Source organism: Nycticebus coucang, chromosome 12 (assembly GCF_027406575.1).
Source record: "Nycticebus coucang isolate mNycCou1 chromosome 12, mNycCou1.pri, whole genome shotgun sequence".
In the NCBI taxonomy this organism is placed as follows: domain Eukaryota; kingdom Metazoa; phylum Chordata; class Mammalia; order Primates; family Lorisidae; genus Nycticebus; species Nycticebus coucang.
Genome location: NC_069791.1, coordinates 73,770,857 through 73,909,477, shown reverse-complemented (window position 1 = coordinate 73,909,477; position 138,621 = coordinate 73,770,857). Strand labels below are relative to the sequence as shown.

General features: G+C 49.4%; 6 protein-coding genes, 2 long non-coding RNA genes and 1 other non-coding gene across 27 annotated transcripts; 4 read left to right on the top strand and 5 right to left on the bottom strand.

The window, feature by feature from the left end:
* Nucleotides 1–29,734: 29,734 nt before the first annotated feature.
* ABHD11 (abhydrolase domain containing 11) lies at nucleotides 29,735–32,286 on the top strand. 2 transcript variants are annotated; one of them, XM_053557447.1, is made up of 6 exons: nucleotides 29,755–29,989; nucleotides 30,144–30,279; nucleotides 30,949–31,122; nucleotides 31,299–31,469; nucleotides 31,576–31,757; nucleotides 31,986–32,286. In XM_053557447.1, the coding sequence occupies exons 1-6, from the start codon at nucleotides 29,868–29,870 to the stop codon at nucleotides 32,116–32,118; spliced, it is 918 nt and encodes a 305-aa protein (XP_053413422.1). In that variant the 5' UTR covers nucleotides 29,755–29,867; the 3' UTR covers nucleotides 32,119–32,286. The 2 variants fall into 2 exon arrangements, 1 of the variants encoding a protein (XP_053413422.1); XR_008373428.1 differs by lacking the exon at nucleotides 31,986–32,286 and having other exon boundaries at nucleotides 29,735–29,989; nucleotides 31,384–31,469; nucleotides 31,576–31,594.
* On the bottom strand, nucleotides 32,228–34,005 carry LOC128562473 (uncharacterized). Its single transcript, XR_008373429.1, has 4 exons — nucleotides 33,291–34,005; nucleotides 32,857–32,951; nucleotides 32,524–32,644; nucleotides 32,228–32,439 (listed from the first exon to the last, which is right to left on the bottom strand). It is a non-coding gene; the product is annotated as an uncharacterized LOC128562473 (long non-coding RNA).
* A 7,680-nt stretch (nucleotides 34,006–41,685) lies between these two features.
* On the top strand, nucleotides 41,686–59,256 carry STX1A (syntaxin 1A). Of its 11 annotated transcripts, none has more exons than XR_008373320.1 (10): nucleotides 41,686–41,782; nucleotides 49,681–49,758; nucleotides 50,104–50,203; nucleotides 52,649–52,723; nucleotides 53,788–53,861; nucleotides 53,950–54,058; nucleotides 54,285–54,358; nucleotides 55,127–55,264; nucleotides 57,657–57,852; nucleotides 58,014–59,256. XR_008373320.1 is itself a non-coding variant. In XM_053556269.1 (10 exons), exons 1-10 carry the CDS (start codon nucleotides 41,753–41,755, stop codon nucleotides 58,089–58,091), a joined length of 867 nt encoding a protein of 288 aa, XP_053412244.1. In that variant the 5' UTR covers nucleotides 41,686–41,752; the 3' UTR covers nucleotides 58,092–59,256. The 11 variants fall into 11 exon arrangements, 7 of the variants coding, with proteins under 7 accessions (XP_053412244.1, XP_053412243.1, XP_053412242.1 ...); XM_053556269.1 differs by having other exon boundaries at nucleotides 57,742–57,852; XM_053556268.1 differs by having other exon boundaries at nucleotides 57,742–59,256.
* Nucleotides 59,257–60,081: 825 nt separating this feature from the next.
* On the bottom strand, nucleotides 60,082–72,457 carry BUD23 (BUD23 rRNA methyltransferase and ribosome maturation factor). Of its 3 annotated transcripts, none has more exons than XM_053557312.1 (12): nucleotides 72,333–72,389; nucleotides 72,151–72,233; nucleotides 71,113–71,208; nucleotides 70,942–71,024; nucleotides 70,746–70,842; nucleotides 68,137–68,233; nucleotides 66,732–66,782; nucleotides 65,800–65,885; nucleotides 65,580–65,625; nucleotides 65,235–65,293; nucleotides 60,533–60,622; nucleotides 60,082–60,384 (listed from the first exon to the last, which is right to left on the bottom strand). In XM_053557312.1, exons 3-12 carry the CDS (start codon nucleotides 71,178–71,180, stop codon nucleotides 60,330–60,332), a joined length of 732 nt encoding a protein of 243 aa, XP_053413287.1. In that variant the 5' UTR covers nucleotides 71,181–71,208; nucleotides 72,151–72,233; nucleotides 72,333–72,389; the 3' UTR covers nucleotides 60,082–60,329. The 3 variants fall into 3 exon arrangements, with proteins under 3 accessions (XP_053413287.1, XP_053413284.1, XP_053413286.1); XM_053557309.1 differs by having other exon boundaries at nucleotides 60,083–60,384; nucleotides 72,196–72,233; nucleotides 72,333–72,457; XM_053557311.1 differs by lacking the exon at nucleotides 60,082–60,384 and adding an exon at nucleotides 62,583–62,640 and having other exon boundaries at nucleotides 60,527–60,622; nucleotides 72,196–72,233; nucleotides 72,333–72,457.
* LOC128563027 (small Cajal body-specific RNA 20) lies at nucleotides 61,023–61,148 on the bottom strand. The gene has a single exon (XR_008373700.1). It is a non-coding gene; the product is annotated as a small Cajal body-specific RNA 20 (non-coding RNA).
* Nucleotides 72,458–72,559: 102 nt separating the features above from the next.
* Nucleotides 72,560–75,429, top strand: DNAJC30 (DnaJ heat shock protein family (Hsp40) member C30). The gene has a single exon (XM_053555913.1). The coding sequence runs from the start codon at nucleotides 72,593–72,595 to the stop codon at nucleotides 73,271–73,273; it is 681 nt and encodes a 226-aa protein (XP_053411888.1). The 5' UTR covers nucleotides 72,560–72,592; the 3' UTR covers nucleotides 73,274–75,429.
* A 6,090-nt stretch (nucleotides 75,430–81,519) lies between these two features.
* Nucleotides 81,520–85,667, bottom strand: VPS37D (VPS37D subunit of ESCRT-I). Its single transcript, XM_053557685.1, has 4 exons — nucleotides 85,271–85,667; nucleotides 83,747–83,918; nucleotides 83,216–83,298; nucleotides 81,520–82,612 (listed from the first exon to the last, which is right to left on the bottom strand). Exons 1-4 carry the CDS (start codon nucleotides 85,406–85,408, stop codon nucleotides 82,250–82,252), a joined length of 756 nt encoding a protein of 251 aa, XP_053413660.1. The 5' UTR covers nucleotides 85,409–85,667; the 3' UTR covers nucleotides 81,520–82,249.
* Nucleotides 85,668–85,675: 8 nt separating this feature from the next.
* LOC128562597 (uncharacterized) lies at nucleotides 85,676–86,678 on the bottom strand. The gene is made up of 3 exons (XR_008373469.1): nucleotides 86,505–86,678; nucleotides 86,374–86,420; nucleotides 85,676–85,891 (listed from the first exon to the last, which is right to left on the bottom strand). It is a non-coding gene; the product is annotated as an uncharacterized LOC128562597 (long non-coding RNA).
* Nucleotides 86,679–101,868: 15,190 nt separating this feature from the next.
* On the top strand, nucleotides 101,869–137,839 carry MLXIPL (MLX interacting protein like). 6 transcript variants are annotated; one of them, XM_053555876.1, is made up of 17 exons: nucleotides 117,368–118,459; nucleotides 122,176–122,282; nucleotides 127,696–127,778; nucleotides 127,978–128,067; nucleotides 128,355–128,399; nucleotides 128,893–129,094; nucleotides 129,244–129,324; nucleotides 132,639–132,808; nucleotides 134,044–134,587; nucleotides 134,794–134,861; nucleotides 134,940–135,087; nucleotides 135,244–135,359; nucleotides 135,452–135,571; nucleotides 135,726–135,853; nucleotides 135,937–136,060; nucleotides 136,675–136,804; nucleotides 137,074–137,839. In XM_053555876.1, the coding sequence occupies exons 1-17, from the start codon at nucleotides 118,068–118,070 to the stop codon at nucleotides 137,190–137,192; spliced, it is 2,667 nt and encodes an 888-aa protein (XP_053411851.1). In that variant the 5' UTR covers nucleotides 117,368–118,067; the 3' UTR covers nucleotides 137,193–137,839. The 6 variants fall into 6 exon arrangements, with proteins under 6 accessions (XP_053411849.1, XP_053411853.1, XP_053411851.1 ...); XM_053555875.1 differs by having other exon boundaries at nucleotides 134,937–135,087; XM_053555874.1 differs by lacking the exon at nucleotides 117,368–118,459 and adding an exon at nucleotides 101,869–102,179 and having other exon boundaries at nucleotides 134,937–135,359.
* Nucleotides 137,840–138,621: the final 782 nt, after the last annotated feature.

The window sequence follows — 138,621 nt, the reverse complement described above, 5'->3', positions numbered from 1 at the left end:
TAAAAATCCTTCAGCACCCTAAAAGGCCTCCTACCCCCAGATAGTGTTTAGGATCACGCCCAGATTCTGTGACATACCTTCAAACTGCTTCAAGGGCAGGCCACTCTTGTCTCTCAATTTCTGTTGTGCTCTCCAAATTGTCCCACCTCTTCCCCTAACCACTAAGTCCAAGAGCACTAGACATCTTTCCTTTCACCCCAAATCCTGGCTGGGTACAGTGGCTCACACCTGTAATCTTAGCACTTTGGAAGGCTGAGGTGAAATGTTTGCTTCAGCCCAGAAATTTGAGACCAGCCCGGGCAGCATAGTGAGACCCTGTGTCTACAAAAAACACACAAATTAGCCAGCACGGTGGTGCCTGTGTGTAGCCCTGGCTACTTGGGAGGCTGATGTGGGATGACCACTTGAGTCAGGAGTTTGAAGTCACAGTTAGCTGTGATCATGCCACTATACTCCAGCCTAAGCAGAAGAGCAAGACCCTGTCTCACACAAAGAAGAAAATTCCTGCACTCTTTGGACCCTAGACCTCAGCACAAGTTCTCTCTTCTTGACGCAGTTTCCCCAAGCTTATCTCAACCCACTCGGCAAGTTAGAAGTTACCTCATGTCTCAGCTGAGGGCATGTTCCCCAACACCAGTATATCCAGGACCAGAACGTGTTGTTTGTTGCACTAGTCCAGAATCACCTCTTCACTTGCCTTTCTGCTATCTTTAGGTCCAGCCTTTCTTTTTTCTGATGTACATTGGAAGAATAACTGTTGTCTCGGGCCACACATTAAATACACAAACACTAACCAAAGTTGATCAGCAATAAAAAGGTCCATGCATACTTTTTGTTTTGTTTTCGAGACAGAGTCTCATTATGTTGCCCTCAGTAGAGTGCCATGGTGTCACAGCTCACAGCAACCTCAAATTCTTGGGCTTAAGCAATTCTCTTGCCTCAGCCTCCCAAGTAGCTGGGACTACATGTGCCTACCACAGTGCCCGGCTATTTTTTTGTTGCAGTTGTCATTGTTGTTTAGCTGGCCCAGGCCAGGTTCAAACCTGGCACCCTTGGTGTATGTGGCTGGCGCCATAAACACTGTGCTATGGGAGCTGACCCATGCATACTTTTTGTGATATCCAACAATGCAGATAAGCAAAAAAACTGCTTGCAAAATCAGCATGTAGCCCAGGGCCCACAAGACCATCAACTCTGATGAGGAGAAGCCCATAAGCATCCTGTTGACCTTGGTATGCCCTAAGCCTAAGAGAATGTCCAGCATTGAGCTGATGCTCAGTAAAGATGAGGTTTGAATCCATGGTACAGTTTGAAGGGGAGATTAATTGTGTCTTATGTGCAATTGAGGAACAATAGATTGGTTCCAGAAGAGTTCAAAGGTCACAAAGGGGTGTAACAGTCTATAAAGACCTTATAGACTGATGCCCAGGCATGGTGGCTCACGCCTGTAATCCTAGCACTCTAGGAGGCTGAGGCCAGAAGATTCCTTGAGCTCAGGAGTTCAAGACCAGCCTGAGCAAGAGGGAGATCCCATCTCTACTAAAAACAGAAAACTTAACTGGGCATTATGGCAGGTGCCTATAGTCCCAGCTACCTGGGAAGCTGAGGCAGGAGGATTGCTTGAACCCAGAAGTTTGAGATTACTGTGAGCTAGGTTGATGCCAAGGCACTCTAACCTAGGCAACAGAGTGAGATTCTGTCTTAAAAAAAAAAAAGAAAGAAAGAAAAAGAAAAAACACACAGAAATAACAAGTGTTGGCAAGGATTTGGGACCTTTGTGTAGTGTTTGTGGGATTATAAAATGGTGCAACTACAGGGTGTCCCTAAAGTCACCATACAAAAGAAAGCTTGGGTCTGGGCACAGTGGCTCACATGTGTAATTCAGCACTCTGGGAGGCCAAGGCAAGTGGATTGCCTGAGCTCTGGAGTTTGAGACCAGCCTGAGCAAGAGTGAGACCCCGTCTCTAAAAAATAGCTGGGCGTTGTGGCGAGCACCTGTAGTCCCAGCTACTTGGGAGGCTATGACACCACAACACTCTACCAAGGGTGATAAAGTGAGATTCTGTCAAAAAAAAAGCTAAATGTACTTCTATTTACAAAATATCCATTACAAAATTTTACAAAATATTTACAAAATAATCTCTATGTTTGGCCACCTCTTCATAAAAATCTTTAATGAATATTTTATAAAAAGGTACATTTAGCTATAATTTCTCATTTTCCTTACATATGGCAACTTTAGGTGGCACTTTTGAGACATCCTGTATATGGAAAATAGTATGGAGAATCCCACCAAAATTAAAAATACAACTACCAATGACCTAGCAATTCCACTTCTAGGTATATATATATACCTAGAAGAATCAAAAGCAAGTTTGGAAAAGATATTTACCCCCTCCCCCACATTCATAGCAATAGTATTCACATTAGCCAAAAGGTAAAAGCCACTAAAGGTTAATTAGTGGATGAATGGACAAACTAAATGTGGTCTATATATGCAATAGAATATTATCCAGCCTTAAAATGGAAGGAAATATTCTCACCCGCTACAACATGGATGAACAATGAGGACTTTTCAAATTTGCAAAACAAAGAAGTTCTGGAGATCTGTTTCACAACAATGTGAATACAATTCACACTACTGAACTGTACATTTAAAAACAGCTATAGGACGGGTGCAGAGGCTCACACCACTAATCCAAGCACTTTTGGAGGCCAAGTGGGGAGAATCATTTGAGGCCAGGAGTTCCAGCCTAGGCAACAATGAGACACTGTCTCTAGAAAAAGTAAAAAAAAATCAGCCAGGTGTGGGTGACACACACCTGAGACAAGAGGATGCCTTGAGTGCAGAAGCTGGAGGCTGCAGTGAGGTATGATACCACTGCACTCTAGCCTAAGCAATGAATCAACACTCTGTCCCTCCAGAAAACCAAAACAAAAGAAAAAAAACCCATAGTAATACAGTGAATTTTATGTGCTTTTTACCAAATAAAAAATTAATACAGGCATACTTCAGGAACATTCAATGGTTCAGTTCCAGACAACCACATAGAAGCAAATAACACAATAAAACAAGTCACTTGAATGTTTGCTTTCATGGTGCATATAAATATTATGTTTACGCCATACTGCTAGTATGGTGTAATACAAAGCATAGCAATAGCATTATGTTTAAAAAATGTACATAGCTTAATTTACAAATATTTTATTGTTAAAAATGCCAACAATCATCTGAGCCTTCAAGTCATAATCTGGTCTTGCCTCAATGTTGATGGCTGCAGACCAGTCAGGGTGTTAATCGCTTATGGCTGGGGTGGCTGTGACAATTTCTCAAAATAAGATAATAATGAAGTTTGCAACATCAATGGACTCTCCCTTTCATGAAAGATTTCTCTGTAGCGTGGAATGCTACAATGCTATTTGATAATATTTTACCCACAATAGAACTTTCCCAAAATTGGAATCAATCCTCTCAAACCCTGTCATTGCTTTATTAGCTAAATTTATGTAATATTCCACATCCATTGTTTCATATCAACAATGTTCATGACATCTTCACCAGGAGTAGATTCCATCTTCAGAGACCACTTTCATTGCTCATTTGTAAGAAGCAGCTCTTCATCCTTCCAAGTTTTATCACAAGATTGCACCAATTCAGTCACATCTTCAGGTTGCACTTCTAATCCTGGTTCTCTTCCTATTTCCACCACCTCCACAGTTACTTCCTCCACTCAAATCTTGAATCTATCAAAGTCATCCATGAGGGTTGGAATCAACTTCTTCCAAACTCCTGCTAATGTGAATATTTTGACCTTCTCCCATGAATCATGAAAGTTCTTACTGGCATCTAGGATGATCAGTTCTTTCCAGGAGGTTTTCAATTTACTTTTCCCAGATCCATTAAAGGAATCACTATCTATGGTAGCTATAGCCTTATAAAATATATTCCTTAAATAATAAGACTTAACAATATAAATTACTGGGTTGGGCACAGTGGCTCAGAACCGTAATCTTAACACTCTGGGCAGCCAAAGTGCGTGGATTGCTTGAACTCAGGAGTTTGAGGCCAGCCCAAGCAAAAACAAGACCCCATCTCTAAAACTAGCCGGGCATTGTGGCAGGCCACTGTAGTCCCAGCTACTTGGGAGGCTGAGGCAAGTGGCCCAAGAGCTTGAGGTTCCTATGAGCTATGAAGTCATGTCACTCTACCCAGAGTGACAGAGTGAGACTCTGTCTTAGAAAAAAAGAGAAAAATATATATATACATATATATATTCTCATATATATATATCCTCATATATATATATATATATCTTTGATCCATAGGCTGTAGAATGGATGTTGTGTTAACAGGCATGAAAATAAGCTTCATCTCCTTGTACATGTTCATCAGAGCTCTTGGATGACCAGGTACACTGTCAACGAGCTGGAATATCTTGAAAGGCATCTTTTTTTCTGAGCAATAGGTATCAATGGTGGACTTAAAATATTCTGTAAACCATGCTATAAACGGATGTGCTGTCATCCAGTCTTCATTCTTCCATTTATAGAGTACAAACAGATTAAATCAGCATAATCTTAAAGGCCCTGAGATTATCAGAATGGTAAATAAGAATCAGCTTCAATTTCAAGCCAACAGCAGCATTAGCCCCTTAAAAGAAAGTCAGTCCATCCTTTGAAGTTTTGAAGCCAAGCATGAACTTCTCTCTAGCTATGAAATTCCTAGGTGGCATCTTCTTCCAACATAAGACTGTTTAATGTTGAGAGTAGCCACCGTCATTAATTATCTTAACTAGATCTTCTGGATAACTTGCTGCAGTTTCTCTGTCAGCACTTGCTACTTCACCTTGCACTTTTCTGTTATGGAAACAGCTTCTTTCCTTAAACCTGAGCACACATCCGCTGGCTTACACTTTCTTCTGCAGCTTCCTCACCATTCTCAGCCTTCGTAGAATTACAAAAAGTTAGGACTTGGCCAGGTGCAATGACTCATGCCTGTGATCCTAGCACTCTGGGAGGCCGCGGTGGTGGATTGGCTGAGCTCACGGGTTCAAGACAATCCTGAGCCTGAGCCTGAGCAAGACGTCATCATCTCTAAAAATAGCCGGGCGTTGTGGCGGGCACCTGTAGCTACTTGGGAGGCTGAGGTAAGAGAATCACTTAAGCCCAAGAGTTCCAGGTTGCTGTGAGCTATGACGCCATAGCACTCTACCAGGAGAGACAAAGTGAGACTCTGTCTCCAACAAAAAAAAAAAAAAAAAGACTTGCTGTGGAATAGGCTTTGGCATAAGGGAAAGTTGTGGCTGGTTTATCTTCTATACAAACCACTAAAACTTTCTCCATATCAGCAATAAGCTGGTTTCACTTTCTTATCATTTGTGTGTTCACTGGAAAAGCACTTTTTCTTTTAGGAACTTGTCCTTTGCATTCGTGACTTGGCTAACTCCTTGGCACAAGAGGCCTAGCTTACAGCCTATCTCTGCTTTTGACATGCCTTCCTCACTAAGCTTAATCATTTCTATTTTATTTTACAGTTTTTTTTTTTTTTTGGCTGGGGCCAGGTTTGAACCCACCACCTCCAATATATGGGGCCAGTGCCCTACTCCTTGAGCCACAGGCGCTGCCCACTTAATCATTTCTAGATTTTGATTTACAGTAAGAGACATGGGACCGTCCTATAAGTTAAACACTTACAGGCCATTGTAAGGTTATTAGTTGGCCTAACGTCAATCCTTTTGTGTTTCAGGGAATCAGGAGGCCAGAGGAGGAGGGAGAGGAAGACGGGAATGACAGCTGATGAATGGGGCAGTCAGAAAGCATACATTTATTTATTAAGTTTGCCATCTTCTATGGGCTCAGTACCCGGCCCCAAACAATTACAATAGTAACATCAAAGATCACTGATCATATAGTGGGGCAAGGTGATTCACTTCTGTAATCCTGGGACACAGGAAGCCCAGGTGGCGGCAGGGGGGGGCGGGCGGGAGAGGATGAGAGGGTGTGTATGTGTAGCCCAGGCCCAGGCATTGCTTGAGGCCAGGAGTTCAAGACAAGCCTGAGCCAAGAGCCAGACTCCAGCTCTAAAAAAATAGAAAAATTTCCTGGGGGCCAGGTCCAGTGGCTCATACCTGTCATCCTAGCACTCTGGGAGGCTGAGGTAAGTGATTTGCTTAAGCTCAGGAATTCAAGACCAGCCTGAACAAGAGTGAGATCTCCTTCTCTACTAAAAATAGAAAAACTAGACAGACATGGTAGCAGGTGCCTATAGTCCCAGCTACTAAGGAGGCTGAGGCAAGAGGATCACTTGAGCCCAAGAGTTTGAGTTGCTGTGAGCTATGATACCATAGCACCCTAACCAGGGCAACAGAGTGAGACTCTGTCTCAAAAAAAAAAAAGAAAAGAAAGAAAAATGAGCAGGACATCATGGTGTGAGACTATAGTCCCAGCTACTTGGAAGGCAAGAGAACCAGGGAGCCTAGGAATTTGAGGTTGTTGTTAGCTATGATAATGCAACTTCACTCTAGCCCAGACAACAGAAGGAGACTCTCAAAAAAAAAAAAAAAAAAATCACCGATCACCATAACAGATAAAATAATAACAAAAAAAGTTGAAATATTACAAGGCTTACCAAAATGTGACATACAGACACAAAATGAGCAAGCATATGCTATTGGAAAAATGGTACTAACAGACCTTGCCAGAAATGTCAAGGTTGCTGGAAATCCTCATAAAAAAACACAACATCTGGGTGGCACCTGTGGCTCAAAGGAGTAGGGTGCCAGCCCCATATACTGGAGGTGGCCGGTTCAAACCCGCCCCGGCCAAAAACTGAAAAACAAAACAAAATAAAACAAAAAACCCCTGCAACATCTGGGAAGCACAATACAACACGGTATGCATATGTAGAAAATAATAATAAAGTTCAGAGACTCAAAAGATATAGGAAGACTATACTGCATCATGTGTAACCAAAAAAGGGTTACTATACCTTATACAAAATGTTCCCAGCACTGTGGGAGGCTAAGGCGAGAGGATTGCTTAAGCTCAGGAGTTCAAGACTTATCTGATTGAGAGTGAGACCCTGGCTCATTAAAAAAATGAAAAATCCAGCCAGGCGCCAGAGCAAGTGCTATAATCCCAGCAGCTTCGGGAGGCTAAGGCAGCAGGATGCCCACAGCCCTAGTCTGAGGTTGCAGTGAGTTATTATGCCACTGTACTCTACTCGGGGTATAGGGTGGGACTATGTTTCAACAAAAAAACAAGGAACAAAAAGTTCCTGCAAATCAATAAAAGAAGGTACAGTAATTTAATAGAAAAATGGGAGAAAGAGCAGAAGCAATTATAAAAAGAACTATTTGTGCTAAAAACATATGAAAAGATGCTTAACTTCCCTACTAAATTATATTTCTCTAAATCAAATAAGATTTTTGGGTCCCCATTCAGATTAGTGAACTTAAAGAATAATTGTGTCACTTCCAGCTGCTGAGAAGGAGGGAAGGCAAGAGGCAGTCAGCAGCTGGATTTTGAAGAGATTTCACAAAGGGATCATGTACAAGGATGTAAGGGTAGAGTTAGGGGATTCAGTAAAGGATATTGAGGTGGTTACGGTGCCAGCCACATGCATCGAGGGTTTGAACCTAGCCCAGGCCAGCTAAACAACAAGGACAACTGCAACCAAAAAAAAATAGCTGCGCATTGTGGCGGGCACCTGTAATCCCAGCTACTTGGGAGGCTGAGGCAAGAGAATTGCTTAAGCCCAAGAGTTTGAGGTTGCTGTAAGCTGTGATGTCACGGCACTCTACCCAGAGTGACAGCTTGAGACTCTGTCTCAAAAAATATAATAATAAAATAAAATAAAATGAGAGGCAATTTGGCCACTTCTATAAAAAATAAGGTCTCTTACAAATGTCAAAATACTATGATATCCAACAATTTCACCTCTAGGTAACATTGTTTAAAATATACAAGGTGGAGGGCAGTGCCTATGGCTCAGTGAGTAGGGCATAGGCCCCATATACTGAGGGTGGGGGGGTTCGAACATGGTCCTGGCCAAAATGCAACAAAAAATAGCCATGCATTGTGGCGGGCACCTGTAGTCGCAGCTACTTGGGAGGCTGAGGCAAGAGAATCTCCTAAGGCCAAGAGGTGGAGGTTGCTGTGAGCTGTGATGCCATAGTACTCTACCAAGGGTGACAAAGTGAAACTCTGTCTCTAAAAAAAAAATGCACAGTATGGGGCCGGAAGTAGTGACTCATGCCTGTAATCCCAGCATTTGGGAGGTCAAGGTGGGTGGATTGCCTGAGCTCACAGGTTCGAGACCAGCCTGAGCCAAACCAAGACCTCATCTCTAAAAATGCCAGGCATTGTGAGGGGCATCTGTAGTCCAGCTACTTGGGAGGCTGAGGCAAAAGAATTGTTTAAGCCCAGGAGTTTGAGGTTGCTGTGAGCTATGACACCCCAGCACTCTACCAAGGGTGACAAAGTGAAACTCTATCTCAAAAAATAAATAAATAGGCTCGGCGCTTGTAGCTCAGTGGCAAGGGCACCAGCCACATACACAAGAGCTGGTGGGTTTGAATCCAGCCCAGGCCTGCCAAACAACAATGACAACTACAACCAAGAAAAAATAAATAGCTGGGCATTGTGGCAGGCACCTGTAGTCCCAGCTATTGGGAGGCTGAGGCAAGAGAATTGCTTCAGCCCAAGAGTTTGAGGTTGCTGTGAGCTGTGACGCCACAGCACTCTACCCAGGGTGACACAGTGAGACTCTGCCTAAAAAAAAAGTGTGAAAGAACTGGAATATTTACTTTCTGCAGCAATAAGTAATTGGGGCAGACCTTATCACAGCTCCAGGGAGTAATTCTTGGTTAGAATAAGCCAATCGGGCGGCGCCTGTGGCTCAGTCGGTAGGGTGCTGGCCCCATATACCGAGGGTGGCGGGTTCAAACCCGGCCTCGGCCAAACTGCAACCAAAAAATAGCCGGGCGTTGTGGTGGGTGCCTGTAGTCCCAGCTACTCGGGAGGCTGAGGCAAGAGAATCGCTTGAGCCCAGGAGTTGGAGGTTGCTGTGAGCTGTGTGAGGCCATGGCACTCTACCAAGGGCCATAAAGTGAGACTCTGTCTCTACAAAAAAGAAAAAAAGAATAAGCCAATCTTGGGCAGGCACCTGTAGTCCCAGCTACTTGGGAGGCTGAGGCAAGGGAATCACCTAAACCCAGGAGTTGGAGGCTGCTGTGAGCTGTGATGTCATAGCACTCTACCAAGGGTGAAAAGTGAGACTCTGTCCCTAAAAAAATTTTTAAAAAAATTAGAATAAGCCAATCTTTGTGGTCTCTTTCCCTTCATGGTGACTGGTATAGCACAGACAAGTGGCAGGTCCAGCCACTGTGCAAGAGGAAAGGTCTGCTGAGGAATCAGGCATCCATATTTAATGTGAAAGACATTTAACATAAAACAGGCCATCCTTGTCTCCCCTGTATGCTGTCCTGTTGGGTGGTGACACCCGGAACTCTGTTATCAACTTGAATCTCAAAAGGAATGATAAACCCAATTATAGCAGCTCAGAGAAGAGGAACCGGGAGCCTTGGAAACATTTTCTTTTTTTTTTTTTTTGTAGAGACAGAGTCTCACTGTACCGCCCTTGGGTAGAGTGCCGTGGCATCACACGGCTCACAGCAACCTCTAACTCTTGGGCTTATGTGATTCTCTTGCCTCAGCCTCCCGAACAGCTGGACTACAGGCGCCCACCACAATGCCTGGCTATTTTTTGGTTGCAGTTTGTCTGGGGCTGGGTTTGAACCCACCACCCTCGGCATATGGGGCCAGCGCCCTACTCACTGAGCCACAGGTGCTGCCCCTTGGAAACATTTTCACCCCAGTAACTGTACCCTCCCTGGGGCTCTCCCCTTCTCCTAGAGGCTTAGTTATGAGAGATTTAGCTTTTCTTATTGATTAAGCCATTCTGAGATGGAGTTTCCAGACAGAGGTGTTCTAACCAGTACAACTGAGATGCCCTAAAAAAGAATCAAATATAACAAATTCTGTGAAGTAGTCTTACATAGACAAATACACATATGTATATGTATGTGTGTGTGTATATATATATATGAATCTGATCAATTTTTTAGATCCAATATCAATTTACAAGACATGCAAAGGCAAGGAGAACACATTAAACACAGGAAACAATTGGCAAAATCCAGAGTATGGAGAATTCTATGGGTCAAACACCTGGGTTCTTCAACAACAAACAATATTTTTCAAGGAAAAAAAGATGAGATGTAGGGAGATCCTTGTATATCATAAGAGATTTAAAAAGCTTATCAACTTCCAGGCACAACGGCTCATGCCTGTAATCCTAGCACTCTGGGAAGTTGGGGCAGGATTGCTTGAGTTCAGGAGCTCAAGACCAGCCTAAACAAGAGCAAGACTCCATCTCTACCAAATATAGAAAAAATTAGCCAGGCATGATGGCAGGTGCCTGTAGTCCCAGCTACTCAGGAGGCTGAAACAGAAAGATTGCTTGAGCTTAGGAGTTGAAGGCTGCAGTAAGCTATGATTGTACCACTGCACTCTAGCCTGGGCAACAGAGCAAAACACTATCTTACTCACTCACTGTCATAAATAAATTAATAAATATATATATTTTTTAATTTTAATGATGAATACATGGGGGTTCACTATACCATTCTAATTGTCTTCCTATATATTTAAATTTTTTCATGATAAAAAGTTTTTCTAAAGATAAAGGAGAAACAAGATGGCAGCTGAGTAACAGCTTCCTTGCAACTGGGCATGGTGAGACTGGGGAGAGAAGACTCCAGGCATCTCTGACTGGTGGGATCTGCCCAGAAACATCCCTCCGGGCACACAGGAAGTCAGTGAGAGACTTCTGGACCCCATGAGGAGGACAAAAGCAGTGGAGAACTGGACTCATTGAAACCCTAGTCCAGAGGCACAGTAACTTAAAGAGCAAGAGGAAGTGAAAGGAAAATCAGGGCAAGGAAACAGATAAAAGAAAACACTCATGAGGAGAGGAAGAATCAGCAGAAAAATTCTGGTAACATGAAAAAACAGTCCAGAGCAACCCCCCAAGGGACCATGAGGTAGCCACTGCAGAGGATTCCACCTATAAAGAAATGTTAGAAATGACAGAAAGGGAATTTAGAATGCAGATGATGAAAACAATGAAGGAAATGATGGAAACAATGAAGGAAACTGCTGATAAAGTGGAAAATAACCAAAAGGAAATCCAAAAACAGAATCAAATAAGAGATGAACAATATGAAGAATATAAAAAGGATATAGCAAAGCAGTCTATTAGGGAACTTAAAGATGCAATAGAAAGCATCAACAACAGATTAGACCATGCAGAAGAAAGAATCTCGCAGGTAGAAGACAAAGCTCTTGAGATAATTCAGATAGTTAAAGAGGCAGAAAAGAAGAGAGAGAAAGCAGAATGTTCACTGACAAAATTATGGGACTTTATGAAGCATTCAAATATATAAGTTATAGGTATTCCAGAAGGGGAAGAAGAATGCCCCAGGGGAATGGAAGCCATACTAGAGAATATTATAAATAAAAATTTCCCAAATATCACCAAAGATTCTGACACATTCCTTTCAGAGGAATATTGGACCCCAGGTCACCTCAACTCTAACTGAGCTTCTCCAAGACACATTGTGATGAACCTGTCCAAAGTCAAGACAAAAGAAAAGATTCTGCAAGCTGCCAGGAATAAGCGCCACTTGACCTACAGGGGCAAATCCATCAGGGTGACTGCAAACTTCTCTAATGAAACTTTCCAATCAAGAAGACAATGGTCATGTACCTTTAATCTACTTAAACAGAACAATTTCCAACCCAGAATTCTATATCCTGCTAAGCTAAGCTTTAAAATTGACAGAGAAATCAGAGAAATCAAATCATTTACTGATATACAAACATTGAGGAAATTCGCCACAACAAGACCAGTTCTACAGGAAATACTTCAACCTGTTCTACACACTGACCATTATGATGTATCAACAGCAAAGTAAGAACTCAAAAATTAAAGGACAGAACCTAACTTCCACAATGATGCAAAAGATAAAACTAAGCAATGGACTCTCACAAAATAAGATGAATAGAACACTACCACGCTTACCAATTATCTCAATAAATGTTAATGGCTTGAATTCCCCACTAAAGAGGCATAGATTGGCTGACTGGATTAAAAAACACAAGCCATCCATTTGCTGTCTTCAGGAAACACACCTAGCTTCAAAAGACAAATTAAAACTCTGAGTTAAGGGTTGAAAGACAATTTTTCAGGCAAACGGAATTCATAAGAAAAGAGGAGTTGCTATCTTATTTTCAGATACATGTGGATTTAAAGCAACTAAAGTCAGAAAAGATAAAGATAGTCACTTTATCTTTAAAGGAAAAAATACAACACGAAAAAATACAACACGAAGACATTTCAATTCTAAATATTTATGCACCCAACTTAAATGCTCCCAGATTCTTGAAATAGACCTTACAGAGGTTTATTTTAAATTGAAAATAAAAGAATCATTCAGAAAATGAATGAAACAAGGAGTTGGTTTTTTGAAAAAATAAATAAAATAGATAAACCTTTGGCCAGACTAACTAGAAATAGAAAAGTAAAATCTCTAGCAATATGATATCCTATAACACCATAATAACAGTGGCCTTTTTTTTTTAATTTTTTAATTCAAATTTTTATTGTTTATGTGCAGGCATTTGTTTTTTGTATTACAAAGGAATTTTGGCGTTTCTTTTTTTTTTTCTATTTAATTAATTTTTTTTTATTGTTGGGGATTCATTGAGGGTACAATAAGCCAGGTTACACTGATTGCAATTGTTAGGTAAAGTATCTTGCAATCATGTCTTGCCCCCATTAACAGGGGCCTTTAACACTCCTCTTACAGAGCTGGACAGATCCTCTAAACAGAAATTAAACAAAGATATAAGGGACTTAAATGAGACCCTGGAACGACTGTGCTAGATAGACGCATATAGGACACTCCATCCCAAAGATAAAGAATATACATTCTGGGCGGTGCCTGTGGCTCAGTGAGTAGGGCGCCGGCCCCATATACCGAGGGTGGTGGGTTCAAACCTGGTCCTGGCCAAACTGCAACAAAAAATAGCCGGACGGTGTGGTGGGCACCTGTAGTCCCAGCTACTCAGGAGGCTGAAGTAAGAGAATCACCTAAGCCTGAGAGCCAGAGGTTGCTGTGAGCTGTGACTCCACAGCACTCTACTGAGGGCAACAAAGTGAGACTCTGTCTCTACAAAAAAAAAAAAAAAAAAAAAACAGAATATACATTCTTCTCATCGCCCCATGGAACATTCTCCAAAATTGATCATATCCTAGGACACAAAACAAACCTCAACGGAATCAAAATAATTGAAATTTTACCTTGTATCTTCTCAGACCACAAGGCACTAAAGGTAGAACTCAACTCCAACAAAAATGTTCAACCCCACACAAAGGCATGGAAATTAAACAACCTTCTGTTGAATGCCAGTTGGGTGCAGGAAGAAATAAAAGAGGAAATCATTAACTTCCTTGAGCATAACAACAATGATGACCCAAGCTACCAAAACCTGTGGGATACTGCAAAAGCAGTTCTGAGAGGAACATTTATCACTTTAGATGCCTACATTCAAAAAAAAGAAAGAGAGCACATCAACAAACTCACAAGCCATCTTATGGAATTGGAAAAAGAAGAACAATCTAAGCCTAAACCCAGCAGAAGAAAAGAAATCTCCAAAAATTAAATCAGAGATCAATTAAATTGAAAATAAAAGAATCATTCAGAAAATGAATGAAACAAGGAGTTGGTTTTTTGAAAAAATAAATAAAATAGATAAACCTTTGGCCAGACTAACTAGAAATAGAAAAGTAAAATCTCTAGTAACCTCAATCAGAAATGATAAAGGGGAAATAATAACTGATGCCACAGAGATACAAGAGATTATCTCTGAATACTACCAGAAACTCTATGCCCAGAAATTTGACAATGTGAAGGAAATGGATCAATATTTGGAATCACACCCACTCCCTAGCCTTAGCCAGGAAGAAATAGAGCTCCTGAACAGACCAATTTCAAGCACTGAAATCAAAGAAATAATAAAAAATCTTCCAACAAAAAAAATGCCCTGGTCTGGATGGCTTCACACCAGAATTCTATCAAACCTTCAAGGAAGAGCTTCTCTTCCCATAAGGAAGAGCTTATTCCCACAAGGAAGAGCAGAAAGTATTCCAAAAAATAGAGGAGGAAGGAATCTTCCCCAACAGGTTCTATGAAGCAAACATCACCCTGATACCAAAACCAGGAAAAGATCCAAATAAAAAGGAGAATTTTAGACAATTTCACTAATGAATATACATGCAAAAACTCTCAACAAAATCCTAGCCAATAGAGTACAGCTTATCATCAAAAAAGTCATACATTGGCTCAGCGCCTGTAGCTAAAGTGGCTAAGGCGCCAGCCACGTACACCAGAGCTAGCAGGTTCAAATCCAGCCTGGGCCTGCCAAACAACAATGACAATTACAACCAAAAAATAGCCTGACGTGGTGGGTGCCTGTAGTTCCAGCTACTTGGGAGGCTGAGGCAAGAGAATCACTTAAGCCCAGAAGTTGGAGGTTGCTGTGAGCTGTGATGCCACAGCACTCTACCCATGGCGACAGCTTGAGGCTCTGTCTCAAAAAAAAAAAAAAAAAAAAAAAAGTCATACATCATGATCAGTAGGTTTCATTGCAGAGATGCAAGGTTGGTTTAACATACATAAGTCCATAAACGTTATCCACCGTATTAACAGAAGCAAAAACAAAGACCATATGATCCTTTCAATAGATGCAGAAAAAGCATTCGATAAAATCCAGCATCCCGGGCGGCGCCTGTGGCTCAAGGAGTAGGGCGCCAGTCTCATATGCTGGAGGTGGCGGGTTCAAACTCAGCCCCAGCCAAAAACCAAAAAAAAAAAAAAAAATTCAGCATCCCTTTCTCATTAGAACACTGAAGAGTATAGGCATAGGTGGCACATTTCTGAAACTGATTAAAGCTATCTATGATGGGCGGTGCCTGTGGTTCAGTGAGTAGGGCACTGGCCCCATATACCAAGGGTGGCAGGTTCAAACCCAGACCCGGCCAAACTGCAAGAAAATAATAGCCGGGCATTGTGGTGGGCATCTGTAGTCCCAGCTACTCCAGAGGCTGAGGCAAGAGAATCACCTAAGCCCAGGAGATGGAGGTTGCTGTGAGCTATGTGACACCACAGCACTCCTCCGAGGGCGATAAAGTGAAACTCTGTCTCTACAAGAAAAAAATTAATAATAATAAAATAAAGCTATCTATGACAGGGCGGCGCCTGTGGCTCAGTGAGCAGGGCGCCAGCCCCATATACCGAGGGTGGTGGGTTCAAGCCTGGCCCCGGCTAAACTGCAACAAAAAAAAAATAGCCGGGCTTTGCAGCGGGCGCCTGTAGTCCCAGCTACTCGGGAGGCTGAGGCAGGAGAATCGCCTAGGCCCATGAGTTGGAGGTTGCTGTGAGCTGTGTGACGCCACGGCACTCTACCGAGGGCAATAAAGTGAAACTCTGTCTCTACAAAAAATAAAAAAATTAAAAAAAAAGCTATCTATGACAAACCCACAGCTAATACTTTATTGAATGGAGTAAAACTGAAAGCTTTTCCTCTTAGAACTGGAACCAGACAAGGTTGTCCTCTGTCACCATTACTATTCAACATAGTGCTGGAAGTTCTAGCCAATACAATTAGGCAAGACAAGGAAATAAAGGGCATCCAAATGGGAGTAGAGGAGGTCAAACTCTCCCTCTTTGCTGATGATATGATCTTATACTTAGAGAACCCCAAAGACTCAACCACAAGACTCCTGGAAGTCATCAAAAAATACAGTAATGTCTCAGGATATAAAATCAATGTCCACAAGTCAGTAGCCTTTGTATACGGCAATAACAGTCAAGATGAGAAGCTAATTAAGGACACAACTCCCTTCATCATAGCTTCAAAGAAAAAGAAATACCTAGGAATATACCTAACGAAAGAGGTGAAGGACCTCTATAAAGAAAATTATGAAATCCTAAGAAAGGAAATAGCAGAGGATATTAACAAATGGAAGAACATACTGTGCTCATGGCTGGGAAGAATCAACATTGTTAAAATGTCTATACTTCCCCAAACAATCTACCGATTCAATGCCATCCCTATTAAAAATACCAACATCATACTTCTAAGACTTGGAAAAAATGGTTCTGCATTTGTATGGCATCAGAAAAAAACCTGTATAGCTAAGGCAGTTCTTAGTAATAAAAACAAAGCCAGGGGCATTATCATACCAGATTTTAGGCTGTACTACAAAGCCATAGTGGTCTAGACAGCATGGTACTGGCACCAAAATAGAGACATAGACATTTGGAATCTAATAGAAAACCAGGAAATGAAACTAATATCTTACAACCACCTAATCTTCGATAAACCAAACAAGAACATACCTTGGGGGAAAGACTCCCTACTCAATAAATGGTGCTGGGAGAACTGGATATCCATATGTAAAAGACTGAAACTAGACCCACACCTTTCTCCACTCACAAAAATTGATTCAAGATGGATAAAGGACTTAAATTTAAGGCATGAAACAATAAAAATCCTCAAAGAAAGCATAGGAAAAACACTGGAAAATATCGGCCCGGGGAAAGACTTCATGAAGAAGACTGCCTTTTAACAAATATAAACCAATGGGACTTAATTAAACTGAAAAGTTTCTGTACAGCTAAGGAGACAACGACCAAAGCAAATAGACAACCTACACAATGGGAAATGATATTTGCATATTTTGAATAAGACAAAAGCTTGATAACTAGGATCTATAGAGAACTCAAATTACTCCACATGAAAAAAGCCAACAATCCCATGTATAAATGGGCAAGAGACATTAATAGAAGCTTCTCTAAAGAAGACAGATGAATAGCTAAGAAACATATGAAAAAATGCTCATCATCCCTAATTATTAGAGAAATGCAAGTCAAAACCACCCTGAGATACCATCTAACCCCAGCGATAATGGCCCACATCACAAAATCTCTAAACTGCAGATGCTGGTGTGGACGTGGAGAGAAGGGAACTTTTACACTGCTGGTGGGACTGCAAACTACTACAACCTTTTTGGAAGGAAGTATGGAGAACCCTCAAAGAATTCAAACTAGACCTCCCATTTGATCCTGCAATCCCATTACTGGTCATCTACCCAGAAGAAAAAAAAATCCTTTTATCATAAGGACACTTGCACTAGACTGTTTAATGCAACTCAATTTACAATCACCAAAATGTGGAAACAGCCTAAATGCCCACCAACCCAGGAATGGATTAACAAGCTGTGGTATATGTATACCATGGAATACTGTCCAGCCATTAAAAAAATGGAGGCTTTACAGCCTTTGTATTAACCTAGATAGAAGTGGAACATATTATTCTTAGTATAGCATCACAAGAATGGAGAAGCATGAATCCTATGTACTCAATTTTGATATGAGGACAATTAATGACACGGTGGAGGTGGGGGAAGGGAAGCAGAGAGAGAAAGAGGAGGGAGGGGTGGGAAAAAGAATAGCAGAGAAAGGGAAGGGGGGTGGGGTCTTGGTGTGTGACACACCTTTTGGGGGCAAGACACGATTGTAAGAGGGACTTTACTTAAATGCAATCAGTGTAACCTGGTTTCTTATACCCTCAATGAATCCCCAACAATAAAAAAAAGTTTTTCTAAACAAAGAGGTAAGTCTGCATTGATATATATATATCGATTTCAATAAATATGTTAAATATATATATACATATATATATAAAAATAGAGCTCCCGGGTGGCGCCTGTGGCTCAGTCGGTAAGGCGCCGGCCCCATATACCGAGGGTGGCGGATTCAAACCCGGCCCCGGCCAAACTGCAACCAAAAAATAGCCGGGCGTTGTGGCGGGCGCCTGTAGTCCCAGCTACCCGGGAGGCTGAGGCAAGAGAATCGCTTAAGCCCAAGAGTTGGAGGTTGCTGTGAGCTGTGTGAGGCCACGGCACTCTACCGAGGGTGGTACAGTGAGACTCTGTCTCCACAAAAAAAAAAAAAAAAAAATAGAGCTCCCTCAGAAATTCCATTTTTCTCCTACCCTTTTGTAATTGAAACCACAAGGGGGTTTCAAGGTAGGTTCAGTTGCTCACCACACAAAGAGCCAATTATTGAGACAATAAGCATTGCCAAGGTAAAAAGAAAATTTTTTTTTGAGACAGAGCCTCAAGCTGTCACCCTGGGTAGAGTACTGTGGCATCACAGCTCACAGCAACCTCCAACTCCTGGGCTCAAGCAATTCTCCTGCCTCAGCCTCCCAAGTAGCTGGGACTACAGGCACCTGCCACAATGTCCAGCTATTTTTTGGTTGCAGCCGTCATTGTTGTTAGGTGGGCCTGGGCTGGATTCAAACCCACCAGCTCAGGGTGTATGTGGCTGTCACCTTAGCCACTTGAGCCACAGGCGCCGAGCCAAAAAGAAATTTTTTAATATGAAACATATCTGTCAGAAAAACAGGAAATCAGCCTCAAACTCTTCTCTCCACCTCTAGAACTAACTTGGAGAATAACGGGGCTTTTTCACAAGGGGCTGTGGTACACTGGGGCAGGTAGTGGTGTCTTGACATCAGGAAGTCTGCCTAGGGGCCTTCAGAATCTCAACTCCTTTGTCTTGCAAAAGTTCTGCCATTTCTGGGAAGCAACTAAAAAATATCAAGCAGTTACTTAAGGGAGAAGATTATGAAATAATCCATGTAGGGGTCACTGAAATTTGTTCATAGAGCCTGTTACACCCTCTCTACTGGGTCCTTCTATCAACATGTGAACATGTTTGGGTAGCTCCCACCTTTAAAAGAGATGTTTCCTTGACATTAGTTACATCCCCAAACAGAAGGCACCCTTTTTCTCTGACTTTTCTCACCTGATTTCACTTTCTTTCCACCCACAGGCCAACCAGCCCCTCCTGTCTGCTCCCACCCCCACCCTACCAAATTCACCAGTGGCCCAGGGGTCCTGGCAAATTCACCAGTGGCCTTCAGGTTGCCATGGCCAATGGTCGCTTTGATCTCAGGAGCTGTCTCAACAGCCTTGATATTATGGACTTCCCCCTCCTCCTCACCACCATCTCCTCTCCAGCCCTTTGGGACCCACCCTCATCTGGTCTTTCCCCTCCTCTTCTGCCTATTTCATCTCCATCTCCCTTTTCATTCTTCTCTACTTGACTCCAAGTGTCCTCAGTCCTGGGCCTTTTTCTATTCCTCCAATGCACTCAACCATTCCCGTGGCTTCAACATCCTCTAGTTCCTGGCCTTGTACTAGGAGCTCCCCACTCATGTGTCCTAGGATACCACAGAGGTGATGGTGGGCAATGGTTCATAGCATGGCCCTAGAGCCCAACCCACATTTGGCATCCAATCCTGGCCCTATCGCCTCCAAGCTGTGTGATCACTGGCAATTCATTAACTTCTCTGTGGCTCAATTCTTTCATCCATAAAGGGAGGATCATAAATCACGATGTACCTTCTCATAGTCATTATGAGGATTAAATGAGTTAATAAATATAAAACACCAGGAAAAGCACTTAGCACTTGTTAAGCACTTAATAAATGTTAACCTTTATGATATCTCAGGGGCATCTCAAATTTAATACAACCCAAGTGGAACTCTAGAGTCTGCCTACCACTAGTATCCTATAGAGGGGAGAAAGAAAAAACCTTCTTCATCTCAGTAAATGGCACAGCTACTCACTCACATGTTCAGTCCAGAAACCTGGGAATTGTCCTTGCTTCCTCCCTCTCCCTCATCACTATCTTCTCTGCCCTCCAATTCTGCATCCAGATCCTGTTGTTTCTAACTCCAAAATACATTCCGAATCTATCTACCTGTCTCTACTCCCACAGCCACCTTCCAGTCAAAAGTCACCATCACGTTTGAACTGAATATCTGCAATAGCCTCCTAAGTGATTTTTCTTCCTCTGCTCCACTCCCCCTCTAATGTGTCTCAGCCTTCTAGTGAGCAGCCAAATAGTCCCTTAAAAATATAAATCATGGGCTTGGTGCCTGTGGCTCAAGCGGCTAAGGCACCAGCCACATACACCTGAGCTGGTGGGTTCAAATCCGGCCCGGGCCCATCAAACAACAATGACAGCTGCAACCAAAAAAATAGCCGGGCATTGTGGTGGGCGCCTGTGGTCCCAGCTACTTGGGAGGCTGAGGCAAGAGAATCGTTCAAGCTCAGGAGTTGGAGGTTGCTGTGAGCTGTGATGGCACAGCACTCTACCCAGGGCGACAGCTTGAGGCTCTGTCTCAAAAAAAATAAATAAATAAAAATAAATAAATCATGGTGGCCTATGCTTGTAGTCTCAGCTATTCAGGAGGTTGAAGCAGAAGGATCATTTGAGCCCAGGAGTTCAAGGCCAGCCTGAACAACATAAGGAGACCCTGTCTCTAAAAGAAAGAGATAGATATAGATAGATAGATAGATAGATAGATAGATAGATAGATAGATAGATAGATAGATAGATAGATAGATAGATAAGTAAATTGTATTCCTCTCTGCTTAAACTCTTCACTGGTTCTCATTTCTCTTAGTATAAAGATCAAATCCTTTACCAGGACCCTGCTTAGACCCATGTGCCTTTCCCATCTTGGTTTCTCTGGCTTCTTCTATGTTGCTTTAACAGGGCAAGGTTTTTCCCACTCCAGGGACCCCAGGGCCTTTGCACACGCTATTCCTTCTGCCTAGATGATGGAGCAGTTCCATTGTGATCTCCTGGGCTCAAGTAATCCTCCTGCCTTAGTCTCCTGGTACTCATCTGACTCATCCTTCATATTTTATCCAACGTGAAGCCTTTCCTTTCCACCCTACTTAGTATCTCTCACCTCCATCATTTTTAAACACAGCACCCTGCTCACTGAACCCATCAAAACTTGTACTTACATATATATTTGTTTATTTATGGCCTGTCTTCCCCATTGGGGAGTAGAAAAGCCAGGGGGCTTTTTTAGTTTTGGTTTTCTGTGTTCCTTGGGGAACATGACCATGTAATTGCCATAATCTATAGTTCTAAAATTCGTACATGAGGTGGGTGCAGTGGCTCACACCTATAATCCTACCACTCTGAGAGGTTGGGGAGGAAGGATTCCTTGAACTCAGAAGTTCAAAGCCATCCTGAGCAAGAGAAAGATCTTGTCTCTACTAAAAATAGAAAAATTAGCCAGGTTTTGGGGCAAGTGTCTGTAGTCCTAACTCAAGAGCCTGAGGCAGGAGGATCCCTTGAGTTTGAAGTTGCTGTGAGCTAGGCTGATGTCAGGACATTTTAGCCTGGGCAACAGAGTGAGACTCTCTCTCTTTCAAAAAGAAAAAAAAAATCATACGTGACAATAGCACATGCTCAGTAAATATTTGTCAAAGGAATAAATTATTTGATTGTTAGTTTAAAAGAAAGCAATTGTGTGCAGGGCACAGTGGCTCATGCCTGTAATCCCAGCACTATGGGAGGCTGAGGCAGGAGGATTGCTTGAGCTCAGGAGTTCAAGGCTTGTCTGAGCGAGAGTGAGACCCCGACTCATGAAAAAAATTGAAAAACCCAGCCGGGCGCTGCAGCGAGCGCCTGTAATCCCAGCGACTTTGGAGACTGAGTCAGCAGGATGCCCACAGCCTGAGTCTGAGGTTGCAGTGAGCTACAGCGCCATTGCACTCTGCTCAGGGCATAGGGTAGAACTCATGTCTTGACTAAAAAAAAAAAAAAAGAAGAAGAAGAAGAAAGTCAGTTGTGGATCAGTATGTATGACATTATGGAAATCACAGATGTCAGTCCATAAACTTAGATTGCAGTGACATTATTTTCTATACATCTTCATGTCCAACTGCAGCTGGAAGGAAGTTTAGCTTCAGTCCTCCTGACTTTGGGCCACAATTCCATGACATTCAGCAGGGCCAGATTTGCTTTGAGGAGAGTGAGAGAGAGAAGGAGACTTGGGGGAGGCAGAGTTTGAAAGCATCCAGCCCTCAGGCAACAACGGCTAGACGTCCATCATGTTCCATCAGTAGGTCCTCTGGTCCTATAGTTTGTTCTGTGTCTGCTCTGGACTTGGGACAGGGGACTATCTTGTGAGCTGCCTATGGCCCTGCCTTCCCAATAGGCCCAGAGCCATTCCTCTCTGGGGGCCCTGCCAAGAAACAGGTAGCAGATCACTCTGCCACTTTTGGCCAAGATACTGTCTCTGATGAGGCATTGCCTTCCCCTAAGGGCTTTAGCTTTTGAAACAGAGAAACCAGCTTTTCTGCTCCTTGGTCCACCATGTACATCTCCTGGGGCTATGAGCTCAGAACTCAGAGCACACATACACACAAAAGGGAAATGAAGGAAAGAACAAAATAGAGTAACACAGAAACACATCATATTTTGAAAAGATCATGCTGATTACCAGATTTTCTAAAGGAGCCAAAATGAACAAGACCAGGAGGAGGCAGCAATATAGGGGAGAGATGGGGCAGATAGATGAAGAGCAGTGGGTGGAAATCACAGCTACTTAGGAGATAAAAACTCAACAGAACTAGGTGAGGGGCTGGAGTGGGGGCAGAGGAGTGGGAAAGGAAGAAGCATCAAGAATGACTCCTGAAGCTGGGCGCAGTGGCTCACGCCTGTAATCCTAGCACTCTGGGAAACCAAGGCAGGGGGATTGCTTGCACTCAGGAGTTCAAGACCAGCATGAGCAAGAGAAAGACCCTGTCTCTACTAAAAATAGAAAAACTAGCTGGGCATGGTGGCAGTCACCTGTAGTCCCACCCAACTACTCAGGAGGCTGAAGCATGAGTACCATTTGAGCCCAAGTTTGAGGTTGTTGTGAGCTATTATGACACCATGGCATTCTACCTAGGGTGACTCTGTCTCAAAAAAAAAAAAAAAATTACAAACTACTCCTGAGATTCTGCCCTGGGAGATGAGATGGCTTCACCATTGCACATGGACCACTCTTCTCTGTAACTGTAACTGCTTCACCTGGCTGACACTTGCTCATCCTTCAGATCCCCATTCAAGTATTACTTTTGCAGAGTTGCTGTACCTAACCCCAAATTCCTTAGGCTGGGCAAAGTGGGTCATGCCCATAATCCCAGCACTTTGGGAGGCGAGGAGGATTGCTTAAGGCCAGGAGTTTGAAACCAGCCCGGGCAACATAGTGAGATCCTGTCTCTATAAAAAATTGTAAAAATTAGCAGGATTGGAACCTGTAGTCCTAGCTACTCAGGGGACTTAGGTGAAAGATTGCTTGAGCCCAGGAGTTTGAGGTTACACCATTGCACCCCACCCTAGGCAACAGAGTGAGACTTTGTCTCTAAAAATATTTTTAATTAAAAAAAATTTTTTACTGGCTTATTGTACCCTCAATGAATCCCCAACAATAAAAAAAAAAAAAATTCCAAAAAAAAAAAAAAAAATTTTTAAGGCATCAAAGGAGGAGGCCTTCCCACCAAACAATTCTTTGTTTTTTTGCTTTCATTTTTCTTTGCATATTTACTCAGCATGTGATTATATTACACATCCATTAGTGTCTGTCAGGCCTGTGAATTGATCTGGGTTCACTCTGACATTTCATAGGAAGTGCTCAATAAATAAAGGCTCCAAAATGCAGACCAAGGAGACTGGACTGTGTCCTGCAGGCTAGTGTTTCTCAAATGGAGGGAAGGTTTCTGGGTTTCAAAATGCATAGAGTTCCCTCATCATCACCCTCATCCACTCTAAAATAAAAGGTATCAACACCCTGCCCTCTTTCCCCCTCTCCCTCCCTCCCTCCCTTCCTTCCTTCCTTCCTTTTCTTCCTTCCCTGAGACAAGGTCTCACTCAGTGGCCCAGATTGGAGTGCAGTAGTGCAATCACAATTCACTGTAACTTTGAACTAGTGGGCTCAAGTGAGCCTCTGCTCAGCCTCCCGAGTAGCTGAAGCTACAGGTTCACAGACCTGCACCTAGCCAATTTTTTCCTGGGCCTCCCAAAGTGCTGGGATGATAGGCATGAGCCACTGTGGCCGGCCCCTGCTCTCTTGAAGAATCTGTATGTGTGATGAGACTGTTCTAAGGGACAATGAGTCTGGAGGCAGAAATAAAGTTACCAACTATTGCTGTCAGCAGGGCCTCGTGGAGCAGATGGGTTAAAGGAGAAGAATCCGTGGCTTGCTGGGAGGGCTTGGAGGGAAGGAGGTGCTGGGTGGGGCAGGGAGAGCACAGACAAAGCCCCTGGAGATATGCTTGACACCAGAGCACAGGATGATCCGTACTATCCCTGCTTTCTATGGATGGTCTCCAGAGGCCTCCCAACCTGCTCTGAAGAAAGTAAATGCTGTACACAATCCATTGTTGTATGGTTTAGTCACTTGTTTTGTTCATAGCTTTGTCTAGGAAGGTGCCTGGCGCAAAGTTGAGGCTGTCACTGCTAAAGCAAAGCAGGGAGAAGTAAATGTTCTCAAAGTGCTTGGTGAGCCGTGGGGGAGGCCAGCAGGTAACAGATCCACGTAGATTACCCTTCTCACATGGGAAAGGTTGCTGTGCGGATTAAACAAGATAAGGTACATGAAAGTCCTGGCAGCTTAATACTCAGGTTCAAAATCTGAAAACAGAGAAGCTGGTGAGGGGTTTCAGAATGAGAGGAGGCTGGCTGGGGAGTTACACAGCAGGGCCCCTGGGGACAGCCCCTCAGAAATCTCCAGGGGTCAAGGGTCTTCCACGAACACCCCCCAACACACACACACACAAAAACACACACACAAAAAAACACACACACACAAACACACACCGGCTGGGCTGGGATAACACCCTAGCTCCACCCGGCGGGCTGGCAGGAATTTGCCCTGGTGACCTCCCGAGGTGTGCTCCTGTCACTATGGTGACGAGCCACAAAACAAGCAGCCTGATTGTCCCTGCTCAGCGGGGCAGGTGAAACCCTGGGCACGTGACCGATACTGGGCCAGGTGCGGCTAGGAGACACCCGCCACCTCCCCGCCTTAACCCATTCTGTGCCACTGCTACCAGGGTGCAGTGCCCCTGCCACCACAGTCTGTGCCCCTTTGGTTCTCTGTCCCCTGCCTAGAAGGCGTTGACAAAATACTGGGAGCATTGCACTAGGAGTGAGCAAAGGAAGGAATCCTGGCAGGAATCCAGGCTGGGCCATGCACTGGCTGAGTGACTTGCAGCTGCGTTACTTCATCTTCCTCATCAGTAAAATAAGGATGATGCCCTCCCACTTTTCCCTGGAAGGCAGGGACTTCAGGGAACATGGATATGGAAGTGTAGACTCCACCTCCTTGTACAAGGGCCATCAGTTCTCCTCCCACCTTCACTTCAGCATGTCAAAGGCTCCAGAAATCCTCCCTTGAGGTGCCTTGACACTCCTCCCCGAGCGGGGGGGGGGGGGGACCCTGCTCCAACCAACGGCAAGTCCACTGGCCTATTTCCAAAAAGCTGGGGCCATCACCAGAGTCCTTCTCAGATAGGGATGACCTGTCCCCTCCCCCCACCACTTTCTCTGGAATGTTCACACAGAAACCTCAAGACAACTCGTTTTTCTGCTTACCAGACCCGGCCCTAAACAGCCATGTGACAAGGTTGGGGCCCAGGATCCTGAGTAAATTTCTCAAGGATGCTTCTGCCCCTAGATGTGGGGGCTGCTTAGCTCCTGAATGGTCTAGGGTGGTGGGCCAGGCTCAGGTTACCGGGCAGTGGGAAGCTGTTAGAAACAATCTTTGAAATACCGTCCTTCTGAATCAGTAACCCCCTTTCCTTCATCCAGCAGCTCTAGAAAACCCCCTTCCCTTCACCCTCCAAGGGACCCTCCCAGGCCTCAGACCAGCCCCTCCCTCCGCCCTGTCCAGGGCTCAGGTGTCCTCATCAGTTCTCTAATGACTATGCTAGAAACAAATGATCGTGTCACCTGGTGTATTTAGAGTCCCCTGAGACCCCAGAGCCTTCCTCAAGTTAGAACACAACACCTGCTGAGTCCCATTAGGCAAGGAGAGGAGCTCTAGAGTAAGGACATGTTCTACTGGTCTTGACTGCATCAGGACTGCTCTGAGGAGGGAGGGGAGGGGCCAGTGTCAAGTCATGGTGGCAGGCCCAAGTGCCTGTCCTGGAGGGGCACTAACCCAGCCACCAGCTAGAACCTTCACCTAAGCATTGGCTAATGCCCAGAAGGTCTCTATGTTTGTTCAGTAAAATTACTTTGTACCAGATGAACAAAATGTAGCTCCAGTCCTCTACCAGCCTACAGCCTATGGTGGACTCAGGGGAGGCCAATTCTATAATACTACACAGAAGACATTGACAAGTAGCTTTGAGAACATGGGGTAAAAGAGATTAGCTTCAACTCAGGAAATCTGGGAAGGCTTAAGGAGAAGATGTCAGTTATACCATGCCTTAATGGAAGTCTAGGACTCAGGTAACTGGGTATCTGAAAGGCAGACACAGTACACAGCAAGGGATGATGGAGGGGGAAACACCCAAAGGCAGAGAGCCTGGTGGAGTAGGATGAGAATGGAGTGTAGGGGTGGGAAGGGACATAGGACTGCAAAGGGAGGCTTGGAATTCTGTAATGGAAGTTTCAAGGAAGACTCCCTGAAGGCGCTTTTTTTTTTTTTTTTTTTTGAGACAGTATCTCTCTCAGTCAACCTGGGGTTGAGTGCCGTGGTGTCATAGCTCACACCATCCTCAAACTCTTGGGCTCAAGCAACCCTCTTGCACCAGCCAGGTGCCCACCACAACTGGCTATTTTTTTCCTTTTTTTCTTTTTTTTTTTTTGGAGACAGAGTCTTACTATGTCACCCTCGGTAGAGTGCTGTGGTGTCACAGCCAGCAACCTCCAATTCTTGGGCTTAAGCAATTCTCTTGCCTTAGCCTCCCAAGTAGCTGGGACTACAGGAGCCCACCACAATGCCCAGCTATTTTTCTGTAGCAGTTGTCATTGTTGTTTCAGCTGGCCCAGGCTGGGTTCAAATCTGCCAGCCTCCGTGTACATGGCCAGTGCCCTACCTACTGAGCTATGGGCACTGACAGTTGTTTTCCATTTTTTAGTAGAGACTGTATCTCGCTTTGCTCAAACTGGTCTCGAACTCCTTAGCTCAAACAATCCACCACCTTGGGCCTCCCAGAGAACTAGGATTACAGCGCTGCTCCTGGCCAAGGCTTTTTTTGTTAATTAACCATTTAGAGTTCCATTCCTGAGGGCTTTTGAGAAGAAGAACGCCATTGTTAATTTAAAAAGAGGCTGAGGCAGAAAATATTTTCACTTGAGCCGAAGTGGGAACAGTAGGGCGATGCCTATGGCTCAAAGGAGTAGGGTGCCAGCCCCATATACCGGAGGTGGTGGGTTCAAACCCAGCCCCAGCCAAAAACTGCAAAAAAAGAAAAAAAAAGTCAGAACAGTGCCTAGAAGATTCAGACCCAAGTAACCTTGGATATGAGTTTCATTTGGCCTTTGTTACCAGTAGGTTTTTTGGCTTTTTTGGCTTGGCGAGGTGGATCACACCTGTAATCCTAGAACACTGGGAGGCTGAGAGAGGAGGATCACTTAAGCCTGGGAGGCTAAAGTTGCTGGGAGCTACAAAGATGCCACTGTAACTGGAGCAACAGAGCAAGACTATGGCTCAAAAAAAATAATAAGAATTAAAAGGAGATTTTTAAAGGTAATAAAGGTGGACGGGGGTGGGATGATATGAAATTATCAGGCATTATCATTGGTTTGCAGAAGTAACATTAATTAGTACTTGTCTATATATGTTGTTAAGCTATAGAGTGTGGGTTATAGTGTCTGGTGCAACTTTGTTAGGTTAATTTATAGCCACCTGTGCCAACAGCAGGCAGTTTCAAGAGATGAATACTTAGCTCAAAGAGGGTGTGGGATGCAACTGCTGTTTCATTTTACTGTCTCTCCAGGCCTGATAATTTAAAAACACTCACATTCTTCATGTTAGATGTTGAAAGGTGGAAAGGTGCCACAAAGAACCAGGTCAAGTAGAGTTAATAACAGAGATATCTTAGGAGCACCTGCAAGCAAGTGAGCTGCCACCAAAATTGGAAAATGGCAGAAAATGTGCTGAGTTAGGGTAAGGGGCCTCTTTTAAGGCAATTCAGGGGCTTGGCCCCTGTGGCTCAAGTAACTAATGTGCCAGCCACATACACCTGAGCTGGCAGGTTCGAATCCAGCCTCTGCCCACCAAACAACAATGAGAGCTTCAACCAAAAAATAGCTAAGTGTTGTGGCAGGTGCCTGTAGTCACAGCTACTTGGGAGGTGGAGGCAAGGAGACTCATTGGATCCCAGGAGTTGGAGGTTGCTATGAGCTGTGATGCTACGGCACTCTACCCAGGGTGACAGCTTGAGGCTCTGTACCCCCCACCCCAAATAAAGGCAATTCAGGGTGTGGTGCACATGTAGCTCAAAAGGTGGCAGATGTGCTATAACTGAGATCAAAGGTCATCTACTGGAGACCTTGTAAAATGTCAGAGGGTTATGGGCGGTGCCTGTGGCTCAAAGGAGTAGGGCGCCAGCCCTATGCCGCCGGAAGTGGCGGGTTCAAACCCAGCCCCGGCCAGAAACTGCAAAAAAAAAAAAAAAGTCAGAGGGTGGTTATCTGCTGGAAGTCTTCTGTAACCCGGAAGGAATGTTTTAACAGAAACAGAAAAGTAAGAAGAGTTCAATTCTGTGCTTAACCACTGTCCAGACCCACCGGAGCCATAGAAAAACTAACACTTCAGATAAAAGTTCTCTTCTTTTCTCATCACGATTAAATTGGCTGTAGAAAGCGTAGCTACTCTTGTAACTGCTGAAGGATAGATGACAATGGAAGCCAACTGAGACCTGAAATAAAGCCACCACCACTACCCCAGACTGGGGAAGGGAGATGGCAGCCAGCAGTCAAGGCTCCCAAGGAACAGGATTCCACCCAGGACGTGCTGAATTCTGGGGGTGGGGGAATTGTTTATTTCTCTGCTCAGTCCATGAAATGCTTGGAACAGGACAAACTACTGGCAGGAGTTTGACCCTAGTTTCCCACCTTGACTCACAACATTAACAGATCAGAGACTCTGGTTCTGCCTCTCGAACAAGTCATTTACCTTTTCTGCACCTCAATTTCCCCACCTGTAAAGGAGATGGAGGAGTTTGAAAGGGGACGTTTAGAGTTCTTCCTAGCTCTTTTCAGAGTCCACGACTACAAGATGGGTATGGGTCCTGCACTCCACTCCGTCTGGCTGCCTGGGCACCCAGCTGTGACACCGCCACCAAGCTGGCGCTCCAACAAGAGCCACTCTGGCGCCACTTGCCCGAGCCGGAGGCACAGAAAGTATGGCACCTGCCCAGGGCAGTGAGGGCAGAGGAGTAGGCCAGGTACGCAGGGCAAAGCAGGGCTTCCTCACTTGCCAAGGACCGGCCCGGCAGCCGCGAACACCAGACATCCAGCGAGCACTCTGCGCCAGCAGGGGCACAGCAGTCCTCTGCGAGGGGCGGGGCCAGAGCTTGGGGGTGGCCCCACCCAGAGAAGGGCCAGGTGCGGCGCTTGAGGCCGTGGGCGCGGACCCTGGGAGGATTACGCAATGGCGTAAAGGGCGGCGCTTTAGGTAGGGACGCACAGTTCTCTGGTATTACGTAAGGAAACGTGACAGAGGGCGGGAAATTGCGCCAGGGGTGGGTAGAGGGTGGAGCTCTGGTTGGAACTGGGCAGGGCTCGGAGCTAAGGCGAGAGGCGGAGCGTAGGCCAAACGTCCACTGCGAGGCGCACGCCGGATAGTGGGTGCGAGCATGCTCCGCTGGGCCCGGGCCTGGAGGCTCCCCCATGGGGGACTCCATCCCCCTGGTTCCAGCTTCTCAAGGGTGCCCGTCATGCCCAGCAGCAGCGGCGGCCGAGAGGGCGACGAGCCGAGGTCAGTCAAGGGCGCCGAGCTGGAAGGAGTCCTCCGCTCCTCGCCCTCCCTCCCGGCCCCGACGGGCCCGCCCCTTCCCAAGACTCTTCCCCCATATTCCCGCCCCTTTCCCTCGACTCAGTCCTTCTCCCGTTCTTTTGTCCCCTCCCGCCAGGCCACTGCCCCTTTCCTACAAGCTTTTGGACGGAGAGGAGGCCCTGCCGGCCGTCATCTTTCTGCATGGGCTCTTAGGTAGCAAATCTAACTTCAATTCTATCGCCAAGGCCTTGGCCCAGCAGACAGGCCGAAGGGTGAGCTTCCGTATGGAGCGGGGTTCGGTGGGGGTGGGGTGAGTGGAGGCCAGGGAGGAGACGAGGCGGGGCCAGCTTGTGCAGGCTTCTGGGTCCCCCACGGAGGGGTGGCCTATTTCAGCTCAAAGTAAAGCCCGCAGCCGAAATGAGAGAAATTCTAACAAGGATGGAGGCCTCACAGGCAGACAGACCCTAGATGGACCCCTATACATTCCCTCGTGTTGTCATCCTCATTCATGGTATAGATCTTAATCTGTTTGCTCCACACTGAGCTAGGCTTGGCCGGCCAATGCCTAAGTGCCAGTCAATTCCCATGAAGGGGGCAGCCCCAGTTTGTTCATCAGAGATGACAGGGAGCTCACCACCTGTATGGCAGCCCCATTTTTTTGTGCTCCAACTGTTGGAAAGTCTTAGAGTCTCCTTTGTGGCTTTCTCTGGGGTTGCCATCCAGCCAGGATCTTCAGAAATATGGTCATATCCCCTGGGTCTTTTCTCTGGTAGAGTGGCCCCAGGCTCTGCATGTGGCCCTCCTAGGCCTGTGAACTGAGTTCTCTCACCATCTGGGCCCTTCCCCTCATCAGAAGCTGTCTCCAGGCTCAATACCCCTCAACTTGCAGTCCCTATCAGGCCTTCAGCCATCAGCACTGTCCTGTCTTACCTACTCTCCAGGTGCTGACAGTGGATGCTCGGAACCATGGTGACAGCCCTCACAGCCAGGACATGAGCTACGAGGCCATGAGCCAGGACCTACAGGGCCTCCTGCCCCAGCTGGGGCTAGTACCCTGTGTCCTTGTTGGCCACAGCATGGGAGGAAAGACAGCCATGCTGCTGGCACTGCAGAGGGTGAGCTGCCCCTATCTGGGGCCTCCTTCCATTCAGTATAGATAGACCCTGAGTGCCCAACAGGATACCCGGGACTCAAACAAACCTTTGACAGCCAAATTCAGGCTCTGGAAACTATGCCCGAGACCCTCTGTGTCTGCCCTAAAACTAGTCCCCAGTCCAGTTCTTTTCCATAGCCAGAGCTGGTGGAACGTCTGATTGCTGTAGACATAAGCCCAGTGGAAACCACGTCCAGCTCAAACTTCGAAACGTATTTGGCAGCCATGAGGGCCATAGACATCCCAGATGAGGTACCACGCTCCCGCGTCCGGAAACTGGCCGATGAGCAGCTCAGCTCTGTTGTGCAGGTAACACACCCAAGCCCCCAGGTAGTGGTGTAGACTACACCTGTTGAGGGAAGAGTGAAGGACTTAAGCTTCACAGGGATCCATACTAACTGCCAGGCCCCCATAGGACATGGCTGCACGGCAGTTACTGCTCACCAACCTGGTGGAGTTAGATGGGCGCTTCAGATGGCGAGTGAACTTGGATGCCTTGGCCCTGCACCTGGACAAGATCTTGGCTTTTCCACTGCAACAGGAATCCTACCCTGGGCCAACCCTCTTCCTCCTTGGTGGAAACTCCCAATTTGTGCAGTAAGCCAGCTGGGGAAGTGGGAGGGGCCTGCCTTACCTAATTCCAGCATGAGGAGCTTGCTGGGGTGGATTGGGCACGGGCTGGGGGTAAATGAGAGACCCCAAACACCACTGGGCATGAGAGTTCACACAGCTCTCTGTCTCTCCCCACCCTGCCTCTGCCTGTCTCTTTCTCTCCCCCTCATCCCACTTGCATCCATTCTCAACGACCTTCCCTGTGATGCATAGTCCCAGCCACCATCCTGAGATCATGCGGCTCTTCCCTCGGGCCCAGATGCAGACTGTGCCTAATGCTGGCCACTGGGTCCATGCTGACTGCCCACAGGACTTCTTAGCTGCCATCCGAAGCTTCCTTGTCTAAGAATTGCTGGCAAGAGAGGGCACGAAAGAAACCCCAGGCTTCAGGTCTTGTAGCCTGCTCCACATTTTGGCACAGAAGGACTCAGGAAGGCACTGAGAGGACACAAAAGTGCAGGGGTGGTCAGACCTCAAGCTTTAATGAATAAAGACACTGCTTTCCGAGTTCTGAGCTGAGCTCTCACCACCAACGTCCCTGACCCAAAGGAAATCTGGCCCAGGGGCTCCTGGCAGCTCCAAGACCTGCATGGGCTCCCAGAGCACCCGTGGACTCTCTCTGCAGCTGACTCTCCACCTGCTGCCTCACCAGCTGCTGCATGTCCTCCTGGGGGCAGGAGAGCAGGTTCAAGGCTGACCCTGTGCCTTCCGCCCCTCTCCTCCCAGGCTCTGCCGGTATTTCCCACCCTACCTCCCAGGCCTCCACCTCCTGCCTCAGTCTCAGTTTCTCCTCCAGGACCTCCAGCAGCTGGGCCTCCACAGCACGCAGCCTGGCTTTGCATGTGTCCAGCTCAGCCTCCACTGCCCGCTTCCTGCAGGTGGCAGAGAGAGCATCCTGAGGCTGGGGCCCTGGGGGTGGGCAGGTGTGGCCATAGCCCCCACCTTAGTGACAGGGTGGGTGTTTTTATGGCTTTGCTTCCAGAATGCCTGACTCCCCCTTCCCCTCCTCTCTAACGACAGGGCCCTGTGAGTGAGCCTCTCCAACCCACCGCCCTCCCAACCCCTGTAAGGAGCTTCCTCTCACTTGGCAATGGCCTCATCTCGCTCCTGGAGAACTTGGTCCAGGGAGAGCTCAGTCTGGGTGTCCCCCAGTGCTCCAACTACTTGGAATTCTGGACTCTGTTGTTGGGTGACAGGGAAAGGAGTTAGTGATCTGGGGCTTGCCTGGATGAGGTGTCCCACTCTAGGCCCTTTCACTCTGGCCTTGGCCTTGGCCTTGGTAATGATGGCAGGAAGGGAGGGAGCTGAGATATTCACAACCTGCCCCCCAGTGCCCCAGTGGCGGGGACCTCTGGGAAATAGAGTAGGAGGACCTGGCCAGTGGTAGAGGTGGCAGGTGTGTCCCCTGCCTGGCCTTAGAGCAAAGGTGGGTAGGGTGTTTAGACCCCGGGAGAGAAAAGGATTTCTCACCAGATCGTCAGAAAAGGACAAGGTAGGTGGGTTTAGAAGGACACTTACCCCTCAAGGGCCCGGACACAGAGGGTAGCCTGGTGACTGGGACTGTTGTCAGCAGGGTGGGGCAAGTGAAGGACCTGGCCCTTTGCCCTCCCTTCCTAGCAAGGCACTCCCTGGCAAGCCCCGCCTACAGCAGGCCAGCCCAGGGCACAGAGGAACCTCTGGCCTGCTGGAAGCCTCTGGCCAGACACATTGCAAACTCGGCCTCTTCCTGCTCCTTCACAGGCCTCCTTTGTCTCGGGTGATCTGCCAACAGCTTGTGATTTGAAAAGAGGGACAGAGCCAGGAGCTGGCCCCAAGACTGTTCCCATGCTGAGATACATAAGATGCCTCAGTCCCCCATCCTGAAGGGTTGGCATCGTGGTACCTAGAATAGCGTCATCCACACATAAAACTGTAACCTCAGCAGAAAGCAAGGAAAAAAGTTATTCCTGGCAAATTTGTCCTAACATCTTGAATACCCATCCTCCCTACAACATTACTCATAACAACTCTAGTATTCTCAACTTGCTGATCCCAGATCACAGGTAGGTCTGCCGTGTCCTCAGGGTTCTTAGTATCCCACACCTCCCTCAACGTGATCACCTTCCACGTGCACTCTCAGTGTACCAGCAACAGGAGCATGTGAAAGATAATTTTCTCTGTCGAGAGGCTTTTTCAACATGGTATGTCTTGAGAATTAGGTCCTCAACCCTAAACAGTAAGTGCTTCCTGCAAAACACCCCCAGGAAACACCATGCAGTGATGGGTCCCACTCAGCCAGGTGTGCCTCCAGCAGCCAGGCTTGACAATTTCTTTAACTGAACCCCAGGTGAAGAGATAAACTTGACAATTTCTTTTTTTTTTTTTTGTAGAGACAGAGTCTCACTGTACCGCCCTCGGGTAGAGTGCCGTGGCATCACACGGCTCACAGCAACCTCTAACTCCTGGGCTTATGTGATTCTCTTGCCTCAGCCTCCCGAGCAGCTGGGACTACAGGCGCCCGCCACAACGCCCGGCTATTTTTTTTTGTTGTTGCAGTTTGGCCGGGGCTGGGTTTGAACCCGCCACCCTCGGCATATGGGGCCGGCGCCCTACTCACTGAGCCACAGGCACCACCATAAACTTGACAATTTCTTTAACTGAACCCCAGGTGAAGAGATGGGCTTGATTTGTGCCCCAAACGTACCCCCCCCTTTTTTTGCAGTATTTGGCCAGGGCTGGGTTCGAACCCACCACCTCCAGCATATGGGGATGGTGCCCCAATCCTTTGAGCCAGAGGCACCACCCCCAAACATACCCTTTTTACTGGAATTCATTCAATGTGTTCTGAGAACCTGCTCTATGCCATGGCCCAGACAGGACCCCTTTTCTCAGGGACCTCTGAGCTAAGGGAGATGAAAGCATAGGTATAAAAGGGTGGCAGGGGTCCAGGGGCACAAAGGCCCCTCATACTAGTCAAAGAATTCCTCAGGAGCTTGTCCAAGATAAATTCTGCCGGCCACCAGGAATAAGCTAGGAAAAGGGCTACCATTCTTGGCAATTGCAAATTGCTCTTCAGCGTCTAAAAGAAAAACCCTTTTAGAATTAAAAAAAATCGGGCGGCGCCTGTGGCTCAGTGAGTAGGGCACTAGTCCCATATGCCGGAGGTGGTGGGTTCAAACCCAGCCCTGGCCAAAAACCACAAAAAAAAAAATTAAAAAAAACTAATATGTTGTCGAACATTGTATTCAGTTGTCACATTTCTCTTGTCTTCCCTCAATCTAGAACAATTTGCAGCCTTGAGTTTCATGACCTTGACATTTTTTAAGATTACAGGGATGTTATTTTTGTAGGCTGTCCTCATATGGGTTTGTCCAGTCCTTCCTCATGATTAGACCATTGTAATGCATTTTGGGCAGAAATACCACAAGAATGATGCTGTGTTCTCATTGTAGCCAATGCCGATTGGAACCATGACTGTCAGTATTAATGTGATCACTTGGTTAAGATGCTTAATTAAAGGAGAGATACTTAAAACATCCTTTTCTTCACTTTTCACCAACAGGTTTCAGCATCCATTGATGTTTCCTGCCCAAATTAATATTATAGTGGTTCGCAAATGGCAATTTCCTAATTTCATCACGTCTACATTTATTAGTTGGCATTCTATTATAGAACAACTCTTCACCCCCATTTATTTATCCACTTTTTATTTTATGGGGCCAGCGCCCTACTCCTTTGAGCCACAGGCGCCACCCCCATTTATTTATCCACTTATGCCAGGTGGACTGTGATTTCATATGTTATTCTATGAATCTAAGTCCATTCCTATCATTTATTTTGTTGCTCAAATTATCCCATATTTGGTTAGTGGACAGCCCCAGGCTGGTCTGTCATCATTTTGACACACCTCATCATTCTTTGAACCCTTCCTTTCTTTCCAGCCCAAAACATTTTAGGCTCATCTTGTTTTTCCTTGTCCCTGGGATAATAATTAGTTATTTCTTCAAGGATACCTGGTGTGTTTTTAGTGGGAAATAGTATTTAGAAACCAATATCTAAGGGTAAGGCTTGTTTATTGCAATTAGGGTCTTCTTATTCCCAGGCCCACTGAGTGGACACACATTTATACAGACACTATAAACATACACATTTGCATCTATGTTTATTTCTTTGTCTACATAAATTGAATTCAAGTTTACATTTAGACCTTAAGTTCCAGTTCAACAGCACAAGGTATATCCTAGCTTTTCCCCCAAAGTGAGAAATACCTCTCATTGTTCTCTATCTGTTCTGTAACTTTTTTACCACCACCACCACCCCTGTGTGTAACTAATCTCCTAACATAGTTGGGTTCCCCCATCCTCTGTCTTCATGGTCAGGCTGCCAGATGTTTCTAAGAGCTTTACATTCGTTCATCCCACAATTATTTGAACAACTACTATGTTCAAGGCATGTTTCCAGGTGATGGACATAAGACAGATGAAATTCCCTAACCTCGTGTAGCTCACATTCTAGTGAGAGGAGAGAGACAGTAAACATATTTAACAAGTATATCATGCTAAGAAGTCCTGTGGGGAAAGAATGAAACAGGGAAAGGGAATGAGGAAGGAATAGGAGATGATTGCTGTTTTACCTAATTCTGTGGTAATCCTAAGGAGATCGAAAATATTCACCTACTATTTAGACGAAAAACAACCAACCTAATCATTCTCATGACTTGGAATTATATTTTCTGTGATAGCATCATTCATAGCTTCAAAAAGTGCTGTATTTCCAAGCAAAAGTAAAGATGATGTGTTGGAGAAAACTGTGTTAGGGAACTTGAAGGAGGCCTAAGGATGGCATATAACTATGGCAATGACTATGGCAAGCAGAAATGCAAGTGAAAGGCTAGATAAACTTTAACAAACCCTGACAGTGGGAATTACTGTTTCCAAGTAAAATGATTATTTAAAATGCAAGGTCTTAAATATGTATTTAAGTTTCAAATATTTTAAATGTAAGTAGAGCGTCACTTGTTCATTTGCATCTCTAAAAGTTTAAATTAAAAACAGGGCCCTATTTCTTTTCTGTTATTGGGAAAATGAGGGAATAGACTTATATTTGGGCATACAGTGAATTTCATTCCAAAGCATTATTTCACGTGTCACACACTAAGTAGTAGGACTCTTTTCCCTATTTCCCTTATCTCCCCCCTCTCCTGCTCCCCCAGGATGGATGACAGCAGGCTTAGGGAAGGCTACTGGGGGGTGGGGTGTGGGGAAGAGAACTGCCAGTTGGGTAGAGGGCTAGGCTTTGTGTTCAAAACAGTGAGGATTGGCTGGGCATGGTGGCTCACGCATATAATCCTAGCATTCTGCCGAGGCACGTGGATTACCTGAGCTCAGGCATTCAAGACCGGCCTGAGCGAGAGTGAGACCCCATCTCTAAAAAATAGCCAGGCATTGTGGCAGACATAGTCCTAGCTATAGTCCCAGCTACTCTGGAGGCTGAACCTTTTGAGCCTAAAAGAGTTTGAAGTTACTGTGAGCTATGACACTACAGCACTCTACTGAGGGCAATAAAATCAGACTCGGGTCGCAGCAGGGCTGTGCAGCTTCCACACCAGCTCACCCAACTCTTTTTTTTTTTTTTTTTTTTGCAGTTTCTAGCCGAGGTCAGGTTCGAACCCGCCACCTCTGGCATGTGGGGCCAGCGCCCTACTCCTTTGGGCCACAGATGCTGCCCCTCACCCAACTCTTTTGACTTGGTCTGTGTACACCTCCCTCAGCCTCACTGTCCTCACCTGTGAAGTGGAGGCGATCACGCCAACTACCACAAACAGGTGCAAGGCAACACTGACCCTGACCAGCAGGTGGCAGCAGCTCCCAACATCAGGATCCAGCTTGCCTCCACCATTCCAGCCCTCAGGATGAAAATCGCAAGTGCCATCCAGGAACTTTGGGAGCTCCCAAATGTCCAGCCTTTGACCCAGTACTGCCTTTTAGGAACACTGCTCACTCAAAGTTGCAAGCGTTTATCACTCTGCAAATGCACTTTCCGTGCCAGCCTTGAGAAATTAACCGTACCATGACCTGGTTCCTGCCCTTTCAGATATGCTTGGTCTAATGAAGGGACAGAACCTAACAAAGACCATATCCACACATGACACATAGGTGCCATTGTTAGGATAAATTGGGATCTTTGTGGAATCATACAGAAGGTGCCCAAAACTTACTCTTGGGTGTTTAGGGACAAATTCTTAGAGAAGGTGATGTCTGGGAGAGAAGGACCAGCACCCAGGGCCCTTGTTACGGGGAGAGAGACAAGAAACTAGGAAGAGAGTGCTCCAGGCCAAGAGAGCTCACATTGTACATGTGGGCTGAAGGAATGCAGCAGGTGGGCGTTTGGGTTCACTGGGTAGCAGAGAAGGCAGCTTCCAAGAGGTGGGGTAGGGCTAGATCATATAGGACACGACAAGCCATCTTGAAGCATCAGATCAATAAGGAACAATAAAGAAATCTTGCTGCCCTGAACAATTGGTTTGGAAGGTTGCAGTCTCTCTCCTGGTCACCACAGCAGCTTCCAGTTGTCTTCCTCACTACTGCAGAGGGAGCTCTTCCCTTGCTTTGAAAACCACCTTTGCTTCCAGCCTGGACACCCAAATGAATTTCAGACTTATATAGACAACTGTCTCCTTGCTCTCTCCACCAAGATGTGTAGAGGGCAATTTGACTCAAACCCCAGTTATTTCTGGTTCGCCCCCTGCTCAGTCTCCCTCATCTTTGCAAATGGCAGCACCATCCTTCCTGTTGTTCAGATCAAAACTCTTGATTCCAGATTTCTCTGGATTTCTCTCTTTCTCTCAGTCCTTCCTCTCCCATCCTCCCTACTCCCCGCTCATCCATTCCATTAGTAAACCCTGTTAACTCTACCTTTAAAATATATCCACTATATGGCCATTTCTCACCATCACCACTTCCATCACCTTTGCCCCACCCACGACTGTCTCTCACCTTCATTATGGCTGTAGCCTCTTAGATAATGTTCCAGCTTCCTCACACATTCCCCCTGTCTGTTCTCAACCCAGCAACCAGAGCAATCCTGTTCAGGCCAAATATGGATCCCATCCCTCCTCTTGCTCAAAAACCTCCTAGGGCGGCTGCGTGTGGTGGCTCCCACCTATAATCCTAGCACTCTGGGAGGCCAAGGCAGGAGGATTGGTTGAGTTCAGGAGTTCCAGAACAGCCTGAAGAAGAGCAAGATTCCGTGTTTGCTAAAAATAGAAAAACTAGCCAGATATTGTGGCAGGCACCTGTAGTCCCAGCTACTGGGGAGACTGAAGTAAGAGGCAAGAGGATTGCTTAAGCCCAGGAGTTTGAGGTTGCTGTGAGCAATAGCACTCTACCATGGGCGACAGAATAAGACTCTTCTCAAAAAAAAAAAAAAAAAAATCCAAAAACCTCCTGGGGCTCCGTCCCACTCAGAGTGAAAATCGAAGGACACAGGTTACTTATGAGGCCTCCCATGACCTGCCCTTCCTTTGCCTTCTGTGCTGTTTCTCAGAATGCAAGGCACACTCCCTCCACATGGTGGATGTACCTGCTGTTCCCTCTGCCCAGATTGCTGTTCCCCAGGTACTGCATGGCTCATCCTTCATCTCCTCCAGATATTTACTCAAATGTCGCCCTCTCAGCAAGGCCCTCCCTATCCAGCTCACCTACAATTGAAAATTCCCTCTCTAACCCAGTAGTCCCTAATCCTTCTTTCCTACATTTACCCTCTTCATAGCATATTATCACCATTATGTATGTTATTTGTTTGTTTGCTTATCATCTTTCCTCTACTAGGCTTCATAAGTGCAAGGACTTGTCTGTCTTGTTTTTTGCCATATCCCTAGCATCTAGGATAGTAAGCACATAGTGGTGCTCAATAAATCTTCTGAAATAAAAGAGTGAAAATCTGATCCTCAACTGGCACCCCCTTCATTGGCTCTACACAATAACATTAAGCATTCCAGACCTCACTCCCTGGCCTCATTTCCTGCCTGTGCCCACCCATGCTCACTTGAATGTCATGCAGGCCCCTGAAGTTCTCACAATAGTGTCCCACTGTTAAGTATTCCCCACCCCCAGCCCTGCCCCAGCATCCTTCTTGGTCTTTTTTTAGAGACAGAGTCTCACTTTGTCGCCCTTGGTAGAGTGCTGTGGCATCACAGCTCACAGCAACCTCCAGCTCTTGGGCTTAAGTGATTCTCTTGCCTCAGCCTCCAGAATAGCTGAGACTACAGGTGCCCGCCACAAAGCCTGGCTAATCCTTCTTGTTTTGACTTCACTCCTCCAACTCCCTGCTTAAACGTCACCACCTCTGGGAAGTGAGCCTGGATCTTTTCTGTGTTGAAACCATGTCTGTCTCCCCCTACTACACTGGAAACACTTTGAGTGAAAAACAGTGGCCCTGGTGCATGGTTTCCCATTTAATGTTTGATAGATGAATGAGTTATTAAATGAGGGTAAGACTTAGAAAAACAGAGTTTAAGGTAAAGGGCACATGTTCATTCCTTTATTCATTTATCATGCTATCATTTAATATATGTCTCAATAAATGATGCTTGGCATGACACCAAGGCCCTCTGAGGGCAGGAGCTGTGCCTCCCCTCCCTGCCCTCTCCTGTCAGAGCCAGACACCAGCCTCTGGGGGCACTTCCGTGACCCACTCCGCTGACTCACCCAGGGTGCAGGAAAGAACACTAGGCCAAGAGTCAGACAGTCTTCTCAGCCACTTGTTCCCATAACTCTGGGAAAGTCCCTAGAGCAGGTGGGTCCTTATTTCTCATCTGTCAAGTAGGCTGCTCTGTAATCACTCACAGTTGAAGTCTAGAAACTGGAAAGGGTGTGGTTGTTGCCAATGCCAGACCATATTTGAGTGTCTCGGGCTAGATTTTCCAGAGAAGAAGGAAAGGCTAGAACAGTGTCCCTAGCCTGACTGCCAGCCAGCTAACCTGGGCCCATAGTCTGGGAGATGTGCCAGGCCCCGACACACTGGACAGCGGGGGGCTGGACTGGCTCCAGAGCAATGCCTGCCTTAGCAGCATGGTGAAAGGTAGGGGAGTTCTTGGCTTGAGGTCAAGTGGGTCCAGGCAGCTGCACAGAAGGGACAGCTGGGGGCAGTGGCGGTGGTCAGGAGGCAGGCTTGTGTGATTGCTGTTGCAACAGGATGCTGGCAGGGACCTGATGAAAGGGAACATCACCCCACGTACTGCTAAGGTCTTCCCATTAACCCAGAGGAAGCTGGGCCCCAGACTTAGCCCAGAAAACAGGACCTCAGACCTGGGGCTGGAGCTCAGGGTTGGGGACACAGGGAAGAGGGAAGGAGAGGGAAGTATAACTTAAAGCTCTCTTTCCCAAAGATAGAGGGGTTCCTGCATCCTGCAAGGAGTGGAAACAAAAGGAAAAGGGGTGGTCAGCCAGCATGCAGCCCTGTGAACTGAGAAATCCTAGGTAAGAGGGGACCAGAGCCTGAGCCTGGATCCGATGATGGGAGAAAGTGGAAAGGGTGGGGCCCCTGAAGCTGGATGGAAGTCTTTGCAGGAGGTTTTTGGCTAGGGGACTGGGGGATTTAAGGTGGCTGCTGAAGGTCCTGCGGCAATGACATCTACAGGGAGTTGCAACCTCCAGCAAATCCTCAGGAATGTGAAGGACTGCAGAGGTGAGGATCCAGGGTACTGCTGAGCGGCGGAGTGGAGAGGGGGCTGGGGTAGGGGAGGCAGCCGGGATTCTGGGGCTCCATTCCCGGCGGAGATCACGAGTCGAAGACCCACGGGGACAAGGCCACGGAGCTTCAAGTGGGGCGGGGCAGGGGCGGGGGCCCAGAGGGCGTTGGGCGGGGCCAGGCTGGGCCGGGCTGGGGTCCCGGGGGCCGGGGCGGGGCGGGGCGGGGCGGGCGCTGCGCAGCCGCTGGGCGGCCGCCGCGCATGCGGGGCTCATTCGGCTGCAGCCGGCGCCGCTGCCACTCCCGGGAGCATGAAGGACCGAACCCAGGAGCTCCGGACGGTAAGTCCAGCCGCCGCGCGTGGACGTCCGTCGATCGCGGTGGCGTGCCAGGCACTCCCTGCCTGGCTCCCATGGCCAGCGAGCAGGGTGGCAGCCCCTGCGGCCGCACTGGGCTGGAGGGACCGGTGGAGCTAGGGACCCAGACCCCCGTCCGGGTTCCGCCCCTCGTCCAACTCCGGGTCACGGGCCCACGTGAGCTCGGCCGCGTTGACTCGTGAACTGGTGGCTGGATTCTGGAGTCCCGGATAAACTTTTCGGCGCCCCCTCGTTTTGGAGGGTTGAAAGGTTATAATGCTGTTTCGGTGGCGGGACGGAAGCCTCACCTCTCTCCCGCCTTGCAGAGTAGGTCCTGTCTCAGTCCCCCCCTCACCAACTGTCCCTCGTCGCTGACCTCCCGTCCCCCTCGGTGTGGGGGGGACCGCGGTCGGAACGCACCATGGGCTGCCCTGCTCAGGACTCCCCTGCGGGGCGCGCTGCGGAAGGAAACCCGGCCGTCATTGGGGTCGGCCTCCTCAGTGGGAGCTGTCTAGCGGGGCGCCGCGCCGGCCCCGTCACCTGTGGCTCCCATCACCTGTGGCTCCCCGTCCTCCCGCTCCCGGTTGAGATTCAGAGACCGGGCTCTGGGAGGAGTCACACCCGCCCCCTGTCCACCTTCCGGCTTCCAGGCATCCCGGGCTAGCTTTTCCAGACCCTTCCAGAGTTCTGTTGTCTGACTTTGACCTGGATTTATTTTTCCACCTATGTCTCAGAAGCCCCTGGGGTGTGGCTCCTGGGGTGGGGTTTGGGGGGAGTAGTAGGATGCACATAGGTTACAAGTCAGAGCTTACCCTCTCCCAGCCCAGAGAGAGACCCCTGCTGCCCACTCCCCTTCAACAGAGTCCCCTTCCTCTGGCCTCTGGCCTTAAGGATAGCAAGCCTGGTGGCTTGTAGGGAGTAGTAAAGGAAGTGAAGCCTACCTGTGGGGGGAGGGGGCAGGGCTCAAGATGGATTGAGCCTCTTCTGATCCCCAGTGGTCCATCCTGCTGACAGGTCCCTCCCACGGACCTCCCGGAACCCCCCAGCCTAATGGCTTCTCATATCCCTCCCCCTGCCACAGGGTTTGGAGCTGGAGCCCTGAGTCCCCTCAAACAGAAAGTTTCATGTGTCCTTTGGGCTTTTGACCACATTGCTTGTCTTCTCTGTCCAGGGGCTCCAGGAAGCCTGCTCTAGCTTACTTCCCTCTCCCTTCTGCTCTGGCTCTGGCATGACAGCCCCCATCCTGCCATCAGACCTGTGTTATTTCTGGCCGAGTGCCCAGCCTCATGGGGTTTACCCATGAGGTTTCAAAGGAAGAAGATAGTCCCTTATGTGGTATATGGTCTCTAAATGCTTCCCCCACCAGCCCTTGTGGTTGCCCTCAAGTTTCCTCTGCTCTCTTGAATGGGAAAGGATGTTCTCTTGGTACGGAATGGCTGTGTGGTGCATTTGCTGATATTTGGGTGCCAGGTAGGTCAGAGGAAGGTATATGTGAGGAATAGCTGATGGGGGAATAGCTCCTTACATGTGATGACAGCTTCTGGTTTGTCAGCCTTCGCCCCTCTGCTGAAGGGGAAATGGAGGCACAAAGGAACAATGGCTTGCCTGGCAGATCAAGGGATGGTAAAAAAAAAAAAAAGCTTTGCCTTGTCCTTGAGGATGGTCAGACTTAGACTTAGTTAGGACTGGGGCCTCCCAGGAGAGCTTGGGTTGTATCTCTGATACGCACATGCACACACATATAACGAAGCCCACCCCACCCATCCAGCTGAGCATTCAGTGTCCTTAGAGGCTGTACATACTGCTAGTGGCCCTGCCCCTGATGGATTTCAGGCAGCCTTGAGGGTCAGCTGGCAGGAGCACACGCTAGGTGGAGTAGTTATTCTTGAGGGGCTGCCATTCCCACAAGTCCTTTCTTGCTGGGCCTCAGTTCTTGTCTGTAAAGTGGACATAGGAAAACCTAAAACCCAGATTTTCAGGGTGAGAGGTGTGGACACAGGTCTTCTGACTCCAGGTCCACATTTGGGGAAAATCTTGATCCACAAAAGTCAGAATTTTCAACCTAGAATCCCTAGGAATGAAGAGGCCATTGCTGGCTGGGATGGACAGAGACGGTGCTGGGGACAATGGCTGTGCACCACCCCCAACCCTCCCTCCCTCCTCCTTCTCCTTTCTCCTTCTCCCACACCCAACACCACCACATTTGGAAGGGAGGCGAAGGAAGCTTATTTATAAAAGTCACACTTGGGGAAGGAGCTGGCGTGTTTCCCTGGTGCTCTGCAGGCCAGGCTCAGCCCTCCAGCCCTCTCCAGCCTCTGCCTTCTGTGGGGCTGATGCTTCCTGTCTACAGGTGGAGAGAGAAGAGGGTCACTGGAGGCCAGTGGGGGGCCTCACCACTGTAGCAGACCCTCGGAAATCAGCAGGGCCACCCCATGGTGCAGGGGGGAGAAGGAGACCTAAGAGGACACAGACTGAGCCAGGGTCACACCAAGAGGGTCTTTAGAGTAGGGCATCCCCAAACAGCCCCACCTGAGCGTGTAGTAGCTTCCACCCCTCTTCTCAGGGTCCTCTCTGATTTTCTTCCCTGGGACTTCCTAAAGCAGGCCCAGAATGGTATTTATCCACGTGCTGGGACATGTGGAACAGACACATGGGACCTACTGCAGGAGGCAGAAGATAGAGGCAGTAGGGGTTGCTGGGGCAGCCAGAACCTGAAGAAGAGAATTTGGGATGTCCCAGAGGAAGAGCTGGATTTGAACAGGAGAGAAGGTGATTCTCCTTCCCTCCCTAGAAAGGGAGGAGTGAGCATTCGAGGAAAGGCAGAGAGGTGGGAATGCCTAACCAAGAGAGAACAGCGTTCTGGCAGCTGGCCTCTCATGACCTGAAGTTTAGACCAGGGCCAGCTTACTGGGACAGCCAGACAGGCCTGGATGGGGGTGCCTTGTGCCCTTTTAGCCCACCAGTTCCCTTCTCTTTTTTGTGGCTGGGAAGAGATTGGAAGTTGATCTCTCTGTGTTCATTTTCTCATCTGTAAAATGGAGCCAGTGTTAACTGCTTAATAAAGCAGCACAAAGGAGAGCAGATGAATGAGCACAGGGCAAGGTTTCTTTCCCTCCATTCTGTTACCACCCTGGGGTTTCCCAGAATAAACAATGGATTTGGGAACATTTTCCTCTAACCTTCCTAGACTTCCAAGATAGTCTAATCTCCTATCCTATATGTCAGAAAACTGAGGTCCAAAAAGGACCAGGGGTTTATCTGAGGTCACACAGCCCTGGGGGGAGATCACAGCCCTTTCAGAAGCCTGGACCTGCTTCCTGAGTTGCTCTGGGGCCCTGCTAAGGGGCAGGCTCTGCTAGGCAGGGACCTGGTGTAGGAAACACAGAGTGTGCAGACGGGAGAGAAGGGAAAGGGGGAGGGGAGATGATTGAGAGTCCTCTTTCCTGGAGACCCAGCTTGGCCTCTCACACACCCCTGACTCAGCTCCAAGGTCTCTCTGCACTAGTGATATTGACTTTGATTAGTCATTTAAAAGAGGAAGGGAAAAAAATAGCCCTCGAGGCAGACAACAGCAACTGTGCTCAGCAGTGATGAATCAACCCTGCTGGCTGGCCTGACGCCATCCCCTGGGACAGGCCTGGAGGCTGCCTTTCCTCCGTGCCTCTTGGAAGAATCAGACTCTTGCTTCCAGGAAGGTGTCCTGGAATCCTAGAGCTTCTTCCAGGAGAGACCACCAAGGCTACCCTGCCTCCACCAGTGGATGCTCTGGGCATTCCTTCCACAGTGGTTCTAGCAGGGTCTCTTCCTGATGAGCTCCACAGTGGGGACAGTACTCCCAACTCTCATTCCTGATTGAAGGTGATAAGGTAAGAACTGGGACAGCAGGTCAGGTGAGGGTGACCAACTGTCAGTTCTCAATCCTGGGGGTAGGAGTACTTTTAAAAAATTTAGCCTCCCTAATTCAATCTATTTCTGTCTCTCTTTCTCTGGGGTAGAACCCTGGAACCTGTTTTTTAAAAATCCCCCCAAGGGATTCTGGCGCTAGGCCATTTTGCAAACCACTGAATGAAGACACACTGGATGTCCATTGGATAGAAACAGAGGAAGAAGAGGGTGGATGCCCCCAGGTTTCTGACTTACAGGGCCCTGGGACACAGGGGTGGGTGTTCTAAGCTGGGGAGTTCATAGAAGGGGAAAGAGGTGGGTACCGGCTTGAGCCAGGTGGCAGGCAGGCAAGGTACCTATATGATATCTGGGTACATCAGGCCATGAAATATTTGGGCTTTTGAGCTTGCAACTGCGTTGTGGGTCCAACTGCCACCTGCATACCAAAGCCTTCCAGGACCTCAACTCCAATGCAGCCCTCTTTCTGGAGCCATTACTGTTGCTTGGAGAGGGTTGGTAGATTCCCAGGGGAGCTGGGTCCCTATCATTCAAAAATATCTGGGTGCCCACTTTGATCATGTATATGATGTCCACCCTGGCCAGCCCAAGACACCAGGAAGACAGCATTCCAGGCTAACCTCATTATCTAGTTATGTTTTGGTCAGGAGTGTGTCTGGGTTGGGAGACAGAGGAGGTGGGGGCAGGGCTCTGACATCCTATGTCCTTGTCAGTTTATTCAGTGCCCAATGGGAACTGATTAAAGATCTGAGTAGATCTGGAGGATGTTTCTAGAAGGGTGCCACAGGGCTCTGGCTTGGAGGTGGATGAAATTGCACGGGACACCAGAGTTAAGAATCATCAAACTCCCACAGACTGAAACAAGGATCAGAACAAATGAGGAAATGAAACAGTAGCCAGGTGTGGCAGGCCTGGAGTCCCAGTTACTTGGGAGGCTGAAGCAATTCAGGAGTTTGAGGCTCCAATGAGCTGTGATCATACAACTGTACTCTTCAAGCCTGGGCAATAAAGCAAGACCCTATCTTAAAAGAAAAGGAAAAAGAAGTAAAAGACAGAAAACAGGAAAAAGTTCCCTCACTTGAGCCCAAAATTCAATTAACATAGACAATGGTGGGTCAGGGCTTGGGCCTTTCCTTGGTAGTGCTTAATCACTTTAATGTGATCTCTGGTCACTTTAATAGAGGTAGACCATACAGAAAAAGGGAGGGGATGGCTCAGATCTTTGGCACTGCTCATAGCACAGTCCCCAGATAGGGTTTGTGTACTATACTTCAGAAGATAGAGGTAGAACAGGGCAAGTAAGTGTGGGGCAGGGGCTGCAATTGGGGGCCCTTGGGAAGTGTCCAAAGGGGAAGGAATGCTTACTCCAGAAACCTAGAGAGGATGTGGATGCTGTCATCAGATCTCTGACAGGTTCTTTATGGCCTGGGATCAAACCACAGGAAAGGGAAGAACTTTCTAACAGTTGGGGTTACCCAAGATGGGCAGAGCTGCCTGGGAAATCTAGTGAGCACTCCATCACAGAAGGCATGCAATCTGAGGCTGGAAACTGAAGCCAAGAGGACATTTTAGGGCCTGAGAGTCTGCAGTTGTAGCTCCAATAGGGATGTCAATAGTGTGTGGGCACCAGATACTGATGTGGGGGAGGCTTCCAGAAGGAGGTGGCATCCAAGGATGAGGGGGATGTCATCTGCCTGGAATCAACGTTCCATGCAGAGGGAAATACATGGGGGAAGCAGGGAGCACAGTGGGTGGATTGTAGGTGCAGGAGAGAGTTATAGGTGTGGTGTAGTAGGGTAGTGGAGGTGAAAAGTCCTGAGGAGGAAGGGAGGGAGGACTTGGTAAGAATAGGTCTCCTTGGAGCATCCCCTCTGGGTTTTGCTTGGAGCCACAACTGGTTTGCCCAAGGCTAGGAGGTCAGGTCCTAAACCCTCTGAATGGCTTTAGGGCCAGTCTGAATGCCACCTGTAGGGTGGACACCAACCTGCGTGCCCCAGTCAAACCCTGGCCTGGTTTCTCCTTCCCCAGCTGTACCCACAAAGGTGGGGCACCTGGAGGAGGGCATGGGTGTCTTCCCCTGCCCACCCTCTGTTGGAGAAACATCCTGGTCCAGACTTCAGCTCTCTGGGGAGGCCATGGAGCTGGTAGGTCTGAGCTGGAGGGACACCTGGAGAAGATAAATCCTCATTTTACAGATGGGCAAGTTGAGGCTAGAAGAGGGTCTCTGAGGCCAGAGCAGGGGACTCACTCAGCAGACTACTGAGAATTTTCTGGTTTCTTCCCCAGAGAAAGGGATGCCAGAGCTGGAAAATTTTCCTAATACTCTTTCTCATACACCCCTATCTTCTGGGCACCAGGACAGGGAGGGTTGGGTACTGAATGGCAGGAACTCCCGGAGCCCCTTCTCAACCTGGCAAGTAGCCCAGTAAAGGGAGCTGGCCTCCTCCAGGCTGTGCTCTGCCTCAGTTTACTTAGGGAGTGTTCCTCTGACTCAACTCCTAGACCTGGCGTGGTCTAAAAGTGTAACTATGGCTCCTAGATTCTCTGTGTTTTTGGGGGGGTGGCCACCTGGTGGCAGCCACATGCCCTTGTGGGGAGTGGGAACAAGGATTTACATTAGCTGCTGTGGGAGGAGGTGTGATCTCTTGATGCAAGGAGGCCCCTCTGAGATACTTTTATAAAAGCTCCCAAACACCTCCTCTCCTGGCTGGTCCCCACTTTGGTAGGGTCAAGGGGCCCGTGGACCCCAGGACACAGCTTACTTAGAGGACATGCTCTAGTTTCTTGTTTTTTTGTGCCTCCCTTCCTGCAGCCAGGCACTGTCCCCATTTCACAAAAAGAGAAGACAGACCCAGATGGGAAGTCCCTCAGCCACTGGTGTCTGTGAACTACCCAGTAGTTCCCCTCAGCTTATCCAGACCCTCCACCTCCATCTGCCTTAGTTCTGGCATTGAGTGGGGCCACTGCTGAGCACAGCAGTTTCCACTCCTATAGGGCACTAAGAATGGGGTGAGACTGAGCCCACCCTAAACCCCAGGCGGAGTAGTGCTGGTCCCTGCACCAGGGTGGTCACCTGGGTATCCTTGCCTGAGCTGTGGAGCCAGATCTTAGCCTTGCTGGCAGATTGGACTGACTCTAGCCAACTCAAGATGTGGGGTACACAGTATGACCATGGCTAGCATACTGGGAAGTCAAAGGTATAATCACCTCTGCCACATGAAGGGGGAGCGGCTTTTATATAGCTGCTTCTGGGGCAATGGGGCCCACAGGTATAGGCCTAAGGCAGGCAATGTGACTGGTCCCTTGTTCCTGCGAGGTCCAGCTCTGGGGCTGGAATGAAGGAAGACCTGTCTAGACTGACAGGAGTAAGAAGATTCCTAAGAATCTTTGCTGAGTGGGCAAAGCAGGTACCCAGCAGCACCCCACACCTCAGCCCTGTCCCGGGGTATGGTGAAGGTGGCCCCATGTTTGAGCCATCCCACTTCTGGGGCAGGGTTTGGTAGTGCCTAGTATCAGGACAGAGCCTGGAAAGGGGACTTGGGACCTCTGGGCTCCTTTTGAATTAACATGACTGGGCTGGGAAGTAGAGAGTGCAGCTTCCAGAAAGCTGTCCCAGACAAGGCCTGGGATTGTAGAGGGGCAGAGGCCTCCCCAGCTGCAGGGAAGGGCGGGCAGCTAGGCAAAGGGGGAGTCCTTGACCTGGAGGCCAAAACTTGGCCCTGGCACCAGTTTAACAGGCAAGGGCTCTCTCCTGGGTCCCCAGAAGTCCTCCAGTTCTCACTGTGTCTGAGAGCTGAGTGCTTAGTCAGGCCTCTTCTTGTCCCTGCCCAGAGGCCGCTGGAGGGAGGGTGATGGCCCGGGCCATAGGGCTGCATGCCATGTCCCTGCATATGCCTGATGTTGTGCAGTTTGGGGCTCCAGGTCCAATGGGCCCAGTGGTTCTGCCACAGATGAATTCATATTTGCACCACCCTATGCAGGCTAAGGACAGCGATGATGATGATGATGTCACTGTCACCGTGGACCGAGACCACTTCATGGATGAGTTTTTTGAGCAGGTGGGAGCCAGCACACCACATCTCTCCCCATGTACTCTCACTTCTGAGCCAGGCCCTGGGCTCTTACATACCCTCTGTGCCTGACTCCACAGCCCAGTGACAGCAATTAATGAATGCACTTTGAGGACAAATACATTGAAGCTCAGTGCAGACCAAATTTGGGGTCCCCCTCCTCTAATCCCGGAAGTATACCTGGGAACAGCCACCCACCATACCCTGCTTCCTGAAAAGCTGAGCTCTTCCTCTCCTTGAACCCTGGCCTCAGCCCTGTTCTGGGCAAGCCCCAGGTCCAAGAGGTCTCCTCCCCAGACTTTCCCCTTCTGACTGCCCTGCCTTGGTCCACAGGTGGAGGAGATTCGGGGCTTCATTGACAAGATTGCAGAGAATGTGGAAGAGGTGAAGCGGAAGCACAGCGCCATCCTAGCCTCCCCCAACCCCGATGAGAGTGAGTGTGCAGGGACAGGCTTCACGCCTTACAGGCTTCCAGCAGGGGCTCCTGCCAGAGAGGGTTCTTGGAACCCGTGCCCTTCATTGCTGTTGGGCTGAGGGGTGCCTTGGCTGGCCAAGGTTGGGGGGCCATGAGATGCCTCAGAACGTATCCTCCTCCCCAGGCTGGAGTTGAGGGGTCAGTGCCCAGAGTCACTAGCCCTTGGACCAGGTCTCATACAAAGACATGGGGCAGTGGCTAGCTCCATCCTCCCCACATAAGCTAGGCTTTTTCTAAGGTGACAGGGCTGGTTGTTGGCCTGAGCCTCAAGGAGGTGGGAGGCAGGGAAGAAGGGAGGGAGCTGTCTCTGATCAATAGGCGGCCTCAGCCCCACCCTACCCCTCCCCAGCAGATGGTAGCTCTGCAGAGCTGTGGGAGGGCAAGCCGGGGAGCAGGCAGCTTCCGGAAAGAGCTGGCAGCCCTGGCACCTCGCTGCATGGTACCCTGGAGCAGGCATTCTCAGGGCTCCAGGAAACCACCATTCTCCCTCTACACAAGATTCCAGTCCCCAGACAGGCCCTGTGACTGGGTGCCCACATTCCTGTTGAGATAGTGGTTACTAAACTAATAAGTACCATGCTGACTGCAAGCCTGCAGACCTGCTTAGTTTCCTTCCCTATGGGGCTCACCCTGAGCTGCTACCCAGGTGTCCCAGAAGGAGAGTCGTGGCCACCTAGGTGCCTATGGTTGGATTGTCTTCTCACCTCTAGCACTACCTCCCTACACACGGCCCCCACCCCTGAGCGCACTGGCATCTTCAAGAACCCAGAATAAATCCTAACAGCCCCAAATGTGCTTGAACCAAGGCCAAGGCCACACCCACAAGCCTAGTACCAGGCTCTTGGGGTCAGGTGGGAGCTGGGGAAAGACAGGGACTACCTAGGGACAAGGATGTTTGGGGCAGCCATCATGCTTCACCCTTCTCCCTAGAAATTTGTCTAGATGGCAGCATGAGACATATGTCTGTGTGCTCAGATATATCTGGGTTGCTGTGTGTCCCTCTGGGTTGCTCCTATTAAGGGTCAGAAGGCAACTGGTTGTGGGGTGGGAGTAGAGTCCTGTCTTTTTAGGGGGCCTCCCAACTTCTGATGAGTGGTGTGGGCCTGGGGGGATGAAGCCACTCAGCCCCCTCCCTTGGGGATCCCTCACACCATCTATACTTCTCTCCCATGTCAAGCACAATAGGGACCAGTTCAAAATCACCACCCATGTCCTGGCCAAGTTCCAGGCTCTCAGCAAGGGGAGGAGGCTCCCAGATGGGGGTTGTAGGGCAGAGGTGGAGCAGAGTTAGCAGTGAGTGGAGGGCTTTCCTGGGCCAGGCCTGCTCTGCATGCTCTGGGGGCTGCCATCCGGGCTGGGCTATTTTGGGTTTGAGCAAAAGAGGCTGAGACGTCAGAGCAGCTGGTAACCGAGTTTTCCTTTGTTCTTACGAATGAGGCACCCTCCTCCGCTCCTCAGAACCCCTCTTCTGCACTATACCCCACTCACATTCCACTTGGGAGGTGACCCCGTCTAGGGCCCTCCTCTAGTGCCCTCTAGGAGAAACCCCAGCCCCAGAGGCAAGCACAGAGGGGTTGTAAAAGTTACAGCCAGGAGCTCAGACCTGGCTTCTCCCAGGGTGGAGTCCTGGGCATGCCCTGAGGCTTGGGTGTTGCTAGGACCACCCCGAGGGAGGCAACCATCTTGTCCCACTCTTCCACCCTCCTATACAGGGAGGGTGGCAAGCTGAGTACCCTCATGGACTCTGCCAACTTTAGGGATAAGATTTTAGTTGGAAGAAGGGTCAGAAACACTGCCACTGCCCTCCCCCACCAACTTTACCTCTCCTAGGCTCCAGGGACCTACCTCTTCTCTATCAGCTCCCTCCCAGGCCATCTATTCTTCCCCCACTGAGCTTAGCATGGGGAGGGGCAGCTTTGGGAGCAGAAGGTCTGCCCCACCCAGAGTCTTTGAGGCTGTGACTCTGGGGAATGTGGGATTGGGGGCTTCTCCTTCCCTGACCCACTATCAGCACACTGGGTGATTGCTTACCCTCCTGGCCAGGTAATGCTAGGTGAGTCTGCATACCCCACCTTTGACTCAGGCAAGTCAGTGTTCCTCATTCCAACTCCAGCATAACCAGCTGCTCCACAATTATTTCTGCCTTAAATTTAGACCCATCTGTTATCTATGGGGATGGGGGTGCCAGTGAAGGAGGAAGAGAGGCTCCTTGAAAGGCAGCACAAGAGGGGGTGAGGCTGCAGCTGGTGTGGCCCTAGCCACAGATTGGGAGGCAGGCAGAGCCTTAGCCAGCAGAAGAGGGGAGACTCAGGGTCTACCCAGTGACCCCTGTCAAGCTCCCTATGTGGGAGGCTGAGCCTAAGTATCAGGCAGTGAAGGAGCCTACCCCTTCTACCTCCCCAGAGACGAAGGAGGAGCTGGAAGAACTCATGTCCGACATAAAGAAGACAGCAAACAAAGTGCGTTCAAAGTTAAAGAGTAAGTCAGGCTCCCAGTTTTTCTAGGGGGGCTGTAGGCCTACTTGCTCATTTAGCGCATAGGTTAAATGAGCATTTACCCCTGAGGGTTACACTGGATCTTGCTTTCCTTTATGAAGGCAGCAGCAGCCTGTTCACTCTGCAGCTACTTGGCATGGCCCATTTGTGCCAGGCTCTGACTGGGCCTAGGGACACGGATAGCTGAAGCTTTTTGTCAAGGGGGTGCTCCACTCTGGGCACTGTCCCTCACTTTGGATCAAGAGGGTTTAAGAAGTGGCCAGCACCTCCTGGTCTCACACAAAAGCCCCTGTATGTGTTCATCAAAACACAGATATGCAGGCAGTGCCTGTGGCTCAGTGGGTAGGGCACTGGCCCCTTATACTGAGGGTGGCAGGTTCAAACCCGGCCCCAGCCAAACTGCAACAAAAAAATAGCTGGCTGTCTGGGGCAGTCCCTGTGGCTCAAAGGAGTGGCATATACCGGAGGTGGCAGGTTCAAACCTGGCCCGGGCCAAAAAATACTGCAAAAAAAAAATAGCCGGGGCATTGTGGCGGGCGCCTATAGTCCCAGCTACTCAGGAGGCTGAGGCAAGAGAATCGCCTAAGCCCAGGAGTTGGAGGTTGCTGTGAGCTGTGAGCTGTGTCACCCTCTACTAAGGGTGACAAAATGAGACTCTATGTCAAAAAACAAAAAAACCCAGACCTTCCTACCTCATGAATGCTGAGGCCTCAAGGCCACATGCCCTGCAGGTTGTGGCCACCTGGCCTTCCCAACAGCCTCTTGTGCATGGCCTCTAAATACAGAGGCATACGGTGGCCTGAGTCACCAGACCTCACACACAGTAGTTGCTGACACCCACAGGTTGTGGTGTGCTTGAGGCCTCGCAGGTGGGTGTGTACCCACACATGTACACACACGCTTCTCAGCTGGGAGGGCCTTTGTGGACCCCTCCTCCCGTTAGTGCCTGGTGTTACCATACCGGGGAGGTCGGGAGTAGGGTGTGTGGGTTGCGGGACAATGAGCAAGGGGGGCAGCCTGTGGCTCAGCAGCCATCTGTTCCCCCAGGCATCGAGCAGAGCATTGAGCAGGAGGAAGGCCTGAATCGCTCCTCAGCCGACTTGAGGATCCGGAAAACACAGGTGCAGGCCAGGGCCTCGGGTGGGCAGGCACCTGCGTCTTTGGGTCTCTCTGGGGCCTGACATCTGCACCCCCGTCTCGTACCCTCAGCACTCCACGCTGTCCCGTAAGTTTGTGGAGGTCATGTCAGAGTACAATGCAACGCAGTCTGATTACCGCGAACGCTGCAAGGGCCGCATTCAGAGGCAGCTGGAGATCAGTGAGCTGAGGGGCGGGGCCCAGGGCTGGGGGGCAGAGGTGGGGCTGTAGGGGCGGGTTGAGACGGGGGCGGGACCCAAAACTAGAACCGAGTGGGGCTGGGAGCGGAGGTGGAGCGGGGTCGGGGCTCAGGGCTAGAGGGGCGGGGTCCAGGCCTTGTGTGGCGGGGTAGTGGCAAGGCTTGGGGCTGGTGCTGAGGGTCAGCCTCAGTGTAACCCCACTCGCAGCTGGCCGGACCACAACAAGTGAGGAGCTGGAGGACATGCTGGAGAGTGGGAATCCTGCCATTTTTGCCTCTGGGGTGAGTGCAGGCTGGCCCCATCCCTCCCACCTTGATCCACCTACCATGACCCCTGACCATGACACCTAGTGTGCTGGCAAAGTGCTGGGTCTGGGCAGTATTTGGACACAGACCCCTTATAAGGTAGGTTATAAAGAACGGACCACGTCCTAGAGAAGGGAAGGGACCACCTGAAGTAACAAGTAACATGAATTTTAGTGGCAAAAATGAAATCAGAATCACTGTCTCCTCCTACTTCCCATCTGTATCTACTTCCTTCCTGCCCTTGACCACTTGCCAATGGCCCCTCCGGTCATCCTTGGGACCTTTTTCTCTTTGTGGAGGACATTTGTCATCTCTACATTCAAGTGAAAGTCTGTGCTGTGCCAGACAGTCGTGCTTCCCAGGAGGTGGTATGAAGGTGTGGGAGAAGGTGTGGGTTCCAGGAGAGAGAGGAAGGGATGGGAGAATGGCAGTTCCATGCCTGGGCCCCTAGGGCTGTCACCTTGGGCTCTGCAAGATGCTGATGATAAAAGCTATCATTTATTGAGCACTTACTATGTGGCAAGCACAGGTGGGGAGTGTTATTAGCTCCATATTATAGGCAGGAAATTGGTCACAGAGAAATTAGGTAGCAGCTGGCAGATGGTAGAGCCAAGGAGTGAGGTGGCTGAGGCTGTGGCTAGGGAGGAAGCCTCTGGTTTCCACAGCATCTCTGCCCATCACAGCTGCCCTCCTGCATGGCCTTCTGCCTGCCCCCTCAGCTCTGGGTCCAATCCCACCCCCTAGATCATTATGGACTCCAGCATCTCGAAGCAGGCTCTGAGCGAGATTGAGACAAGGCACAGTGAGATCATCAAGCTGGAGAACAGCATCCGTGAGCTGCATGATATGTTCATGGACATGGCGATGCTTGTTGAGAGCCAGGTGAGCGGCCAGGTCCCCATAGCCCCAGCCCGCAGCAGCATTCAGGGCTGCACTAACTCCTACCCTTTCTGCCTGACATGCTGACCTACCTGGGAGGGGCCAAGTCCTCAGGTAACCAACCATCTACTGTTGAAGTTGCTGCCAGGGCTCTGCCTACCGGAAGGACCCTCTTTTCTGCATGGCTCTGCATGGCCCCACCCAGCCCTGCCCTGGCTCATTCATCAACTGTCTAGCATGAGGCATGTGGACCGGGTACTTTCCTAGTAGTTAGAGGGCTAGCAGTGACCAGGACAGCTGAGGAGCCTGCTTCCTGGAGCAAATGGCTATTAGGTGAAAAAACTATGAAAGAACAAATGGAATGTTCTCCAGTGGTACCAAGTGCTCAGGAGACATTACAAGGAGGCAATGTGATAAAACAGTGGTGCTTAATCTTGAAAACTGCCTAGGAATTACCTGGAGAGCTTATGGTTAAGTTTCTGGGTCCCCATTCCCAGAGGTTGATAAAGGTTGAGGTAGGAGCCCAGGAACATACTTTGGATAAGCTCAAGGGTGATGCCAATGCTACTGGTCTGAGAACCACTTGCAGTTACACTGTGATAGAATGATAGGGGACAGCACTTTGGAGGGAGTGGTCAAGGTAGGCCTTTCTGAGGAGGGGGTATCTGAGCTGATACCAGAAAATATGGAAAGGAACCAGCTGTGAAGACTTGCCAGGGAAGGCTAAAGAGCTGATCCCAGGCAGAGACCAGTAATGCCAAGGTCCTGAGCCTGGCAAGAGCTGGACTTACTTGAGGAGCAGAAAGGAGGCTCGTGGGGCTAGAGCACAGGTAGTGGTCACAGCTGAGATGAAGCTGGAGACACAGTGGACAGGGCCTTAACAGGCAGTCCTAGGACATATGGGGTCTCTTCTAAACTATAGGTTTTTTTTTTCCTTTTGAAAATAATGATCTTTCTTTTATTAAATCATAAACACATAGATCATGTATACATTAATGCATTTATGGGGTACAATGTAATGATTTCATATAGAATTGGGAATACTTACATCACACTGGTTAATATATACCTCATCTCGTTTACTTAATATTGTTAAGACATTTATACTCTATACTAATAGATCTGACGTGTACCCCTGCATTATGCGCCATAGGTGTGATCCCACCATTCACCCTCCCTGGATCTGACCTCCTCCCTCCTTCCTCCTGGGCCATAGTTTTTTTTGTTTGTTTGTTTTTAGATAAAGTCTCACTTTGTCACCCTCAGTAGAATGCTGTGGCATACAGCTCACAGCAACCTCCAGCTCTTGGGCTTAGGTGCATTCCCTTGCCTCAGCCCCGCGAGTAGCTGGGACTATAGGCACCCGCCACAACACCCAACTTTTTTTTTTTTTTTGAGACAGACCCTCAAGCTGTTGCCCTGGGTACAGTGCTGTTGCATCACAGCTCACAGTAACCTCCAACTCCTGGGCTCAAGCAATTCTCCTGCCTCCGCCTCCCAAGTAGCTGGGACTACAGGTGCCTGCCACAATGCCCAGCTAGTTTTTTTTTTTTTTTTTGTAGCCGACCTTGTTTGGTGGGCACAGGCTGGATTTGAAGCTGCCAGCTCAGGTGTATGTGGCTGGCACCTTAGCCACTTGAACCACGGGTGCCGAGCCTTTTTTTACCCCCCAGCTATTTTTTGGTTTTTTTTGCAGTTTGGCCAGGGCTGGGTCAAATGCGCCACCCTCCCTATATGGGGCTGGCGCCCTACTCACTGAGCCACAGGCACCGCCCAAACTACAGGGTTTTTAAGTGCAAGAGTGACATGACCTTAGGAAGCAGGGAGGCCATAAGGAAGTTGCTGCTGCTATCCTGGGGAGAGATGGACCACGGTGATATGGATGCTAGTAAGGCAATGGGCTTAGAGAGGGAGACATGCCCTAGGAGTGTTACGGGGCAGTGTCACAGTCACATTAGCCTCTATGGGCAGCATAGAAACAGACCACAGGGTATAAGAGGACTGCAGGGGTGGGGAGGGGGGTCTTTGAAGACCTCAGACAGTCAAAGCTGGAGGGAGCTATCACACCTGAGGATGGAGTAGAGGCTTCCCCCTGGTCACCTTGGGAGCTGTGGCCAGGGCAAGCCCAGACACCAGCCCCCTACTCCTGCCTCTGGCTTCCTCTGCCTGGTACTGTCCTCTCTGGCACCAGTACAGGGTCAGGGCTCCAGCTAAGTTTTCTCTGCATGGTTCCCAACTCTTGGCTGAGACTGCATGGCCATTTCCACCCCTGGATGGCTGCTCTGCAGGGAGAGGTCGGAGCCACCCCGGGGAGTCTGCTGTGGTTACTATATCCTATCACAGGGACCTAGCTCTGCCCGTCCTCATCATATTCCCCTTTTCTCTCTAACTTCAGGATGCTTTCCTAAAGTCCTGCCCTGAGCCCCCTCCCAATCCCGAGGGAGCCCTCTGGAACTCGGGTGCCCCTGGCCGCCTCGCAGGGGGAGATGATTGACAGGATTGAGTACAACGTGGAGCACGCTGTGGACTACGTAGAGAGGGCTGTGTCTGACACAAAGAAGGCTGTCAAGTACCAGAGCAAGGCCCGCAGGGTCAGTAGCCCAGATCTGCCATCCCACAACCTGCCCCTTCTTCTTCCCTTTGTCCCTCCCCTCCCTCCTCCCTTCCCCCCATAGATCCTACAGACTCAGCGCTCATAATCCCTCCCCACCTCCCACCCTATCTGAGGACCCTCCTGCCTGCTCCCCTGCAGAAGAAAATCATGATCATCATCTGCTGTGTGATCCTGGGTATCATCATCGCCTCTACCTTTGGTGGCATCTTCGGATAGAAGCCCCCAACCTGCCACTACACTCTGGATGGGCCACCCTGAGGAAGCCCCTGGCTGCTGCTGCCTGGCTAGGTTGCCCTCCCCACCCCACCTTACCTCTGGCTTGGAGCACTCCCTCCCACCCCCACTGTGCTGTTCACTTGTGTGGGTCCAACAGTCCCACCCTGCCCTGAGCCATGTTGTGTGCATGATCCTTTGTGACCGTGTTGTCTGTATAGAAGAGGCAGAGGAAACAGCCCATGGACCCCTGGCCGCCTTTCCTTACCAGGCAGGGCTGCCCAGGGTGGCACATGCTACCCTTCCTTGCCTCCAATAATGCCACTCAGGCCTGGGCGGGGGCTGCCCTTTCCCAGGATCTTTCTGGACCCCAACCTTGCTTCCAGCTGACCTACTCACCTGTCTGGTCCTCTGGCCTCTCCAGCTGTCCCTACAAGCCGAACCCCAAGGGATGGGGACCAGCTGGCCACATGGTGCTGCTTTTCAGGTTAGGGGAGGGATGGCCCTGAGGGACAGCCTAGCTCTAAGCTTCTAACAGCTAATCACTGCCAGGGAGGCTCAGGGTGCTGTGATCTCCAGCCATGTCAAGACCAGGCTCCCTCCCCTATGAAGGGCAAAGTCCAAAAGGCCTTCAGCCTCAACTTCCCTTCCCACATTCCTATAGCCCTAGGAGCCACCCCTACAGCTAGGGAGGTAGAGCAGGCCTTAGTCTGTTCTCAAGCCAGTGTTGCATGTTTGGGATGGTGGTCCCTGCTCTCTTGTGCTCCAGGAAATCAGATGTCACTTCAGGCCTGCAATCTCACCCTGCCATCACTGTCCCCCGTTGGTGTGCCATGTGGGTGTCAGTGTCTTGGACACAGTATTCAGCAGCCAGCCAGGGAGGGCTACCTCCCCGCCATCTTGGGGTTTATCAGAAACGGGCCCCCACCTCAAGACCCCCTCTCCCTGTTGACAGGCAAGGAGTGTGCATGCGAGTGCATGCAACAGGAGATGGGGCCATGTCTGGGTGCCCCATCTGCCCTCAGCTTTGCTCCTGCCCAGTGACTATGACCACTGTCCGTGTTGCCTTCTTCAACAGCAACTCCCTCCCACCCCTTCACCAAAGTTCTTGTACAACCAGCTGCCCATTTTGTGAAATTTTTATGTAGAATAAACATTTGTATCTGTACTAGACTTCTGCTCTAGATTTCTCATCCTCTTGCAGTGTCACAGCTACAACTTGAGGGTGAATATATGTGGCAGTAAGAGGAAGAGGTTCAGAGGCAAAGGATCCCAACTTCCATCCCCTCAAAGTCCTTCAACTTCCTCAGGCCTTTCTCATCATTCAATGGGTAACATCTGGCTTTTCTATGAGAACACACCCTAATCCCCTCACCACAGGTAAAATGGTCAAAGTTTTTTGCCAAAGGCAAAGCCTAGGATCTAGTATTTGGGGGAGGCTCTACTGTAGGCTTTAGATCCCAGGCCCTAAGCTTTCCTCCTTCCCATACAATGGCCCCATCCCTGGATATCTTAAGCTCCTAACACCTGATATTCTATAATGCTATGCCCAGATCTTGCCCTCTTCCTAATTGGTCTTCAGGTCTCAAAGTGACCACCAGATCACCTCTTATCAGTCTACTAGATAGCTCCCTACAGCAGGACAGCCCTTGACCATTGGTGACTGGACCAGGCTGAGGCATTTAAGCACTGTGCTGCTCAGCAGCTGACCATGCAGCCTGGCACCACAGTTTGGCCCAGTCACTAGGCTGGGAAGGCCTTCACACCAAAGGGACACCAGAGACCACAGGCACCACAAATACATTTCATGTCACCCAGCCCTGCCTGGTGTTACAACATAGTTATACACAATAAGCCCTGAACTAACAGACTCTACCTGTGTTCTCTGCAGATTAAAAGAATACTTTCTCACCTTAAAATTTTTTAAACCTAAACCTGCCTGGGGAGTCATGTAGTAGCACCCTCCAAAAGAGGAACACGAGACATATAGTGAGGATCACAGAACTGGGAGTTGCCAGATTTGCACAAAAAGATTTATTGCTTTCAAAACAAAATAAGACAACCTCAGAGAACTTAGTGAAGAAAATACTTGTAGAAATGTGAAACTTTCCTAAAAAACTACTTTGTGAGCTGATGCAGGAAACATTTCAATACAGAGAACTTTCCAGAAGCAAGTGCCACGTAGGACAGGACAGCAGGCTGTGGGGGCCCCAGAGCCTTATCACTGGATGTGGCCACTGCTTAGAACCGTGGCTTGCGCTTGCGGCCCGTGTATTGAGTGTCAGGTCTGACTTCCCTGTGCAAAGAACAGGACAGTCTCAGAAAAAAGAACAAAGCAGCCCTAAAACCTCCTCAAATGTTGATAAGCCCTTAGTGGCAAGAGAAGTATCCCCTCCAGCCTGCTGCCCACCGTCTACCATTCCCAGTCCCAATCCGGTACTCACCTGCCCTGCCGCCTACGCCGCTCCTTCTTCTCCAGCACCCACTGTCGGCTCTTCCTCACTAATCCCTGCCTCACCATCCTGTATGAGACCCTAGTGCCAGAGACACAGCTATGAGCAATGTATGGAGCTGCCTGGACGGCACACGTACATTTAGGCAGAGGAAGATGGTGAGCTTCCCTCTCAGTCAGATGCCCCCGATGCCTCTCCCTTCCCTTCTACAACACCAGGTCCCCACTCTGGACACCCTCACCCTCCTTCCTGGTAACACCCATTGGGGCCAAACAAGTTCAGCAGGAGGGTTAGAAGTGAGGGGCCACTCCTTCACAGGCAACTCTGTGAATGACCACTTGGTGGGTATACAGACATCAGATCATGAAAGCCTGGCAGTGCTCAAGGAAAGCCACAGTCCCCATGTTGCCACTTAAGGCCCCAGTCTGGTTTTGGGGTCAACATGCCTAGTGTTAACCCAGTGGGGGCTCCTGGTAACTCCAAATGTCTGAAACAGGAAAACGAGGCTGCTGACTCATGGTAATCCTGACAGTGGTTCTCAGGGGCTGATTTTGGCCTCCATCCTTGGCTGAGGAGAAACTGAACCCCTACAGGCCCAAAACAGGCCCTGAGAAAAAGGGGAACCTGCCCCCCAAACCACACCCCCACCTGGTAGTGGAGATTAAAGCATAACTCGAACAATTGCTGCTTGTCATGTGAGTATCAATCATTTACCAAGCACCTACAGGCACAGCCCACGTTTGTTCAATATTGGCACGAACCAGCCTTGCCCTTCAAGAGACCACCCCAACTAGGCCAAGCCAAGCGCAGAGAGGCCCAAGAGCTGCCAAGAACATGCCAAGGAAATACAAGCACAGAAATGACCTGGTTTTTCAATAGATGATGTGGGGGTACGCCCAGGCAGTACCTGGTAAGGAGTCACTGTGGAAGGACTGAAGGCAAAGGCTGTCCGCAGTCACTAGACAGGAAGGGGAAAGTGGACTGGGCTAGGACATGGAGGTATGAATATGGGAGTCTGCTCCCCCGGTTCAGGAAGCAGCATTAACCAACATACTTCATGCCAATGCAGTGACACAACATCTTCTAGACTTTGGGGTACAGAGACAATGGTTCATGACAGGAATTTGGGGGGGGGGGCCAAGTAGGGGGCAGGAAGACAGAGATGGAAAGGAGGGACTGAGGAGGACCAAGGGTGTGGGAAGAAGGAAAGAGGCCTGGAATAAGCTAGACACTGGTGACTGTCCTGAGAGACCAGTGAGGGCTGAGCCAAAGCCAAGCAGGAGGGAGCTGCACACTGAGGGCTGAAGATGCAGGATTCATTCCAAAGGTTCCTGAAGAAAATATAAATTGTGGGAGCACAGTGGCAAATAGGAGGCAAGAGGTGAGCCACAGAAGGGAAGGGAAGTCATCAGGGAAAATAAAGGGAGCAGGTGAAGATGGGGGTCCCTCAAATGTGCCAACAGAGTAGAAGTGGGGATGGCAATGCCAGTGAATGGGGGGTGGGGGGCCAGCCCCACAATGGGGGCAGGTGAGAGGCACTGGAGGGTGGAGCCCGGCCAACAAGGATATAGGAAGACACAGATGAGACAAAGTTACACCAAATAAAATGCAGGTTGGAGATAAACTGCACTCTAGCCTCAGAGCAAAGTGGGAAACTTTCTTGAGAAAGAAAAGATAGGCTGTCTCAGATCCTAGTGAGCAGAAAAGTTAAAAGTTAAGATAAGGATGAGAAGAAAAAGACTGAGAATGACCACAGAACAATCTGTGATGAGACAGAAGCATGAACCCAAAAGCTTAAAAACTTTTCCATAATGCACCTATTTATGGTAAGGGTCCTGAATGTGACTAGACACAAGGGGAATGAGAGAAGATTCCCTTCCTTTCACCTAATCAGAGAAAATATAGAATAAGAGTTTGCAGAACACATGATGAAAAAGGGACATGCTAGGCTCCCTGCTCCTCAACACACTGTCAAAAGTGGGGGGCATTACCCTCTCCTTTTAAAGAGGTGAGGAAAAGATGTTCAGGTCATTCAACTTACCTGAGTTTTCAGTTAGGATGTGTTGCCTGCAGACACTGGTGTGAGGACAAGAGGAATCCTAAAATGCATGGAGGGAGTTACCTTGTACTTCAAAGTAGTAGATAGGACCATCCCTGGGAGCAAGGGATGGGCACCTCCGAGCAGAAGTTTTCTAGAAGGGCCCCCAAAATCCCATGGGGAATGGGTTGGCAAACTAAGGAAATGACCTCGGAGGGCCAAAAAGTCAGATGGCACAACACATGGTGGACAAAAGGAACATGTGTGATTATCACCACCGGTGGGCCTTCCAAACTCACTGATTCTGATTCTCTGCTCATTTTTCTTTCTTTCTTTTTTTTTTTTTTTGTAGAGACAGAGTCTCACTGTACCACCCTCAGTAGAGTGCCATGGCGTCACACGGCTCACAGCAACCTCTAACTCTTGGGCTTATGCAATTCTCTTGCCTCAGCCTCCCAAGCAGCTGGGATTACGGGTGCCCGCCACAACGCCCAGCTATTTTTTTGTTGCAGTTTGGCCGGGGCTGGGTTTGAACCCGCCACCCTCGGCATATGGGGCCGGCGCCCTACTCACTGAGCCACAGGCGCCGCCCTCATTTTTCTTTTAAACATCTTACAGGTCTTAAGATCTTTCATTCACATCAACTAGAACTAAGAAATAACTTCCCTCTTCACTACCTTGTAATCAATTATTCATTCAACAAATGCTAAGCACTTTTTACTAATAAAAATTCTATTTTGGGGCAGTGCCTGTGGCTCTGGGTAGGGCGCTGGCCCCATATACCAAGTGTGGCAGGTTTGAACCTGGCCCCGGCCAAACTGCAACAAAAAAATAGCTGGGCATTGTGGTGGGCGCCTGTAGTCCCAGCTGCTCGGGAGGCTGAGGCAAGAGAATCGCCTAAGCCCAGGTTTTGGAGGTTGCTGTGAGCCGTGACACCATAGCACTCTACCGAGGGCAATAAGGTGAGACTGTCTCTAAAAAAAAATAATAATAATAAAATAAAAATTCTATTTTCAGCTCAGGGACATAATACAAGTCCCCAAGTTCCCACCAAGTTTCATTCTAGTTGGGGACACAAATAATAACCAAGTAAACATAGATATTATGATCTGGGGCAGTGAAAGGTATTCAGGAAAATAAAGGTGAAGGGTACAAGATTGAAGATACTGAACAGAAAAACAATGGTATGATTTATCTTTTAGAAAAAAAGAAAAGAAAAAAAAATTCCCCATGTCCCGAGTTTTGAGGGAAAGAGAAGGGAGGGAGGGGAAGGAGAGGAGGGAGAAAGAAAAGTCTGGTTGCTATACAGAAAATAAACTGAAAGAGGTGAAGACTGAGGTGGGGAAACAACGCAGGTATTCAGTGATCCGAACAAGAGGTGTAACTTAGGTGAGCTCAGTTCGAGAACAGGGCAACTGGGATCACATCGAGGGAAAGGATAGCAGGGCTTGCTGCTGGCTGATTGGATGTGAGACAAAGGAAAGACGGCAATGACTGAGATGGTAAAGAATTAGGGAGAAGAGTAGGGGTGAAAACCAAGAGCTCTGCTTCGTCTGAGACACCTGTGGAAAGTCCAGGTACGGCACTGAGGCAGCAATTGGGATATAGTGGTTGAGGTGAAAGATAACTAGAGGAGTCATGAACTTCTGGTAGGTATGGAAAGCACCATAGACAGAGAAGGGACCCAGGTTTGGCCCAGAGTACTACAAAAGGAGGAAGCAGCAGTAGATTAAGAAGGAACAGCCAGTGAGATCAAGAGAAAACCAGGACAGTAGACCGAAGGCCAAATGAACAAAGTATTAATTAGGGTAGCTTTGCCTCAGCTACTTGGGAGGCCAAGGGGGAAGGATCACTTGAGCCCAGGAGTTCAAGATCAGCCTGGACAACAGAGCAAAATTCCACCTCTACAAAAAATGAGGAAAAAATTAGCCAGGTATAGTGGCTCATGCCTATAGTCCTAGAGTTCGAGGGTATAGTGAGCTGCAATCACACCACTGCACTCTAGCCTCCGGGACAAAGTGGGAAACCGTCTCTTAAAAAAATGATAGCCTGTCTTGGATCCCAGTGAGCAAGCAAGTTTAAGATGAGGGTGAGAAGAAAAAGACTGGGAATGATCACAGAACAATCTGTGATGAGACAAAAGCATGAACCCAAGACGTGAACTGGAAGAACGACAGGAGAAAAAGAGACAAGAGTGAGTTTTGTTATAAAGGGAAGCAGATAACCAGGGTGGTAGTTAGGAGTCGTTATTAATTAAGGAAGGATCTTTACTAAAACAAGATAAATCATGCATTATGTGTGCTAATGGGATGAGCCAGAAGATTAATGATGAGGCTGCAGGAGAGAGAAGGGAGAGCTGCACAGCCAAGAAGGGATGGGGTCAGATGCAGGTGGGGGCGCAGCCTGCCAAGAGAGGCAAGAAGAGGGGCACGCAGGCTCACAAAGGTAGTCAAGACTGCATGGCTGCCCACAGACATCCAGAAGGATCCTCAGCCCGAGACCCTAAGGCAGGAGCAGGCACAGTCCAAAAGAGGTCTCCAGCTCTACCACCACCTTCGTGGTAGAGACTTGGGTAAAACTAGAGAGAAATGCCATGTCTAAACCACCTGTTGACGGCAATCCCTACCCTGGGATAGGGCCCAACAACTCTTTTACCTCTCATTACTGAACAAGGACTCCTTGGTGGTCTCTTCATCCTGATTTTCATTCAGCCCCTGCAAGAACCAAATTGCTCTTAGATCACTCTGGAGATCTCTCTACCCATCTGTGCCACTCCAGAAGCCTGGGTACCCAAAGTCTGAGCCTTCAAAAGGCCCAGTCACACAAAAATGAACCAAAATTCCTTTCTGGGACCTAGAGAGCTGAGGTCTCTGCCTCCAGACTTCAACATGCCAGGCTCTGTGCTCTTTTACCACCATTGTTCTCAAGGCATGCTCTTCAGGCTGAGTCTCATTTCCTAGAATCCAAAAGACACAGGCCCACAAACCCAGAGTCCCTCACCTTTGGCAGAAAGATCGAAGGCCCAGTGAACAGGCAGAGGAAAAACCTGAAAGAAGAAAGTGCAATGTGAGGGCTGGGTTCCTAAAACCTTTCAGGAGACCAGGCCTTGTGACCCCTACCTCTGCCTACCTGGACCCTGGTGGCCCACCCAGCACTACTCTTGCCCACTGAGTGGCTCTCCCACCTGCAGCCCAGACAGCGCACTGGCCCCAGAGCTCACTTCTTTGCTTTGGCACTATTTGGGTAGTCCACCACAACACCACCAGTGAAGCCTGCCTTCGTAGCCTGGGTTGTAATCAGCTCCAACTGAGGAAAGAGAAGCAGAGAGTGAGTGAGTGGGGAGGCTGGAGGAGCAGATAGCTTCATCTCCTCTCCCTTTAAGAAACCAGTCTGCTCCAGGATGGATCCTGTCTGGGAGAACTGAAGGTCTTTTTTATCAGACTTTTCCAATTCTAAGTCCTCAAAACCCCAAAACCCACAGAGAAAATTTCATGCTAGAGCCTGCCTTGGCCCACAACTCCAAAGTAACTCTCCTAATTCTCATTTTCAAGATCAGTCATCCATCTCCCCACTCAAATCTCAAGAAATTATTGGCCACCAATTTGAAGCTGGACTTACTCTTATCAGTCAGGGACAGTGCCTCATGTATCTTTCTCACTCTTCCCACTATGTATTTGGTTACAAAATTCAGTAATAACACATTATCAGTAATACCATTTTATTTGTCAAGAATAAGACAAATCTCCTTCCCCACCCCCACCAATACCACCCCTCTTAGGATGTGAGATCATAAAATGTGCTACCATGGGTCAAAAGGACCACTGTAGGGTACACATTCCTTTTTTTTGAGACAGAGTCTCACTCTGCTGCCCAGACTAGAGTGCTGTGGCATCAGCCTAGATGACAGCAACTTTAAACTCCTGGGCTCAAGCAATCCTCCTGTCTCAGCCTCCCAAGTAGCTGGGATTACAGGCACATGAGTCTCACTCTTGCTTAGGCTGGCTATTTCCCTCCTTTTCCTACCTATCAGTATAAAGTTCCTTATTCTGTCACTTCCCCACAGCAAGAGGGCAGGTTAGCTAAAGAACAGACCTGCACCTCTCCCTCTGCACCCCTCTCCCTCCCTGGACCTCCAGCACCAAAGAAGCTTACCTGCTGAGAGTTCTCAGGGTACAGCTGCAGGACAGCTCGGGCTCCATGGACCTGCAAGCAACACAAATATCACTACAGTACAAATGACCCCCATGGGGTCAGGACCTGCACACTCTCTCCCTCCTTTTTTTTTTTTTTGAGACAGTGTCTCACTTTGTTGCCCTTGGTAGAGTGCGGTGGCATGATTGCTCACAGCAACCTCAAACTCCTGGGCTCCAGCGATTCTCTATCTCAACCTCCCAAGTAGCAGGACCGAGACGAGGTTTCACTCTGGCTGAGGCTGGTCTCAAAACTGTGAGCTCAGGCTATCCACCCGCCTCAGTCTCCCAGACTGCTAGATTACAGGTGTGAGCCACCTGGCCCAGCCTCTCCCTCCTTAATTCACTAAATATTTACTGAGTTCCCACTATGTGTAAGGCACTGTTCTAAGGGCTGGGGATATAGTCAGGGAGGAGAGCACTAGCCCTTGAACTCTGAAGCTCACATTTTAGTGGGGGAGACAACTGATAGACAGTAACCGTTAAGTGCCAAAAAGGAAAACTAGACAAAGGGAGAGTGACAAAGCTTACTTTTAGCACAAGGAAGGCCTCTCTGTGAGGGATACTTAAGCAGAGACCTGAATGCAGCAGGCTTTTAAACATATGAGGGAAGAACCTTTCGGCACAGTAAAAGGCAAACACGAAGGCCCCCAGAACTGTAGGATTAACCCCAGTGTGACTGGGAGAACCCATGTAATATACAAGTCCAGCTGCCAGCCATCTTCAGAAACCATGGGAAAGCTGGAGTCAGGAAGGGAAGATAAAAGAGGCAAAAAATACCTAGATCCTTAAAAAAAGTAAAAAGGAAAAAAAAAGTAAAAGAGCTCATTTCTCTTGACTTAGAATCTCAAACTATCACCTAATACCTGTAAACAACTGAAATCAGCACTATCAGTGCTGACAAGACAAAGCTAATAAAGGTTCTCTCGGTGGTAAATGACCATCCTGTTCCCCATCTTAGGAAACACATGGAGGGGGGTGGAGAGTCAAGAGGATGTAGGTGTGCTGGAAGGCCCCCGCAAGGCATGTACACAGTATCTCTATCCTCATTCTGCTCATTTTATGTACTCAAACCAACTTCTGATTAAAACTCAGCATACCAGACACATGAATTGTGATGAACAGAAGTAGGCCCTATTCTAAGTAGTAAACTGTTCTCAGATTTTGACATCAGTGTCTTCTGGGTTTGATTATACCATTGAGCTTGAACTTCTGTTTAGGTTGAAGAGCTGGACAGATAATATGGTCCTGCCAACCCATGAGGTACCTAAATGGCCTTCCCATCATGGGACACCTCAACTTCCTCACTCTACCTTCAAGGACAGGGAAAGGATAGGAAGCCAGCTCAGATTAGATCTCATACTCACAAGAACAGAATACAGAGAAGAAAAAAAGCAGTACAGGCGCTTGGCAGGGTTGTCGGATTTCTTGTTAGCATTACAGAGCCACTGCACAGCAGAAATGCTGAAAGGAAAGGACTCAGTCAGGAAAGGGACCAATCCACATGCTCCGAGGAGCATGGGCCTTCACTTCAAGGCCCTGGGCACCATCCATCCTGGATCTTCAGGTGAAACCCTCCTCCCACAGCTCCCCTTCTTGGCAAGTACAGGTCCACTCTAGGCCATGACTCTACAAGAGTGGACAAACAAGGTATGTGGCAAGACCATACATTTATGTCCCTCACCCACTCCTAGGAACCATTTTCTCCGACTTGTTTCTACATGCACTCCAAGTTTAAAATCACTTAGTGTACCAAGACTGTCTCTGCCTACCCACCCCTCATTTCCTTCCTCCATTCAAAGCAAACACAATTTATCGTACTTATACACATCCATTTATTCGCCCTCTTCCTAAATAATTTCCTTCTGCTGAACCTATTAAGTGTCTTCACAATCCCCAGATTTAACAATGACCAGATTTTTTTTTTAGACAGTCTCACCTTGCCACCCTCAGTAGATTGCCATGGCATCATAGCTTACAGCAACCTCAAACTCTTGGGCTCAAGCAACTCCCTTGCCTCAGCCTCCCAAGTAGCTGGGACTATAGGTGCCAGCTCTCACTTCCACCACTGCTCAGAATTCATAACTGTCTTGAATGTTTCAACAACTTCACTCTTCCACCTGAAAATCACCTTCCCTAAGCAAAGATCTGATCCCATCACTTCCCAGCTCCCTATTATTTACTGAATAAAGCCCCAATTTCTTGGCTTGAGTTTTTAAAAAAAAGTGTTCTAAGAACAGTTTCCGTTTCCATGCAATTTCTCACTCATCCCTTTGTACTGACTCCTTTCTCACTAGCTTCTGTGCCTTTGCTCATACTGTTTCTTCCCTCAAAAACACTCTTTGGCTATCCAAATTCCTCCAGGTCTTCAAGGTCCAGCCCTTCTGCTTAAGGCTTTCCTGGCTCTCTTGCTCTTCACTCACAGGTCCCACAACTCCCTAGAGCACACCATACGCAGGCTTGTGTCACAACCTAATAAACAAGTAAGAGTCCGGACGGCGCCTGTGGCTCAGTCGGTAAGGCGCCGGCCCCATATACCGAGGGTGGCGGGTTCAAACCCGGCCCCGGCTGAACTGCAACCAAAAAAAAAAAAAAAAAAAATAGCTGGGCGTTGTGGCGGGCGCCTGTAGTCCCAGCTACTCAGGAGGCTGAGGCAAGAGAATCGCTTAGGCCCAGGAGTTGGAAGTTGCTGTGAGCTGTGTGATGCCATGGCACTCTAAGGAGGGCGATAAAGCGAGACTCTGTCTCTACAAAAAAAAAAAAAAAAAAAAAAAAAAACAAGAGTCTTAAAGTAGGGTTTCTATACTCCAAGGCACCTTATACAAAATCTTATGTACAAAAAATGTTCAAACAAAAAAAAACAAACAAAAAAAACCTTGCTATACCATTTCTCCATTTAAAAAGAAACAAAGGGGCGGCACCTGTGGCTCAGCTGAGTAGGGCGCCCACCCAGAGGGTGGTGGGCTCAAACCCGGCCCCAGCCAAACTGCCAACAAAAAGTAGCTGGGCATGTGGCAGGCGCCTGTGGTCCCAGCTACTGGGGAGGCTGAGCAAGAGAATCACCTAAGCCCAGGGGCTGGAGGTTGCTGTGAGCTGTGATGGCACAGCATTCTACCAAGGAGCCCAGGGGCTGGAGGTTGCTGTGAGCTGTGATGGCACAGCATTCTACCAAGGGCAAAAAAAAAAAAAAAAAAGAAGACTATTTACTTCTAAAACATACAGACCACACTGTAGGCCTTTTTGGGTGTGTTTAAACAACTTCAAACACATTGTGTGATTATTAGGAAAAAGCAATTGCTACCTTTAAAACTATCCCCTCCACCCTGGATTCTTTCCAGATAGGAAAAAAAAAAATCTTTAAACCCAAATTTTTACTCCTCACTCAGATCCCTACCCTACCTCCCTACCACTCAACCTAGGATCACTGAAAGCGGTCTCCCTTCAAGGTAATGATTTTAACTTCCTTCCCACCAACTAAACACTACATTGAATGCTAAACAGAACTCACAACAAAAGGCAAAAAACATTTACAACAGTAATTTTTTAATGTTCTAAGATCTGTTATTAAAGTACTAACCACAAACCCAACACCTAAACCTGATGGACTAAGGACTCCAAAGCCACTGAAATGATTAGAGCATTCCAAGCTGCTCTCCACCAGAGTTCTTCAAAAGGAAAACAAGATGGCTGCTAAGGTCCACAAGATGGCCTCTCTCCCCCCAACCAGGCACACAAAGCAGACACAGAATCCATACCAGTGGTGCCTAAACCTGGCAATGCAAGATGTTCACAGCAGTAGACAATTTTGAAATGGAGGAAAAACCCTCAAAAAAACATTCTTGGCCTTGCTCTGATCTTATAAATCTGAAAATCCCAACGGATGCACATTTTTAAGTATCCTGTGTGACTCTTCTATACAGCCAGGTGTGGGAAACACTGGCCCGCAGGACTAAAGGCAGGAAGTTAAGACCTTCACCTGATACAACCATCAAAGGTACCCGGTTTGAAGGGGACACCCTGGCCCATGTCCCCTAGAAGCAGGTCTCCCTCTGTGTCTCGATCCAAGGCTGCATCTACATTGGAGAATAAGAAATCAGGGAAAGAGACAATATGTACAGCTGTTCCATAGTCATGAGAGTAGTCGACTTTGATGTCAAACAGGACATACTTACCCAGCATGGCAGGACTGATATCGATGCCCACCCAGTAGTGCCCCTTATCTGAGAGATAATCTCCACTCAGCCCAGAACCACACCTGGAAGACAAATTTAAACAGAGACTCAGCAGGAGTAGCAAAAATACTCCACAACCAACATAATCTGAACCAGTCCCCAGGATCTCACCCAATATCCAATAGGTAACAGGGCTGACCCTCAGGCAGACAAAGGAGTTCCAGTGCTCTCCCAGCCATCTTGGTCTGGACATCAATTATCCGTGAGCTGAGAAGGCAGACATACAATGAGTGGTAAAGGAGATTTAGTATAATATCTCCCTCATCATTAACCCAAAAAAGCCAAGGGAAGAAAAAAGGTTCATCTTGAGGTACTCTTTCCTAATCCCTTCATCTGGTAATTCTAACTCCGGATCAACAAACTCAACTACATCGTGAAGATATAGTGAGATAATGTAAATAGGGAGACAAGATAAGCATCATGGGAATATCATCTCCTTTCCCCCCAATAGTATCGACCCGTTACCCGTACTCACGGCATACTGCCTATGCTACCACATGCTTTAAAGAAGCAGCTATCTAGCCGGGCGTTGTGGTGGGTGCCTGTAACCCCAACTACTTGGGAGGCTGAGGCAAGAGAATTGCTTGAGCCCAATAGTTGGAGGTTGCTGTAAACTGTGACGCCACAGCACTCTACCGAGGGCGACATACTGAGACGCTGTCTCAAGAAAAAAAGAAGGCCTCGGCGCTTGTAGCTCAGCGGCTAGGGCGCCAGCCACATACACCAAGACTGGCGGGTTCGAATCCAGCCTGGGCCTGCCAAACAACGACAACTAACAACCAAAAAATAGCCAGCCGGGCGTTGTGGCGGGCGCCTGTAGTCCCAGCTACTTGGGAGGGTGAGGCAAGAGAATTGTTTGAGCCCAAGAATTGGAGATTGCTGTGAGCTGTGACGCCACGGCCCTCTACCGAGGGCGACATAGTGAGACTCTGTCTCCAAAAAAAAAAAAAAAAAGCTATCGCCCTAAACTTAGAAAACCACCTACGAAAACTAAGCAAGATCACGCTCACTTTAATGCTGAGGTTACCATGTCCCAGAGTAGGTCACTTAATTCCAAGTGACAGAAATAGCCACAACCCAGGTCCCTGTCTTCCCCACCCCCAAAGTCTACGTGCGTGCCAAGCAATGCCCATAATCGGGGCAACTTGCCGGTTCCCGACCCCCAACGCCGCTCAATATCCAGGGTCCCCTCACTTGCGAACGTATTTCTGGGCTTCCTTCTTGTCGTAAAACTGCGAGAAAGAGAAAGAGAAATGGTAGATGGAGAGAGGAATTCAGATGCGATGGCTCTAAAATAAAAAGAGAGGGGTACCCTTGGGCACAGGCCTCACCAGCTCCGGAGGTCCGCTGTGCTCGGGTCTCCCACCGCCGAACGCCATTCCCACGATGCAGCAGCACGCCTCTAACTGGCGTCTTCCGGAACCCAGCCTTTATGTCGTCAGCCCCCGCGACCCCGCCCCCCGGTAATACGCATGCTCAACGCATCTCCGTCCTTCCTTTTTATTTGATTGGCTACAAGGCCAAAACTCAGGAATAACCCGCGCTTCCCATTGGCTAGTTCATTTTGCACCGCCTTTCTGATACATTCAGCATGGACGCTTCGCGCGGTTTGAGGTGGCCGCAGTCGTTATGGTGGAGGTTGTGGCAGGTCTGGCAAGGGCCACAAAATCCGGCATCCGTCCTGGGCCTGGGAACGAGGACTTATACCCGGGGCGACACGCCATACTCGCGCACGGCACTCTATGACCTGCTCGGCGTCCCCACCACAGCCACGCAGGCGCAAATCAAGGCGGCCTACTACCGGCAGAGCTTCCTTTACCACCCCGACCGCAACAACGGGAGCGCCGAGGCTGCCGAGCGCTTCACACGCATCTCCCAGGCCTACGTGGTGCTGGGTAGTGCCACTCTCCGTCGCAAGTATGACCGCGGTCTACTTTGCGACGAGGACCTGCGCGGACCCGGCGTCCGGTCCTCCAAGACGCCCACAGCAGACGCTGGGTTTCCCCGTCCCCCGCCGGCCGCCCCTCGGGCCCATGGCGATGGTCGGGCCGCCCCCGGCGCCAATCGCACCATGTTCAACTTCGACGCCTTCTACCAGGCTCACTATGGGGAACAACTGGAGCGCGAACGGCGCCTGAGGGCCCGGCGGGAGGCCCTTCGCAAGCAGCGGGAGGACCGGGCCAAGAAAGGCTTCCAGTGGGACGAGATCAGAGACATGACTTTCATAGTCTTTCTCTTTACAATTTTCGCCGTCGTTGGCTTTCGTATTTAATCGGAGAGGGGAAGGAAGGGAAGCTGCCTCAGCCAGTGCCAAGAAAACGGCCTTTGCTGTCTAGAAACCATTGGCCTGCCTTAGTCTACCTCTGCTGGGGTCTGAAGGAACTGCACTCCTCGTCTTCCCCCACCTGCCCTGCTTAGGCGGCAATCTGCACATCCTTCCCCTTTGCCTAAGAAGCCCCAAGATGAATCCCTAAGGCTCCGGAGTGAAGGATTTTCTGGAATCCCTTGGGTTGCCTTCCTGATGTTGTCAATTTCTAGAACACTTAATCTAGCTTAATTGTAAAGCTCTGAGCAAGATTTATCAGTTCCTGCCACACATTTGTACTGTGGGGCTCCTCTGTAACCTTGAAACGTGCAATATGACCAATTGTTGACTTCCAAAAGAAAAATTCTGGGGTTGTACAAAAATTTGTCTTTCTGTGAGTTCCCCAGGCCACAGGTGAGATCTGATCCAGGGTGAGAATGTGATCTGTGGAAAGTTTGCCATTCCTCTTTCTAAGGTCATCCCCACATTGCATTTCCCCTTTTGTTGGTGGCATGTGGGAGTGGGAAAACAAGATTTTCGAGCATAAGGAATGAGTTCTTGCGCACATATTTATCTAATGCATGACCTTGAAGAGGTTACTGTGTGGGCATGGCAGCAAAGGGGTAAGTCATTTGCTCTTTTGAGATCTGCCACACTTTATTATCCATAGTGATTACAACATGTTGGTAGGAGGCTGAGTTTATCCTTGGGACAGGGTGCCTGTCACCTGGTCATCTCTTTACCTGCCAGCCCCATCAATAATAGTGCAGCCCATTCCCTCTCAGAGTCCCCTAAGTGTGGCCTTGGTCCTTTTTAACTTGCAGTTATCACAGGCCCTACAAGTCCTTGAAATAAGGCTGCGAGAAACCTTGTGGATTTGGAGTAGATAGGACTACTCAAGGACAGCTTGTTATTTAAGGTGGAGACTCAATTCCTTATACGTAGCTGCAGGAATAAGTTTCTCAACCCTGAGTTCCTGGATGTGGGCAGGGGGTTGGCCATGAGATTGTAGGTGTTGTGTTTGTGTACTGGGACTGAGTGTAAAGCTGTGGAAGACAAGTCCCTCGAAGGAGGTCTATGGCAAGGATGAGGGCCCAAGTCTAGTCTCTAAACAGAGCCAGACCTGGTTTGTATATTATTGAATGCAACTGAGTGTCATTCCTGTTCTCAAATATTTTGTATAAAAGTCCTTATATAGGCTGGGTGTGGTGGCTTACGCCTGTAATCCTGGCACTCTGGGAGGCTGAGGCTGGGGGATTGCTTGTGCTCAAGAGTCCAAGACCCTGTCTGTACCAATAATAGAAAAAAAACTAGCCAGGTCTTGTGGTGGGTGCCTGTAGTCCCAGCTCCTTGGGAGGCTAAGGCAAAAGAATTGCTTGAGCCCAAGAGTTTGAGGTTGCTGTAAGCTATGACACCATGGTACTTCAGCCTGGGTGATGGGGAGACTATGTCTCAAGAAAAAAAAAAAAAAAGCCCTTATATAAATTGGGATAAAGCCACACTTAGTCCATCTTGGCGTCTTGAAAACCATTCAGTTCTCACCTGTTGGCTGGGGCTAAGCTTCTGGACACAGCTTTGCAGTGTCCATATGATTCAATATTAAAGATTTGAGTCCACCCTGGTTCAGACATTCCTCCACTCTGTGAGCCTTGATTTGGGGAGGGAGGATATGTACTTTTATAAAGAACATTTAATGTTACTATGTTTCATATTTGGAAAACAAGGGAAAGTCTTATTTTTGAAATACAAACTACAGAAAGTGGAGCTTAGCGAAATGGACAGAAGCAGCTGGCATTCTAAATGATAAAGTGGGGCATAAGAGAGTCCTTGGGGCAAGGGCTTTTTGTTTCTGTCGAAAGGAATTTGGCTCTTGTTTTTGGTTTGTAAAAGTATTAACTTGCAAAAGTATTAACAGTCTGTAAAAGCATGGGCCCCTTTGCATAGATCTCTCAAGTTTGTTTTCCCTATGTGAAGATCATAGCCAAGAAGGCTCTCTGTGACCTCCAGAATCTGAAGGAGATAGAAAGTTTCAGAAGATTTCAGACTAGGTGTGGGTCCAGACTAAGTGAAATTTCTGGAACATTCCATGTACCTCTAAGCAGAGCAGTCTATAAAAGTTTATTAGCCATCATCAAGCCTCTCTCATGGCCCAAAACTAGGCCTATTCCACTCTGATTGTATCCATCTCCGCCTGCCTGAGGTCTTTCTAGGCCAGAGCTAAGCTATGATGAACTCCTAAACTGAGTCTAGGCTCTTCTTGGAAAGGAATTTGTGTGGGAGGCTTTTTGAAGGCCCTCTAACTGGTTCCCTTGGTAACATTTCTACCCCCCAAACACACCCCATGTTCTTAGTATTTCCTTTCTATGCTACTTTCCTACCCTGACAATGGGAGGATGAACTCTGCTGTAGACATTAGCCTCTTCCTTATAGAGGCTACTCTCCAGTTCCTCATAGTGGAGGAAGATTCAGGCATACCCAAGCATAGTCTTTTTTCTTTTTTTCTCTTTTTTGGTCACAAACTAAAAACTCCCTAGAAGTTTGGGCATAGAATGGGAGAATAGGGCAAAAGGACCCCGGCTATGCTCCAGTGGAGTGGGGATGAGGGTACAAGTTCCGTACATGGCTTAATGAGCAACTGGCACAAGCCCTAAATGGGGAGATATGGGCAATAAGATAGAAATCCAAGATGCACATAGCAATTGTCAGTAGTCTTTGGACTTGATCAGGACTTTATTCCTGCTAAGCCAAATGGCTTTTTCTCCTCTGTTGCCCCTTTTTTATTCTTGGGTGAAATGACCCTTTGTAGATCCCAGTGTTGAAGAAAGAGGATTTCTCCCTATTTGCTTACTTCTCAGGTTCTGTCATTTGAGTCACTGGGTGTACTTTTCTATTATAGTCCCAGTATGAGCCATGATTATGAATTGGGTCATGATTGACTTTGAAACTCTGCTGAATGGGCACCAAAACTCCCTTTTTATTTGAAATTGGACAAGCCTGTTTGAAATCTTTAGGGCTTCCCAGGTCACCAAATACTGTGAAAACAGTGGTGGCAGTACCTCAGTCCACACTTTTGAATTCAGTGCACTAGAAAAGTTGGCTTTATCGTGGGGTTTTCCTCCTCAGCACTGACACAGGCCATGAGCAAGATCGTGGGGAAAGCTGAACATAGTGGCACATGCCTATAGTCCCAATTACTTGGGAGGCTTACCAGAAGAATGTCTTGATATGTTCAAGTTCAAAGGAATTCAAAGATGTGATGAGCTATGAATAGCCACTATGCTCCAGCCTGGACAACATAGTAAGACCCTGTCTCTCTTTTAAAAAAGTCACAGGCAAGACCTGACTTGTCTGCCCTCAACTGCTCAGCTTCTCAGATACAGCTTGCAGCTCTCATGTGTTTGTGCAAAACAGCTGAGTGTCTCTCTGTCATTGTTTTAATATGATAGTGAGATCTGAATCTGGACCTCACAACCTTGCATACACCAGAAATGCTCAGCACTCTCAGCCCTGCAGGAAGCCTGTGCAGAGAGTTCATCTCTCGCCATCTGTCCTAAGGTCACAGGATCACTGTGGATCTAACCATTTTGCCAATGTCTCTACAGGCTGGGGTCCTGTCACTAGTTTTTTAGTGCGTTAGCTCTCCCATCCTGCCTTTGTCCCTTCAACATTCACATCCTCAGCCCTAATAGGGGACTGCTGTTTGACAAAAGGTCTGTCTGAGAGAACCAAGAGCAGACTGAGATATGGGTTCATAGGCCACAGCCAACATGTGCTTTCACCATTTGGCTGTCACAGTGTCCTAAACAATTTTAGTCAACATTCAAAACTTAGGAGAACTTGCATAAAAATAAGAAATTTCTAACCTCAAAAACTAAGAAAATTTGGGGCAGTGCCTGTGGCTCAGTGGGTAGGGCGCCGGCCCCATATACCGAGGGTGGCAGGTTCAAACCCAGCCCTGGCCAAAATGCAGCAAAAAATAGCTGGGCGTTGTGGTGGGCGCCTGTAGTCCCAGCTTGGGAGGCTGAGGCAAGAGAATCGCCTAAGCCCAGGAGTTGAAGGTTGCTGTGAGCTGTGTGAAGCCACAGCACTCTACCGAGGGCCATAAAGTGAGACTTTGTCTCTACAAAAAAAAAAAACTAAGAAAATTTGCCACAACTGAGCTCACATGTCTGCTTTACCACCATGGGAGATGCTGAGTAACATTTGCTCTTTTAGATAAGACATTACTCCCCAGTTTTCTGCACTTCCACCAACAAAGCAAAGTGTAAAAGGCCTTTTTCTACACTTGCACGGTTTTCCCTTAATAGAGAAATATTTCCCCATCTCATGTCCATCAAGAGGGAAAAAAAAAAATGACCATGAATTTCCAGAAAAATGAGAGCAGGAGTATTTGTGGAAACAACTTTGTACCTCTGTGTCACCTCCCTGGCTCCTATAGGCATTCAAGTTTGCAAATTCCCATGCTACATCTTATGTTGCAAAAGCCCACACTTTACACAGCAAGGCTGAGTATAAACTTTATTTTCATTGTGCAATAAGGAGAATATTCCAAGAGGTCTACAGCAATGGCAAGCTCTTAAGACAAAACCAGAGGTCCTTTGGTACAATAATGCCATTCCTCCACTCAGTCTTTTGTGTAAAATCCTTGATGGCGCCTGTAGCTCAAGCAGCTAAGGCACCAGCCACATACACCAGAGCTGGTGGGTTCGAATCCAGCCCCAGCCTGCCAAACAATGACAACTACAACGAACAAATAGCCGGGCATTGTGGCGGTCGCCTATAGTCCCAGCTACTTAGGAGGGTGAGGCAAGAGAATCACTTAAGCCCAGGAGTTGGAGGTTGCTATGAGCTGTGACACCACAGCACACTACCCAGGGCTTGAGGCTCTGTCTCAAAAAAAAAAAAAAAATCCTTGTGTAAATTGGGTTGAACCTACAGCAAGTCCATCTTGGTCTCTTGGAAACCATTCAATTCACTCTAGCTTTGGAAGTGAGAGCCAACCTCTTTACCATGGCTTTGCAGGGCCCACATGATTTGCGGTAAAGATGTAGCCTTTGTTCAAGCCTGCTTAGCTCGGTGAACCTAGATTAGTTTTTAAAAGCATGTTGAGGCTAAGGTGGGTGGATTGCTTGACCTCACAAGTTCAAGACCAGTCTGAATTAAAGCAAGACCCTGTCTCTACTAAAAGAGAAAAGCTGAGGCAAGAGGATCACTTGAGCTCAAGAGTTGGAGGTTGCTGTGAGCTATGATGGAACAGCACTCTACCCAGGGCAACAGCTTGATACTCTGTCTGAAAAAAATTAATTAATTAAAATAAAATGAAGTAAAAAGCACATTTAATGGCATGTTTCACACTTGGAAACTGGGTTGGGGAGAAGCTTAGTAAAATAGGTAGAACCTAGCAATTCCCAAACGAGGTGTACATAACAGACTTTCTTGAGGGACAGAGAATGCTGTTTTTATCAAAAGGGGCTGGGAATCCTTTTGGGGAGGGAAAAAAGGCAGAAAGGGCTGGCAGGTTATTTGGGGAATTTTAGGGGTGGGTTTTATAAAAGCATGGGTAGTCTGTAATAAGTAGGACCTTCTTTTCTTGTCATAGCTCACAACAACTTCAGACTCTTGGGCTTCAGCAATCCTCCTACCTCAGCCTCCCGAGCAGCCAGGACTACAAGCATGTGCCATGACACCCCACTAGTTTTTCTGTTTTTAGTAGAGACGGTCTCACGGTTGTTCAGGCTAGTCTCGAACTCTGGAGCTCAAACAATCCACCCACCTCAGCCCCCTAGAGTGCTAGGATTATAGGTGTGAGCCACCTGCCCAGCCTAGTAGGACCTTTTTTTTTTGAGACGGTCTCACTATGTCACCCTTTGTGGAGTGCTGTGGCATCACATCTCACAGCAAACTCTAACTCTTAGGCTTAAGAAATTCTCTTGCCTCAGCTTCCCAAGTAGCTGGAAATACAGGCGCCCGCTATTTTTTGTTGTAGTTGTCATTGTTGTTTAGCAGGCCCGGGCTGGGTTTGAACCTGCCATCCCCAGTGTATATGGCTGGCGCTGTAACCACTGAACTACAGGTGCTGAGCCAATAGGACCTTTCTTAAGGGCCCCTGGGTGTAGGCCCTCAAGTTTATTCTCTTCCACAGTCACAACCAGAAACATGGCCTGGAGCCTCACAACCTGGAAGGTAAAAGTTGCAGGTTTCAGGCAAAAGGGAGGTCTAAAACTGCCTAAAAACCTTCCAGAACATCCTGTATGCCTTCAAGCAGGAAAGTTAGTGAAGTTCATCTAACTCTAAGCCTTTCCCATGGCCCACCAAGAACTAGGCCCACTTACCTCAGGTCCTTTTAAGGCTGGAGGTGAACACTAAGAGGTCTCACTTCTCCACTAAAGCAGAGGCAGCTGTGTTTGGAGGCCCTTTGAAGGACACCATCTGGTTCCCATGCTAACACTCTTCTTTCCTAGTCCCTCTCTTGTCAGGATCTTTTTTGTTTGTTTGTTTTGTTTTTTTTTTTTTTTTTGTAGAGACAGAGTCTCACCCTCGGGTAGAGTGCCGTGGCGTCACACGGCTCACAGCAACCTCTACTCTTGGACTTACGCGATTCTCTTGCCTCAGCCTCCCGAGCAGCTGGGACTACAGGCGCCCGCCACAGTGCCCGGCTATTTTTTTGTTGCAGTTTGGCCGGGGCTGGGTTTGAACCCGCCACCCTCAGCATATGGGGCCGGCGCCCTACTCACTGAGCCACAGGTGCCACCCTCTTGTCAGGATCTTAACTTTTTCTGCTTCTTACCTGCCCTGGGGATAGGAAGCTGAACCAGGTACCTGCTGCCTTCTAGATCCTGCTCCCAAATTAATGATAGCGAGGAAAGGCTCAGATACGCCCGACCTTAACTCTTTTTCTCCTTTTGATTAAAAGCTAAAACTCCATAGAAGCTTGGACCAGGAATGAGAAGTCAGGACAAGAGGGCCTCAGCCTGCTCTGGGCTGTGCTGAGAATGGGAAGAGGTCTCCTCAGTCTTCTGTCACCTTGGCAGGCACCCGGTGGTTTTGGTGCCCTTTAGCCTCTAGGAGCTCAAGGGCCAGCAGTGAAGAGTAGAAGCACCAAGGCCAAGGTAGGATGAAAGTTCTCAAGTGGGCACTCAGTGCTTGAACTGTGCCTCTACTAGGAAGGAATCTGGCTCTCTGGGCCTGGAAGGCTCTAAATTCACCTGGGCCAGCAGTTGGAAGGCAGTTGCTCAGGCACTGCCCACACATCAGAGTGGGGGCCACCTGGCTCCAGGAGAAGTCCTAACATGATAGCCTCATACTGAGCCAAAATCTGGCTCCCTGTGGTTTCCACCCATTGGTCTTGGCTGTGACCTCTGGCTCTACGTGAAACAGTCCTTCATAGATTCAAAGGTGCAACATCACACACACACATTTCAAAGAGATCCCTTAACTGTTCTTCATGAGACTTAGGCCCAGTCCTGTTTCTCACTGGTATTACCCCAAAGATACCATTTTAGGGGTTCCTCTTACAGTTTAAAACTTCAGTGAGAAGTAGAGCCAACCCAACACCTCCCTCTTTCCAGATGGTTATGTCCCTATTAACATGGACCAAGATCACATTAGCTTTGTTGGCTTCTACTGCACTGACTATCCCCTCCTTTTCAAGAACTTCCATGCTTCCCTGCCAAACATCATCTCATTAGACTTGACCTAAGCTGTTGTAGAGCACATCCCGCTTCCCCATCTTTGTGTCCTATACTGACAGCCATACTGGCCACCTGGATCTCCCCTTAGCTGAGGACAGATGCCTTGGGTCCTACAGAACCCCCACCCTCACTCACTGGGGGATGGTCATTTCACAGGCCAAAGGAGGAGCTGGTCCCATCCTAATTAGGCTTACAGACAACCCAGGAAAAGAAGGTAGGACCCAAAAAACAGGTCCTACCTATTACAGACTACCCCTCTAAGGTGAGAGAACCGTGATGGAGCAGAGTGTGCTTCTGACCAGAAGTGCTGGGAAGTTAAGATTTAGGAAAAGCTCCTATGGGTTGTATCAGAGAAGGCTTCATGGAAGAGGTAGCAGTGGTACTGGACCTGAAGGACAGCTGGGCTGTGGATGGGCAGAGAGGAAGGGAGGGCATCTCAAGAGTAGGCAGTGCAGGAGCTGAGATGAGACTGCAACGGCCAAGTGGCTGGTTGAGGGAGAAGAGAGGAGTCAGGCAGCATCGTCATCCTCATCATCACATTTATTGACGGCCCCTAGGAGGCGGGGCTGGGGACAGAACATACAAAGACAAGGACCTGCCCTCAAAAAGTTTCCATTTTAAGGAGACAGGGACAGAAAAATACAGAATGGTCTTTCCTGGGGATGGCCCACTCTCACCTGTGCAGGTCAGAAGCCCCTGGCCTACCTTGCCCCAGGGTCTAGAGCATGAGCGGCATGTAGTAGCCCCGGGATCATGGTGGCCCTGTCCCCATAGCTGGTGCCTGACCACCTGGCTCCTAGGCAGTAGGCCCCAGAATTGAGGGAAAGGTAGGCTCAGGATATGATGTAAAACACTCCTGTCAGCCTTGGTATTGTGCAAGCCCAGTGGAGTGGTAGGTGCAACAGGCCCCCTAAGCAGGGCTCCTGCAGGAAGCAAGCATCTTCCTAGGCCCCCATAGGTGAGTAAAGTTCTTTCATTGGGGCTGGTCCATCACCCTGGAGGCCCCAGCCAGGGAGACAAAAAAGGCAGAGTTTCCTCAGCGTTGGAGGCAAAACACCCTGCCCACCCCACCCTAGCCCTCTCTGGGTACCTTCCAGGTGACCCTCCTCCCCAGCTTAGCCTCCAGGGCCAGGGTCTGCCTGAGGCCAGGGGGAAGGGCCTGCCCCTCCCCCCACCCAGGCAGTGGGGGGGGAGGAGGAGCCACGCATCAAGTTTGTCTAGGCCCCCCTCTGGGGGGGCCACACCCTGGATCCTACCGGTGTGGGGGCTCTGGCTGCGAGGGCCGAGGGCTCAGCAGAGGGGCTGGGCCAAGGGGACACCCAGGGGAGCCCTTCAGTGGGGGCACTGGGCGGGAGTCCAAGGGGGGCAGGCTCCGGGGCACTGCTGGTGGCCCCCGGCCAGCCCCTGTGGGCAGGACAGCTGCAGCAGGGAAGGGTTTGAGGGGATCAGCAGCCGCAGTGGGGGCCGGCTGGGCAGAGCGCTCCCGACGCCGCAGCAGCTCCTGTAGCTTCTCCGCCTGTGTCCGCCTCAGGTGGGCCAAGGCCCGGCCACGCTGGAAGGCAGGCAGGAAGGCCTCCAGGCTCTGCTCACCCAGCAGCAGCTGCTCCATCTGCTCCTGGGCCAGGAGGGAAGGGAGGACTTGGAAGGAGTATGACCATTGACTGAGGGCTGGACCTCTGTGCTGCCTACCCTGAGTCCTTGTGGTGGCCACCCCATGGCTAAGGAACAGGGCACCTGAGTTCCTGCCTCTGACTTGTGACTGTGGACAAATGTTCTCACTACTTATAAAATGAGGATACCATCACCAGACTTGCTGGGTCAGACATGAGGCAGGATCAGAGTTGGGGATGTATCTGAAGTAGAGACTTGGGTGTCTCACCAAGCAGGGCCTGGGTCCCCTCTTCCCCCAACCCCTTCAACTCACTAAGCACTGCACTCCCACCACTAAGCACTAAGTCCCCTCTGTGGACCTAGCCCCAGGCTGCCCTGAACCAATCATAGGGGAGCCAGAGAAAAAGTCACAGGCAGGAGAGTAAGCCCTGCTATCCCATGCTGGCCGGGGAGTGTAGACAGCAATGCCAGGTTCTCCTGTGGGCCAAATACTCTGGGTGGGCTTCCCAGAGGAGGGACTCCCAAGCCTGTGGTATAAGAATAAGCAGGAAAGTGGAGTGGGATGGTTCTGTCTTCTGGACCCCAGGCCCAACCACCCTCCCCTCACCTCAGCCTCCTGTTCAGCTTCTTCCAGCTCAGCCTGCAGCCAGCCCAGAGCGCAGTGGGGGCTCCAGCGATGGGTGCTCTCCTCTGAGGGCCACAGAGGGACAGAGTGAACAGCTTCTGCCCTCAGGGCCTGTCAATGGGGACATATAGGCCAGAGCCCCAGGACTCTAGTTCTCTCCTTGACTCTATGCTTCTCTTCCTCTGTCTGGGGCTCAGTTTCTCAGTGTCCTCTTCTGTAAAATGCCTGAGTACCCCTCCCCCACCAAGATTCTGCTCCCCATCCTAGTACAAAAGACAAAGCAGGGGCTTTGTCTCCCAGAGCATCTCAGGAGGATCCTTGGATTTGAGTCCCCCTTCTCCCACTCTTCAACCCAGCTCTACTCACCACTGCTCATGTCCCAGCTCCATTTTCCAGGAGACCCAGAGCAGGTCTGCCCAAGTCCCAGCCTTCAGTGCCCAGCACTTCCCAAGACCAACCAGCCACATGGCTCCTATCCCCACCCCAGGTGGTTCCCCGCAGATGTCCCCTCACCCAGTCGCTGCAGCTTGTCTGCACAGTTCTCAGCAACCTCACGAAGCTCCTGGTACTTGATGGCCAGGGCAGCCCGGCCCATCTCCAGGCGGGGCCGCAGGGCCAGGTTCTCCTTGGCCAATGCATAGTTTGAGGCCAGGCATGCCTCACGCTCCAGCTGCAGGCCCTGGAACTGATTACAGAGAAGTGCTAAGAGACCCAAGGAGGGAGTTTGCCTGGGTCACCTTACTGCCAGCCCAGGGGACAGTGCCCACAGGCCAGGCCAAAGGCACCTGTACAACCCTGAACCTTCAGGGTAGTGAGCCCAACAGGTGGAGGGCCATGGAGAAGCGCAGACCCACCTTGGCCTTGCCTTGAGCTCTCTCTGGGTCTCAGTTTCCTCTTATACAAAGCAAGTTAAAACCCTTTACCTTATGGGTTGTTGCAAGATTAAGTGAGGAAAACTAGGAAGGTGTCTACAAATGTTAGTTAATTTTTAATTTTTCAATTAATATGTCTGCTTGGATCCCTGAGGAGTTCCCCTCCCTCCTCTGTCCCATTTTCCATGCATGGGCAGCTTCTCTCACATTCCAGGCCTTTGTCTGCTTCCTCCTCAGGTGTTTGTGCCAAAAACACTTGCACCCTCTACTCCTACCCTCCCAGTGATGTCTGCACCCTGTCCCCTCATAGTATCCCCCTCAAGTCTCTCTCTCTCTTCCCCTCCTACCCCCTCCTCTGCCCTCCAGTGGAATCCCTACACCCCACGGGATACACACCCCCTTTTCTTCCCTGTTCCCACAGCACTTGCTCCCTGCTTTTCTCCTCTTGCAGAAGCAGACCCTGGCCCTGGAGAAGGCTTTTTCCTTGCTTCCAGGAGGGCCCAGCCTCCCCTCCCTGCCCCAGGAGAAGGCACTCCCCTCCATCTGTCCCCTATAGGATGCACACGCCCCTCCTCATTAGCCTCCTTCCAACACACACTTTCCCCTTCTGCCCCCCACAGACAACCAGCCCGGGCCTATCGCTTGTGAAATATACAACTTTCTCTTATGGTGGCCTATGCAATACACACCTCAGCTTTCAGCAGCCCTCCCCAACGCAAGCTACAAAGCCCCCTCGCGCTCTCCCAGAATGCGTGGTCCCCCCAACTCTCCCCCCAGGTGTCAAAAAGGCCCCCAGTTCTCCCTATGGAAGGCACCTCCCCTTTCTGGCCCTACAGAACGTGGATATGCGAGCTAGGGCCCCCCACAACACAGCCACCTCTTGTCCCCGGAACACACCTCCCTGGAGCATCTGCTGTAGGACACGCCTCGCGGCCATCCTGAGGGTGCACGGCGTCTCCTCAGGTCCCCCGCGCCCCACCCGCCCCAGGCTGGCTCTGGGCGCCCCCTCCCTCGGGGGCGGCTGCGCCGGGCCCACTCGTACGTGCCAGGTTCCCGCGCCCACGGGCGGCCCCGCGGCCCGGCCCGTGCGGCCTTTCAGTCGGTCGGCAGGTCCGGCAGGCCGCGGCCCGTCCCCCGCGCCCCCCGCCCGCGCCCCCCGCTCTACCTTCCTGCTGAGCCGCACGATCCGGTCCAGCTTGGGCTCATCCTGAAGCAGGTCCCGGAGCTGCCCGGTGCTGAGGATCCCAAAGCGCCCCGGGCTGCCGGGCTCCGGCCCCGCCCGCGCCGCCCGGGCCCGGTACATGCCGCCCGCCCGCGCCCCCAGCTCGGCTGCTGGCTCGGCCCGCTCGGCCCGCTCCGCCCCGGCTCCGCTCCGCTCGGCTCCGGCTCCGGCCGCGCGCGCCACTCCGCCGCCAGAGGGCGCCCTGCCCGCTCTTAAAGGGGCCGCGGCGCCCGGGCTGGGGGTGGGGTAAGGTGGGGGCAGACCGCACCCCTCCCCGCCCAGGCAGAGCCCTGCCGTGTCTCCAGCACCCGAGATCGCTCTACAAACCGACCTTCCTGCCCCCTCCCATGTGAGGCTGTTGTCTCTGAACCCCTTCACCCAGCCACCACTCGCCACGCCCCCAACCACGGGCTCTCCTACCCAGGCGTTTACAGTTTGCAGGGCTAGTCACATTTTCCCCCTTCAATTGGCATAATATTCTCAGTTTGATTGGGCGCTAGTAGCTCCTGCCCTGCTGCTAATTTGCACACGTTGCTTACCCTCCCCAAGCCTCAGTTTTCTTTTCTGTAAAATAGGGCGATGATACACAAGGTGAGGACTGGAGCTAAGTGCCTTTCACGTATTCATTTACTACTCCTCAAAGCCACACACATTACAGGTAAATGATAGACAATCCTAATTCTTCCCGTTCGTGCAGCGTCCACAGAGCATATGATGCCTCTCTGCATTGGGCACTGGGCTAGGCTCTGTGAGGACATTATCCCTGCCCTCAGAAAGCTCAAAGATTAAGGCAGAGGCACATTGCCTAGTGTACTAAGTAACTACAGTACAAGAAGAAATAGCAGTTGTCACCCCAGTGGTTTCCTTTGTGATTCCCATGTTAATGCCAGATATATCCTCTATCTTATCTTTACAACTAGGCTTAACTGGTGCCATTGTTCCCATCTCAGGAAGCAGAGACTAAGTCAAACAATGAGTGATCTGGTTCCACTTCACACTGCTAAAAAAGGGCAGAGGTGGGACCAGAGCAATCTGGAAAGACTTACCAGAGGAGGTGACATTTGAGCTGGGTTTCAAACAATGAATGGCAGTTCTGAAGTTGAAGGAGAAAATAAAAGAACTAAAAGAAGTCCATGAGCCGAGGCACAGGAGCTGAAGAAGCCTGACAAGGACTCACCTAATCCAGTTAGAGCACAGAGGCGCAGATGTCCGGAGGAGAAGGCAGGACATGCTTGTTGACAGACCATGAAGGGAGCTCTTCTTCCATGTTTTTATGACAACGAAAATTTGGTTCTCCCCCTCAAGACTCATCTGGAGGCTGAGCACGGTAGCTTATACCTGTAATCCCAGCACTGTGGGAGGCTGAAAGAGGAGGATCACTTGAAGCCAGGAGTTCAAGACCAATCTGGACAACATAGTAAGACCCTGTCTCTACAAAAAATAAAAGAACTAATTAGGTGTGGTGGCACATACCTATAGTCCTTGCTACTCTGGAAGCCAAAGTGGAAAGATCACTTGAGCACAGGAGTCAAAGTTACAGTGAACTATGATGATGCCACCAACTTCAGGTTACTAGCCTTCTCCATCCTAAAAGCCACAGGTCAGATCCGACGGGAGGCTCATCCCTCAGCTTGCCTCTTTCTCACCAGTCCAAAGTTCAGCCCCAATGTCCCACAACAATGTCCCCTGTAAACTTTCCTTACTCTCCTCAGATCTCCAGACCCACTGCTGCTCCTCTCAGCCGGTAACTCCAACTCCACTGCCCATCACATGGAAAATCTTCTGCCAGTTCCTGACTGCCCCTCATCTTTGGATGGGCAGTGACGAATCCCACCCAGGTACCTCTGCTGTGGGTCTTACTTTCACCTGTCTCCTCTAAGATGATTTGTCCCACTCCATCAGTAACAACTCTCTCACTCAGTCTCTTCCACTTTTAATTTCTGCCTTTAGACTGATACCAACCTTTCACCGCTCCCCATATTTTGAAAGTGCTTCTACATTCTTCACTTAACATCTTGTGTCCATTTCCTTTCACCCCCTTATTTTTACAAAATCTTTCTTCACCTCCCTCACACCACTTTAAGAGCACCCTTTCAGCCAGGTCATCAACCACCTTCTTAGTGCCAGGGCCTCTCTTTTTCACATTCAACACCACTGATCACTCTCCTGACTTCATAAAAGTCAGAACTCAGATATTTCATAGCTGTCAGATTGGCAAAAATGTAAAAGTCTGGGGAGGCGCCTGTGGCTCAGTCGGTAAGGCGCCGGCCCCATATACCGAGGGTGGCGGGTTCAAACCCGGCCCCGGCTGAACTGCAACCAAAAAAAAAAATAGCCGGGCGTTGTGGTGGGCGCCTGTGGTCCCAGCTACTCAGGAGGCTGAGGCAAGAGAATCGCTTAAGCCCAGGAGTTGGAGGTTGCTGTGAGCTGTGTGAGGCCACGGCACTCTATCGAGGGCCATAAAGTGAGACTCTGTCTTTACAAAAAAAAAAAAAAAAGTAAAAGTCTGACAACATCAAGTATTGGTGAGGATGGGGAGCTCCAGGAACACTTATGCATCAATCAACTCACTTTGGAGAGCAGTATGACAGATTGAGTAAGTCAGTGATGCTCATATCAAGCTGGACATGGTGGCACATGCCTGTAATCCCAGCTACTCAGGAGGCTGAAGTAGGAGGATTCCTTGAGACCAGAAGTTCAAGGCCATCTTGGGTAAAATAGTAAAACCCTATCTCTAAAAGTAAAATAAAATGAAGACACTCATGTCATACCACCTAGCTACGACTCTGTGGTAAATAGAATAATTCTCCCCTCACTCGAAAGGATGTCTACATCCTAATTGTTGGAACCTGTAAATATGATACCATGCATGGCAGAGGGACTTTAGAAATGCAATTGAGTTAAGACTCTTGAGATGGAGAGAGTATCCTAGATCACAGAAGTGGGCCAATGTAATCTTACAGGTTCTTTTTTTTTTTTCTTTGAGACAAAGTCTCAGTATGTCGCCCTTGGTAGAGTGCTATGGTGTCACAGCTCACAGCAACCTCAAACTCTTGGGCTTAAGTGATTCTCTTGCCTCAGCCTTCCAGGTAGCTGGGACTACAGGCACCTGCCACGAATGTCCCACTATTTTTTGTTGCGGTTGTCATTGTTGTTTAGCTGTCCCGGGCTGGGTTCAAACCCTCTATCCGCAGTGTATGTGGCTGGTGCCATAATGGTGCTACAAGCGCCGAACCTTAAGGCATGAATTTTGTGTTCATTTGTTAATAGCAGCAGTGGGAAACTAGTACAAACTACTGGAGATTTTCACTGTCTTGGACTGGGAGACAAGGATGGGAGTATTCTCAGCAGCACTACTTGTAATAACAAAAAACTGGCAACTATCCAAATGTCCAACCACAAGAGAATAGCAAAGAAACTGATATGCCTTCATACTATGGAGTACTTCATACTACACAGCAACAAAAATGAGTAAACTATAGCTGCACATATGAATTTGGATAAATTCCACAAGAGAGTGAAAAATGGAAGTCTCAGAAAATAAGTTCAGTATATTATATATATATATATATATGCCTTTGTTTTTGAGATAGAGTCTCACTCTGTTGCCCCAGGCTAGAGTGTTGTAGCATCAGCCTAGCTCATAGCAATCTCAAACTCCTGAGGTCAAGCAATCCTCCTGCTTCAGCCTCCCAAGTAGCTGGGACTACAGGCACTTGCCATGATGCCCAGCTCATTGTTTCTATTTTTAATAGAGGCGGGAGTCTCACTCTTGCTCAGACTGGTCTCAAACTCTTAAGCTCAAGAAATCCTCCCACCTCAGCCTGTCAGAATGCTAGAATTACAGGTGTGAGCCACTGCACCCGGCCATTCAGTATATTATTATTAATAGAAGTTTAGAAACAGTCAAAACTGTATTTCGTGTTGCTTGGAGATACATACAGGGTAAAAGCCTGGGAACAATAAACACCAAATTCAGGAGTATGGAAGTCTGTCAGAAGGGGTTAGGGAGATACGGGAGAGGTCAATGGCATTGACAGTTTGATTTCTTTCTTTCTTTCTTTTTTTTTTTTTTTGAGACAAAGTCTCACTTATGTTGCTTTCAGTAGAGTCCAGTTGAGTCACAGCTCACAGCAACCTCAAACTCTTGGGCTTAAGCGATTCTCTTGCCTCAGCCTCCCAAATAGCTGGGACATCAGGTGCCTGCCACAATGCCCGGCTATTTTCTTGTTGCAATTGTCATTGTTGTTTAACTGTTCCGGGCCGGATTCGAACCCGCCAGCCTTGGTGTATGTGGCTGGCACCGTAACCACTGTGCTACAGGCGCCAAGCTGACAGTTTGATTTCTTAAGCTGGGTGGGGATACGCAGGTGTGCACTATATTCCTCTTCTTTCTTTTTTTGTTTTTTTAGAAAGAGGGTCATACTCTGTCACTCAAGGTAGAATGCTGTGGCCCTGGGCCAGGCACAGTGGCTCACAGCTGTAATCCTAACACTCTGGGAGGCTGAGGCCCGTGGATTGCCTGAGTTTAGGAGTTTGAGACTAGCCTGAGTAACAGCGAAACCCTGTCTCTAAACTAGCTGGCATTGTGGCAGGAGCCTATAGTCCCAGCCAAAGCCTGAGGCAGGAGGATTGCTTGAGCCCAAGAGTTTGAGGTTACTGTGAGCTATGACACCATGGCACTCTGGCACTCTGCCAAGGGTGACAAAGCGAAACTCTGTCTCAAAAAAAAGAAAAAGAAAAAATTTTAAAGAATACAATGGCACAGTCATAACTTGCTATAACTTCAAATTCCTCAAGTTGCTTCAAATTGCTCAAGCAATCCTGCCTCAACCTCCCAAGGAGCTGGGACTATAAGTATATACCATGGTGCCTGGCCAATTTTTTAATGTTTTTGTAGAGATGGAGTCTTAGTATGTTGCCAGGCTGCTTTTGAACTCCTGGCCTCAAGCAATCCTCCCTCTTCAGCCACCCAAAGTCCTGGGATTTCAGGCATGAGCCATTGTATTACAGTATTACTCTTTATATTTTGTTGTTAAGTCTTAAATCTCTTATAAGAAAATTAAGAATCATTTAGGGCCTATTATTTATTTATTTATTTATTTATTTATTTATTTTGAGACAGAGTCTCACTTCATCGCCCTCGGTAGAGTCCGGTGGCATCACAGCTCACAGCAACCTCCAACTCTTGGGCTTAGGTGATTCTCTTACCTAACTTCCCAAGTAGCTAGGACTCCAGGCACCCACCACAACACCCAGCTATTTTTTGTTGCAGTTGTCACTGCTGTTTTAGCTGGCTGGGGCCGGGTTCAAGCCCACCACCCTTGGTATGAGCCACAGGTTCCGCCTTATTTTATTTTATTTTAATTTCAGGTTAATACGAGGGTACAAACAACTAGTGATAATGTTTATATTTGTTAGGTAGAGTAAGGTAGAGTAGGCCCTCCCTCCTCCCCAAGGATCTATTTTTAGACCTTAACTTTGGAGTCAGACAGACCTAGTTCTCATTCTGAGTTCTGCCATTTCCTCAATTATATCATCTGTAACATAGGTAGATGAAGGATTAGGTGAGTTGATCTCAGTGCCTAGCATGATGCCTGGCATTTAGCTGGTACTCCATAAACAGCATCTGCAATGTCTTTCTCTTTCTGACAATGTTCCTTTGTGGTTTTGTTTTTGAGGGCACCGTGGTTTTTTTAATTTCAGAATATTATGAGCGTACAAGTGTTTTGGTCATGGCTTGCTTTTGTATATTTTAAATCAAAATTATAACTGTGCTCCTCACCCCAATAGTGTGTAATGTACACGTAAGGCATGAATTTACACGTCCTCTCCTACCCCCTCCCACCTGCTTGCTTTCCGTTGAGTTTTACTACCAAATGTGTACAAGTGTTGATTGATTAGTTCCAGTTTAATAGTGAGCACATGTGGTGTTTGTTTTTCCATTCTTTTGAAACTTCACGTAGAATGATCTCCACTTCCATCTAGGTTGTTACAAAAGGTATTAGTTCACCTTTTATTTATTTATATTTAAATAAATATATAATATAAATAAATAAAATAAACTAGCCAGCTGTTTTTTTTCAAAGACAGAGTCTCACTTTGTCACCCTCAGTCGAGTGCCATGGTGTCACAGCTCTCAACAACCTCCAGCTCTTGGGCTTAGGTAATTCTCTTATCTCAGCCTCCTGAGAAGCTGGAACTACAGGTGCCCGCCACAACGCCCAACTATTTTTTTTTTTTGGCTTTTTTATTTTATTTCGTTGCTTATTTTTTATTTCTTTACTTTTTTTTTGTTGTTGTTGTTGTTGAGACAGGGTCCCACCCTATGCCCCTGAGCAGAGTGCAGTGGGCGTGGTAGCTCACCACAACCTCAGACTCGGGCTGCGGGCACCCCGCTGCCTCAGCCTCCGGAAGCCGCTGGGATTACAGGCGCTCACCGCGGCGCTCGGCTGGGTTTTTCCATTTTTTTCACGAGTCGGGGTCTCACTGTCGCTCAGGCGAGTCTCGAACTCCTGAGCTCAAGCGATTCTCCCTCCTCAGCCTCCCACAGTGCTGGGATTACAGGCGTGAGCCACCGCGCCCGGCACGCCCAACTATTTTTTTGTTTCAGTTTGGCCGGGTGGCCGGGTTCAAACCTGCCACCCTCGGTATATGGGGCTGGGGCCCTACTCACTGAGCCACAGGCACTGCCCACTTCACCATTTTTTTAATGGCTGAGTACTACTCCATAGTATACATATACTACATGTTATTAATCCACTCATGTACTGATGGGCACTCCACTCATGTAAAGATGGGTTCTACATCTTTATGATTGTGAATTGTGCTGTAATAAACATTTGAGTGCATGTATCTTTTTTATGAAATGACTTTTTTTTCTTTTGGGTAAATACACAATAATGGGATTGCTGGATCAAAAGGTAGGTCAGCTGTTAGTTCTTTGAGGTATCGCTATACGATTTTCTTTCTTTTTTGTTTGTTTGAGACAGAGTCTCACTTTGTCACCCTCGGTAGAGTGCTGTGGCATCATAGCTCACAGCAACCTCAAACTCTTGGGCCTAAGTGATTCTCTTGCCTCAGCCTCCCAAGTAGCTGGGACTACAGGCATTCACCACAAAGCCCGGCTATTTTTTGGTTGTAGTGGTCATTGTTGTTTGGCAGGCCTGGGCTGGATTCGAACCTGCCGGCTCTGGTGTATGTGCCTGGTGCCCTTGCTGCTGAGCTATAGAGGTTGTTGGTAGGACTGGTTTGCAGTCCCACCAACAGTGTGTAAGTGTTCCATTCTCTCTGCATCCACACCAGCACCTGTTGTCCCTTGTTTTTTTTTTTTTTTTGTTTGTTTGTTTTAATGCCACTGTACCCGGCTTCCCTTGGTTCTTAATTTAGGGAGCACCTACTATCTGAGAGAGATTTCCAAGGACTCCCTATGCAAAGAGAGGAGTTATCCTCATGGTTCTGCTCCCTGGTTCAGTCTTTAAATGTATTGTTAAATGTATTGTTTACATTTAAATGTATTGTTTACATAAATGTATTTATTTAAAAAATAGTTTTATTGAGACGTAATTCACATATCATACACTTTAACTATTTAAGTTTTAAAAATAAACAGTTTTTGGTATATTCACAGAGTTGTGCAAGCAACCATTGGTACGATCAATTTTAGAACATTTCATCATCCTAAAAAGAAACCCTGGCCAGATGTGGTGGCTCACGCCTGTAATCCTAGGACTCTGGGAGACTGAGGTGGGTGGATTGCCTGAGCTCAGGAGTTGGAGACCAGCCTGAGCAAGAGCGAGACACTGTCTCTAAAAAAAATAAAATAAAATAAACTAGCCAGGCATTGTGGCAGGTGCCTGTAGTCCCAGCTACTCAGGAGGGTGAGGCAAGAGGACCGCTTGAACCCTGGCCACGCGAGGTGGCTCATGCCTGTAATCCCAGCATTTGGGAAGCTGAGACGGGCTCATCACCTAAGCTTAGGAGTTCAAGACCAGCTTGAGTTAGAGTGAGACCCCATCTCTAAAAATAGCTGGAAATTGTGGTGGGTGCCTTAAGTCCCAGCTCCTTGGGAGGCTGAGGCAAGAGAATCACTTGAGCCCGAGAGTTTGAGGTTGCTGTGAGCTAAGACGCCACAGCAATCTACTGAGGGTGATCAAGTGAGACTCTATTTAAAAAGAAAGAAAAAGTGAGGATTGTTTGAGCCCAAGAGTTTAAGGTTGCTGTGAGCTATGACACTATGGCATTCTACTGAAGCTGACAAAGTGAAACTCTCTTTACGCACACACAAAAAGAAACCATTAGCATATCCTTCCAATCCTAACCACTCAGCCCTTGGCAAGCACGGATCTACCTTCTTTCTTTATAGATCTGTCTACTCTGGACATTTTATATAACGGAATCATATAATATGTGGTCTTTCGTGACTGGCTTCTTTCATTCAGCATAATGTTCTCAAGACTCATTCCTTTTGCAGCACTTATCAGTACATGATTCCTTTTTATTTTTTTTTTATGGTGGTAAAATATATATGACATAAAATTTACCATTTTTTAAGTGTACAGTTCTGTGGCATTACGTATATTCACATTGTTATGCAACAATCACCACTATCCACTTCCAGAATGCTTTCGTTTTCCCAAACTGAAACTCTGTCCCCATGAAACACTGATTCCTTATTCCCCAGGCCTTCTGCCTCTCAAACCACCCTTCTACTTTCTGTGTCTCTGAATGTTATTTTTGTTTGTTTGTGTGTTTGAGACAGAGTTTCTGTTGCCCAGGCTAGAGTGCCAGTGGCATCAGCCTGACTCATAGCAACCTCAAACCTCTTGGCTCAAGCGACCCTCCTGCCTCAGCATCCCATGTCTCCATGTCTCTGTGAACTTGACTACTCCATGTACTTCAAATAAGTGAACTCGCACAGCATTTGTCCTTTTGTGACTAGTTTATTTCATTTTTTTTTTTTTTGAAAGACAGAATCTCACTTTGTCGCCCTCAGTAGAGTGTGAAGTCATAGCTCACAGCAACCTCAAACTCTTGGGCTTAAGTGATTCTCTTGCCTCAGCCTCCCAAGTAGCTGGGACTATAGGTGCCCGCCACAAAGTCAGGCTCTTTTTTTTTTTTTTTTTAATTTGGCCGGGGCTGGGTTTGAACCCACCACCTTCGGCATATGGGACCGGCGCCCTACCCGCTGAGCCACAGTCAGGCTCTTTTTTAGAGACAGGGGTCTCATTCTGGTTCAGGCTGGTCTCAAACACGTGAACTCAGGCAATCCACCCGCCTCGGCCTCCCAAGTGCTGGGATTATAGGCGTGAGCCACCACGCCCGCTGGAACTCTGTTTTTGGAATTACCATTACAGCTGTCATAGTACAAGCTCTGACAATTTTAAGTTCAAGAAGTCATTCTAAAAATAAGTGCTACATACCTCATTGTTGAACATCACTAACATCACCAGACGGCCAAGGGGAGTACTTTGAAGATAACCATAATGATATTCAGCAATGAGGTATGCAGCACTTTTTCTAGGATGAGTTCTTGAACTTAATTGTCCAACCTCATATACTAAAGAGTGGGTATATGGTAACTCTGTTTAACATTTTGAGGAAAGACCAGATTGTTTTCCGAAGCAGCCGCTTCTCTTTACATTTGCACTAGCAATGCATGAAGGTTCCAATTTCTTCATCAACATTTTCATTGTCTTTTTTTATTATAGCCATCCTGGTGGCTGTGAAGTGGTATCTCAAAATTGGATTTGTATTTCTGTGATGACTAATGATGTTGAGCATCTTTTCAGGTGCTTATTGTCCATTTTAACATCTTTTTTTAACAAATGCCTACAGATCCTTTGCTCTTTTCTCAATTGGGTATCTGTCTTTTTATTGCTGAGTTATAAGAATTCTTTATACTACTGGGAACTAGTCCTTTATGAGATAAATGATTGGCGGTTTTTCCCACTCTGTAGGTTGTCTTCACTTTCTTGATGTTATCCTTTGAAACATCAAAGTTTTTTTTTATTTTAATGAAGTCCATTTTTCTATTTTTTCTTTTGTTGCTTGCATTTGGGCATCATATCTAACAAACCATTTCCTAACTGAAGGTCACAAAGATTTGCTCTTATATTTTCTTCTGAGTTTTTTATAGTTTTAGCTCTTACATTTAGGACATTGATCCATTTTGAGTTAATTTTTGTATGTGGGATCCAACTTCATACCTTTGCATATGAATATCCAATTGTCCCAGGGACCACATCCTTTTTAAAATCTGGACCTCAGGCACACAGAAATAGATTAATCCCTATTCGTGACTGTATTTTTAAATAACACAATGCCTATTATTGTAGGGATATACCACAATATATTTGGTCCATTAATATCTTCGGTCCAGATAGTCCTGCTTTTATTCCATTTATTTATGTATTTATAAATTTTTAATGAGCACCAGTGAATCCACCACTCAACTCCATAAGTGGAACCTCAACAATACTATATTTCTACCCAGGTACCCTACCAGAGCCTATGCCCTTGCCAGCCCCCACTCAGGGTAACTACACTCCTGAATTTAAAGTTTACCATTCCCTTGCTTTTTAAAAATAGTTTTGTTGAGGCATAATTTATGTTCAACACAATTTACGTACCAAAGGGTACAACTTGATGAATTTTGGCATCGTTATACTCCCTGAAGCCAAAATCAAGGCAATGGACATATTCATCACCCCACAGACTTCATTTTTGTCCTTTAGTAATCTCTTCCTCCATTCCCTCCCCTATTCCTCAATTCCATTCCCAGAAAACTCCTGACCTGCTCTGTCACTAGAGGTTAACCTACATTTTCTAGAATTCTATGTAAATGGAATCATACAGTGTATACTATTTTTTATTTAGCTTATTTCACTCAGAATTATTTTTACACTCACCTATACTATTCTCTCAATCAACAGTGGGTCCTTTTTTTAGTGCAGGTCAGTATTTCATTGCATGGATATACCACAATTTATTTATCCATGGACATTTGGATTGTTCCAATTCTGAGCTTTTTTTTTGAGACAGAGTCTCAAGCTGTCACTCTGGTTAGAGTGCCATGGCATCATGCACTGGCTCACAGCAACCTCAAACTCTTGGGCTTAAGCGATTCTCTTGCCTCAGTCTCCCAAGTAGCTGGGACTACAGGAGCCCACCACAAGGCCTGGCCATTTTTGTTGTTGTCGTTACAATTGTCATTGTTGTTTCAGCTGGCCCAGGCCAGGTTTGAACCTGCCAGTCTCGGTGTATGTGGCCGGTACTTTACTCACTGAGCTACGGGCACCACCCAGTTCTGGGCCTTTATAAATAAAGCAGCTATGGACATTTGTGTGTAAGTCTTCATATAGACATATCCCTTCATTTCTCTTGACTAAATACCTAGGAGTGAAATGGCTGAGTCAGACAGTGTGTGTATGTTTAACATTTTAAGAGGCTGCCAAACAGTTTTCCGAACTATTTTAACATCCCCACCGACAGTATATGAATTGCAGTTGTTCCATATCCTTCTCAACACGTGATATGATCAGTCTTTTTCTTTTTTTTTGTAGTTTTTGGCCGGGGGTAGGTTTGAACCTGCCACCTCCGGCATATGGGACTGGTGCCCTACTCCTTGAGCCACAGGTGCCGCCCCTGATCAGTCTTTTTCATTTCACCCATTCTATGAGGTGTGTAGCTCCTTTGTTTTATTATATGTACATGTATGTTTCTAAACAATATACTGTTGATTTGTGGCTGGTTTTGACCCAGGTTTTGACCAGGCACAGTGGCTCAGGCCTATAATCCTAGCACTCTGGGAGGCCAAGGCAGGAGGATTCCCTGAGCCCAGGAGTTTGAGACCAGCCTGAGTAACAGTGAGACCCCCATCTCTGCCAACAATAGAAAAACTGAGGCAAGAGGATTGCTTGAGCCCAAGAGCATGAGGTTGCTGTGAGCTATGACACCATGGCACTCTACCCAAGGTGCCAGAGTGAGACTCTGTCTCCCTCCCCCACAAAAAAGAAAGGATTTGACTTCAGCCATCTTGTCTTTTTGATAAAGAGGGTATCCTCCTACCAAATTCTGATCAAGCTCATCCTAGCATGCAGCCGGGCACACAGGAGGTATCTACACAGGCTGAAGAAACAAGCAGCAGGATGCTCTCAACTGCCTGGGGACTCCAGCCGTCTGCTTTGCCAGAAGCTCAGCTCTCATCTGCCATCCTGAGGACAACCACCTGCTGGTCACCATCCCATGGTGACCCCCCTTAATACAGCATCTCCCAACTTTTCTCACGGTCAGTCTCTGTCCTTCTCCACTTTATTTGGCTCAAAGGTCAGCATCCTGCCAGGTGCTTAGGCTCAAAGCAGGAAAGTCTTTGCTGAACCCTTCACCTTTTTCACTCGGAATCCTTACCTGTCCCCAAATCCTCTTCACACAATTCTGTTCACACTTAAAAGCATGTTAATTTGTTCCAGGTCCTCTTCTGGGGCTGGATCCAGAGCTGATGGAGACCCAAGGCCTTTGGAGAAACAAATAGAAGCACAATAACCACGAGTCCCTTCAGCTCTGAGACTCCATGTACCTTCCCAGTAGCTCCCAAGGTCCTGGCCGCCTCAGGCAGCCCAGGGGACACTGAATCCTCCCCCTTGCTGCAGCCCCAGCAAATCAGCAGTTGCTAGTCCTCTTCTGTGGCTCCCTGTCCTCCTCTGAACCGGACCCAGTGAGCACATCTTCGTCTGACATCTGCTTCCCCTTATTCTCTCTTTCCTTTCTTTCCCATCTCATACTCAACCTGCAGTCCCACCTCCAGCCAAGCTAGACACCTATTCCCCAGTCTTATGCCGCACTTCCACATCTCCCTTGCTTTTGCTCAAGATGTTCCTCCACCTAGAATGTCCTTCCTCCCAACGACATACAAAAGCTGAAAGTTGTTGCAGAACTGACCTATCCTTTTCAGCCTCTACCTCCCCCTTCCCCTGAAAACAGGTAGATTCAGTCCTTCTTTCCCTGGCGTACTCTGTCACAACCCTGATCTCTGCCTACCCTATGCTGCTGGAGTCATTAGAGACTCTCCTGTTAGGCAAGAGATCCTCTGAGAGTGGAGACATCTATCTCCAGTTCCAGCCTCCAACCAGGATCTGTCACACAGCATGTATATAGCCAGGACAGCTGGCTCAAATTCCAGCTCCATCACCTACTGCCTATATGAACCTCAGACAAATCACTGAACCTCTTTGTGCCTCTGTTTCCTCATCTTTAAGATGGGGGGGGAACCCACTTCATTTGGTTGTCAAAGGGAAATAAATTAACCCACATAAACAGTTTCATGGATGTGGACAGTACCCCTGCAAGTAGAAAATGGCTCGGCAAACTTTAGTTCGAAGAATTACTTATTTGTTGAGTTGAAGTAAGACCCTGCCATAGATCTTAAGAATCTCCATAGGAAAGGGGAAATACTTTCTATTGATCTTCAGGAGACTTTTTGTTTTGTTTATCAGGCCCAGGCAAGGCTCAAACCCACTGCTCCTGGTGTGCAGGGCTGGCACATTAACCACTGAGCTATGGCTGCCAGCTCAGGAGACTTCCTTACATGAGGAGACCCTATATCTCCCTAGTTTCTGTTAAGGAAGGACAATAATTCACTAAAGGCCACCTAAACTACCTCCTTTCTTTCCCAGCATCAAAGTAACCATGAAAATCTTCCTCCTTCACAAAGTCTTCCAGGACTGGGCTGTTTCTAAGGAATTCCTCTTCCCTCTGCCTTCTCTCTCTGATATGAGGGCCCTGTGACCACAGGCATGCCCTGAAACCTGCCTTCCATCTTTGCCCTGCTCTCTCTCCCCTTACTCTGCAAGGGATGCAGGCACTTCTGGACCAATTCCAGGTCCACCCAAGTTTGTTCACACGGTGTAGCTGCAGCTGAGAGGGGGCCTGAGAGAGATCTCATCCAAACCTCCTTGCCTCTCCTGTTTTATGAGGCCAGACAACTAAGTTTGTGAACTCATCCTAGAAAAAGTGCTACATACCTCATTGCTGAATATCACCATGGTCACCTTCAAAATACTCCCCTTGGCCATCTGGTGACCATAGTGATATTCAGCAATGAGATACGTAGCACTTTTTCTAGGATGAGTTTGCAAACTTAATTGTCCAACTTTGTATATATGGGTAGGGTCAATCCAGGATGTCCAGCTAACTTTGGTTTTAAATAAGCATTATAAACAATCTTTTTTTTGCAGTTTTTGGCCAGCCTGGGTTTGAACCCACCACCTCCAACATATGGGACTGGCGCTCTACTCCATTGAACCACAAGCGCCACCCTATGAACAATCTTTTAGCATAAGTATGCCCCAAATATTGTATGACACATACTTAAACTAAAAAAAGTCTTCATTTATCTGAAATTCAAATTTAACTGGGCATTCTGAGTTTTGTATTTGCTAAATCTGGCAATTCTATATATGGGGAAACTAAGGCCCTGGGAGACATAGTATCTTGCCCAGTGGCAGGGGCAGGGATGTCTGTACCCCAAGGCTGCTTGTGTACTGGCTCTAGCCCCACTCCTGTTATACACACACACATATGCATACTACACACACACATATACAGTGCCTTTGATTTCATTCTCTGAGTCCTGGCTCTGGCCACAAACAAGTGTTTGTTCAAAGTAGCAGAGCTAAGGCCCAACGTAAGAGATATAAGTCCAGGTTGGGTATCTCATGCCTGTAATCCCAGAACTTTGAAGGCTGAGGCAGGAGGATCACTTGAAGAGGAGTTCAAGACCAGCCTAGGTAACATAACTAGACCCCATCTCTTAAAAAAAAAAATATATATATATATATACATTTTTTGTTTTGAGACAGTCTCACTTTGTCACACTCAGTAGAGTGCTGTGGCGTTGTAGTTCACAGCAACTTCAAACTTTTGGGCTCAAGTGATCCTCTTGCCTCAGCCTCCTGAGTAGCTGGGACTATAGACACTCGCCACAACACCTGGCTATTTTTAGAGATGAGGTCTCGCTCTGGCTCCGGGTGGTCTTGAACCTATGAGCTCAGGCAATCCACCTGCCTTGGCCTCCCAGAGTGCCAGGATTACAGGTGTGAGCCACTGTGCCCAGCCTCTACAAAAATTTGTAAAAATGATCCAAGCATGGTGATGTATCCCTGTAGTCCCAGCTGCTATAGAGGTTGAGGTGGAAGGATAGCTTGACCCAAGAAGTTTGAGGCTACAGGGAGCTATGATCTCTCCACTGCACCCCAGCCTGGGTGACAGACCAAGATACTGTCCCTAAAAAAAATTAAATTAAATGTTGACAAAAAGAGAGACAACGTGAAATGAAACTCACAGAGAACAGAAAATAGTGGGCATAGAAGGCTAAGCTGACCCCCCAGGACACATGCGGGAGCTGTGGAAGAAGCAGGAGGTGTCCTCATCTGCTTCCCTTCTCACAATGTCCTCCCCAGGCACTACACATTCCTGCCCAGGTGTGGGACAACTCAGGGCCTCTTCTGGGCTCAGTTCAGCCCCCAACCTCTGCCTTCCATCTCCTGCCATCAGCAGGGGACTCTGGGTATCATCCTCGGCAAGGCCCCCTCCATCTCTGCTGCCCACCTCCAGCTGTAGAAAGAAGGGAGGAAGGTCATGGGGCCAGTAGGAATCTATTCTCTCACCAGGTGGCTCAACTCTGAAGGTTCTTCCTTCTCTGCAACCCAGCTGCCCATTCCTGGCTAGGCTCTGTCCGGGTCTTTCCTCTACCCCACACAGCCCCTTGGAGCTGGCAGGTCAATTGGGGCCATGAAGGTCCTAGGTGGACAGGGCCTCCAAGGACTTGCATGTCTCATTGCCAGATTTTGAATACAATACTCAGCCACTGTTGGCCCATCTCCCTTCTCTCCCTGGACTTTGATGATGAGGGTGTCAAGGGTGTTTGTGGAATAACATAAGAGCGAGAGGATCAGGCACCAAGACCAGGAGAGGGGAAGTGAGTGGGCTCCAGGAGGCAGGAGGAGCCTCAGGGACCAGAGATGAGGTGGAGTACAGGAGCTCAGGACACCAGGCAGGGAGAGGAGAAAGTGGAGGAGGCAGGGACTCTGGGAAGGAAAGGAAGTCAGAAAGAGGAGTTGGGGAAGGGAGTGGAATGGGGAAGGGGTGGAGGATGGAGAGGGTTCTCAGAATGGGAAAGGGGTTCCGTGACAGGGATGGGAAGTCAGGAGCAGGGATAGGCTGGGGAGAAGGGACTCTGAGGGGCTGGATGGACCTGGCATCCCAAGGAACAAACGGGGTTGGGTGAGCCTGGGATGAGGTTGAGCGGGAGGGTACTTAAGGCCTAGGAGGAGGTCCCAAGAAGGGCTGGAACCCTGGGGAGGTTTGCAGGCCCCTCCCAGCGTCTTCTTCTGCCCACCTGTGCCTCAGCCCCACACCAGTGACTCCTCCCTTCTCAGCCCCAGCCCGCGGTTTGGGGGCCAGGTACCAAGCCGGCGGGGAGAGGGGGGTTAAAGGTGAGCGGGCATGAGCCAGTGGCACGCGGGGATTGGCAGACGCCTGAGCCCATGGCCCGGGCCATGGCCTCCCCACAGGCCTCCAGCCGGCTGAGCGGCTGCCATCCACGTGCTAAGGAGAGAAGGAGGCACCAGATCAAGGGGCAAAGGACACCGCGGAGCGGGGCGGGCAATGCCGGGTCCACACCCGTGGCTAAAAGCCCGGCCCGCGGCGGCGCACAGAGCCCTCTGCCGCCCACGCGGAGAAGGCTCCAGACCTGCCTGGAGCATCCCGCCAGAGCCCACCGCCTGCTGGGACGCGGTGGCCCCACCCGGGCCCTGGCCGCGCCCACACCACCGGCAAATCGCTGGGAGTCCGGGTGAGTGGCTGGAGCCCCTCAACAAAGAGGTACAGGTGCCTCGTCCAAAGGGAATCGGATCCTCCTCTGAGCTGGACCTTAGTCTTCCCACCTGTCTCCCTAGCTGGACAGGGCACTGCTATGGCTCAGCTGGGCTCAACGAGTTTAGGCTTGTGTATGCTCAGCTCATACCCCAGGGCACTCAGGATGGAGAATTAGGAGTTCATCCTGCTTGCCTTTCCGGAGCATGTGGGGAGGTGTACACAGGTTCTGGCTGCCTCCTGGGTCCCATTGGCTGGGCTGGGTTTGAATTGTGCTCTGAGAAGCTCTCTGTGGAGTTGACTCAGGGAGGTAGGAGGGAGGGCTTTCCTCCCTCGGCACTTCTTGGCCTGGACAGGTGTAAGTGCCATTGGAGAAGCTGAGACCAGGTCAGCCATACGATCAGGACAAGGACCCAAAGCTCCCCTGGCTGGGCAAGGAGAAGCCAGATAGCAGGGTGGGGTTTGGGATTCCTAGCCATCAGGCTTTTAGTGAACAGGTAAGGGCCAGAGAAGTGGCACTGGGCACTCCCACTGGTCCAGCCAGGCAAGTCCAGGGCTCTTCCAGCTCCCAGCTTCCCTGCCCCCTCCTGGGATTGGGGGCTTTGGGTTCTTGTCTGTGTCTGGCTGTATGACCTTGGGCATGTTAATTCCCTTCTTTGAGCTTGGCTTTGTCTATGACATGGAAAGACTTATTGTCCCTGGGCCCCTCATAGGGAGATAGGGACAGAATAAAATGGGATACCAGGATGTTTGGGGGGACAGAGCAGCCTACTCCAACCAAGGTTCCTCTGGTCCTTCACAGGAGTGATGATGTTACAGGGTCATCTGAGTCAGGTGGTAGGTGGAGCCAGAGATCTAGCCCAGGCCTCCATCTTGTTCAAGAATTCCTCTCATTCTGAGCACTGGGCCTGCCAATCCCCTACCCAGACTCCCAGTCCAGGGAAAGGCTCAGAATAGGGGTCTGGAAATCTCAGGCCGACCTAGGAAAGCTCTCCAGCTTCAGGGGGAGGGAAAGTGAGGGGTGGGGGATTCCAGCTGAGGGGCTGAGCTGTGGCAAGCAGGATTGGCCCTCTCTTGAGAGGGTCACCTTCTGATCTCCCCCCATGGCTGAATCAGGGTCAAGGCTTAGGCTAGGGACTAGGTGGGTGGGCACTTGAGAGCCAGGGATTTTAGAATCCTGTGACTAAAGCTATCTGGCCTGTGTGTGTGTGTGTGTGTGTCACGGGTGGAGGGGACATTTGTAAATTGAGGGGGAGGGTGGTCATAAGAGCTTTGGCAAACTGTTGAGTGGGACAGAAGCATGGAGGTGGGAGAGTCTGTGCTCCTGTGGGCGCATCTTCCCAGAGGCCCTACTCCCTACAGACAGATGCCTTCCTGGGGATGTCCCTCAGCTCTGCTGCCACCCCTGAGTGGGTAAAGTCAAGCTCACACATCTGCTGGGACTGCTGGGGGCTGGGAGCTGCCCTCATTAGTGCAGTTCTCACTCTCTGGTCAGGGCCAAAGAACGGGTTTGGCTTTGAATACAAGGCAGAGAAGGGAGGAGAAAGGGGGTCTGCTTGGGCTCAGGGTAGCTGTTTGGGTGGGAGAAGGAGGAATGGAAAGTTGCTGAGCATCTGCTGCAAGTCAAGCACTGTGTGGGGGCTTTTCTGGTGCTGTTTCCTTCTTCCTGATAACCAGAGATAGAAAGGATATTGTCTCCACTTTATAGATGAGGAAACAGAGGCCTAGAGAAATCAAGGCACTGGCTCAAGGTCACACAGCCTGGCTGATATTCAGGGCTGATATTCAAACCCAGGCAACCTGACACCAAGGCTCTGGTTTCTGCTCCTGCAGTTGCCTCTGATTTACCCTAGTGACGTTGGCAAACCCTGACCTCCTCTGGGCTTTACTCTGCCTATCTGTAACCTGGGGCTAAACAAGCTTGCCTGGACTATGGGGCAGGATTGGGAAGAGGTCTGAAAGCAGCCAAGGGTGAGCATGTGCTCTGGATTCAGGGACAAGCACACAGAGAGGGCTGTGTTGGCTGCCCACTGGCCTTCCCGGTCAGCTCAGGGGCATCCACAGGGCCAGTGCTCACCCCACCCTCCTCATCCCCTTCTCCACACATCTTTCTTGCTCCTGAGACTCAGGGGCAAGACTGCTCAGTGTCTGTCTTTCCTCTTTGAGGCTGGCTAAGTCGACCTTGGAGAAGAGGGCCCCCAACAGGACAGGAAGGAACAGAATATTCCTAGGGCAGGTCCTGGCACCAATAAATAGGAGTCATCAGCTTCTGCCCTGCCCAGAATCCTGGGGCCTCTCCCTGCTGATTAACTCTGGGAATAACACCAGTTCTCACCCCACACTCGCTTCATCCACAGAGAGACTCTGGCTGAGGGATATGCCTCCTGAGGTCCTCTTTCCCCATCAGTCCAGGGGCCTGATGCCCTAATGAGACTGGTAGGGGCTGGTAAGCTCAGGGGGTTCTGGGCAGAGCAGAAGCTGTCACCTGCTGTGATGTTTTGAGAAGCCTTTTTCCATCCCTGAGTCCACTGGTGGAGGTTGTCACTCCATCTTCTGTTTCCTATAGCTCCTGCTTCTTTAATACCATACTCAGAGGTGTTGACCAGGAAAGAAGGAAGGAAGAAAGGGTGGGGGTAGGGGAGGAAGAGAAAGGAGAAGGAAATCCACACTTAACATGTACCACTGACCCTCACATCTTCACAACAACCTCTAGCATAAGGTAAACATAACATCGCATTACCAAACATACTTCAAAGATGAGAAAAACAGTGCTCTAAGCCCATTTCACCATTCATTTCCTTTGTAGGATCACACTCAGAGAGGAGCCCAAGATCACGCAGTAGGGGCAAGTCTGAGCACCACAGGCCATTCCCTGCCCCCATATCTTGTCACAAATCCTTGGAGACTGTGTCTGACAATCTTCTATGTGGCTGAGTCTGACCCCCAACTCCCATCCCCCCAGGGTCAGGGTGGAGGCAGCCCTGATAACCACCCTACTCTTCTAAGGCACTGCCTTTACTCTCCCAGAACTGACTCTCAGCACCTACACACAGACCTTACCCTGCATATTAGGGTGGCCAAAAATGCCATCCAGGCCCCAAAAAGGAGACTGCACTGCTGAACACATCTGCTCACTGGCTCTGTTTCCTCATCTATAAAATGGACACACTGACACAGTGGCACCTGTTCTTTTTCTTCTGGCTCTTTCTCATGAGACTCCAGTGGTGCAAAGCTGGGAGGCAGAAGACCTGGCTTGGTCACTGACATGACCTGCTGAGTGGTCTGAATCCCAGTTTCCCCTTCTGAGTAACTCAAGGCCTATAGTCCCTGCTGACTTTCATGGCCTGTTCTGGTCTGACATCCCAAAATTCCTAAGTAACAGGTATGAGTTCTGAACAGTTGGTGAGACCCTAATCCTCACATCCTCTCCCCAAGAGCTTAGGGGTATGGATTTACCTTCCTCGACTCAGCGAATATTCACGAGGTGCCTATTACGTAGTATGTGTCAGCTCCTCTGCTCTGTCCTAATACCCCCTGTTTAACTCAGTCTTGAGTAGACTAACCTGACTTATGATATATATTTTTTGAGACAAATCTCACTATGTTGCCCACGGTAGAGTACCATGACGTCATAACTCACAGCAACCTCAAACTCTTGGGCTTAAGCAATTCACTTGCCTCAGCCTCCCAAGTAGCTGGGACTATAGGTTCCTACTGCAACGCCTGGCTTTTTTTTTTTTTTTTTTGGTTGTATTTGTCATTGTTGTTTGGCAGGCCTGGGCTGGATTCGAACCCACCAGCTCCAGTGTATGTGGCTGACACCCTAGCTACTAAGCTACAGGCGCTGAGCCACCTGACTTACGATATTTTTGAAAGCGGTCAGAAGGACAGGTCAGTTTTCAGTTCCTCCAAGCAGCCAGTGAATGCCATCAGACACAACTGGATTCAAATCTGGGATATACTACTCATTAACTATGTACCCTGGGTGACAATCCTAATCTCTCTACCATGGTGGTTCTCAACCTGTGGGTTGCGATCCCTTTGTGGGGGGTCGAACAACTCTTTCACAGGGGTTGCCTAAATATATCCTGCATATCGGATATTTACATTACGATTCATAACAGTAGCAAAACTATAGTTATGAAGTAGCAACGAAAATAATTTTATGGTTGGGGGTCACCACAACATGAGGAACTGTATTAAAGAGTTGTGACATTAAGAAGGTTGAGAACCATGCTCTAGCCTTGGTGTGCTGCATTCAGTGTGTGATAGGGTGGTTGAGTGTGTTGATAGACTCAATAACCAATATACAGGGCCTGGCAACCAACTGGGATACTTGGTGGTGGTACAATGGGAAATGTATTTTGGTCTTTGTCTCTGGTTTCTGGCACACAGATCCTACAACCTTGGGTATCTCCAGAGTAATGAGTGTCTTGCATGCTAATAAGATGACTGGTGGCTGGAGGCTCCTAGATTGTTTCAGAATGGGAGTTGGACCCCAGAAAGACCAAAGCATGATTGAAGGGTTGGAACCTTTCAACCCCATACACTGACCTTTGGGGAGGGGAGCCCTTTAGAGATGGAGTTCAATCACCAATGGCTAACGATTTAATCAATCTTATCTATGTGATGGAACCTCCATTAAAAAACCCTAAATGAAGGGGTTTGGGGAGCTTCAGGGTTGGTGCTAGGAGGGTGGTGCTTATGGAGAGGGCATGGAAGCTCTGTGCACCACCCCCATACTTTGTCTTGTGTATTTCTTCCCTTCAACTGTTCCTAGTTGAAGCCGTTATGATAAGCTGGTAAATGTGAGTAAAGTGTTTCACTGAGTTCTGTGAGTCATTCTAACAAATTACTGAAACTGAGGAGGAAATCGTGGGAACCCTGATGTATAATTGGTCAGTCAGAAGTACAAGCGGGAACCTAGGACTTGTAACTAGCATCCAAAGTGGAGGCAGTCTTGTATGACCAAGCCCTTGATTATGAGATCAGATGCCAACCCTAGGTAGACAGTGTCAGAATTAAATTGAATTGCAGGACACCCAACCAGTGTTGGAGAGTTGGAAAGGTGATGTTGGAAAAGATACCACACATGTGGTGTCGGAAGTGTGAGTAAACACTGTTCACTGGTATGTATATATACAGTGGCCACTAGCATTTTTACAGACGGACAGACTCTTGGCACAAGGGTTTGTCTTGGTGAAACATCACCTCTAGGTTCACCCTCATGCCCTGCACTGCTGTGATGCTGGTTGCACATTCACTCCCTTGGCTCTTTGCAACATACCCAAGAGGCTGGGCGGCTTCTGCTCGTGTTATGGGATGGACACCTGAGCCCCAGGGAGGGCAAGTGGCTTGCCCAAGGTGACCCACAGTCTCATTAGAGTCTGGTCCTTAATAAGTCAGATTCCTTAGTCTTATATCTTAGACAAAATGTCTTTCATGGAAAGACTTTCAACCCCATACACTGACCTTTGGGGAGGGGGAGCGCTTTAGAGATGGAGTTCAATCACCAATGGCTAATGATTTAATCAATCTTATCTATGTAATGGAACCTCCATTAAAAAACCCTAAATGAAGGGGTTTGGGGAGGAATCTTTGGACCCCATAGAATGAGAATATGAATGGCAGACCAGTTGAGATGGGAGACTGTGCCTTGTGCCTGCTTGTAGGCAGATTCTGGTCTGGCCAGTGAAAAAAGGAGCCTTTTCCTATTGCTTGGAAAACGTTAATTTCTGGACTTTGGGATCCTCAAAAAGAGGGGGAGGGTTCTCCTGCCATCATCTACTCTAGTGCATCCTCTGATTTTCTTTCCTTCCTCCTTCCCTTCCTTCCTTTCTCTTTCTCTCTTTCTTTCCCTTTCTCTCTCTCTCTTTTAGGGTTTTCTTCTTGATTTCAAAAGCAATACACAGGTGTTATACAACATCAAAATTTATAGAAATTGATAAAGTGAAGTCTCCCTTATTCCACTCCTTCCCCCACAAACACCACTAACGTCATAGTTTGGTGCCTATATATCCAGACTTTTCTTTTCTGTTCATCTGTGAATCTTTATTGTTAATAATATATATATATTTATTTTTATTTTTATTTTTTTAGAGACAGAGTCTCACTTTATCACTCTCAGTAGAGTGCTGTAACATCACAGCTCACAGCAACTTCCAACTCTTGGGCTTAGGCGATTCTCTTGCCTCAGCCTCCCTAGTAGCTGGGACTACAGGCACCCGGCAGAATGACCAGCTATTTTTTTGTTGCAGTTTGGCTGGGGCCAGGTTTGAACCCGCCACTCTCGGTATATGGGGCCAGCACTCTACCCACTGAGCCACAGGTGCCACCCCATTGTTAATAATTTTTACTAACGGCCAAGCATAGTGGCTCAGGCCTATAATCCTAGCACGTTGGGAGGCTGAGGCGGGTGGATTGTTTACACTTAGGAGTTCAAGATGAGCCTGAGCAAAAGCAAGACCCCACTTCTCTACTAAAAAAGAAAAACTAGCCAGACATTGTGTCAGGCACCTGTAGTCCCAGCTATTCAGGAGGCTGACACAAGAGGATCTCCTGAGCCCAGGAATTTAAGGTTGCTGTAAGCTATGATGCCACAGCACTCTAGCCTGGGCAGCAGAATGAGAATCAGTCTCAAAAATAACAATAATTATTATTTTTATCAAATAATTATATATAATTATTTATGTAACATATAGTTATAAATAATAATAGTAATTTTTACTCAAATGTAAAATTTTACTCAATTTTTACTCTTCACATATCACTAATAACTCTTTTTTTTTTTTTTTAGTTATAATGGCATTTTTTAAGAGACAAGAGTTCACTCTGTTGCCTAGACTGGACTGCAGTGGCATGATCATAGCTCATTGCAACTTCAAGCTCCAGGACTCAAGCAATCATCCTGCCTCAGCCTCCAGAGTAGCTAGTGTCTTGCCTGTTCCCTCATGATTGACATGGGGTGATGGAAACCCCTGTTCATCTAGTTTCACCCAAAGACAGAATGGGAATAGGTGTCTGAAGGTGCCATAGTTACTACAAAGGCCAGGCAGGGGTTGGTGGTTTTGTTGTCTGAGCTTTGGGCAGGCTTTGGATGGGACAAGGCCTTGGCCACAGGGAGCTTGACTGGCTATTGGGAGTGAGGGGTGTTGGCAGAAGGAGACAGGGAAGGAAGATGGAGAAGGATTGAAGTGGGATGGGCCTGTTCAGGGGTCCTTAAACTACGGCCCACAGGCCATATGCAGCAGTATGATTGTATTTGTTCCCGTTTTGTTTTTTTACTTCAAAATAAGATATGTGCAGTGTGCATAGATATTTGTTCATAGTTTGTTTTTTTTTTATCTACAGTTCGGCCCTCCAACGGTCTGAGGGACAGTGAACTGGCCCCCTGTTTAAAAAGTTTGAGGGGGCGGTGCCTGTGGCTCAGTCGGTAAGGCGCCGGCCCCATATACCGAGGGTGACGGGTTCAAACCCGGCCCCTGCTGAACTGCAACCAAAAAATAGCCGGGCATTGTGGCGGGCGCCTGTAGTCCAGCTACTCGGGAGGCTGAGGCAGGAGAATCGCCTAAGCCCAAGAGTTGGAGGTTGCTGTGAGCTGTGTGAGGCCACGGCACTCTACGGAGGGCCATAAAGTGAGCCTCTGTCTCTACAAAAAAAAAAAAAAAAGTTTGAGGACCCCTGCCTATTCCCTGCGTGTTTCCAAACAGAGATCCCCGGGGCCTGGCCTGGCTCTTCTAGGGCCATCTGAGGAAGCCCAGAGTGACCCATGGGCTATCCTCCTCAGTTAGTCTTCCTGTCCTTAGGACAAAAGATGGTCCCTGGACCCCAGTTGCCACCCTATTTGGTGTTCTTCCTCCAATTACTTCTCTCTTTCTTTCTTGTGCCCTCCCTACCCCAATCCCAGCTCAGCCTAACCCATGGCAGGAGCTCAGAGGGAGCAGTCTGATGTGCGGTCTGGTGTCCGATGTGGAACAACCCTGGATTCAAATCTCAGCCCTGCCATCTGCCATCTGTGAGAATCTTGGGCTAGTAACCCTATAAAATGGGGACCATAGTCCCTGCCCTGCCCAGCTCACAGGGACACAAGATAAGGACCATGAAGCTACATTGGCATTGAACATGTAGGTGTGAGCCATCGTGCACATCAGTTCTCTTCAAACTATCTTAGTGAAGTTCCTTCTGCTTTTTTATTTTTCATCTGCCGTGGACTTACGTGTATGCAAACCACAATAGAAAATTAATTACTAGAAAAATTAAAGTGAAGGAAATATACAAATTTTAAGACCAGTATTTTATTATCATATTTGACAGACACAAAGTTACTCTATTAAATTGATGTGCTTCTAAACACTCTCAATTTATGTGTTTATCTTGTTGCAAACCAGTGAGGGGACCCACAGCTTGGCAGTGGCCCAAGGCCACTCTCGGAGTAGCACTGGTACAGATACCTCTGGGCCCACTGGAGCCGGGCTTAGGGACAGGGCTGGGGGTGGCTGCCTGTGCGTGGCCCCAAAGGAGCCAGGGTAAAGGGAGCAAAGCAGCTATGTGGGCTGCTGGCACACTGATGCCACCCTTGCCAGTTGAATGGCTCACCCCTCCAGTTTCGCAGCCCCTGCTTGTGCTCCAGCTTTTCCCTACCATAACCCTTCTCCCTTCTTGGCATGTCTAATTCCTACTTTGCCTTTTGAGACCCACCTCAAGCACACTTTCTTTATTTTATTTTATTTTATTTTATGACAGAGTCTCACTTTGTCGTCCTCGGTAGAGTGCCGTAGCATTACAGCTCACAGCAACCTCCAACTCTTGGGCTTAGGCGATTCTCCTGCCTCAGCCTCCCGAGTAGCTGGGACTACAGGTACCCACCACAATGCCTGGCTTTTTTTTTTTTTTTTTTTTTTTGTGGTTTTTGGCCAGGGCTGGGTTTGAACCCACCACCTCCGGCATATGGGACCAGTGCCCTACTCCTTGAGCCACAGGCGCCGCCCCGCCTGGCTATTTTTGTTGCAGTTGTCACTGCTGTTTTAGCTGGCCGGGGCCGGGCTTGAACCCGCCACCCTCGGTATATGGGGCCAGCGCCCTACCCACTGAGCCACATGCCGCCCTCAAGCATGCTTTCTTATAGAGAACCTTCCCTGACCCCTAGGCTGCAAGTCAGCTCTCCATCTGCTGAACTTCCACAATCCTGCACTATTTCTTCTCTCTGAAGGCAGGTGGGCATGCCTCATTCTGCATGCTGAGCTGCCTGGAGGCAGGAGTCATATTATTAAAGCAAACATCCGAGCAGGCCCCACCTCTAGCTTAATAGAGGGCCTGATAACCAGTAGGCAGTTGATGTGTGTGCTGGGCAGATGAGTGGATATTTGACTGGATAGTTAGATGACTAGATGGAAAGTTAGGTAGATATATACAAGGAAGGATAGATGGACAGATTGACCAGGTAGAGATGGATGGATGGGTACAGATGGAAGAAGAATTGGACAGATGGATAGATTGACAGATCAGACAGGTAGATGAACAGAGAGTTGACTGATTGCCTGTTAGAGGATGAATGGATGAATAAGTAGATAACAAAATGGACAAATGGGCAGATGATGGATGGATGGACAAAGGGCTGGAAATGCTCTCTTGGTCTCTAGCCTGCCTGCTTCCTCCTTTTCCTCTCTTCTTCCTTTCCCTCCTTCATTGTCACAATCTCAGAGCACAAAAATCAGTGGTTCTCAAAAGGGACTAGGTAGTCTACACAGGACTTTTTCTTTTGACTTGGTATTTTCATAATTTAAAAATGTGTGAGCAATAAGATTGCCACCTATAGTATCACTAAACATAAATATAAAAGCAGAAAGCCTATAAAAGTAAAGTGTGTTTCTTTCTTACTAAGGACAGTAGGTTTTTTGGTTCTTAATATGTTGAGCTCCATATTTTTTGATAGAACAATTGGATGCTTTTGATACGAGAACCTCTTCATTTGAACATATTCATTATTATCAATTGTTTTCTACATGATTTATTCACCCATTTTACAGATGGAGACCCACACAGGGAAAGTGACTTCCCAACTTGCTGCCAATTAGAGACACAGCTAAGACTCCTCTTTCTCACACCTGTCTGTTTTCCATTCTTTACTTCTTCAATTCACTCAAGTATCTCCCTGCTCCCCAAGCCCTCCCCTGGCCTTGATCCACCACCTCCTTTCTTCAGCACCAAGATGCCCAATACACCCCCAGCCAAGAGATATTCAGTGATGCTTCTTGAATATCTAGCCTGACAATAGGAGCTGACAGGCTGGTGAGAAGAGGCAGAGGTCATGTTCCTGACTTTTAGGTGTCAGGCTGTTTAAGGCACTGTCAATCTCAGGCTGTCAGACTGAGGCACACAGGAGCAAGGGGTGGGCAAGGAAGGGAACAGGGCTGGGCCCTGGACCTGCACTAGGATGGCAGTGCACACCACCAGGCATTTTGTGAGAATGTAAGTATACAGTTCAATGAATTTTCATGGAGAACATACCCATGTAACCTGAACCCAGATAAAGAAACAAACTACTAGCAGCATGCAGCTAGCTCCCTTCTTGATTCTTTCTAGTTAACCCAAGGCCAAGTGCAACCCTGTCTCCTAACATTACAACCATGAGTCTGTTTTGGACCCTTCCATAGATGAAATCTTTTAGCATATACACTTCTATGTCAGGAGTCCTTTTTTTTTTTTTTATTTGAGACAAAGTCTCACTATGTCACCCTCGGTAGAGTGCCGTGGCATCACAGCTCACAGCGACCTCAAACTCTTGGGCTTAAGCAATTCTCTTGCCTCAGCCTCCCAAGTAGCTGGGACCATAGGCGCCTGCCACAACATCTGGCTATTTTGTTGTTGTTGTTGTTATTGTTGTTGCAATTGTCATCGTTGCTTTAGCTGACCCAGGCCAGGTTCGAACCCGCCAGCCTTGGTGTATGTGGCTGACGCCCTACCCACTGAGCCAAGGGCACTGCCAGGAGTCTTTTGCTCAACATGTTATCAGTGAGATCCATCCATATGGTTGCATTCAGGTGTAGAACATTCATTCTCATTGTTGTACTAATATTCCATAGTGTGACTATACTGTAATGCATTTATCCATTCACCTGTTGATTGACATTTGGGTTATTTCCAGTATTGGGCAAGAAGAATAATGCTGCCACAAATAGTCTTATTTTTTGGTGCATGCATGCACACATTTCTGTGGAATTCCTGGGTCATAAAGTATGTGGATACTTAGCTGTAGTAGACATTGCCAAATACTTTCCCCAAGCAATTGATTAAGCTGAGTTATACTGGCAGTAACAATGGCTGAGGTTCTGCTCATACCACACCCTCCTGAACAATCGCTAGTCCTTTTAGTTTGAGAAGATGGGTACTTGTGGAACAGGCTGGCATCAGATTGCCTGCATTTGAACCCCAGTTTTCTCTTCTTACCATGGGACCTTCAACAAAGCCTGTTTCCTTCCTTCCTTCCTTCCGTTCTTTCTTTTCTTTCTTTCTTTCTTTCTTTCTTTCTTTCTTTCTTTCTTTCTTTCTTTCTTTCTTTCTTTCTTTCTTTCTTTCTTTTCTTTCTTTCTTTCTTTTCTTTCTTTCTTTCTTTCTTTTTCTTTTTGAGACAGAGTAGAGTGCTATGGTGTCATAGCTCACAGCAACCTCAAACTCTTGGGCTCAAGCAATTCTCTTGCCTCAGCCTCCCTGGTAGCTGGGACCACAGACACCTGCCACAACACCCAATTAGTTTTTTTTTCTTTTTTCTATTTTTTAAGATAGATAGGGTCTGGGTCTTGCTCAGTCTGGCTTCGAACTCTTGAGCTCAAGAAATCCACCCACCTTGGTTTCCACACCCAGCCCAAAGCTCGTTTTCTTTTCTACAAAATGGTTTTAAAATCATAAGACTGTTGGCTTGGCACCTGTGGCTCAAGTGGCTAAGGTGCCAGCCACATACACCTGAGCTGGTGGGTTCGAATCCAGCCCGGGTCCACCAAACAACAATGATGGCTGCAACCAAAAAATAGCCAGGCATTGTGGTGGGCACCTGTAGTCACAGCTACTTGGGAGGCAGGGGCAGGAGAATCGCTTGAGCCCAGGAGTTGGAGGTTGCTGTGAGCTGTGATACTACAGCACTCTACCCAGGGTGATAACTTGAGGCTCTGTCTCAAAAAAAAAAAATCATGACACTGTTGTAGAGAGTCCATGAACCTGGTAGGTGGTAAGTGCTCCATAAACATTAACTTTTAAAGCTTACTCTTACTAAAATCCTCTGGATCACTTCACTTCTCAGAACTTCAGTGTCCCCTTCTTAAAATGGTGATGAAAACACTAACATAACTACATAGTTAGAATAAAATATAAATGTGCTATTTTTTAATTGAATATAATGAACATAGAAAATTTACTCTTTTCTGTGGTGCTCAGTATATTCATAGTTGTGCAACCATCACTACATCTAATTCCAAAACATTTTTATCACTCCATACCCATTATCAGTCACTCCCCATTTCCGCACCACCAACTTCTGGCAATTACTAATCATCTATCTCTTAATATATATATATATATTTTTTTTGTTTGTTTTTTAGAGACAGAGTCTCACTCTGTTGGCCTCAGTAGAGTGCTGTGACATCACAGCTCACAGCAACCTCCAGCTCTTGGACTTAGGCGATTCTCTTGCCTCAGTCTCCTGAGTAGCTGAGACTACAGGCGCCCACCACAATGCCTAGCTATTTTTTTTTGTTGTTGCAGTTTGGCTGGGACCGAGTTTGAACCTGCTACCCTAATTATATGGGACCGGAGCCCTACTTGCTGAGCCACAGGTGCTGTCCTTCTCTATGGATATTAAAAATGCCAAATATTTCCTTCTCTATATCCTTTTAACTTTTGTAAAAGTAAAAATTAAATACCTAGCACTGGGCCAGGCATATGATATGTACTTAATACATTTTTTCTATGTGTCTAGACCAGCGGTCTTCAAACTGCAGCCCGTGGGCCACATGAGGCCGTGTGATTGTATTTGTTCCCGTTTTGTTTTTTTACTTCAAAATAAGATATGTGCAGTGTGCATAGGAATTTGTTCATAATTTTTTTTTAAACTATAGTCCGGCCCTCCAACGCTCTGAGGGACAGTGAATTGGCCCCCTGTTTAAAAAGTTTGAGGATGCCTGGTCTAGATGGATGGGTAGGATGGACAAAAGGATGGAGAGAGTGTATCTAGTAGATAGATGTCCTATAAAGTTATTCATTCAGCAAGTACTTATTTGCATGGGCTACAGAGAAAAATAAGATATAATTCTTGCTTTCAGGAAATTTACCATCTAGTGGGAAAGAAAGGTATGTGTACCACTTACTGTAAACACTAAGCAGAATGAAATTAGAGTTCGTATTAGAACAAGGGTTGTGGAAGCTCAGAGATATTAACCTGTAGAACTTGGAGAAAGTGTTGGAGGTAGCACTTAAAGATGGGTAAGCTGCGCACCTGTAGTTCTAGCTACTGGGGAGGCTGAGGCAGGAGGATCACTTGAGTTGGAGGCAGCAGGGAGCTATGATCATGCCACCCACTGCCTTCCAGCCTGGGCAACAGAGCAAGATCCTGTCTCAAAAAAAAAAAAAAAAAAATGAGTGAATCCTAAAACCCAGAACTTCGAGGAAGGGAGGGTATGGTGTCAGATGGGATCCCTGGAGACAGCCAGGTCTTCACACCCACATCAGGACCTTGTCCTACACCTCCATGGACTATGAACAGACTTGATTATAGAGAGGCTATAAACCTGGGTTGTAGGTAATACAGGCCAAATGAGAAAAGCAGGGGAGAGGGTAAGGCAGGCCAACTTGTACCAAGGCTATGTTGTCTTCTAAGCAAGGGACCCTGAACTGCTGTGTCATGCCATCACAGGAGAGATCGGAATTTGTGGGCATCCTCACATTTGTTGTACTCTGTAGTGTTGTATTGAATTGCAGGAGCAGGGCTTGTCTTTTCAGTGCTTATACCTCCAAAGGTGTTGTTAGGCCCTGAGTGGAAAGGCAGATGCCTACTGAGGGGCAAATGATGGTGTGGGCTGAGGGAGAGAATTCACTCATAATCCTCCCACCCTAATCAGATCTAGTTCTTGGGGAAAGTCTCTGGAACTGCAGGAGAGAACCATGGATTTTCTCCTGGAGACTGGTGGCTGAGGGAAGAGCAAGGTGGGGTGATCTGAGAATGCCGATAGCAGAGACTTGCTTCCAAGGCAGCAGGACCCTAAGAGATCACTGGATTCAGTCTCCCCATTTTGCAGATGGAGGGACAGATCCCCAGTAAGACATTACCTAGGGTTATTTATGGAATTAGTAGTAGAACAGGGATCATTTCAGATCTCCACCTAAGCCAGGGCCTCCAAAAGAGAGGGGGGGAGGAGTTCCTGCTTCCTACCCCATCTCCCACAAAGCCCAGTGGTTCCTCTTAGCATCATGCTCCTTTCCCTAAACATTCCCCAGGTCTGTGGGTGCCCACTGTAGGGATTCAGAGACTCTAGGGGACAGTCTTGCCTCAAGGGCCCACAGAGAGGTAGGGGAAGAAGCCAGTCAGGCACACAGGGGTAAATATCACCCTGTCAGTCTGTGCCCAGGATCCCAAAAAGGCCTCTTGAGATGGCTCTCTGAAGTGGGGCAGAGCCCCTCCAGAGGAGGTAGACTGGGGTGGGCATTGGATCTTCCACCTCCACCTGAGCAATCTGGCAGAGACGGGCAGGGAGGATGCACTTCCTGTAGAGGATATCAGGGAGGACTGGAGAACCTCCAAGAATGTGAGGTGACTGGTAGGGAGGTGGGTGAAAGGGCCAGCCTATGCGCCACCTCCAGTAATCACTTCATTCCCTCACCAGTTGCTGGAATCCTCAGGCACTATTAATTGTGATCCTGAAGACTGTGTGACCCTACCAGGGCTAGAAAAGAGTGTTATGTGTGAACCTTTTCCAAGGCTACAACACACAGCTGACCACCTCCCCTTTCCCTCATGTGACCACATGTAGGACACAGGGCTGGAAGCCAAGGGGGGTTAATATTTGCCTTCAGCCCTTCCCTGTCCCCTCCCACCATCCACCCACTAGGGGCAGCCCTGGAGGGAAGTCTGGAAATCTTCTAGATCAGGCTTTGTTGCTGCCCATCTGAGATACCTGGGTATGTTTTTTGCTCCTATGAGCCTCCCTCCATCCCCCCTCAGAATCCCACCTTTATGGATTGTTAAGGGGTCCAATGAGGTGACAGACATGAATGCCTCAGCCTGGTTTCTGTCCTCAGGGTGAGAAATTGGCCTTCAGAAGCAGGAACAAAAGCTGGACCTCAGGGTCAGGGAGAGTAGGGGCCCAGAGCTCCTAGGCAGACGCTGGCCTGGGGCTGGTCCAGAGGAGGGTGGTGGAGGCTCCACCTTGCCAGACACCCATTAGCACTGGTAAGAGTCCCACTGGCCTTGCAAGATTCACACTCATGTAGCCCTTGAGCCTCTCTGTGCAGCTATAGTGTACATAGATCATAGCGTAACTAGAGGTGCCAACAATGTCCTGGGAACATGCCCTTTAGGAGCATTGCCTCATCTTCACCACTAAGGCCCCCAGAGAGAGGTAGGGGCTTCCAGTTGCGTGGAGGACTGAGAAGGGCTGAGATTAGGCAGTGTAGGGGCGTACTAGTTAGGTGAGGTGAGAGGATGATCTCAGGTATTATAGAAGGACACCCCTGAAAACATGAATCCCAAGCACTGAGGTACTCTTAGGCTCAGGTGCGATCGTCCTCCCTTCTCGAGACCCCTTTGGGCGAAATAAGAGCAGCTCCTTTCACCTAGCCCCGCTTCTCCGCGCCTAAGCCACGCCCACTCGAACGACCTACCGCGATGACTGGGCGTGGCTATGTTAATAAGGCCGCGCTTCACACGCGCGGTTCTGGCCTGGCGGCGGAGCCCAGGCAAGGGAAGGCAGCGATAGCCATGGCTGGGGCGCTGGCTGGCCTGGCCACCGGCTTACAGGTCCCGCGGATCGCCCCGAGCCCGGACTCGGACTCAGACTCCGACACAGACTCGGAGGACCCGAATCTCCGGCGCAGCGCGGGCGGGCTGCTCCGCTCGCAGGTCATCCACAGCGGTCACTTTATGGTGTCGTCGCCGCACAGCGACTTGCTCACCCGTCGGCGCGACCAGGAGGGGCCAGGGGGTCTCGCCGACTTCGGGCCACGCAGCATCGACCCCACACTCACTCGCCTCTTCGAGTGCTTGAGCCTGGCCTACAGGTGAGGGCGGCTCTGGGGCCCGACGGCCTCGGCTCTCGTTGGGACTGTGCTCTGGGGCTCCAAACCTCCCCTCTCACCCCGAGCCTGGACACCTTCCCCTAGCCCCGAGTGTTCTTTGACCTCGGCCGAGCCCACTGGCTTTCGACAGACCTGCGAACCTTCTGTTTCCTATTCCTCACCACCATTACTTCATCCCCAGGCAGACCGCCTGCCCTCCACCCCGACCTCCCTAGGTCCACATTGGGCCCTCGCTATGGTCCTGGCTGCTCTGTACCTCCCCACTCCGAAATGCCAGACGTACCTTGCGTTGCGGGGACCCTAGACTATTCCCACCCCTTCGCACCCTCCACTGACCCCGGTACTGCTCCACCTGACCACCTGGGCTCTCTCCTATAGCAGCCCCGGCCCAGACCCAGTCTATTTCTGCACCCTGCGCCTTTGGCTGCGCATTCTCCTCCCAAGTGCCGGGACACGAATAGGTCAAGGGTGGTGGAAGGAGGGTGCCTCAGGCTGGCTCTAAGAGGCGCAGCTCGACGGGGTTCCGGGGTTCCACGACCCGGCAGGGGGTGTTACAGGCCGCGTGGGACGCGTGCACAGGAGGCCTGGGCTCACCTGCCTGGGTCGCCTGTGCTAGGCTGAGTGCTCAAAGCAAATTGAGACCCCTGCTTAACACGTCGTGCGCCTGGCTTCCGCTCCCCGCCCGCGTTTCCGAGGAGTGCGCGAACCTGAGTCCTGGCCCAGTGCCCTGGAGCAAAGTTCCCCGGAGCGCACCAGGATAAATTATCAACCGAAAACTGTAGGGGAGAAAGGGAGATCCGCCGGCCTTGATCTTTTCTCTGAGTAAATATCCCTCTCCTTCCACAGCCGTCTCCTCCCCTTCTGAGAACCGCTTGATAGAGACCGCCACCTGTAGCCTAAAGAGGAGCGGGAGCTGGGGTGGAGATCGTTAGGGAGTGTTGCTACCCCCAGCCGCGGCCGCCAAGCTGCGACCCCATTGGCTGGAGACAGAGTAACCTTGGCCCACATGCTCTGGCCCCGGGCCCAGGTCATGTTGCAACCTGATCGTCCAGGGCTCCAGACCCATGTGGAAAGTTCAAATTCCCGTCTCTTCTGTCCCTCTCCGCCCCCGCCACATCACGAGACTTCTGGGGACAGGGCATCTAAGGTCCCGGTACACAGGATGCAGGCACCCTTCCTCCTTAGGGCCTTCCACCCTTTCCCAGTGTTGGCTTCCTGCTATATGTTACACACCATTTTGCTTGGGCTGGCTCACTTCCACCCCAGACCAAGGATGACCATAAAGGGAGGTTCTGGGGAGGAGGCAATATAAGGGGCAGAACACACCCAAGAGCTGCTCCCCTAAGAGGCTGACTGATGTAACCCCAGTTAGGGACAGCTGGGGTGGAGAGGGCTGTGTTTTCTTCCCAAACACCCAGAATATTAAATCTCTGGCCTGTCCTGGGTATCAGCCTAAGCACCAGGGCTGGAGGGTGTGGGAGGAGGGCACCATACCAGAGCAGCTTTTGCACGTCCCCATTTGATAGAGGAAAACACAAGTCTCAGACTGGGACAGTGTTTTAGCCTTCAAAGACTCCCAATTATAGGGATTACTGGAAGGGAGAGGATTTTGGAACCGAATGTCCCAGGGGAGTGACTAGATAGGAAGGGGCCAGCATGTAAAGGGTCCAGAAGGCAGTGGGAGAACATGGCTGGCTTTTACCCTCCAGGGCAATGTGGGCAGAGGGGGGACTTTTCTAGGAGGACATGTTCTGTGGTTCTGTGGGTGGAAGCCCCAGGGGGGCAGGTTCTGGAGGCTTGAAGAAAGCACTTGTTCCTTGTTCACTGGTTCATGGCTAGAGTTGGCTAGAAAGAGTGGCCTCAGGGATGTGGGGAAGCAAATATTACCCTGTTAGGGGTGCTCTAAAGGTAATTCCTGCGAGGTGGGGGTGGGGAGCTGAATTAGGAGTTCTAAGATTTTTCCCACCCCATCCCCAAGAGTTTCAGATTTTTCTGTTCATGGTAAGAAGTTCTTGAACCCTGACCTGGGGCTTTTTGCTCCTCTAGGCTGGGACCCTCTCCTCACAGCCCCAAATTCTTTCCTGCTGGGCTTGGATATTCTCACCTTCTCATCTCCCCCAGACCTCCCTGGACCATAATATCATAACTTCAAGGGAGGAGGAGAGGGAAGGCAGGCAGGTTGGGGGTTGGACACTAGGTAGACAGAATAGGCTGGGAGGTTGCTGGGATACAGGCAGGGGCAACAAACTCAGAAGTCTCCCACTCCCCCACCCAAAAGAAGCTGGCCCAGGAGGTATCAGAATCTCCCCTACCCCCACCCCATGTCTCCCTACCAGACAGATGGTGTTTATCTAACTCCAGGAGGGAAGGGACCAGCCAGTGGGCCAGAGCGCTGGGCTTTGTACCCTGTTTGGGTAATGAGGCCTGTTGTCCCCTGGATAGCAGTCCCTTAACCCCACCCCAAAGCAAACACAGGAACTTGGAGACCAGAGAGGAGAAGGGGTCCAATGACCAATGCACCCAAAGGGCTGCACAGAGAGGGGCTGAGGAGCCAGACTGCCACCCACCCACCTCTCACTCCCGGGATAAGGGAGAGACCCCTGAAACAAGCAGGCCTGGCTTTCTGAAAGACTAAGTCTTGGGTCCTCAGCCTTCTCATCTGAGCAAGGGGTAGGGAGGGTGGGCCAGAGAGGACTTGTAACAACCCCGGTTGTAAATGATGAGGAGGGAGAGGAGAGACCAGCAGGGATCTAAGCTCTGAATGTCTATGACCTCTCCTGAGTAAGCTTCCCAGAGGCAACTGACTTGTCCTATGCCTAGTAGCACCCTCCACCCTGTGAATGTGATGGATCACTAGGATTGGGGTAGGGTGCTGGCTCTCCACTCCCTCCCACTCCCCACGCTAGCTGTCTTTCTTTGGGCCCTGAGGGTTCATTGTCTTCCATGTATCCCTGCGAAGGGCATATTTTCCAACTGAGTCCAGATCACCATCCTGGGATTCTGGATGGGGCAGACCTCAAAAGGGCTCTGACACCACCACCTGTCAAGAGGCTCCCTCTCCATCCAGGCAAACATATCCATCCCTGTGCCTCTCCTGAGCCTAAAGGGATCTGGGTGAGTCCCTGCCTTGTGACCCTGGGCAGGTCTCTTTCTCCTCTTGACCCTCAAGAAGGTCATTTCTTACTCTCTTTAAGTAAGAAATAGCTCTGAAAGGGTGGTGCCTGTGGCTCAGGGGGTAGGGCACCAGTCCCATATACCAAGGGTGGCAAGTTCGAACCCGACCCTGGCCAAAACTGCAACAATAACAAAAAATAATAATTAATTTAAAAAAAAAGAAAGAAATAGCTCTGAGAACTCTCCCCAACCAGCCCACAGGACATGCCTGTGAGGCTGCTGGATGCTGTTATTCACAGGATGGAGCTGATAAACAGGTTCCAGCCTCCTTCAACTCTAGTAGTAGATTAACAAGCAGGTCTCTCCAGAGAACACAGGGCCCCGGGTGGGGTCTGGAAGGGTATTTTAAAGATCTGACTCTCTGGGTAGGAATTTTAGGCAGGTTAGATTAAGGGGCCAGATTTGAGGGGTCCCTCAAATACCAACCATAGTGGAACGCCTAGTGCATAAGAATGTAGAATCCTCCTCCCCCCACCTTCCACTTATTCTACCCCTGTCCTAATCCAGCCCTCTCCCCCTGACAGTGGCAAGCTGGTTTCACCCAAGTGGAAGAATTTCAAAGGCCTCAAGCTGCTCTGCCGAGACAAGATCCGCCTCAACAACGCCATCTGGAGGGCCTGGTATATCCAGTGTGAGTGGGCACCACGGGCCTCCCCAGCCAGGAGGTGCCTCCCCCCAGCCAGAGGGCTCTGCAAAGGGGCTGCCCAGGAAAACCCCCGGGACCCTTAGGGTCAGCACCAGCAGAGTGCTTCTAGTCTTTTGGGAGATCAGACCCACCCCCCATACCAGATTCTGATCCCCAGAGGGTTTGGGGAATGTGTCCCAAGGGTGCTTCCCCTGTGACCATAGCAGAGTGTTTCCACTGGGCAAAGCAGAGGCTACCTTCAGAAGCACTAAGGTAGACTGAGATTTAGGGGACAGTTCAAAGCCCATTCTGCATTCATTTGTGTAGCCAGATGCCTCAAATGACAGAATAAACGGGGGCATTAGACACCATCAGGGCCGGGTGCATCGCTTGGTAAATGGAGAAACTGAGGATCCTACATGAGTCCCCACCAGCCTTTCATTCAACACCCAGCAGATGCCCACTGTGGCCAGAGAAGCTGTGTAGTATATGGAAGAGACTCTAGCCTTAGGGTTACCCAGAGCTAGTTTCCTACCCTATCTCTTCCCCTTCCTGGCTAAGTGACTTCAGCCTAGTTGCCTAAGCTCTCTGAACTTGTAACCTTATCTATAAAATAAGCCAATAGCCTGACACAGTGGCTCATGCCTATAATCCTAGCACTCTGGGAGGCCAAGGCAGGCAGATCGATTGAGCTCATGATTTCAAGACCAGCCTGAGCAAGAGTGAGACTCTGTCTCTAAAAATAGCCAGCTGTTGTGGCAGACACCTGTAGTCCCAGCTACTCGGGAGGCTAAGGCTAGGGGATCCCTCGAGCCCAAGAGTTTGAGGTTACTGTGAGCTATGATGCATGGCACTCTACCAACAAAATAAGATTCCATCTTAGAAAAAAAAAAAAAGCCAATAGTCCTACTTTTCATGTTTGGTAGGGGGAAAACAGGTATGAAAGGGCCTGGCATTAAACTGGTGTACAATAAATGATGTACCCTTAAGGAGGTAACAGTCATTCAGAGATACCCTATGTCCTGGCCCCCACCTGCTATGGCAGGGCAGTAGAAACTGAGAGGACTTGGACCAGTCAGCCCTTTATTGAGACCTTGTACAGCCCAGTGAGGTCCTGCTATAGGATCAAAGGCTGACCTGGGCTGGGCATAGTGGCTCATGCCCGTAGTCCCAGCACTTTGGAGGGCCAAAGAGGGAGGATTGCTTGAGGCCAGGAGTTTGAAACCAGTCTAAGCAACACAGCAAGACTCCATCTCTACCAAAAAAAAAAATTTGTCGGGAGTAGTGGTACCTACATCTAGTGCCTGCTACTTGAGAGGCTTAGGCAGGAGAACTATTTGAGTCCAGGAGTTGATGGCTTCAGTGAGCTATGATCACACCACTGCACTGGGTGACAGAGTGAAACCCTGTGTCAAAACTTTAATTTCTTTTTTGAGACAGAGTCTCACTCAACCCTGGGGTTGAGTGCCATGGCGTCATCATAGCTCACAGCAACCTCAAAGTCTTAAGTATAAGTGATCCTCATGCCTCAGCCTCCCGAGTAGATGAAACTACAGGTGCCCACCACAATGCCTGCCTAGTTTTTATATTTTTAGTAGAGATGGGGTCTCACTCTTGCTTAGGCTGCTCTGGAATTCCTGAGCTCAAGGGATCGGCCTGCCTCATCCTCCCAGAGTGCTAGGATTACAGGCATGAGCCACCACATGAGGCACACCTGTCTCAAAAAACTGTAAAACAAAAAGGCTATGCTGAGCTGGGAGCACAACCTAGGAGGGACCACATGCAGTAGTCTCTGTGCTCTGGATGCATGTGTCTAAAAATAGTGCCATTCCATCCAAGTAAAGACAGGGAGTGTTTTCTGGTTTCCATTCATCTACATGCCAGACACTTTAATAAATCATCTTATTTAAGGCTTTAGCTACCCTGGGAGATAGACATTATTATCCCCCAAAAATATGAGGTTCAGAAGATGAGTGACTTGTTTGTTTCACAGAGCATAAAAAAGAGCAGAGCTGGGGTGACTGGAAGACTGGGGCTGTCCAACTCTGCTCCTTTTCTGCTCCCACTGGCTTCCAGTCCTTTCTTGAGAACAGGCAGGTCATTCAACAGGGCAGTGGCTGAGGTTTTCAGGGAAGTGGAAGGTACATGCTTTTTGGATGCCCTGTCTGGGTCTCTGCTTCTTTTCTTTTCTTTTCTTTTTTTCTTTTCTTTTCTTTTCTCTGACAAAAATGCCATTCAGAATCTGCCATTTCTGAGAACTTGCATGACAGGCCCTAGCCCCAAACCAGGAACCTGGTAAGCCAGGGGTAATCAGTCTCCCCTACCCCAAGATTTCCCACTTCCACTTTCTTCCCAAAGCTGGATGGGACACAAATCCTTCACTCTGCAAAAGGAATTTCTGATAATGGTGGAGGCTTGATGCTCTTCTCTCAGACATACTGGTCTCCAGCTATTGTACAAATTGCTCAAAGGACACCAGATTCTGAGTCAGACAGCTGGGTTTGAGTCAAAGCCCTAGCATACCCCAATTGTGTGGCCTTGGGGGAAGTAAGTCTTCAGCCTCCTAGAGCCAAAGCTTGCTCAGCTGTAAAATGAAAACAATGATAAGTCTTGTTTCTGAGGTTCACTGTGAGCTTTCAATGGGATCAACTATATGTTAGCACAGAGCCTGGTGCACAGAAGGGCCCCCTGAAGGTGAACAGCTGGGTGGATTATTAGTGTGATAGTAGCAGCAGCGCATGGCTGGTATATAACAAATGTCAAGCCCTCCCCTTCCTACACACCAAAGGTTTAAAGGTGGGCTGCAGCAGAGGGAAGGACTGCAGGCTCCTTCACATGGTGTCTCACCTTTGGCTCAGCCAGGAGGGGCCCTGCCATCTCTCTCAGGCTTCTGGCCTCCCAGATCCTTCCTTTCCTGACCCATTTCTCACTGTCCCATACTCCAAAATCCTCTTGGTTTCCTCCAATCTTCCCGGGTACTTTGCACCTCTCATGGGCAAGAAGGACTTTCCACTTTGCATTATCTCTGTTGTTTGTTTGCTTTCCTAATCTCTCCCCTGAAGCTGTGAGCACCCTGATTTATCCATGTATTGTCAAAAGGTTGTATGGCTGAGCTCAATGACAAACTTATCAGTGTTAAACAAAGCCTGGCCCAGGAGGCCACATTGTCATAGTCTTCTTGTCCAGGGCACTGGGCCACTCATCACTGGCTCTTTGGAGGCCCTAAACAAACTTACTCTTTCCTAGTGCCCATTTCCTTACCTGGGAAGCCAGGGGAAGATACTCTTTGAGACCCTTCTTGCTTCTCTAGGCCCCTGGGAGTCTATAAACCTTTGGGCCTGTCTCTTTCTTTTCTTTTCTTTTCTTTTTTTGAGACAGAGTCTTACTATGTCACCCTCGGTAGAGTTCTGTGGCATCATAGCTCATAGCAACCTCAAACTCTTGGGCTTAAGCAATTCTCTTGCCTCAGCCTCCCAAGTATCTGGGACTACAGGCGCCTGCCACAACACCTGGCTATTTTTTTGTTGTAGTTATCATTATTGTTTTGGCAGGCCCTGGCTGGGTTCAAACCCACCAGGCCTGGTGTATGTGGCCAGTGCCCTAACCACTGAGCCTCAGGGTGCCAAGCCTGTCTTTTTGTTTTCTGTCCAAGCCAGACTCACCAAAAGGACAAAACCCCTCCTGTCTGTATTGGAGAATGTTCTTTAGTACAGAACTTTTTTTTTCTTTCTTTTTTTTTTTTTTTTTTGGCCGGGGCTGGGTTTGAACCTGCCACCTCCTGCATATGGGGCCAGCGCCCTACTCCTTTGAGCCACAGGTGCTGCCCAGGACAGAACTTTTTAAGTGATGCTGAAAGTGCCAATAAATTTCATGTCCAGGTGGTCCCCACTCCTCTGTGTCCTCATTTGTCCCAGAGGAAGTTGGCTTGTGGGTCAGTAATTGTCCTCTTTCTCAGGGCAGCCGAGAAGAATCTTAGGGTTGCCTCTTCCAGAGGTCTGCTGTGTGCCAAGATCTGTGCCAAGGCAGCTCCTGTGTCACATCCCGCAGGAGGCAAGCATGCAGAGAGATGGCAAGAGATGGTGGATGGCGAGAGACAGAGCAGTGGGATTTGGGCAGCGGGAAGGCTTCCTAGAGGTGGGCCTGTCCCAAAAGATGAGGAGAGGAAGGAAGGGCAAGGGATTCCCAGGGGAAAAAGACCAGTGCCTGGCTTCAAGGTGGGCCACATGGAGGTGGGAGAAGCAAATAGTGGCTAAGTCACAGAGAGACCTGGAAACCAAGCTAAGAAGTGACTTTATCCTGAAGGTTGTAAGGACCCATGGAGGGTTTCAGGCTTGAACTGCACTTTAGGAAGAATTGCCCTGGCTACAGCAGGAAGATAGACTAAAGAGCATGAGTCAGGGAGGTCCATGTGAGAAATGGCACCAGACTAGGGGGTGGCACAATGAGAGAGAAGATGGAGGAGAGCGGATGGTGGAAAAACATCACAGATCCCATAGAAGTGAGATCAAGAATGTGATGATTAGATCAGGAAAGCTGTGAGTCAGTGGGATTTTTGTGGCAAATTTTGGGACATCCTAGTGGAAGATTCCCAGCCAGCTGGTTACGGGCTGGAGTTGGAAGGAGGCCAGGTGAGGGAGGCTGGGGTGAACATTGCAAAGGAGTCAATGAAAAGCAGTCAGGGAGGGAGGAGAGCAGGGAATGTTCCTGAGACTTGGGGAGGAGGCCGAAGAGGATGGGATGGGGCCTTGAGTTCAGGGTGAGGGCGCAGGGAGCAGACACTGAGTTTCAGAGGGTGAAAATGAGATGGATGTGTGGTAGTGGAAGTGGCAAATCTGGGGGGAAAGGAAAGGGGTGCCAAGGGGCAAAAGGTTAGCTTGTTGGGGTAGCTAACCCAACAAGGGGAGGCAAAGGCTTGGAAGATAAGGAAGAGCCTGGAATGTGTTTATGGGACAAAAGGGAGGTGCCTGGGGAGAGGCCAGGATTGCAGACTGGGAGGGGAGCGGAGAGGGTGGGAGAGGGGCTCAGGCAGGTGGCCAGAAGCAGCCCTGGAGTGGTTCTTTGAGATGGAGGGATACCCACCAGTACCCTTCCAGCCCTCCATTAAGTCCCAGCCAACAGCACCTGGCTTGCCATTGTGACCAGGATCTCCTTGGAGCCCTTCACTGCCTGTGGCCTGTGGCCTGACGACCATTCAGCAAGCACTGCCTGCCCGCCTCCTAGCCCATGGAGGGAGGCAGAGGAGGTTTCAGAGGTTCTTTCATAGTTTCACTAGGCTAAGGAAGATCTGGAAGGGCTGGAGCAGGTAGGACGGCTTCCTGGCAGAGGCAGCACCAGTGAGTGCTTAACCTGAACAGCAAAGGCCAGGCTGGATTTCATAGAGTAACACCTGGGTACGCCTGACCTGGCCCCCATCTCATAGATGTGGAGCGGAGGAAGAGCCCCGTGTGTGGCTTCGTGACGCCGCTGCAGGGGCCGGAGGCTGACGCGCACCGGAAACCAGAGGTAGCTGCAGGCCCCACACCGCCCGCCCCGCCAAGCCCAGCCCGGCCCATCCCTCCAGTTTGCAACCCCCGCCCCGCTCTGGGCTGCGGTGGGGCGGGAGGGCGGGAGAGGGGGGAGCCCCGACGGGGTTGGATAAGGGTGGGTGCAAGGGGGGCGCCAGTGCCCTTCTCACTGAGCCTCCTCCCTCGACCCTCCCCAGGCCGTGGTCCTGGAGGGGAACTACTGGAAGCGGCGCATCGAAGTGGTGATGCGCGAGTACCACAAGTGGCGTATCTACTACAAGAAGCGGGTCCGTGGAGTCCCAGGGGAGGCCCCAGCCACGGTGTCTCCTGGCAGATCCCGGGAAGGGACCCCCACCAGTACCCCTCGGGCCCTCCACTAAGTCCCAGCCAACAGCGCCACCTTGTGGCCTCAGGATCTCCTAGCAGCCTCCTTACGGGGAGTGGGGGATGCCTCCTGAATCGGAATAGGGGATCCCATTGCTGGGGGAGCTTGTGAATACGGGAGGAGGTTTTGGCAGGGAATTGTGGAGGCGGGGGCAAGGGGTCCCACGTCCAACTCTGTGTGTCCCTGCAGCTCCGTAAGTCCAGCAGGGAAGGGGATCTCCTGGCTCCTAAGCAGGTGGGTGATCGGTATGTCCAGCAGGGAAAAATTTTCCTGGCTCCTAAGTATGTGGGATGCAGAGAACTGACAGCTCCCACCTCAGTTGGCAGGATAGTGTCTGGGAGTGAAGGGGGAATGTTTGGGGAGTGGGAAAGACTGTCATCCTCTGCTTGATGAGTTGAGCCTGTCTCTCCTCCAGAGGCTGCAGTACTAAGAAGACCCCAGGCCACTGAGCAAGGAGTGGGAGGGTGGAGGAGCAAAGGAGCCTGAGAACTAGGGTCTCAGACAGGAAGCTCCTGTCTCTTCAGCAAGCTATCCTGGGGGGAGTTGTTAGAGGCCAATGGTGTGACCCCGGCCTGCCAGGCAACAAACTCGTTCCACCACAGAAAGGTGAGAAGGGATGTACAGAGAGGCCCCCTGGCAAGCTGTTCATTTTATCCCCAGCCAGGGGTGATGGAGGCCAGTAGCAGTGGGAGCCTTCCGGGGGCTTCTGACCACTCTGTCCCCCTAGGCGGACGGCAGGTGGCCACCGCCAGAAAGATGGTGCGAGCAGCTCTTCTCCAGTGTGGTACCTGTGCTGCTGGGGGGCCCAGAGGAGGAGCCTGGTGGGCGGCAGCTCCTGGACCTCGAGTGCTTTCTGTCAGACATCTCCGACACGCTCTTCACCATGACTCAGTCCAGCCCCTCACCTCTGCAGCTGCCCCCTGAGGATGGTGAGGGCCTATATCCACGAAGGGGCAGGAAAGAGGGGCTCAGTCCTGTGAGATCCAAGCTACCGAGGGAAGAATGGCTGGAACCAGGAGGTGGGGACCCCCCACGCCACCCTGCCCACTGCTCTTGACATCACCACTGCCCCCTTCAGCCTACGTCAACAATGCTGACATGATCCAGCCAGACCTGACACCATTGCAGCCCAGCCTGGATGACTGCATGGAGATCTCAGGTGGGGCAGGCCCCTCCCCCAGGGTGAGTGGATGGGGCAGGGTCAGTGTGGGAAAGCCTTGGGTTGGCTGTGAGAACACAGGCCCCATCCCAGGCCACTCCAGGAAGGAGGATGGTCTGGGTAGTTTCTGAGGGATCTTCCTAGCCTCCCTTTGCCCAGCCCTCAGGTGCAGCTGTTATGAACTCAGATGAGGGCAGGGGACCAGGGGCTTTGAAGCTGCACACTACAGAGGCCCCCAGGAAAAACAGTAGATGCTAAGACTCCGGGGAAAGAATGAGACTTTGATTTGATTAGGTCGATTTATTACTACACGATGCATTAAAAACTATTAAAGAACACTTCAAACTTGCACACCAAAAGAGTGGTTCAATGAGCCCCCTTGTAACCACTAACCTACTACTCTTGGCCTATCTTGTTTCATCTAGATCGCACCTCTTTTCTCCCATGTTATTATTTTTATTTATTTATTTATTGGAGACAGTCTCATTTTGTCACCCTCAGTAGAGTGCTGTGGTGTCACAGCTCACAGCAACCTCCAGCTCTTGGGCTGAAGCGATTCTCTTGCCTCAGTCTCCTGAGTAGCTGGGACTACAGGTGCCTGCCACAACGCCCAGCTATTTTTTTGTTGCAGTTTGGCAGGGGCCGGGTTGGACCCTTCAGTATATGGGGTCGGTGCCCTACTCACTGAGCCACAGGCGCCGCCCTCTCCTGTGTTATTTTAAAGACAATACCAGGTATTATGTCTTATAAAGCATTTTTTTTTTTTGCAGTTTTGCCCGGGGCTGGGGGCGCCACATCTCATAGCAACCTCAAACTCTTGGGCTTAAGCGATTCTCTTGCCTCAGCCTCCCAAGTAGCTGAGAATACAGGCGCCCCCGCAATGCCCAGCTATTTTTTGTTGCAGCTGTCATTGTTGTTTAGCTGGCCCCAGTCGGGTTCAAATCCACCAGCCTGGGTATATGTGGCTGGCGCCCTACTCACTGAGCTATGGGCGCTGCCGCCAGAATTTTTTTTTTTAGTAGCAAATTTCCCTGGCTCCCTCTCCTGACCCTAGGACCTACTGATTTTTTACTGTCTTTCCAGAGGTAGTCGTGTCAATAAAAGCCCAGATGGACAAAAGTCTGTTTTCACAACAGACTTTTCCCCACATTGTCGTTTTGGCTGTAGATTTTGCAGCTGCTCCCATAATCATACATTTTAGGGGCCTCAGGTAGACAGTAGGCCTCAGCCTATCTCACCCAAGGCCCAGGGAACAGAAAGAGGGTCCCTGGGACAAATCCTTAGTTTCAGTGACCCCCTGACTCCTTCCCACAGGATCCTGGGCCTGTCAGTCAAGAGGTGGAGGCCAATGGGGCGGGTACTAGGGAATGAGGAACAACCCCCACCCCTGCCCCAGCCCTGGGGGGGTGGGTGCCAGGGGCAGAAGTGTGGATGGCAGTGCCCTGGGAGCAGAGCAGTCTGGGAGGGCGGCAGCCCTGTCTGGACACACAGACCTCCACCACAGGTAGGAGTCTGAACACCCCCACCCAGGCTCTGGGCCAGAGCAGCACAGACTGGAGGTAGGAAGCAACTTCTCACTTAGCTGCTCCTGCACTGGGGGGCAAGCCAGCACCAGTGCCTCCAGGGTTGCTGCTCTTACTGTCCGCAAGAGCCCCACCGGAGAGGTTTGCTGGAAACCCTGAGAGGGGCAGAGCGCTATGGAGGCTCAGAGCCTGGGGAAAGAGCTCGGGGCAGGGATGGCAGGTCAGGTCTACGGGGGAAACAGAGGCTAGGGAGGGACTCAGGGTTTGGTGTGTGGGTACATCTGGGAAGTGACTTCTCTCAAAGCAGGGTGCGGACAAGACTGAGTGACCGTGACTCAGAGATGAGATAGGCTCACTGCCCCATGACCCTACCCAGCCCCTGGGGACTGGGCAGCAGGTGTAAGCAAGGAGCAGCTTGAAGCCCTGAGCATCCAGGGGCTAGGCCCAGTGTGAGTCTGGTTCTAGATCCTGAGCCTCAGAGGCTAGCAATGGGGCCATGGTCCCTGGGAGGTGGGGCAAAGGACCAGCGACCTGTCATGGTCTCCCACCCAGTCCTCCTGTCTAAGGGAGGCAAGCAGAATAGCAAGAAGACATCTTCTAACCATGTGGCTGAGGAAAGACACACAGATGTGGGTGCAAAGCAGACATGCATACACTGTGCAATCATGGCAGGGCAGGCACACAAGGACTCAGATGGAAGTACAGACACAGGGACAGATACCCAGGAGGCAGACAAATGCTATACGCTAACACTTGCGAGTCCCCCAGCTCCCACACACAGGTCCCACATCTTCTGACAAAGCAGTGTCACTTAAGACACACACACAAGCTTGACCCTCAACAGGTCTGGGTTTGGGGTGACTTTATTTAACCTACTCCTGGTCTCCTGGGAGGTGGCTCCTGGGAGAGATCTGGCCAGTTCTCTTGGCAAGTGGGGGCAGGGAGCCATCCCAGGCCAGTGGGGAGCTGCTACGATGGGGTCGGATCTGCCCAGACCAGGAGGCCTTGGAAGCTGGTATAGACCGCAGGCTGGTCAGGGTCAGAGAAAGGTGCCCGGAAGGGAGCGGGTAGGCGGGCAGTGTCCAGGCCCGGGATGTGGTCAGGCCACAGGCAGCTGCTTCCCAAAACCAGAATAGCCCAGGCCTTACACAACCCGCACCCCAAACAATCTGGCGGCCTCCCCCTGCTCTTGTAGGCATCCCAGTCCCTTATACTTCTACCCCTCTTTGAGCCCACTCTGGGCCCCTTTCACTCCATTAGACCCTTTACCTCAATCCCAGACTCTGCCCTTGTCACCCACCTGTTGACCTTCTCACAAACCTAACTAGTCCCAGCCCCACTGACCCCTGACCTTCTCACCTCTAATTCACCCCCGAACTCCTGCCATCTCAGGGTTCCTCCCACCCCAGACCTCCTCCCCAGGCACCACACCCCTTTCCTACCTTGGCACCCTCTATATGGCCCCCCTTTCTATGCCTCCAACAGAGCAGGGAAGGGGAGCAGCCATGGAACAGGGAGGGGGCCTCCTGAGCCAGAGCTGAGGCTGGGGGGCTGCATCCGGCTCACCCTTATCATCCCCTTATGCCTCCACTCAGGCCCATCCCACCCAAGTCTCTGTGGCTGCTTCCCCTGAGTGAGACAGAAACTCTCCCAGTTTCACAATCTCCTGTGGAATGCCCCCCACCCCCACCAGCCCAGGCTAGGGACAGGGCTTGAGGCCACTTTCCTCCAGCTGTCTGCCAGTCACAGCCTAGGCCCTAAGTGCTGCCACCCCATGTGTCTGAATTACAGATTTCTTCACCAACTACCGCCCCCCACAGACGCCCACATCTTCAAACTTCTTGGAGCCCCCTAGCTTTAGCCCCATGGCTGATACCTTCTTCAGCAGTGGGATCCTGGGTCCAGAGGTGACTGCTGCCTCCTCGGGCATGACCCACCTCTCAGGACATGGCCGCCTGCAGGTGAGCCCACCCACCACCCAGCCCTGCCTGGCTCACCTGAGACCTGGCCCTGACCCCATGCATACCCAGCAGATGTTCAGTCTTGGGCTTAACAGTCTGGAGGGGAAGAGTGGTCTCATGTCTGTCCTTGGGAGCACAATCCAACTGGAGAGGGAAGGCCCTGTGAAATAGAACTGCCCAAAATGGTGGAACAAGGCTTAAGGGACCATGAAGTGGGCCACCACTAAGGGCTGGGTTGCTTGTGGAGGGCTTCCTGGAGAGGAGGAATTCTGGGCCTCTAGAGAAACTGGTCAATGGCATGCCAAATGGGAGGAAGAGCAGGAACAAAGGCAGCAAGGAAAAGGCTGAGCATGCATGTCTAGGAAACAGTGAATCTACAGGCTTAAGAACTCCTTAGGCCCAATTTGGATGTTGCCTCTCTGCTGCTGGGATATAGCCCTTTTCCCTCCATCATCAGACTTTTCAGGCACCTTTGTAGTTTGGTTGTTGAGAGGTCTCTCTCCTCCAGCACACAGTGCTGGCAGGGCTATATTTTGCTCACCACTATCTCCTCTGGACCTAGTGTAGTTCAAGCTCATAACAGCATCAGCACATGGGTTCAGTGAGTGAATGAATGAGTGAGCATGTGGATGAGTTGGTGACTATATGGGTAGGTGAGTGGGTGGTTAGACGAATGGGCTGGTAGATGGATAGTTTAATGGCTCAATGAATGTGCTAGTGGGTGGGTAAGTGGCTAGTGAATATGCAGATGGTAGATGGACAGATGAATTATGGATGGGTTGGTGAATGAATGAAGGAAGTGTAGATGGTTGGGTGAATTGGTGAATGAGTAATGTCTGGTGGGCTGGTGAATAGATAGATGAGCTAGCTCAGAGATGAAAGAACAAATAGGTAGGTGAATAGATGGATGGATGGAGAGATTGGTGGACAAGTTAGTGGATGGATACGTAAGTTATTTGGTGGCCAAATAGATTGAGTTGGAACACTGATGCTCTTTATCACATTAATTTGTGCATAAAAGAATTCCACTCCCTCCTCTCGTCAGATAATAATTTCCCTTCCGTGTATGTGTGTATGGGCAGGGGTGAAGGGGGTAGTTAGAAGGCAGAGATCGTTTCTCCTATCTTTCCCCAAGGCACAGTCCAGAATTCGGCCAGGGCAGGAGGCTGCTGGGGTGGCTGCAAGGGCCAGCTTCTCCCCTGCCTCTTGAGTGTCTCTCTGTCCCTCCTGACCAGGCTCGCAACAGCAGCCCTGGCCCCTTGGACTCCAGCACCTTCCTGAGCTCTGAGTTCCTCCTTCCTGAAGACCCCAAGCCCAAGCTCCCAGCCCCTCTGACACCCCCACCTCTCTTCCAATACTCTCCCCCTGCCAAAGCACTGGGCCTGGAGCCTTGCCCTCCACCACACTTCCCACCCATGGCTCCACCCCCTGCTGTGCTGCAAGAAGAGTCTCTCTTCTCTCCCAGGCTTCCCTTCCCCACTGTCCCTCCTGGCCTGGGAGTATCCCCCCTGCCTGTTCCCACACCCTTCCCAGCTACCCCACAGCCCTCCCCAGGCCTTACCAGCACCCCCTTCCCCATAAACCTCATGGCCACAGGCTGTCCAGAGCCCCCTTTTGGGCCTTGCTTCTCCACATCTCAGGGCACATGGCCCAGAGGCAAGCCACCCTCTAGGGGACGGAAAGCCAGACCCCCCACCTTGGCCCCTGCCACTACCAGCCCCACAGTCACTGCCACTGCTGGGGGCAGCAACCCCTGCCTCACACAGCTGCTCACAGCAGGTGAGAGGGGAGGGACAATGTCCTTGGCAGAGGGGAGGTAGGGGCCCATGGGAGCAGAGGGTGGGGTTGGGTGAAAGGACAGGCTTATCCTGGGGAACATGGGCCCTGTACCTGAGAGGGGCATGGCTGTTAGGAGGGGTGAGGTGGGGTCTTGAGAGATGATGGGGGCCAGCCCCAGCAGCCCTCACAGTTCTGCCTGTGTACAGCCAAGCCTGAGCAAGCCTTGGAACCACCACTTGTGTCCAGTGCCCTCCTCCGGCCGCCAGGGTCCCCGGTAAGATGATGGGCCCTGGGAGATGGGGGTGTGCCCAGGGGCTTCGCCCTGATTCTCTACCTTTCTCCACCCCAGCAGGAGACGGTCCCCGAATTCCCCTGCACCTTTTTTCCCCAAACCCCAGCCCCTACACCAGCCCGGCCACCTCCAGGCCCAGCCACACTGGCCCCATCCAGGCCTCTGATTGTCCCCAAGGCAGAGCGGCTCTCACCCCCAGCACCCAGCGGTAAAGAGGGTCTGCAGGGACTGGGGGAGTTTAAGGGATGGAGGGAGGAGCAGGAAGAAGGGGGTACTGCATCTGGGGCCAGGATGAGAAGAGCAGGGCAATGGGACCCTCTCTCTTGTGTCGGTCTGTCTGTGGGTCTGTCTGTCCCTGCCACAGGCAGTGAGCGGCGGCTATCAGGGGAGCTCAACTCCATGCCCAGCCCAGGGACCCTGAGCATCTGCATCTCACCACCTCAATCCATCCTAAGCCGGGGCCGTGCTGACAACAACAAAGTGGGTACCATCCTTCTACCCCAAGATCGAGTTGCTATCCTAAGGCCCTCCTGGGTCCCTTTCTAGGCTCATGGTACTGTCTGTTCCCCAAGACTGAGAATCGGCGTATCACACACATCTCTGCGGAGCAGAAGCGACGCTTCAATATCAAGCTGGGGTTTGACACCCTTCACGGGCTTGTGAGCACACTCAGTGCCCAGCCCAGCCTCAAGGTGAGCCCCCAGCCCATGCTGGCACCCAGAGAACCACAGGGCTTCTTCCTTGGCACCCCCAGAGCACCTCCAGATACCTTTGCCTCCTCCTGCCCTGTGGGTCCCAGGATGGGGCAGCCGTCACTGCCTGAGCCCACACTGGTGGCACCTGCAGGTGAGCAAGGCTACCACGCTGCAGAAGACAGCAGAGTACATTGTCATGCTGCAGCAGGAGCGGGCGGCCATGCAGGAGGAGGCCCAGCAGCTGCGGGATGAGATTGAGGAGCTCAACGCTGCCATTAAGTAGGAAGGGTACCTGGGGTGGGGGGTGCTGGGGCCAGGGGGACATGCCATCTGACCCCAACCCTGACTCCCTACACTCCCAGCCTGTGCCAGCAGCAGCTGCCTGCCACGGGAGTGCCCATCACACACCAGCGTTTTGACCAGATGCGAGACATGTTTGATGACTATGTCCGAACCCGGACACTGCACAACTGGAAGTTCTGGGTGGTATCCTCACTCAGACCAGTGGTCTGGAGACCTCAGGAGCTGTGGTGGGGTGAAGGCTAAAGCTAGACCAGGCTGTGCCCAAGATGCAGGCTCAGCTTTGCAAGCCAGGAAGGCTCAGAGCTGCTCCCAAGGGAAAAGGCTCTGTCTCTGCCCCCTGCTTCTAGACCCTTGGCATCTGGACCAGCAGGATTGTCCAGTGATGGGCTGTGAGTACAGAAGAAAACTGGGGGTGGGGGCAAAGACAGTTTGGGAGAACCTAGACTCTGAGTGGTATGAGGCCCAAAGAAGGTATGGAGTTTACTCCCTTGCCTGGCTCAGGGGTCAAGCTCTTAACCAAGCTAGGGCAGGGAGCCTAGGGATGGAGGATGGTCCAGCACACAAGAGCCACGAAGGAACCAGGAAGGGAAGAGGATGCTGACAGCCAGAGAACTGGGCAGGCCTTGGCAGTATGGGAGGGGGGGACTATGATGAGAGGAGGGCTGTGGCAGGAGTCCTCAGGGGTCAAGGCAGTGCCCAGGCCCTTCCTTCTCCTGGTTTGGGTCAGGCATCAAGGGTACATGTGAGGTGATGGGGTACCAGCTGGACAATGGGCCTACTCCTTGACCTGGGCCCAGTTTAGTGTCCTCATCCGGCCTTTGTTTGAATCCTTCAACGGGATGGTGTCCACAGCAAGCCTGCATAGCCTCCGCCAGACCTCACTGGCCTGGCTGGATCAGTACTGCTCCCTGCCTGCTCTCCGGCCAAGTATGTGAGCCATCTGCCTGCCCACCAGAGTGTCTGGGCCTTGGGGCGGGGGGTTCTGCCCTGCTCAGACCCCAGATACAGCCTGCTTTCAACACAGCCTAAAGTTTTGGCCACCCCACCATGTCCCCTGGACGGGCCACCAGGACTCCTGCAAACAGAGATCCTGGGAGGGGCTGACAGTCTTGCTAACTGGTGTCTTTCCCCAGGGTTCACTTCACCCCCAAGGGTAGGATCCTGACTCCAGGAGTTTTCTCTTTTTCTTCCCCTAGCTGTCCTGAACTCCCTACGCCAGCTGAGTACATCTACAAGCATCCTGACCGACCCAGGCTGCATCCCTGAGCAAGCCACACGGGCAGTCACAGAGGGCACCCTTGGCAAACCTCTGTAGCCCTGGCCTCACCTCACTCAGCTGCCCTGGGGCTGCCTTCCCTGGCATTGGCTCCAGAGATAACTTCTGGGCACTCCTCTCCCACCGCAGGTCCTGGCAGTCCCCTTCCCTGAGGGTTGCAGGGTCCAAGCCTCATGCTTCCTACCTCCTGGAGGCTGAGAAGAGCTGAGTCCTTGTCCCTGCTCTACCACTGTGTTCTAGTACTGTGACCCTGGGTGACTCATACTCACTCTTTGGACCTCTGTTTTCCAATCTGCAAAATGGGGATGGGGAAAGTTCAACCACTAGATGACCCAAGATCTTAGCCCCTATGACGATGGGGGGGGCCTAAACTGGCAACCCCAAAAGCTCAAAGGAGGGAAGAGGATGTTTCCCTGTTACTCCCACTTGCTCCCCCACGGGTGAGACACAGGCCTCTTCCTGAACAGAGAACCAGAACAGGAGGTTCTCTCTGCTTCTTCACTGGTGACCCAGAGGGGATGCAGGATGGCTTCCCCTGGGTGAGACTAGGAAGGTCTGATCATGGGAGAGACCAGGGCTGGGGTGGCCAGAGCAGGGCAGGCATCTTGTGTGTGTGTGTGGACATGCGCGTGTATGGATTTTGTAAAGAGTTCTTAACCAATAAAAGCAAAAACTGTTTGCCAGTGTGTTGTTATGCCTGTCAATGTGTTGGATTGGAGAGAAAGCCTTGTGGCAGTGGGAGGTGGCTTTGAGAGAGCCTTGTGGGCCAGGAAAGGGCCTGAGCTTTTACTCTGAGCTGGAAGCTGCTAGAGGGTTTCAAAGGAGGCAGGACATCAATCGTTACTTCTCCACAGGCTCCCCCTGGGTGCTGAGTTAAGAACAGAGGGAAGCAGAGAGACCAGTCAGGAGGCTGTTGTTCTCATTCAGGCAGAGGTGACAGACAGGAGTTCTGGAGGAAAGGTAGAGCTGGAAAAGGAGTGGAAGTGATAGGGCCATCTACTGGAACCATCCAGAAGGAGAATCCCTTGTTAGAGGTGTGTAAGCAGAGAATGGTTGGGATGTCTTAGAAGGAGCTGATACTTCAAATGGGGGTTTGGAGTAGAAGGCCCCAAAGCCCTCAATCTTCGTTCATCCTTATTTATTGACTTAACAAACATAAATCGGTTATAATAGTTATCATCATCAATTATTTTCCTCACCATCTTAACGAATGAAAGACTGAGGCAAAGAGAGGTTCAGTCCCTTACCCAAGCTTGCATGGTTAGTGAGTGGCTCAGAGGTGCCCACCTGGCCTATCTAACTCTGCTTTTGGCCACCTCTGCTGCAAAGGTGGCAAGTGCACTCAGCCTTGTGTGTTATTTGCTGCTCCAGAAAGGCTGGAAGTGTCCGAAAGGGAGAATCCTGGCAGTTTGTGCTCTGCTGTTTTCACCCACTCATATGCTATCAGAAAGTTTCCTGTAAATATCCC

What these genes read in the sequence shown, in the direction of transcription:
- ABHD11 (XM_053557447.1), top strand. Translation starts at nt 29,868, where the DNA reads ATGCTCCGCTGGGCCCGGGCCTGGAGGCTCCCCCATGGGGGACTCCAT. An exon ending in TGCTGCTGGCACTGCAGAGG is followed by an intron (nt 31,123 to 31,298) that starts GTGAGCTGCCCC and finishes TCTTTTCCATAG; the next exon opens with CCAGAGCTGGTGGAACGTCT. An exon ending in AGCTCAGCTCTGTTGTGCAG is followed by an intron (nt 31,470 to 31,575) that starts GTAACACACCCA and finishes AGGCCCCCATAG; the next exon opens with GACATGGCTGCACGGCAGTT.
- STX1A (XM_053556264.1), top strand. Translation starts at nt 49,552, where the DNA reads ATGGCCCGGGCCATAGGGCTGCATGCCATGTCCCTGCATATGCCTGAT. An exon ending in AGTGCGTTCAAAGTTAAAGA is followed by an intron (nt 52,724 to 53,787) that starts GTAAGTCAGGCT and finishes CTGTTCCCCCAG; the next exon opens with GCATCGAGCAGAGCATTGAG. An exon ending in CTGCCATTTTTGCCTCTGGG is followed by an intron (nt 54,359 to 55,126) that starts GTGAGTGCAGGC and finishes CCCACCCCCTAG; the next exon opens with ATCATTATGGACTCCAGCAT.
- BUD23 (XM_053557309.1), bottom strand. Translation starts at nt 72,380, where the DNA reads ATGGCGTTCGGCGGTGGGAGACCCGAGCACAGCGGACCTCCGGAGCTG. An exon ending in GCCCAGAAATACGTTCGCAA is followed by an intron (nt 71,209 to 72,195) that starts GTGAGGGGACCC and finishes CTGCCTTCTCAG; the next exon opens with CTCACGGATAATTGATGTCC. An exon ending in TATCAGTCCTGCCATGCTGG is followed by an intron (nt 70,843 to 70,941) that starts GTAAGTATGTCC and finishes TCTCCAATGTAG; the next exon opens with ATGCAGCCTTGGATCGAGAC.
- DNAJC30 (XM_053555913.1), top strand. Translation starts at nt 72,593, where the DNA reads ATGGACGCTTCGCGCGGTTTGAGGTGGCCGCAGTCGTTATGGTGGAGG.
- VPS37D (XM_053557685.1), bottom strand. Translation starts at nt 85,408, where the DNA reads ATGTACCGGGCCCGGGCGGCGCGGGCGGGGCCGGAGCCCGGCAGCCCG. An exon ending in AGACAAGCTGCAGCGACTGG is followed by an intron (nt 83,299 to 83,746) that starts GTGAGGGGACAT and finishes TGTGGCCCTCAG; the next exon opens with AGGAGAGCACCCATCGCTGG. An exon ending in AAGCTGAACAGGAGGCTGAG is followed by an intron (nt 82,613 to 83,215) that starts GTGAGGGGAGGG and finishes CTCCTGGCCCAG; the next exon opens with GAGCAGATGGAGCAGCTGCT.
- MLXIPL (XM_053555872.1), top strand. Translation starts at nt 118,068, where the DNA reads ATGACTGGGCGTGGCTATGTTAATAAGGCCGCGCTTCACACGCGCGGT. An exon ending in TGACTGCATGGAGATCTCAG is followed by an intron (nt 129,325 to 132,638) that starts GTGGGGCAGGCC and finishes TCTGAATTACAG; the next exon opens with ATTTCTTCACCAACTACCGC. An exon ending in GTGCCCAGCCCAGCCTCAAG is followed by an intron (nt 135,572 to 135,725) that starts GTGAGCCCCCAG and finishes TGGCACCTGCAG; the next exon opens with GTGAGCAAGGCTACCACGCT.